Below are 144179 nucleotides of genomic sequence, written 5' to 3'. Positions count from 1 at the left end.
TCTGTTTCCATTCCGGAACAGATGACCTTCCATATAACCCCTCAGTTCCTTCACAAAATCCCCATCTGCCTCAGTTCCAAGGGTAAGGAACAGGAAACTCCGGATGATGCAACTGGGTTAATGAGTTGCTTCCTGCTCAAACATATGATAAAATTTTATAATCATCTTCATTGGACTTTGGATGAAAACTGATAAATGTAAGTCTTATGAAGACTTGAGTGATACGTGGTTGCGCAACAAAGAAGATGGACTCTATGGCCGTGCCTTGGAGGAGTTGAAGGAACAGTTGGCTCAACCATGGGGTGGTGATGAAGAAAATTGAGGATGTGGTTGAAGAAGAAGTTGTAGAGGAACACCATTCCCCTTCCCTTTCTTAGTTTTTTTTTGTTGTTTTGTTTTCCTGTTTCTTTTCAAGGAACACAACTTTTGTTTATCCTTTTTCTTTTCTTTCTTTGTTTTGTTATGGAACAAGTGCTATATAATCAATGACTTTTGCTATTATGTCTATGTTTCTTGCATAATTTCTTCCTTGGAATGACTAGTATTATGTGATTGATGTTTGAGCAAGTTTACTCTTTGATTTTCTAACTTAACCACAATGGTGCTTGTATATTGGTCTTAAGGTGTTACATCAATTCATCAATACAGACAGAGTCTATTCTTTTTGAGGATGACAAAGGGGGAAAAAGATTTAAGGAACAAACTGTACATAAAAACATAAAACTTAGAAAAATTCAAAAATTAAAAAATACTCACATAATTGTATTTCATTTTTCATTTTCTTCTTTATGTTTTTGTCATTATCATTCACTTATATTATTTGTTATTTTCCTTAGTTTGTACCTTTGTTGTCATCATCAAAAAGGGGGAAATTGTTGAACCCTAGTTTTGATGATGACAAAGAAACAAAGATGCAAACTAAGTAGTGAACTAATGAGTTTTTAAGTGTATGATGTTTAAGGTATCAATGAAAGGAACTGGGAGAATACGAAGTCAAGAAGAAGTCAAGAGAGGATTTCAAAGGCTAAGTAAAGAAGTTTCTATAAGTTGATACTGGAGCAAGCATTGGATCAAGAAGAAATAGAAGCTAGGCGTTTTATTTTCTAGTTCCAATGTAAAGGAACAAAGTAAGAATGGTAAGGAACAGTGGCAGCTTTATTTGAGAATGAGAGTTTGTTCCTTTGTAAGGAACAAACTAAGTGGCACTGCATGAATATGTTAAAGGAACTTAGTTAATAAAAGGAACTAGACTTAGGCGTGCAAAATCATAACGGTTAAAATGTGCAATTGAGTAAGTCATGCCTAAATTATAGGAAATTAGTTTTTTTCTATTTAAATGATAAAATCATTTTAAAAAGAAAATCTGTTTGAGAAAAGATTATTTTTTTCGGAAAATAAGAAAATAAATATCCGTTTTTAGAAAAATTTGTTTTAAAAGATATTATTTTCTTAAAGATTAAAATTCAGTTTTAAAGATAAAAACTGTTTTTATAAAACTGATTTTCGGATAAAGCTCAAGGAACTCCTATTACTTAGGAGTTGGCTTATATCCACGTTCATTTTAGATCATGGGATCATGGGACATGATGTGAAACATGTTCCTTAGGGGAAGGAACATCATTGGTTAATGGACTTAACATGTAATCAGTTTTAATCCCACGTTCTTCATGAGTATTACTATAAATATTGAAGTCTAGATTAGTTCCAAAGTGTGTCTGACTAAGTAATTAAGTGAGTTTAACTAATTAAGTGTCAGTGCCTTCATTCTCTCATAATAGCCATTTGTTCTTTGCTTTCTTACTCTAATTCCACTAAGCTTATTTCGATCAATTGTATTTTGGTTTTTAGGGTAAGGGAACTTTGAGTGAAGTTCTGTAAGAGAAAGGCTTTGAGTGAAGCTTGTATGAGTGAGAAAACTTTGAGTGAAGCTTGTATGAGTGAGAAAACTTTGAGTGAATCTCCTATGATATTATCTTTTTTTTATCTGAAGATTTCTTTTATTATCTTATTTTATTTTATTTTTCTTAAATAAGTCAAAATAAATTAAACATAATAGAAGCTTAATGCAACTCACGGTATCATAAGTAAGGATAAAGGATTGATACATTTATATCTGGCAGTTTCAGTTGAGTGGCTCTTTCTGGTCTCCCTAATAGGACATACATAACATGGACACGTAATCATGGATAATATGTTGACAATAAATGATTTGGTGGGTTTGGTTGGGAAAAACTTTGTCTATCCACTGGGTAATCTACCCACTAGAGATGGACATTAATAATTAATGTAGTATAACTCAGTAGAATTAATTATATTTTAATTCTCTATTTCTAATGAGTAGTCTACCCAGTGGATAGATGTAGCAATCTCCGATTTGGTTTTATCAATATCTGTTTGGTCTCATTAGTAACAAGATACTACTTTGATGCTTTCACAACAACAAGAAATTCAATGGTTGACCGTTGACGTGTATCAATCAACTGTAATTTTTTTTTTAATTCTTTAGGATAAGAAATCATCTACAATTTTGAGTAAAGAAGTACTACCTCTGTCTCAATTTAGTTGCTACATTTGCTTTATCACAATTTACGAGATGCAACTTCAAATACCAATATCTTGAGTTATATATATGAAAAAATTATAAAAATATATATTTGGAAAATACAAATTAGGACGAATCAAACAAGATCCAACATGACTATGTTTTTTCTTATATATAGAGAGTAAAAGATAATCAAAGTTATGACGTGAATAATGCATATGGTCTAAATGTAGCCACTAAATTAGGATAGAAGGAGCAATAATGAACTACCCCATTAAAGACCTCGAACGCCACCACTTCTCGCATTTAAGAAATGTACCAGTTCTACTCTTATTATTGTCGGCGCTATTTCCAATATAAATTTTCTCCTTCCCATATGCAAATGTAAAACTATTCTTTTCTCTAAAACTAAAATAAAATAACGAAGCTCTCCATAAACTCAGAAGTCAAAGATCACAAGTATTCCAAATCATGTCCATAACAGTTGGGAAGCCTATTCATTGTAAAGGTAAATCTCATAATTTTTTTTTTTAAGTTCATGATTTTGTTCTCTCCTTTGACGTTAAACCCACCATTTTAATAATTCTGATGGATGAAACGATGCAGCTGCTGTAGCGAGAGAAGCAGGGAAACCGTTGGTAATAGAAGAAGTGATAGTAGCTCCACCAAGTGTTCATGAAGTTCGCATAAAAATCCTCTGTACATCTCTTTGTCACAGCGATCTTACCTTATGGAACTTAAAAGTATTATAACTAGCATTTTTTTTAATTGATTCTTCTTTATTTATAATTTTTCATTGAACTATATAGTATGTATCAAACTCTAATCATATTATAATTTTTATTTTTGAAGGAACCTCCTGGGTATTTTCCAAGGATATTGGGCCATGAGGCTGTTGGGTAACGTTTTCCATCATGCTTGATTTTTTTTCTTCTTTTTTGTTTGTTTGTTTGTTTCATCTTAATGCGAATGTGTTCATTGTACCTTTTATCTTTTTTTTTTTTTTCCTTCTTGGGTGAACCGTGAACATGAGAAAGATGATAAGTTATGCATTTATGGAAGCTTTTATCTTATGACATATGATTCTTTTTTTTGCCAAATACAACTCTTTAATTTATTTTTCTTTTATGAAGAAATTAAGTCAGCCCAAGGGCTAACCCGTACCAGGGCTACTAGCCTTGTAGGAACTACCAGCACATTGGCTGTTAAAGCATGCAAAGCATGCTAAGGAAATACCCCAACATAATGCTGGAGGTAAGAATCGAACCCCTGACCTCAAGGATCAGAGGGGAGTGCTTTACCACATGAGCTAGCTCCTCATCCTTTAAATACAACTCTTTAATGTAGCCAAAGAGTTTATCAATTACATCGTCAAATAAACAAATTTTAAATTGTAGTCCAAAACTTTAGCCTGAAAATGACGTCAAATATTTGACTAAGTTAGAATTTACAGTCCAAATTAACATATTTGACTAAAACTATCCAAATATATTAAAAGTCGTGCGAAAACAAGAAAATCTGCCACGTGGTGCTCTCCCTAGAGAGTTTTAGTCCATGTAATCCATGTACAATAAAAAAATTAAGAAATTGCATAGTATAGGGTTTGATCCCGAGACCTCAAGTGCATATACTAAAATTTTAACCACTAGGCTAAGTTGTATTTAGTGTTATTATCATAAAGTATTATATTAATAAATGAAATTTTTTCTTACTCGGGGCATAGCCCGGGCCTAATAACTAGTTAACCATTTAAATTGCTGTTCAGTCATTTTCAGACAAAATTAGCATGAAAATCTCAAAGATATCCTTATTTATTTTCACATGGGACATCATTTATTCCAAATTGATTTGGCTTGAAAATGGCCTTAAATTGTAACTTATAATGGCTAATTAGTGAAATATGTTGATTGGACGTGAAAAATTCTAAGTTAGTTAAACATGTGATATCATTTTTAGGCTAATTTGGCTTAAAGATAGCTCTGGGCTTCAATTTAAAATTTTTATGTTTGATTAAGGCTACAATTAACAAAATTGAAATAAAAGAATTCTAATTAATAAAATGATCATTTTAAAAAGCTATATTTGGAAAAAAAAATCCTTCTGCCATATGATATATTATATAGTGGAATTTTTAAGGTTTCTTTATTGGTAGGGTGATTCTTGTGAAAGAATCTTGCTTACAATCAAGGGTTTTTATGTTTTATAATGTGTCATACTGGTACTAATGTACTCTATTTGATATTTAACCTAAAAAAAAGTTGTACTCCTTTGACCTATTCTATTTATGAAAAATCAAGCTTAGCTTGGCTCACTTGGTAGGAATTCCACCTCATGATTTTAAGCTCAGGGGTTCGAATCCCATCAAGTGAAGAGTACTTAGAGGAGAATTTTCCTTACGACTCCTTTTCCTTCCAAGTACATGGGCCTCTAGTTTGGGCTCTGTGCAAGTCCAGAGGTTTTATTCATTTTATCCAAAAAAAATCCATTTACGAAAAGATGTCATAGATGTTAAGAAATTTTGTAAGAAATAACCTTTTATAAGCACTTTTTTTTTATGAGAAACAACCTTTAAAACTTTTTTGGCATTTAACAACCTTAATGATTGATGCCTTATAAATTGAAATAGATGGATTAACTCATATTTCAAATTGTATGGCATTTTTCAAATTATAAGTAACTCATGTAAAATTGAAACAGATGGAATAACTCATTTTCATGATAAAATCTGTCATAGTAGTATCAATATATTAAGCAATTAAAACTTAAAAGTATTATATGCTAAAAATTTAGACAAAGTTCGATTTCAGATTATGAGTATCATCCAAAAATTTCACTTGCTTGGCAAAAATATACTTAGTATTCTTCTTTCTATCATCTGATCATTTTATATCTACCCCACCGCTAAATTAAAATGGACTACATGAGTTTTCCATGTTCAGATATCTTATACTCCCTCCGTTTCACATTATAATGTTTATTTTCTTTTAAACTAAACTAAAATGTAGTTCTTATTTTTTTTATTACACACCTTTTCATAATTTTACAAAAAAATTGTGTCACCATTATTTATTTGCTTATTGAAAATAATTTTTTGCTTTATTTTTTGAACCCCAAGGGTTGAATTAGTCATGTATTTAAAGCTATTTCACCACTTATTGTCACCCTCTCTATTAGAATTAACTTTTTCCGCATAAAATTTATTTCCAATACTTAAACACACTTCACCTTGCTCGTAGATTCTATCGTCCAAAAAAAGAATCTAACACTACTCCCTCCGTTTTAAAATATAAGGCATTCACGCTTTACGAAAATTTGCTTTGACTACAAATATCTCTCATAATATGATAAATAAAAATTATACCCTTGGATTCATCTTGAAAAATACTATAATAACATTATTTTTAAAACTTTTTATCAGCATAAATTGAGAGTAATTAACGGTCAAAGTTTAATCTCAAACATTGTGCACGTGTGTCTTATATTTTAAAGGAGAGGGAGTATAATATGAGACGGGGGGAATATATTTATTCAAGCTCTAGTATAATAATTGCTTATTGCTGCGGTGGTATTGCTGCGGTTTTACCCATACGTAGCAATATATCACGTTAAAAGAAAAGGTAAATATAAAATAAAGATATTGCTGCGGTTTCTACCAAAAAACCGCAGCAATATAGTATAATAGAAAAATTTTTGAAAAAATTTGACTTTTTGACCAAACATATTGGTGCTGTTTTTTCAAACACCACAGCAATATATTAAAATACTATTAAAAAATAATATTTTAATATATTGTTGCGGTTCTTAAACAAAACCACAACAATATCATAAAAAATATATAAAAAGCATGCTCAGTTAGGGTTTGTTTTATTTCCTCTCTCACAACTCACAGCCGTTCACTCCTCACTCCTCTCTCTTTCACCCTCACTCCTCTCTCCTCTCACCGACCCTCACTGCTCTCACTCCTCTCGCCGACCCTCACTCCTCTCTCCTCTCGCCGCCCCTCACTCTCACATCACCACTCCCCTTCACCCTCGTCCTCTCACCTATTGCTTTGAAACCGCAGCAATATGTTCAAATATTGCTACGGTTTAAAACCGCAGCAATATAATTAATACATATTGCTGCCCCCTTAACTGCTGCGCGCCCAAAATCGCAGCAATAGGCCACTTTTTGACCGCAGCAATAAGCATTTATTCTACTAGTGAAGCTTTGAACTTCATATCTCTTTTAAATTTCGATGGAGGCATTAAATTGAGAGATGATTTTGGAAAAATAATATGAATTCACCCGTTTCAATGGTAGTATAAACTACAATTGCAGCATTGCAAAAAAAAAAAACAAAATTGCGGGGTTGGTTTACGTGCCTAACCTTAGGTATAGAGTCATATGCATTAAATATGGTAGTTCAAAGAGATAAACGAAATACAATGGGATCAAATCAACCACGAACTTTCTGTAGCCCAAGATGGTATTGAAATTCGGGGAAATATTTCTCAGTGGGAAGAGAAAAAGAAAAACATTAGGGCCTCCACTGACCTTAAAGTGGACTATTGGAAACAAAGGGCAAGAACTAAGTGGGATGAGCTTGAGGACCAACCCTCAAGCTTCTTCTACAAATGCACTAAGGCCACACAGGGGGAAAACAAAATTCGAGCTATTAAAAATAAGGAGGGAGTTTGGATCGCGGACACACCGGCAATAAAAGAGGAATTTGTGAATTTCTATAAGGACCTTTTCTCAGGCAGTGCGAGCACGGGGGCTGTGTGGATGAGCTTGAGGAATGGTTAGGATCCATGAACCACCTAAATGAGCCACAAGTCAAATACTTGTTGGAACCCTTTACCTAGGAAGAAATAAAGGAAGCCATATTCAGCATGAAGCCCATCAAATCACCAGGCCCGAATTCATGCAGAAACAATGGCATGTGATAGGAGAGGAAATTGGTCAAGCTGCTAAGAATTTCTTGGATGGAGGGTACATGCTAAGAGAAATGAACCAAACTTTTATTGCTCTCATCCCAAAAGTAGATAGGCCGGAGCATGTAAACCAATTTAGACCTATTAGTTTGTGCAACACATCTTATAAGCTCATCTCTAAATGCTTGGTAAGAAGGTTACAACCCTTGATGAATTCCTTAACAGGAGAAAATTAAAATGCCTTTGTTCGAGGGCGTTCTATAAATGATAATTGCATAATTGCGCACGAAATGCTTAACTTTGTCAAGAAAAGCAAAAAGGGTGCTAAATACTCCATGATACTAAACCTAGATCTCAATAAGGCGTATGATAGGATTAGTTGGAGTTTCGTGACGGAAGTTCTTATAGCTATTGGGTTGCCAAATATTTGGATTCACCTAATCATGGAATGCATCTCTTCGGTTACTTACTCGGTGATTGTCAATGGGGAAGCAGTTGGCCAAATAAAACCAAAAGTGGGTTTGAGGCAAGGGGACCCCCTTTCTCCTTACCTCTTTATACTCTGTATGGAAGTGCTTTCGAGAAGATTAACCCAACAACAAGGGCAGGGACTCATTAAAGGACTGAAATTAAACCGAAGAGCCCCTGAAATTTCGCATCTTTTCTTCGCAGATGATGCCGTCTTCTTCATAAAGGGCACCTTGGAAAATGTACGAAACGTAAGGCGCTCTCTAAATAAATTCTGTGAATTGTCGGGTGAAATGATTAATGCTCAAAAATACTATACGGTTTTCAGTCGGAACACACCTGAGAAGTTCGTCAGACTCTTGAATAATGGTTTTAAAGTTACAAACAAGGAAAAGTTAGGTAAGTACGTAGGGTGCCCTATGGATGTAACAGACTACTCTTTAAGTGTGTTTCAAAACTTACCCGAGAAGATTGTGAAAACGATCTCTACCTGGCAATTCTGGGCTCTCAATCAGGCAGGTAAACTGATTCTTATTAACAGTATCCTTATAGCTTTTGCCTCAGACGTAATGGCTAGCTACTTATATGATCCCTAAAAGAATACTTGCCACCGCAACCTCGACTATCCTTAAATTTTGGTGGGAGGCAAAAATTAGGAAAGAGACCTTTTTATTAGAAGAAAAAGACTTTGCTAGAGGAACATAAACACAAAGGGGGGTTAGGTCCAAGGAACTTGAGCGCTATCAACTCAGATACACCTTTTAAACAAGCATGGAGAATTCAGAATAATCAAGGCCTCCTCGCCAGCAAAGTTTTCAGAGCTAAATACTTGGACCATTGGTTTGGGAACAACATGAGGGGAAAGATTCCGCAGAATAGTACTTGGGGGGGGGGGGGAAGTATTATCAAGAGTGTTGGCCATATGGCAAAGGGTATAGGAAAGAGAATAGAGAACGGAAAAACTACATAGATTTTAAACACAGTATGGGCAGACGGAAGAAGTGTTCAATTCAAATAGAATGTAATCAATCCAGACGAGCAAAAACCGATTTGGGTAAGTGACCTAATTCTGGAAAATCGCACTTGGAACTCAGCCCTCTTAAGGAAATGGTTTGAAGAGGAGGATGCAAAAACCATTAAAACAGTCCATATCTCCTCAATCGACAAGGAAGATGAATTTAGTTGGGAGAAAACAAATCATGGGAAATACTTAACCAAATCAGGGTACTGGCTAAGTGTTAGAGATTCATCCCCTTTACAAGATGACATTTCAAAATTCTGGAAACAAAAATTCTGGCCAAGATGGAAAATATTCTATTGGAAGCTAGTTAATGGTGCTTTGGCCACCGGAGTCCGGAGTAAACCTTATAAAGAGGAAAATTCTAAGCGAGACCCATGCCCGTTTTCTGGAAAGGGCGAGAAGTCGGATACTCACCTATCTAAAAACTGAAAAATATCTATGAGAATCTGAAAAAGCTCAACTCTAGGAATAAACTCGAGGACCCTAGATAACATCTCGGTTGCGATTTGGACAAGGAACTGGCTATGGTACCTGATACAGGAGACTTGGGGGAAAAAACTCTAGACTTGCTAGGGATGTTATGGAGTATTTGGTTGCTAAGAAACAAAATTGTTTTTAATAAATGCTACAGCTTTAACCCCCAAGATACCTACGAAATTTGTAGCCACTGGAAGAAAAGATGGTGGGATTGCGCTAGCGAAAGTAAAGATGCGAGGATGAGGAGAGCCAAAGGAGAAGACACGCAGGGTAAGGCAACTCGGGAGAAAAACAGGGATAACAACCAAAGCCAAAATACACTGGTTATCGCTGGAGCGTGGAAAGCGAACAAAAACAATACGAAAGATCCAGGGGTTGCTCCTTATGGGTGGGTGTTAATCGAAGGAAACATTGAAAAAGCAAAAGCAGGAAGGACGAGGGAGGCAAGTTCAGCGACACAAACGGAAGCTTATGCCCTTCTGTTTGGGCTTAAGGAATGTAGAAACCACAAGATTAAAAATGTGTAGATTTGGACTGATTCTAAGCAAGTGGTGGAAGGAATTCGAGACTATACTAAGGCGTTTTCTTCAATTAGAAATATATTGCTTGATATGTTGCTGATTTTAGAAGAGTTTGAGTCAATTTGTATAATCAAGGTAGAAAGAGCAAAAGTTCAAAAAGCCCATATCTTGGCTACGCAAGCCATGAAAAGGGGAACTAGTTAGTAACTGTACGTTGTTATATTTATGCTATTGTCCAAAAAAAAAGTGGTAGTCAAGTTACCGTATTTTAAATGTTATCATCAATCCCCGAACCAAATTTGCAAATTATTCAAGTGTGCACTATTTGTCGTTGCTTGTACGCTTTGCACGTGCACATAGTAGGTCCTAGTGGGCCTACCAATGGAAGAATAGCATTTTTAGGTGGCAAACCTTCACGAGTTTCAACTAATAAGATAATTATGGTGTCTTTAGTTCCTTACTTCCTTTCGGAATATTTTGATTATGGGTTATGTTATATGCAGTCCTTAGGGTTGCATATAAGACATAAATACACTACTTAAAATGGAAATAAGTTGTGAATTTATGGAAAAAATTTGCATCAACCGATGTAATAAATGATCAATTAATGCAACTTATTTTCATTTTTAGTTTCTAATATATAGCCCTTAAGGCTGCATATAGCTTTTCCCTTTGCTTATAGATTTGAAGATATTAGAGCATTGTCAATGGTGAACAAAAAGTTCACCAAATTTCCCTCCTTCCTCATGTTTTGTTCATTTCATAAATAAAAATATCACCTCCATTCCACTCATAAACAAATAAATTATCACTATACCTCATTTTATTTTTTAAAAAATATTTTGAAATATGTTAATATGGGTATCGTTTTATGGAGGGAAATAAATTATGAATTTTGGTATAATTTTTTTTTTTTGATAAAGGAATTTTCCGGGAAATTCCATAGAAATTTTCGCAAATTTTCTCAAAGTTATCCAGGACATGTGGCAACTTGTCATTAGCTTGTTTTGTGTAGTTTAGGATGAACAATTTGTTCACATGGTGAACAATAAACAATTTTTTCATGTCATGAACAAATTATTAACACCAATGGGAGAGGTGTTTTTTTTGTTCACTCAAAAAAATTGCAATTTTATGAACAATTGTGTCATCATTGGCATTGCTTTTATGATAGAAAAATTATTTTTAATAAGTCAATTTTTGGTTGATCTTCTCTTAATGTTTTGATTATCTTAGAATAAGTTAACTTTATATCTACTTCTATTGTAAACGAGTTGCGGACTTTGAAATTATAATACGTGTCCATTTTAATAGGATGACATTGTGATTTAACTCATTTATAGCAAAAATAGATACAAGTTTACTTATTCATAGCTAATTGAAAGATTGACTTATTTTAAGAAGAAATCGCCAAGGTTAACATATTAAAAATAACCATTATCAATTTACCATATGCGATAGTAGTATATTCCTTATAATACATAACTTGAGCACAAAGTCTTAAAAAAAACGATCTCACGTTAGTCTTAAAGTAAGGCCTGACCAGCATGTCAAGGACCAACTCAACCATCAGCTTAAGCTGATGGTTGAGGCCCCAGGATTATATCTATACTTTATCACGCCCCCTCACACAAGAGCCCTTTGAGCCTAAAGTGTGGATGCAGAACAAGCCTCCCTCATACCTGGCGCGAGATATTCCACTGAGAAAGGAGGGGTGGATGAGATTCGAACCCGTGACCTTTTTGTCACGCTGGCTCTGGTACCATGTCAAAGGACTAACTCAACCAAAAGCTTAAGCTGATGGTTGAAGTCCGAGGAATAGATCTATACTCTATCAATATATATTTTTAGAATACGGACCGCATTTTACAAATTCTCACGATAATATTTTGGCGAATTAGTTAATATTTTTGGCGAATTAGTTAAGAATTTTTGCACAATAGTTTATAGCTGGTAATCTTTATGCAAACTTCCATTGTTTTTTAGTTAAGATATTCAGTACATTAGTTAGTGTCGTTCTATAATTAGTTAAAATTAATTGAGCATTATTTTGGTTTCTAATATAAATGAAGAATCAAATTTTTTAGAAATCTAAAATGTCAAATACAAAAGACAACCTGAAAAAATACTTAAAACAACCTAGCATTTGGAGTAATTGTTGTACTAATTTCATTTTGGTTCTTGGAATTTATTTTTTTGATCTTCTCAAAATGACTTTTCTTTCTTGCACTTCTTCTCTTTGTTTTTGAAACATACGGGTATAAAATAACCAATGTAGTTGTACTTGATGAGCGTCGTTCTTCTACGATTAATTTTGTAGTTAAGACTTTATTTATGATTGCAAGAGTATTTTCGTAAACTTCTTGGAGTGCCTTTCTTGCATCTTCATTATCTTGACTTTTGAGAATGAGATTGTAAAACTAATTTTCTCGCGGTTTCATATCGCCATGTGATCACGTTGGTTTATCTATTCATTTCTCTTTTCCACACTTTCCTCTTTACATGATTCCCAACGCATAAAATACAACAATTCTAGCAGCATAACTATTACTTCATATTATTTAACTATTACGAATAAATTAATAACTAATAACATTTAGGTATTAGTTATGTTTTTCAAATAAAAAGTTAAACTTTCAAATGCAAAAGTTAAGTTTTCGGTACCAAAAGTGATATGATTTGTTTCTTAAAAGTTTTTGCAAGTGCAAGTTATCATCTAACTATGGGCAGTATATATTACCTTTTTGATGAATATGCATCAAACTCTTCTTTCACTCCAAATATGATAAACATCTTATCAGGTGAAAAAACAAAGTAAGTGTTTGTGGACATTGTCATTGCAAACTTGTGCTCAAATATTTTACTTACATCCAAATTAAACATCTAATGCATGTTGTATGCAGAGAATGGAGGAGGAAAATAATATAGGTTTTAGGGTGTCTTGATGGATTAGAGAAAAAGGAGAGAATGTTTATGTATATTGAGTTAGGGTCAATAAAATGCATTATAATATGGAATATATGATATAACTAATATACTCCAGTGCTTAACTAATATACTCCAACGCTTAACTAATATACTCCAGTGCTTAACTAATTCATCCAGAAACAATATAAGGCAATCATAACTAATAGGTGCAAGCGTTTAACTAATTCTACTGTTGGTTTGATGTACGTGCATGATGTCAGCATGACATTAGCGATCTCACATTAACACTAACGTGAGACCGTCTCTCCAAAAACGGACTCTAACTTGAGAATACGTTAATTCTTTAATGATATTGTTAAAAAAAAATGAAAGATATTGATCAAAGTTTGCATATATAAACAATAAAATAGTTGGAGTAGAATATTTTCAGCTATTAATTTTACATATTGGTGAACAAGTGGCTTATGATAGTAATGAATTTAAATGTAAGTATTTAAGAAGTCTTATGCCAATGCCATGATGATATAATGCTATCCTCAAACATGAATTTTTCTTCTAAACATTCATTGTCGCGTGATTACTTAGATATTTTATTGTAATAAAATGTGAAAGGAGGGTACATTGGCTGTTCGACTTGCATGGATTTGCATTTATGGCTTTGCTAGCTTAGTATGGCAACTGTATTATGTGTCTGAACAGTACTAACTTACAAACTTATTCTTGGTAATGGTACTATAGGATAGTGGAGAGCGTAGGCGAGGATGTGAAGGAATTTGCTGAAGGAGATTTTGTAATGCCAGTATTTTTGGCGAATTGTGGGGATTGTGGTGACTGTAAACATAGAAAAAGCAATCAATGTTCAACGCTTCCATTTAAGCTGTCAAATCTGATGCCAAGAGATGAGACTGGCAGATTTACAAATACTAAAGGAGAAACCTTGTACCATACTTTGCATGTCTCGAGTTTTACTCAGTATACAGTTGTGGATGTTGCTCACTTAACCAAGGTTGATCCACAAATACCACCTAATAGGGCTTGCCTTCTCAGTTGTGGTGTCTCCACAGGTAACTCCGTTCACTTTTCTAGCTTGTATAGCATCTTCATGTTATAGAGATGTTACAACTTACATGTACCCTGCTTCCCATATTAATCGATATAGTTTGACCGGCATAGAGTTTAGGAGCTTCTACTTTTTTTCTGAACTCCGCACAAACTGCGATACCTAATACGCAAATAGCTACATGCATGTGGTATACTTATGGCTGATCCTAAAAAAAACTTAGAGAATTGCATCCCGGCAGTAGTTTTTGTAGTACAACGAATTAGAAGGCAACATAGATCTTACTTCTATATTATTAGTGAAACACTTAAAGAAACATTTTTAGTAGTGACAAATAACAATCTACCGATGAGAATAATGGGTTCAGAATATAGAGATTCCTTCTAAAACATTTTTAAGCCATAATAAATATAAAGTACTACAGAAATGTCACTGAAACTGAAATAATTGACAAGATTATGTTTGCCTTGAAGTTCACCAATAATATGATGGAGCAAATATTTTAGGACGGATTAAAAACATAAAATATGAAGCAAAGATTTTGGGACGGTCAATAAGAAACATCGTGAAGATGCAGTAGCCTCTTTGTTCCTGATCTCTAAGTAACGCTCTTGTCAAAGGCTACATCACAAGCATATTTATAAATTTGGAAAAATTGATTCTAATAATCCAACCTTTAGGCTATTCGCTCAAATTAATCCTACCTTTTGATTATTTTTTAATAATCCAACCTTTTAACATGATCCGCTCATATTGAACCGTGACCTGTTGACACATGTTGGTGACCAGTCGAACGGGTTAATTGAACACGTGTCTTAATATAATTTGTTCTAATTTAATTAATCAATTCTTTTAATTAACCTAACTAAAACTAATCTAACCACTAACACAGCACAACCACCACCACCAATAACACCACCACAGCCAACAACACCACCACCACCCCTTTGTGACTCCACCACCAAGAAAACCACCTTCTCCAGCCTCACTTTCTCTCTCCTCCCCACCACGAACCAAAACTCGACCCCACCCTAGCTTCATTTTCACCAACCAAAATCTACCCTGCGAAGCCGAAAAATTGGTTTCAAGGATGAGGATCTTCCCAAAGGGTGGGGATTTAGGGTCACAATGGGTGAGGGGGCTGTCAGAAACTCGCCGGGGGAGAGGGGGTTGTCGCAACCTAGCAGGCAGTCCGGGTGGGGGTGCTCACAAGGGGTGCGGTGGAGAGCGGAGGGGTGCTCGCATGCGACGAGTTTGGGGATTGTTTGTAGAGGGTGGTAGGGGTGGTGGGGAGGGGAGGAGGAGAGAGAATGTTGTTGATGGGGAGTGATCGTGATGCGGAAAGGATGGGGTTTAAGGTAGTGGAGATTGAAGGAGAGAGGAGAACAGTGGTGGTAGTGGTAGGTGAAGGAGAGGAAGATGAAGTTGAAGGTGAAGAGGAGGTTACAGGTGAGGTGGTGATGGTGGATTGATTTTGGTGTGATTGCCTTTAATGAAGAGGAGGAGAGAGATTTAAAGAGGGAAATGAGAAAAAAAGAAAAGAAAAATATTTAATGTTACAACTTCAACAAGTTACCGGTTTTATGGTTCAATAAGAGCAGATCATAATAATAGGTTGGATTATTAAAAAATAATCAAAAGTTGGGATTAATTTGAGCGAACGGCCTAAAGGTTGGATTATTAGAATCAATTTTTCCTATAAATTTTAACCTTAATAGGTTTTTCAAGTTTTTTTTGTAGCATCTTTATTCCCTAGTAAGCAAAGCCCAAAGATCTATGAACAAGTGCATATGAAACAAGTCATCTCTATCTCACTGATAAAGGCTTCATTATGAAAAGGTGCAAGTGAAACAAGTGTTGACAGCAATATTACCTGCAGGGGTTGGTGCTGCTTGGAGAACGGCACAAGTAGAAGAAGGCTCAACAGTCGCTATATTTGGCCTAGGTGCAATTGGTTTAGCGGTATGCAACTCATTTCCCTCTATCTAAAACAAATCATGAATTGATTTGTTCTTGTTGCTTTCATAAAGGTTGCGGAGGGAGCAAGACTTTGTGGAGCTACTAGAATCATTGGTGTTGATGTTAATGCTTCTAAATTTGAAATAGGTAACTTCCGTCTTTGGCATTCCATGTCTGTTTTGCATCAAATATCCTACTAATCTTCTGTCTTCGAATTTTTTCTTCGGATATTATGTACTTGAGCTTCTAAGGTAGTTTCGCTTATCTCATGCTCTTTTTTGCAGGAAAAAAGTTTGGAGTTACAGACTTTGTCAATCCTATGGATAATGCAACTAAATCAGCTAGTGAGGTCTTAGCTTGATCCTCTTTCCCTACCTAGTTAATGCTTGCAGTTTCTCTAATTGTTCTTGCTTTGTTTAGATTCTTGATTCAGCTACCTAATTCTTATTGATCGTTCATAAAAAAATTTAAAGGCATTAGTGTTAAATATCACCAAAATATTGCTTGAAGATTGATCACTTAAGAAACTAATGTCTTCATGACATCAAACTCTTATGCTGAGCAGATTATTAATGAGATGACAGATGGGGGTGCAGACTACTGCTTCGAGTGCGTGGGCATGGCATCGTTGGTGGAAGAAGCTTTCGCCTGCTGCCGAAAGGTCTTTCTCTCTGTTTAACGGATTTATTTGCAAACTTATGATAGGCTTAAGCTCAACTAAGCAAACACAATCAAACTAAACAAAAGCCAATTTGACATTAGCCAAACCCCTAGTACCCACTACTAACCCATGTTACTCGAACTCTTCTTTTCATAGTTTCATCACAAATTCTTGTTTCGCATCCTTAAACATTTTAACCTGGCTTTCTCTAGGCAGCTGCTCTTCATTTCAGACCAAATTATGCAATTTTCCCATATAATAGCAAACTTTGACACTTCCACGCATAAACTTGTATAAAATGAGTACTCGAGTCTAAGTAATATAGCTTGTCACTAGAACCGTCTTCTAAGCATTTTTTGTGCTATTGATGAAGTCTGATGTTCTTGCCATGAGTGCCGCAGGGTTGGGGAAAGACAGTGGTCTTAGGAGTTGATAGGCCTATGTCCAAGTTGAGCCTTAGCTCCCATGATGTGCTACAAAATGGGAAGATCCTTACAGGTTCTCTGTTTGGAGGTCTCAAAGCCAAATCTGACATTTCCACTCTAGTTAAATGGTACTTAGATAAGGTAATGCAAACCAGTTCTTTCTCTCATCGTCTATTTTTTTTTATAGAACAGCTAGTTTATCTTGCAATTCAGATATTACCATATCCAAGTTTTTGTTTATGGATTTCGAATCTAACACTTGTAACTTGTACCAGAAACTGCAACTCGATGAGTTTGTAACGCACGAGATGAAGTTTGAGGACATCAACAAGGCCTTTGAGTTGCTCCTTGAAGGAAAGTCTCTTCGATGCGTGTTGTGGATGAATACATGATGGGGAATAATATGGAATTGTAAAACTTTTTTTAAAAAATAAACATTAATTCATTGATTAAAAGTCATACGACATCTACAATAAAAGTTAAAACTAAACAAATACATATCAAAATGGAATTGTAAACCTTTAATTTCTCAAGTGCTTGTTTTATTTGACTTCATTTTTTATAATATGGGAAAATCTATACAAATATATTAAAAGGCGTGCGAAAGAAAGCCTATGTGCCACGTGAAACTCTCCTCAAATTTCTAATGCAAATGTTTTGAAAAGAAATGTGTAAGTGCAAGATATCGAACACATGACCTTTGAAAAGAAAAGTTAGAGTTTAACCATCAATATACTATGACTTTATTGTTTAATGTTTTAAACAAAATATGATGAAGTCTTGTAGTAATTATGATTAACTAAAAAGACTTAAACAAGATATACATTTGTGACATTTTATTACGTAACTTACAAGAGAATATTGATGTCATATTCTCTTATCATAATTCCTTTTAAGGTATTGTTTTCAAAGTCAATCCTTTCAAATTTTTTATTACTTATCATGTATTGATGTGAATTTTTCAATTTATTAATGGACAAAAAATAGCAAAATAAATTATAAAATTTAAAAATAATAACATATATTTTTATTGTAACTGAGCTGAGGCATCGCCCGGGTAAAAAAAAACTAGTTCCCTATAAAAAGGAGATTGGATTTGTGCGACATGAAATCTTCTTTTTAGGTTTGCAGTATAGTTCATATCTTTCGATCTTGTAGCCCAATGTCACATATGATGGTCACTTAATACCAAAATGCAAATATTTTGTGACCCGCTTTTTGGCAGTTGGCAATTGACATTTTGTGGAACTACAGGTGACACTCAAGAAAGGGGGTTGAATTGAGTGACAAAATCTAATCGATTTTGCAAAAACACTTTTATGACACAGTGCCTTACACTATGTTATTTACCCGTAAACTTTCCGATTGATGTTTTTGCTTAAACTAAATTGTATCAAAACACGAAAACAATGAAATCAAATAATAAGACACATGAATTTAACGTGGTTTCAATCTCACCTCTCAGATCTACGTCCACATAATATTCCAAATTCTCTAATGCAAGGAGACTTTCCTCTACTGAAAAAGGACCATGAGACATCCGCAACCAATTTTGCCCACAAACTAGTGCTTCCACCATTCTAGGAGTCAAAGATGTGCTAAAAGAATCTAAAACACGACCTCCAGTACTAAATGCAGACTCGGAAGCGACGGTGGAAACAAGAATAGCTAGCATATCCCTTGCCATCTTACAAAGAACAGGGTACCTTCTTGGTTGATCATGCCACCATCCTTATATATGAAAAGTCTTAAAATACCAAACTCTTGATACAATCCGCACAACTAACTCTTGTAGTGCTCCCAAACACTTAGCTCTAAGTGTTGCTACTCTCTATAATGTGAGAATTACAGAAAGAATGATCGTTACATTCGTTGTTTAGAAAACTTAACTTACTAGAACTCTGTGTCATACACTGTGCTTTGGGAATCCGTTTTCAGCTCTCAAAATTTATCAAAAACCAAATCTGAAAACGTGAGTTGTTCTTCTCATTTCTATCCCTTATATAACCTATCAACTGAATACAAATTATTCTCCAAGGTATGGTTATCTTCTTGAATAATTTTTATTACTAAAATTAAGGGATAAAATCTTTTCCTTTCTAAAATCACATTTTATCTTTTATAAAAATTGATTTTTTTCTTTCCTTATAAGATAAGGATTCCTCCATATCTTATGCCAACTATTAATCAGATGTTAAATCAATGTTATCCAAAAATCTTTATCAAAATCTTTTTCTATAAAAATCAGTTTTTCTAAACCTCTTCTTTTTCTTTTTTCGATAATCTTTATTCAAAATCTTTTTTCTTAAAAATTAGATTTTTTAAAACTCTTTTTTTCCGAAAATGTTTTTAAAGAAACGTTTTTTTTAAAATCAATTTTTTTAAAAATTCTTTATCCTAAATTTTTTATAAAAATATTCTCCTTTCAAAACTAATTTTTGAAATCAGAAACTCCCTTTTTATATAGAAACATGAAATTAATATAATTACCTATTTTCTAAACTCAAAAAAATAGTTAATCAACGTAATTTCATATTTCTAGTCTAGCATAAAATTTTCATAAGTTAATTACATTGCATAAACATGACGAAGAATATAACTAGACTTAAGCTTTCATATCTTCAAGTTATTGAGCTTTCATGAACATCTAATCTTGATAGCTTTAGATCACTGTTACATACATACATGTTATATCACAAAGTGTTTATCATCATCGAAATAACATTAACTTAGAGTCACAACACCTTTGTTAAGCTTCAATCAAGTGATCTTGTGTTATTGTTTCCTTGTTAACATTAATCTGAAAAGGAATATATACAACATAAAGGATAGAGTCCTAATCTGAATCCAACAAGATAAATAGTATCCTAATATTATATCTAACAATAACAGCCATAGAGCGATACTCGACCTCTGCAAAGCAAGGAGAAACCGTAGGTTGCTTTTTAGTTTTCCAAGAAATTGGAGAATTGCCCAGGAGAACAAACCATCCACTCAGAGGATATCAAGTAATAGGACAACTAGCCCAATCAGAATCACACCACCACTCCAGGGGAAAATCATTATAAGAACGGAACAAAATACCTTGCACGGGATTTTTCTTCAAATAACAAATGAACTACACAAAGTGTAGCCTCCAAATGCAATACGCCACTTTTGATGCCTACATGAACTGTGACAAAATACGGACAACATATGCCAAATCTGAACGACTCACCGCCAAATATACCAATCGTCCCATGAGGCGACAATAGCGTTCAACATCATCAAACAAGGGGCCATCAGTAATGGCAAGCTGATGATTCTACTCCATAAGAAATCTGCAGGTTTAGCTCCTAATAATTCAGTCCGGAATTAATATCTAAGGCATATTTTCTCTTACTCATAAAAATTCCCTAGGGTACAAGCTACCTCCAAGCCCAGCTAGGTAATATTTCAGAATCTCCAAATCTTTCATTTTGAAATATTTGCCTAGGTAGTTATTGAAGTTCAATAAACCCTTCTGATTGTTCCCTATAATAATCATATCATCCACATATATAAAAACATTTAGCTTACCAAGGACCCTTGATCCAATGGTATATATCTCACACATTTGAGACTAGAGTTCGAATCTTGTGGAAGCAAATTTCAATATTGTTGGGGGGGGGCGTTTGAGACTTGTTGGGCCGTTGTGGTGTATGACCCTGTGCGAGGATAGCACAGAGGAATCTTGCCATAAGATTCCCGAAAGGGGGCCCAAAAAAATATCAAAAAAAAACATTTAGCTTAAAGTTCATTCTGCTAAATGCAAATGATGAATAATAAGAGTAGGACTGTTTAAACCCATAACTTTTAAGCGCAACTGCCAATTTTACAAACCAACATCGGGGTGCATAGTTTAAACCATACAATAAATTTTTCATTCTGCACACCAAATTTTTATTTTGTTCCTAAAACCTAGGAGGAATTTTCATATATACTTCTTCTTGCAAATCACCATGAAAGGAAGCATTGTGGAAATCCATCTGATAAACTCCGCCACTTTTTCACAACTGTAATAGCTAGGAAAGTACGAACAATAGTCATTTTGGAAACAGAGGCAATGTAACTCCCCGACTAATAAACATTATTAGGTTGATTAATGAGTTATTAGCAGCAAAATCTAGATAGTAGATTCGTCATTATTATACTTCCCGATTCGGAAAGCACAAGTCAAACATACATTTATAAACGCGTGAACATTTTATACCTAGAAAACATAATTATACATCCACTGTTAAAAACTTAAGTTAAAACTTTGTTACTATACATGGTCTCACATTAACTTAAATTATAACCATAAGTGTCTATAAAAGTTTAAGTATCAAACTAATCATCACTGCTACACCATCTCATGAGCACCATTAGTACCTAAAACATAATGTCATGATTCGAGACTCATTAACATACTACTCTAACATCGTAAAAATATTTCAAATCATTTTATTAGAAAAAAGGGAGGAAAAATATAGTAAAAGTTTTTCATAAACATAATAATTAATAATAATTACAACTATCCTGTTCATAAGCATATTTCTTTCATTTGGTAACTTGGCGAGTACAACGGAAGGCAAAGCCACCAAGGATATAAATCACCATCAAACGGCGATATATAATGCCATAAATCATAACAGAAGGCAAAGCCACCAAGGACATCGTTCCCCCATCGGAAGGTGGCATATAATGCCAATAGTAACAAAAGGCAGAGCCATCGAGTACATAGTCCTCCAACATAAGGTACTTGCACGACCCAAGATAACATAATACCTCCAAGAACCATTTTTCACTTAGAGTTACCATGTTTCATAACTTTTAAGTATATTCATAATCATCATGATATTAAATATCTTTTTTCATGACATAACATCCTCATACTTTCATAAGATCGTCATCATTGTATAACATTTATTTCATATCATAATATTCATCACAAAATATGTCATATCCCGCAATCCACATAACAAATAAAATATCGATGTAATTAAACATTATCATAAAATATATTTAGAAGGGGAATGTGGGTGTTAACAGTTGATGTTACCTCTAATTATGTGTTAGATTACTTGATAGTCGGGGGAGGCTTGTAATATTCCTTCCTTTAATCTAATCAGAAGATACTTAATGAAATTTATTACTACTTTGGACTTCTCTAATATATTTTTCACTAGTAGAATAATTGCTTATTGTTGCGGTCATTAAGTGGCCTATTGCGGTGGTTTTGGCCGCGCAACAATTAAGGGTGCAACAATAGGTAATTAATCTATTGCTGTGATTTTTGACCGCAGCAATAGGCCAAGCTATTACTGCGGTTCGTAGCGAAAACCGCAACAATCACTAGTAGAATAAATGCTTATTGCTGCGGTCGTTAAGTGGCCTATTGCGGAGGTTTTGACTACACAACAATTAAGGGACCGCAATAGGTAATTAAACTATTGTTGCTGTTTTAGACCGCAGCAATAGGCCAAGATATTGCTGCGGTTCCTAGCCAAAACCGCATAAATAGGTTTATTTTGTATAAAAAAAGTACAACGTATTGCTGCGGTTTTGGCTAGGAACCACAACAATATCTTGGTCTATTGTTGCGCTTGTTGCCCAAAATCGCAACAATAGGTCCAGGTATAGACAATTATTTTTTTTGGCATTTTGCAATTAAATTTGAAAGAATAAAACCAGACAATAACTCATCCACTATCCATAAAATTTACAAACAAGCTGAAAATGAAATAACATATGATGAATCTCATTAATGTATAAACATAAAAAAATGTAGTTATATAAATATTACAAAAGATCAAAAAGTAAAAGCAAAAAAAAAAAAAAAACAATAATTACAACTAAATGCTTAATTACAAAAAATATATTTAAAAAATAAGAAATTGAAAATGAAAAAAATCCTAAACAAACAGATCTAAGAAAAGCAAAAAAAGGAAAAAAAAGGAAAAGAAAAACAAAAAACGTAAAATACAGTTCGAAATGACCAATGGATGGTCACGGTCCATGGCTCCTCTAAAAGCTCTGATAATAACGTCCATAGGGGTCCCGTGCATCGAACCCGAAACGTTGCCAACAGCAAGACAAGTATTAAGTTTCTCGAACACGAATGGCCAAAAAATTCTTTTCATGAGCAGTTGAGTTTATGACGAACGGCGTTGAAGCGCCAGCTGCGAACGCTGAACGACGGCGAACAAAGTTTGTGGAGACGGCGAACCAGACGAACAAAGTTTGTGGAGAGGTGCGCCATGATGTCTGGGTGAGTACGAAAGAGAGAGAGAGAGGGGTCGACGGGTAAGAGAGAGAGAGAGAGAGGTGTTGGCATGTGAGACGAAAAAGGCGAGCAGATGAAAGGCGTGAGACAAAGAGAGACGAAAAGGCGAGGAGATGAATTGAGAGAGGAGAGAGAGGCGTGAGTTGAGAGAAGAGAGAGGAGAGAGGAGAGGCATGAGTTGAGAGAGGAGAGGCTAGTTTTTTGAGTTGTAAATCACGTTATTATTCTTAACACCTTTTAAACATAAAAGCTATATTAAGGTGGTAATAGAAATAGTTAAATCTTAACTCATAATTCATGTTTAATAACTTGTAAATATGATTTTCGTATTCTAATTATTTTGTTCTCCATATCTTAAACTTAAGCGTATTTTACAAAGTTATCATTTTTTTTAATAGGAAAGATAATTGTTCCGAAGACCAACCCCTGCTAGGCTACTAGCCTGCAGGGCACACCATCTCAGAGGCTGGGTCACTAGTGGAAAAATAAGGAAGGGCTGCGCTAAAAAAAGCCCTTAGGGCTGCGCTTTTTGACAGCAGCCATTTCGATAGCAGCCCTTCACTTTTTAAGTAGGGCTGCGCTTTTACCTAAAAAGCGCAACCCTTCCTACCAAAAAAAAAATTAAAAAATTTTTTTTGACATTTTTTTACTCATATATTAATCTCACATTTTCTGAATTTTAACATTTGCATTAAACTTTAAAGTAAACCATCCAAATCCAAAAGGGGAATAGGAAATATGGTCAGGAAATCAAAAAATGTTATCACATAGAGAATTCTACAATGCAACTAAACCCAAAACAAAAAAAAAAAGAGAGAACGAAACGAAAATGAAAAAAAAGGAACAACAACTAATATACAGAAGAGAAGAAATTATAGATCTGAAAATACAAGAACATTAATTAAAACAAAGATTAAGAAATTATAGATCTGAAAATACAAGAACATTAATCAAAAATGCCTCCAAAATTGACCTAATAATGTTTAAGTACGTAAAACAAAACCCTAATACATAATAAAGGAAATAATAAAATTCCGAAATACTTAAAATGCCTATTTCGAGCCTTAAACGAACTCGAATGGCTTAAAAAGCCTATACACCACGGATAGCGGTGTGTTTGACTCGTTGGCCCGTTCCGCTTCCGAAAAGGTATCACAATAGACAATCGGACTCCGTTGGCATGATTAGTGCAAATCATTTCAGGCTTTTTGTCGCGTTTCTGGGAGTTTTTGAGAGAGAACGAGGAAAGGGAGGAGGGACGTGAGAGAGGAGAGAGAAGGAGGAAAAGGGAGGAGGGACGTGAGAGAGGAGAGATAAGGAGGGATATATAATATTTGAAGCCCGCGAATTCATTATTTCAAATTTTTTGGAGAAGGGCTGCGCTTGTTTTAAAAACGCAGCCCTACATAACAGAAGGGCTCGCCTTTGAAGAAAAGCGCAGCCCTTCACTAGTAGGGCTGCGCTTGTTGAAAAAGCGCAGCCCTTCCTTTTTTTTTCCCTAGTGGGTACAAGGCTAAACAACCCATAATTAAATGCCCAACATATTGTTGGGATGAGGATTCGAACTCTGGGAAATGCCGTGGAATTCGGGGTGTTACTCCACTAAGCTACCACCTCTCCCTCCCAAGTTATTAACCTTTAAAAAACTCACAACATTGTTATTGCTTATGATTACTCGTCTTATAATATCATAAGTTTGTATACGTAATGATAAACTAAAGTCATCGTAATACTATATTACTTCATTACCATTAAAACTAATACTTAAGTAGTTGTCATGTAATATAGAATATGTTCTATTTAACTAATCCGATAATTAGTAATTTAACAGGAATATAAGCTAATAAATACTATAGAAATGTGGGTCTTCTAATATTATACCAAAAACTCAGATTATAAGAATTAAGGGTTGATTAGTCTAACATAATCAGTTTGGTCTTTATAAAATTAGCCCAACTAGTTAACTAAGTGAATCAGTTTTTAGGGCCAATAATTTTAGCTGATGCTCAATTGAAATTGGGCTTGAACTTCTATGGCTCATTAAATCAAGAAACAAGAAAAATGTGAGGTATATTTCATACCTCTGCTCAATTGAGTAGGGACGAACAGAAAAACGGGGGGCGGACTCTTGGGACAGCGGCAACGTGCACCGGCATATTAGGCGGCAGGGATAGTGGCGTGGTGGCTGAGGGGCGATGAAGGAATATGTCCTTAGACATCCCACCAATTATTAAAATATAAATAGAAATTATATTATGAATATAATAAAGTTAATTATTTTAGTAATCGTATTTTCTTGCTAGAGAATAAATATGATTAGTAGGACAATATTGATTGGGCCTACAACTAAAATATATTAATCCTATAAGGTTACACATTATAGCACAAGTTGGATAGAGCAATCCAAATCCATTTAGGATTAGGGTGGGGCCAGTCCTAAAGAAAATAGGAGGAGAATCAGTTCTCCGAGCCCGTTTTTGGAGAGACGGTCTCACGTTAGTGTTGACGTGAGACACTGATGTCATGCTGACATCACGCACGTGCATCAAACTAGCAGTAGAATTAGTTAAGCGTTTGCACCTATTAGTTATGCTAGCCTTAAATTGCTTCTAGATGAATTAGTTAAGCGTTGAAGTATATTAGTTAAGCGCTAGAGTATATTAGTTAAGCGCTGAAGTATGTTAGTTAAACGCTTAAGTATATTCGTTAAGCACTAAAGTATATTAGTTATATCATAAAGATCAGATTAAAATGCATTTTATTGGCCATAACTTCAATATCACGCATAAAAAATTATCTTTCTCAAAAAAACTAATGCCCTTAGTTATGCCGACCTCAAATAACCAATGCAAAAAAACAATGTATACTAATGCATACAATAAATAAACCTAATGACCTTATAATCATAACTATTGACCTCCCATACTATCAACCCTTAAAGTATAATTGTTAACCAAATATCAAAACTATAACCATAAACCATGCATCATTTATTGTTACTCATGAAATTAATAAATCATTATTCATAATCTTTGAATTATCTTCTAGATTAAAACTATAAGGTATAAAACCGAAACTAGAAAAAAGTCATAACTAATGTAAAAAACAATAGTAACTAATAACCAAATATCATAACTATTTATCAGAAAACAATAACTAATAGCCAGAATCACAACTATCAACCATAAAACCATAATTAAAGGTCGAGGTTGAAAATTTGAGGAAAAACAGACTCGTCTCACGTTAGTGTTAACGTGAGACGATCTTTTATAAGACTTTGTGTAGTTCTCCTAAGTAGCCTATCACTCTTCTATTATATAATATATCCCATTCACAATGCATGTCATTTCTCATTTGATTACTATTCATTCACCAACTTTAAAAATCGTTCTTTCAAAATTATGTAAGAAAAAACATAGTTAAGTGAGTTCTTATTAAATTTGTCGCAATGTAAGAATTTCAAATATCAACTTTTAAAAATGTTTACTTATACACAATGAAAGATATTATTGTCGAAAGAAGAGAATTGGAGTGCGTGAAAAAGCAAATGGTGCATGTATTGTAAAACGGAGGTAGTATAAGATATAATATTAGGATTTAGGTGATCAATTCATTTTATTCCGTTTCTTTCACAAGAAAGAGCAAGTGAATAGGAAATAAATTTATCTAGGATTAAGGTTATGTCGGTCCTAAGGGGAATAGGAAGAGAATTAATTTTCCTAACTAGCTTATGATTTCTTCTATTATACTCCCTCCGTTTCCTAAAGATCTTCCCTCTTTCCGTTTAAGTGCGTTTTCAAAAGATCTTCCCTCTTTTACTTTATTCCTTATTTGGAAAAAATAATTTCCCTTTTTACCCTCTCATATCTCTATCATTTGGTCCACCATTACATTATTAATTCAATTTTACTCTCTTTCTCTCTCCTACTTTAACCCCTTTTTGTTTGTTTATTTATCTTAACCCCTTTCTCTCTCGTACTTTACCCACCCCAGCCCCCATAGAAATGGATCCTCCTTGGTATCTGTAGGAACAGTAACAAGGAAGATTTTTAGGAAACGGAGGTAGTATATAGGATATAATATTAGGGTTTAGGTGAATAATTCATGTGTTTGATTATTTTTGCGATCCTATGATAGATGTTAGCAAATCGTTTCTTGAAATTCCGCTCTATGCGTCTATATGTTCCTATAGCGGTATCAGTTTTTCCTAATTCATAATTATCATATGATCCTGTTAATGTATGCAGAGTTATTATTTTTATTCAATTAAGGGAGGGTTTATTTATGGCTTAAATTTGCATAATTGATATTTGATATTAATTAATTGGAAATTGTAAATAATTGATTTATTTGTGATTTATACTTAAAGAATTGTATAAAGGTCCAAATTTTTTACATTATGGACGAAATAAATTGTTTAATGCATAGTAAAATTTTCGGATTTTTATTAATATATTTTTTAGATTTAAAAATTATTTAGTTTTTAATTTGATTAATCATTGAGATGATTGGTTAACAATTAAAGATTTGATTTTTAATTTGTTAAATAAATCTAATTTTCATCACCCATATAGATCTAGAATAATATGATGCCTGAAAATAATTTGACTATTTTCTGATAGGTTGTCGTGCTGTCAAAAATAATTTTCACATACCTTCAAATAATGTAATATGATAAGTAGGGTCGAATCCACAAAAAGATGGTTGTTTTGATCTAACTTTCTAATGTATGGAAAAACTAAACAAGCTAAAAATATTAGATTTAAAGTTCTAAACTAATCAAACTAGGAAAATCAAATTAAAAGGGATATAGGACAATGGTTCACCAGGTTTATAACTATAATTTATCAAATATCATTAATAGTTCAATTAATCAAATATCTAGAGCACAGTTTAATCCTACAATCGGGTCTTAATGCTCTCAAATTAACATATGCAGTACAGTCGCTAATATAATCAGATTTGCTAATTGTAGGCAAGCCTCTAAGAGTCGATCTTTGAATTCTAACTCTTATTAGCAAGATTATCAAACAATTGATCAGGTTACAAGATTAACTATAAAACACTAATCAATTAGAGATATCAATGACAAACCAAACCATCAATAAGATCAATCAAGATTCATGGTATACAAACATGAATTCTCAAACCCTAGAAATAAAAACTACTCCATCATGAAATACATAATAAAATCTAAATCTACAAATAAATACACTAGAGGAAAAAAGCACAAGGTATGCGGTTAAAAGGGGCCCAAAGGCTGCGTTTTTTTACCGTAGCCCTTGGACAAGCATCCCTTGGCATTTAGGAAGGTTTGTGGTTAAAAATTACATCCCTTGGTGGGTTAAGAGATGCGGTATAGGGCCAAACCGATGCGCTTGGTGAGTTAAGGGTTGCGATTTTGTCCTTTAACCGCAGCCTTAACCCACAAAGGGTTGCGATTTTTTGCCCGGACCGCAGCCCTTGTGACCCAAAAAAAAATTCTTTTGCATTTTTTAGTCCTAAATATTACTGAACAGTTATATATATATATATATATATATATATAATATATATATATATATATATATATGTCTCATTTTCATTACAAATTATGTTTTTTAAATATAGAAAAAATAACAACTGAATAGATAAAATGCCATTTCTTTTGTGGTAAATAAAATCCTTCATTCATTAAACATTAGAATTCAACATATTACTATCCGAGATTAGATGTTCATTACAATAACAAGGGGGTTGGGGAAAAATCCTAGTTATAACATAGTCACCATCTATGACCCTACATGCCTTGGCCATGCTATTCGTCGCTTGATTATGCTTCCTGCTACAGTACTTAATCATAATCTCCGACCGTCTCGTGAGCTACAACCTGCACGTAATTAACACATTTGCATATAAATCACAGTTACCTAACGTAAGTATGTCAATTGCATTTTGGCAGTCCGAATAAATAATAGCCTTGGGTAGATTATGAGTCTCCACAAAGTATAAGGCGTCGAGGATTGCAAGGAGTTCCGCTGCAAGGGAATTTTGTGCGTAAATTCTTCTATCAAACCCCACAACCCATTTGCCATTTTCGTGACAAACCACCCTACTAATCCCCGCTATTTCTAATAGACCGAAAAAGAAACGTCAACATGAATCACCAAGTAGTCAGGAGGATGGGTGAAATTCGTGAGGACAGTTTGTACTATGTTACTGTTCCTCTGCGTTGATAGATACTCCCGCGCATGACCCGTAGGCCGAAAGCACAACACCATTACAATCAAAGGCTCTCGGCCATGGAAGACATAATTATTCCTATCCTTCCAAATTTCATGACACATGTAAGGGAAGACACTCCTCCAGGGAATCTCTCTATAGGTTTTAACTGAAGACATATTCTCATAGATCCAGTCTTTGGAACTCGTCACTAAGAAATACAGTCATCCCAGGACAACTATAAATCTCTTTACTCTTTGCACACTCCCGAATGACATGAGCTCTATGCTCAGTATAGTCCTAACACCTAGCACAAGCAATTCCCCTAACATCAAGGAGGTGTCTATGAAGAATACGATCCTGCCATACTAGACACATGAAGAACTTGATATTTGGCTCTATATTCCCTCTCCAGATCCTAGACAGATCCGCCACATCCTTGTTTTGGGGGAGGAGTGAAGCATAGGCAGATTTTAGTACAAAACCTTGATGGTTGACAAACTTTGAGACGAGAAGATCCTCCGAAGAGTTTTGGGTAGGTGGGGGCATACTAAGGATACGACTGACAATATTACTTGGTAGGAGAATAGTTAAAGGAGATAGGTCCCCATTACCTAGATGTACTATACTAGGGACTTTCCTGACACTCTCCTTAGAGTCAAGGGGGCCCTAAATCCAGTTACGTAAAGGGCCAATTGATAACCAATCATCATACCAGAAGCCTATCGATATACCATTTCCTAAACTCCAAAGGCTATTCTGATTCAGGACATCCTATCCCAAGCCAACATTTCTCCAAATGACAGAACCATTTTTGAACTTCGTGACACGATTTCTATACAAATATTTGGACACGATACATTTTTGTGCCAGATTGGGTTGACCTTGAGCTAAATTCCATCATAACTTAGCCATGTATGCTTTGCTCATAAGGTTCTAGCTTCGAATCCCTAGCCCCCCCGGACAATTAGGAAGGAAAGTGGTTTGTTTACTGATTAAGTAGAGCTTCTTTTTACCCCCTCCTCTCCCCATAGGAAATTGTTACAAATGAGGTGTCCAAATCATTGAGGGTCATAGCCGGGAGGCAGGTCGCCTGCATGTAATATGCAAGAATAGTGGACAGAGTTGAGGACATTAGGCATAAACGCCCTGCTTTTGATAGAATATTTGATTTCCAATTGGCCAGTCGAGATCTGACCTTCTCGACAAAAAACTGGACCTGGCCTCTCGTAGGTCTCTTGTGTGAGATGGGAAGCCCAAGGTACATCCCAAATTACTGTTCTCGTCAATGTGTAGAGTCTCTTTAAACAGAGCCTTATGGTCCTCAGGGGTATTTGGAGAGAATATGAGCTTGCTTTTAGCCTCGCTAATTATCTCTCCTGACTCCCGACAAAAACTCTCTAACACTTCCCAAACCACAAATGTTGTTGACTCATCCACTCTTCCAAATAGTAGGAGGTCATCAACAAAAAGCAAATGGGAGACTGGGACTTTTCCCTAACAAACCCAGAACGGGGCCCAAAGCTTATTGTGGCAAGCCTCGTTAATCTTGCTTGTAGGGTTTCTAGGCATATATTAAACAAGTACGGGGACATAGGGTCCCCTTGCCTTAATTACCTGCCATTAATTAATATCGAAGATGAGGCTTTGGAGACATGGTCCATTATGAGGCTTACCGCCTGAGGGTGTAAATGGAGGTTCTGTAAACATTCTTTCACGAAGCCTTATTCAATGCGATCATATGCTTTTTCGAGATCAATTTTTAGGGTAAACCATCCGCATCTCACTTTCTTCTTTTGCATGGAATGTAACACCTATGAGGCTATAAATAGGTTAATGTCCTGGCTAGGGGTGTTCGCGGTTTGGGTTGGTGCGGTTTGGGATCTAACCCAACCCAAACCGCAAATATACGGTTTGGCATTTTCCCAACCCAAACCGCACCGCACTTTTACTCAAACCAACCCAAACCGAACCGCGTAAAACAGTTTGGTGCGGTTTGGTTTGCGGTTTAACCACTTTTTCCTTCGTGATATTAATTTTTTTAATCTAAGAGTAAAAAAAAATTGTTAATAAATATAAAGAGTCCAAATAAATAGGAAGTTGGCCTCATAATTAAACATAAATAATAATTTATCAAAAGTGTCCAAGTTATTTACCTCAAACTTCTTTTTTTGAGTTGTATGCCACCTTGTCAAGTATATTTTAAAAAAATCAAAATAGATATTTTTTTTAAAAAAAAGATCATATAAGATTGCGGTTTCGGTTTACAAAAATTAAAACCCAACCCAAACCGCAAACCACGGTTTGCTTGAAATCATAACCCAAACCGCAATTTTGAAACCGCAAACCAACCCAAACCGCGAAAGAACGGTTTGGGTTGCGGTTTGGTGCGGTCCAGACCGCACTCTGAACAACCCTAGTCCTGGCCCCTCCCGATAATGAAGCTAGTTTGGTTTTGCGAAATGCAGGACGAGATCAGAGGTTTAAGGCGAGTGGCAAGAATTTTCTTGACAAGTTTGTATAACGTGTTGCATAGGCTAATAGGTCTAAATTGCTTGATCGTCCCGGAGGATTTTTGTTTAGGAATGAGACAGATTAAAGCTTGACAAAGGTCCTCAGGGTCCATCCATGTCTGAACCATTTCCTCACCTTCCTACATACGTTATCTCCCATAATATCCTAGGATTTCTGGAAGAAGACGGGATGAAAACATCCGGCCCCGGGGATTTAAGAGGTTTCATTTGGAAAAGTGCGGCCTTAATTTCAACTGTAGAGGGCTCCATGCCGACATTCTCATCCACACTCGTAAATCTCTTAGGGGTTCTCACACACGAGAAGGTATATGTTGTATACAAACCCTTGTAAAAGGATAGAACTAAATTATGGATACCTTCTTGATCCCTGATGTCTTCTCCTACGTCATTCCTTAGGCTATTGATCCTAGAGGTATTTCTTTTAATGAAAACACTCCTATGGAAGTACCTAGTGTTTCGATCCCCTTCCCCAACACGGTTCAACCTACTATATGTTCTCCAAAGTACATCCTCTTGGTCTAAAGTTTCCATTAGTTCCTTCTAAAGATCCGTCTCCAAATTTGGGTGAAATTGGGATAAAGGATGAGCGTGGAGGTATGACTGTGTGCCTTTCAAGCAAGCAAGGAGGATGCATCGCATATGTAGATGTTACCAAATGAGCCTTAGTTCCACTCAATAAGAGATTCCCTGAATGAACTCAAACTATCCTGGATGGTGTTACAGGGTCTAGGCCAGTCTAGAGATGGCAATGGGTCCTGGACCCGACCCATACCCGCTAGGACCCGACCCATTTATAAGGGTATGGGTCCAAAAATTTTAGACCCAATGGATCGAGGTCGGGTCCGAGTCCCGAAGAGCATGGGTAAGGTCTGGGTCCACATATGCTAGACCCAGCGGATTTGGGTCTGGGTTTGAAAAATCTAGACCCAACGGATCTGGGGCGGGTCTGGGTCTACTTAACTACTCACTAATCATCATAGTCATCATAGTAATAATAATAATAGAAGAAAGAAAAAAATCAAACATGAACAACTAAAACAATCAAACAAGATTAGGTTAAGAAATTAAATCTAAACATGGATTAAACTAACTAAACAAAATTTAAATAAACAAAAAGATAAAAGTATAAAAAGTAGAGAGAAGAAGAGATATTACTTAAACCATGAAGAAGAAATGGAGATCTTGAATGAAAACCATAATTTTTGTCATAATCCAAGTTACAAAACCATGAAAATCTACTTTCACTTTCTAGAACTTCCCTTTCTCTCACTAGATTCATCTAAAAACTTTCTAAAAATGATTTACTTAATAAAAGTTAAATCATCATTAAGTGGAAAAATTATTTATATTATTACAAAAACAGGGCTAAAAACAACGTTTAAAGAAGAAAATGTCGAGAACTTAACAAGGAGCGCCCACTCCTTGTTAAATAGGAGCGCCCGCTCTTAACAAAGTTAGGTGATGGAGCGAGTGCTCATGGTAAAGATCCTGGGTCGCTCCATCCCTACTGCCAACGGGGTGGCTGCCCAGAGCCCGCTCCTTTGTATAACGGAGCGGTAGCGCTCTATCAAATGCGACCAAGGAGCGCTTGCTCAGTGGGGGCTCCTTGGTGGCTCCAACTTTCTTCATCCTTCAGCACGTAAAGAAGTGCCCGCCCCTTTTTCCATGAGAGCGCCCACTCCTATGTTCCCCATGCTAGGAGCTCTAGCTCCTCAGTAGCTCCCTCCTCGCTCCAAGTTTCTGCCTCATTCTGCCATGTAATAGAGCTTGGAGAAACACCTGCTCCTTCCCCGTTTGCTCTTTTCTCCTTAAAAATCCACACTAAACAATAGTGTTAGTGATCAAATGGGGCGGAAGGGGTTAAGAAACCATGAAATCTCATCTACCTAGCATGCATCGCTAGAGGATGAAAATAAGGAAATTAAAGGGAGAAAGCGCATTTCGATTCAAAATTGTCATGCAAAGCTTGCCAATATATGCACATGAGTGAGACTAAATTCTCACTCATCAACGCTACACACTGACCATGAACTTTGCTACTTTGTCAATCACATCTTTGTCTCTCTTAACCACTGCATGGTCGCATGTGGGCTTTTAGCGTGATCGTCTTTCTTTACATCTCCTGCATACGAATCTAAACATGGTAGAGTCTCTAATGGGTCCTTGGTCCGTATATCTGGGTTCTAGAATAGTTGCCTCCTCGAAAACATCTACCCTGCAACAAGTGTGCTCAAGCATAAGAGACTTAACTTAAAAGTAACAGTATCATTTCCAACACTCAAAGTCAAAGAGCTAGATTTAACATTAATAACAACACCTACATTACACAAGAAATGTCTACCCAAAATAATGAAAATTTGACTATCCTCCTCCATATCTAGTACAACAAAATCAACAGAAATGTAGAATTTCCCAACCCTGACAGGTACATCCTCCGAAATACCCAAAGGATATTTCACAGAACGATCGGCCATTCGCAAAGTAATTTGCGTGCATTTCAGAGGTGCCATATTCAATTTATTGCAAATAGAAAGAGCCATGACACACACACTAGCATCTAAATCACATAGAGCCCTATTAATGAACAATAGACCTACATGGCAAGATATGGAAAAACTATCGGGATCCTTGAGTTTTGGTGGTATTTTTATTTTTCAAAACAGCATTGCACTCTCCAGTTAGAGAGACTCTATCTATACCACCAAAATCCTTTTTCTTGGTGATCATATCTTTCAAGAATTTGGCATAAATAGATACTTGAGAAATTAAATCAGTAAAAGGATCTGTTACCTCAAGGTTCTTGGCCATGGTCATGAAATTACCAAATTTTGATCCACTTTAGGCTTTTGCATTCTGTGAGGAAAAGGCAACCGTGGTATAATTGGAGAGTCAGAAACCTTATCTTTTTCCTTCTCCTTCTTCTTCCGTGCTTCATCTCCTCTTTGTAGCTCTAGTTCAGCTTTTGAGATATCCTTAATAAGTGCTCATTTTACATACATTTTACCCTCTTTTACTACTTGTTTTGAGTCCACATTGCACGAGCTTTCATTGTTTATTAGGAAAAAGTATAATTTGCTAGTGAGTGGGTAGTTATTATAAAATTTGGGACATTGTATATTATTCCCTATTTTTATTTATCTAATGAAATTGTTAAAGCCTAATCACTTTTATTCTTGTTGCTTATATAGGTACAACTACAAAGTATCAAAGCTTAAGTAGTACAAAGTATACAAATAAGGAAAAGAAAAAGAAGAAGAAAAGAAACTCTTATCTAAGACTCATGTGAAGTCAAGTAAAATCAGAAAAAGAAAATGGGCCAAAACCCATCATCAAACATAGTGACGCAAAACAAACGAGAAGAAAAAAACCAAAAAAACCTAAGACTAAGGCAGGGGAGGCAGCATTTTGAGGGAGCAGGTATTATAAAAAAAGGAAAAAAAAGTGAAGACTAATAAAGGCAGGGGAGCACGCATGAGCAGTAGAGAGGAGGCAGAAGAAGGGTAGTGAAAGACAGAAGGAAACATGCAGCAAGGACGAAAAACAGAGGAGTCGAGAAACTCACAGCAGCATTGAACGAGAGTAGCACAACAGGCGACGAAGAACACGAACAACAGAGCCGCATGAGGAAGAAGACGAAGCGTCATCTCATCTGATTCTTCATACGAATCTTCTTAGTTTATGTTATTGAATTCTATTAATTATTATGTTTAATTTCAGAATAATACTCTCAATTAGTTGGGTTGATTTAGTTGTTATGTCTAGCTAAATTTCTATGTTCTAGGACCAGATGTAGTCTTTTATTTTCTGTCAATGATTTGAAGTAAGTTATTTGGATTGATTTATTTTTATTGCAATTTGATAATCTTGGTTTGTTTTCAGATAATTGATTTGGCCAGTTGATTATATGTTTAAGGTATTGGATTATTAGCGGAAGTGAAATTTCAATATTAGTTCGTGGGATTATTAAACGTCAACTAGTATAATTATAAGAATAGTTATACACTTGGGGTGGTATTTTACATGAATTTCTTGTTTGTAATGGGTTTATATTAAATGTTATGACCACGGAAGTAGGCATAAGATTAGTATAGATATATGTTTTCTATCTTGGAAGAGGAGATAATATATCATAGGAAGTTCGATCATTGCAATAAAATAGCTTTTAATCCGACAACTAGTTTAATTTCATTGTGGAAGGTAACTAGCGAAATCTAAGTCCTAGAACCATTTCTTATACTTGATTTATACCCATTGTCTGACGTCTTTAGAGTTAGAATTAGTATAGTTCTTATTTTATTAGTCTAGTTTATCACCACCAATTAGAATCAGTATAGTTCTTATTTTATTAGTAAGTCTAGTTTATCACCACCAATCACTATTTTAGGATCGTCTAGATAATATTAGTGTCTCTTAATTTGGTAGTTGATTATACCTCCTTGTGGGAAATGATATCTTCCTTACCCTATATTTATTTTATTTGACCCGTACACTTGCGGTATTTTAAGGTACCTTTAGGGCCGACCAATTTTTGGCGCCGTTGCCGGGGAGGCAATGGTTCAATATCATACTAAAAGGATTTTTAGTATTAGTTTAGACTTTATTTTCTTGTTAGCACTTGTTTTATTTTTCTTTATAATTTTGTTTTTTTAAATTTCGTTCCTCTCATAAACATTTTGTTAGAGCTATCTTTGTGTTCTTGAGTTATTAGTATTAATTTTTTTTAATAACTAGTTTCTTTGTCTAACCGCTAGTAGTTGTGTTTCTTAATTATTTAGCATAGAAGTTGTTGCACATTCAGTGATTTTTCTTTCTTTTTGCTTACAGAATTATTAAGTTAAGTTCAATCTTTCTGATATTTATTAGTGTATGCCACGTACTAATCGTGCTTTGGTTTCATCTGATCCAGAGATTGAAAGAACAACTTGTGGACTAAGGAAACTAGAAAAGGTTGGAGCAAATACAAAAGCTGCCAGATTTTTATTTGGATTACATCTTCTCTGAACCACCTAATACTAAACCATTAGAGATGGGGGATAACAACAACGAAAAGCCACTACGTGACTACGCAATGCTGATTGCTAGTGGAGCCTCGTCAAGTATTGTAAGACCAACTGTTACTGCAAATAATTTTGAAATTAGTCCTGCCTTAATTCGTATAATTCAACAAGAACAATTTAGTGGACTAGATAATGAAGATCCTAATGACCATATAGGTAATTTTCTAGAAAAATTTGATACTCTTAAGCTGAACGGAGTAACCAATGATGCCATTAGATTAGGAGTTTTCCCCTTCTCGCTAAGAGATAAAGCAAAAATATGGTTAAAATCTAATCCTGCTAATTCTTTTACTACTTGGGAAGATTTATCTGGAGCTTTTCTTAGAAAGTAATTTCCCCCTGGTAAGACTGCTAAACTAAGAAATGATATAACTAGTTTCATACAGAATGATGGGGAGTCTTTATATGAGGCTTGGGAAAGGTTTAAACATTTACAACGTCAATGTCCTCACCATGGTGTCCCAGATTGGTTGCTTGTGCAAACTTTTTATAATGGTCTGAATGAATCTGTTAGAATCACTATAGATGCTGCTGCAGGAGGTGCTATAATGGGTAAAACTACTAAGGTAGCCAATAAATTATTAGAAGAAATGGCTTCAAATAATAATTGTCACTGGTCTAATGATCGAAATAAACCAAGGAGAACTGGTGGTAAGTATGAAGAAGAAGGAATAAATATGTTAAATGCAAAAGTGGACAACTTAGTAAATTTGTTCACTAAAATGAATAATGTCATTCTGTGTCTTCTTCTAATGTGACATGTAATATTTGTGGTGCTGGCCATTTACCTACAGAATGTGCTAATATGGAACAAGCTCAATATGTTTCTAATTTTAATAGACCACCACAAAATGATCCTTACTCTAATACTTATAATCCAGGCTAGAGAAACCATCCTAATTTTTCTTGGAGAGACCAAGGACACCAAAATGCTAACTTTAGACCACCAAACCCACCTGGCTTTCGCCCAAAACAACCACAACAAGAAAGTAAATCATCATGGGAGTTGGCTATTGAAAAATTGGCTAATGCTACTTCTGAAATAATCGAAAAATTGGAAACTAAAGTTGATTGGATAGCTATTTCTAATAGAAATGTGGAAATGCATTGGACAATTAGCTAATGCAATTAACTCTAGAAACCAGGGAGCCCTACCTAGTAAAACAAAAGTCAATCCTAAGGAGCAAATCAAAGCCATAACTTTAAGGAGTGGTACAACGTTATCTGAAGCAAATGACAAGTCTAAGGATAATATAGAGTTAAAAGAAAATGAGCAAAACAATGAAGAATTAGTCGAAAAAGAACTAGAATCACCCTCTCTTTCTCCTGTTAAACCTTATGTACCACCTATTCCTTTTCCTCAAAGACCTAAAAAGAATAAGTTCGATAATCAATTTGAGAAATTTCTGAAAATGTTTAAAGAATTACAAATTAATATTCCTTTTGTTGATGCTTTAATGCAAATTCCTTCTTATTCTAAATTCCTTAAAGAAATCATGTCTAAGAAAAGAAAACTTGAAGATTACGAAACCATTGCTTTAAGTGAGGAATGTAGTGATGTTATTTAGAATAAGCTTCTGCCTAAATTAAAAGATCCGGGGAGTTTTTCTATCCCTTGTACTATTGGTGATATTAATTTTTCTAAGACTCTTTGTGATTTAGGTGCGAGTGTGTCACTTATGCCGTTGTCAATATGCAAGAATCTATGACTAACTGATTTAAAACGCACTATTGTCTCGGTACAACTTGCTGGCAGATCTATTAAATACCCCCTAGGAGTAGTCGAAAATGTATTAATGAAGGTGGATAAATTTATTATTCTTGTTGATTTCATTATTCTTGATATGGATGAGGATGTTGATGTACCTATAATTTTGGGTACACCGTTTTTAGCTACGGCTGGTGCTATAATTGATGTTAAAAACGGTAAGTTAACCTTTAAAATTGGTGAAGAAGAGGTGCAGTTCAATTTATTCCAATCTTCTAAATATCCCTCTTTTACTGATCATGTATTTCGAGTTGATATGCATGATGAATTAGATGCGGAAGAGTTTAACAAGGTTACTTTTAACGATCCTCTTGAGACATGTTTAGTAGGTGAACTTTACGGAAATGATGCAGAGGTAAGTGAGATGGCTCTTGCATTAGAGGCATGTCCTCAATGGAAGAAAAAAGGTAATTATTTCGAAGAACTCGGTAAAGGTAATCTTCTTTCCCCTCCTTCTTTCGTGCAACTCCTGTTCTTGAACTTAAGCATCTGACTACACATCTGAAATATGCATATTTAGGTGATAATAATACACTGACTGTTATTGTGAATGCTTCATTAACTGATGAACAATTGAATAAGCTACTGCGTGTTTTAAGAGAAAGAAAAAGAGCATTAGGTTGGAGTATTTCAGATTTAAAAGGAATTAGCCCTTCTGTTTGCATGCATAAAATATTAATGGAAGATGATTTTAAACCTTCTGTCCAAAATCAAAGACGCTTAAATCCCAATATGCAAGAAGTAGTTAAGAAAGAAATTCTGAAATGGTTAGATGTTGGAATTGTTTATCCTATATCTGATAGTTCGTGGATTAGTCATGTTCAAGTTGTACCTAAAAGGGGTGGAATCACAGTAGTGCCTAATGATAATAATGAACTAATTCCCACTAGGACAGTCACTGGTTGGAGAGTATGTATTGACTACAGAAAACTTAATAGTGCCACTCGTAAAGATCATTTTCCACTACCCTTCTTAGATAAAATCTAAGAAAGAGTAGCTGGATTTGAATATTATTGTTTCCATGATGGTTACTCTGGGTTTAACCAAATCCCGGTGGCTCCTGAAGATCAGGAGAAAACCACATTTATCTACCCTTATGGTACCTATGCGTTTCGTAAAATGCCTTTTGGATTATGTAATGCACCTGCTACCTTCCAACGTTGTATGATGTCTATATTTTCATATTATATTGAAAAAATGATGGAAGTTTTTATGGATGATTTCTCTATTTTCGGATATTCTTTTGATAATTGCCTAGCTAATCTATCTCTTGTCTTGGAACGTTGTGAAGAAACTAATTTGGTTTTAACTTGGGAAAAATGCCATTTTATGGTACAAGAAGGGATTGTACTTGGGCATAAAATATCTAAGAGTGGTATTGAGGTGGACCGTACAAAAATAAAAGTAATTAAAAAAATTCCTCCACCTCTTAATGTTAAGGGAATTCGAAGTTTTCTAGGACATGGTGGTTTCTATAGGCGTTTTATTAAAGATTTTTCTGAAACTTCTAAACCCTATGTGATTTATTGAACAAAGACACCCCTTTGATTTTAATGTTGATTGTTTGCATGCTTTTAACAAGTTAAAACAAAAGTTAATTTCAGCACCTATTGTAATAACCCCTGATTGGAATTTCCCTTTTGAATTGATGTGCGATACGAGCGATTATGCTCTTGGTGCTATGCTAGGACAAAGAAAAGATAAAAGTTGCATGTGATTTACTATGCTAGTAAAATGCTTAATGATGCTCAATTAAATTATGCAACTACTGAAAAAGAATTACTTGCTATTTTTTTTGCAATGTATAAGTTTAGATCATATCTTATAGGGTCTAAAGTAATTGTTTACACAGATCACTCTGCCTTAAAATACTTGTTAGATAAAAAGGATGCTAAACCAAGACTTATTCGTTGGATACTTCTGCTACAAGAATTTGATTTAGAAATCAAAGATAGAAAAGGTGTTGAGAATCCGGTAGCAGATCACTTATCTAGCCTGCAAATTCATGAAAAAGGTAATGCAATACCCATTAACGATAGCTTCCCTGATGAGCGTTTGCTGGTAGTTTCTAACCTCCCTTGGTACACTGATTTGGGGAACTATTTGGTGCGTGGTATTATTCCCCCCAATTTTAGCTATCAATAGAAGAAGAAATTTATGTGGGATGTTAAGCATTATTTTTGGGAAGAACCTTTGTTATACAAGTTTTGTGTTGATGGTATATTTAGACGTATTCCTGAAGAAGATATAGAAAGAATATTGCTTCATAGTCATTCTTTAGAGTGTGGTGGTCATTTTAGTACTAACAAGACAGTAGCTAAAATTTGACAATCTGGATTTCATTGGCCTACTATGTATAAAGATGCAAGAAATTTTGTTGCTAAATGTGATAGATGTCAAAGAGTTGGTAATATATCTAAAAGAAATGAAATGCCTATGAATATTATTCTTGAAGTTGAATTGTTTGATCTTTGGGGAATCGATTTTATGGGTCCTTTTCCTCCTTCTCTAAACAATAGATATATATTCGTGGCAGTTGACTATGTATCTAAATGGGTTGAAGCTATAGCAACTCAAACTGATGATGCAAAGGTTGTTATGAATTTTATCAAAAAGAACATACTTCTAGATTTGGTGTTCCTAGAGCAATATTAAGTGATGGAGGCTCTCGTTTCTGTAATAAGCCACTTGATAGTCTTTTACGAAAATATGAAGTAACTCATAAAGTAGCTTTAGCTTATCACCCTCAAACAAATGGTCAAGTAGAGCTTGCTAATAGGGAGTTAAAGCAAATCCTGAGAAAACTGTTAATAACTCTAGAAAAGATTGGTCTAGTAAGATACATGATTCTCTTTGGGCCTATAGGACAACCTTTAAAACACCTTTAGACATGTCTCCTTATAGGCTAGTGTATGGAAAAACCTGACATCTCCCTGTCGAAATAGAACATAAGGCTTATTGGGTTATTAGAGAGTTAAATATGGACCTTAAAGCTGTTGGAGCTAAGCGATAGTTACAACTAAGTGAATTAGAAGAATTCAAACTAGATGCCTATGAGAATGCTAAATTATATAAAGAAAAAATAAAACTTTGGCATGATAAACACATCAAACCTAAAGAATTTGAAGTAGGTCAACAAGTTTTACTTTTTAATTTGCGACTTAAACTATTCCCTGAAAAGTTACGATCTAGATGGTCCGGCCCATTTACTATTGTTAAAGTTTATCCTTATGGTTCGGTTGAATTACAAGATCAAAATGATATTTTTAAGGTAAATGGTCACCGTCTTAAATCATATATTGCAGGTGAATTATTACCTAAAGGAGTGACTTACTCCTTAGAAGATCCTATTGCAACGTGACTTTCAAGATAGTCAAGCTCGTGACTTTAAACACGCGCTACTTGGGAGGCAACCCAAGCTACTCTCAGTTTTTATTTTATTTCTTTTGTCAGCATTCTTATCTTCTTTCTATTTTGTTTTTTTTTCATTTACCTATGCAGGTACACAGCTAGTTACAAAGCCATAAGTCAGTTTCGCTGCTGCTGTTACCTGCTACTGTTATGTGTTGTTGTTACCTGATACTACTATGTGATGCTGCTGCGGGCTGCCGTGTGTGTCACCATTATCCCAAGTTTTTACATAGAGTAGCTAGCTGCCACTCTCTTACTGTGTTGCACGAGAGAAGTCGTCTTACACCTCCAGGTTGTTTCTCTCTAAGTCTTTTATATTCCCATGGTTATTGCTACAATTTGATCCCATTTCCCATATAGTTTGAGTATATTCAAACATTAAGGACAATGTTCAAACTAAGTGTGGGGGAGTGGCTATTATATGCCAATTTTTTTTGCTTGCTATGATTGGATACATGTTGGCAGAGGAAAGTAATTGCATTATTTGTGCTCAAATTAGTTGGATTAGTTGGGTATATGCTCGATGTGGTGACTGGAAAATATATACATGTGTTACACAGGTTGTTTAAAATTTTTGGATTAGTCCTATTGATGGGGAGGTGCTGCCCGAATGTTTCTAGAATTTTAAGATTTCGTTTTCCGATTTAGTAGGTAGGTTTATTTTTATGTTAGTTGAAGAGCAACAACTGGATGAGGCTCACACCTTGTCAGAGACAGCCCGACTATATGCTTAGGTGGCGGTGCATTCAATTCACGTACCTCCTACCGTCCCACTTGGAACTATTCCTTGCGAAGTTTACTTCTCTTGTTGATATTCAACTTGGTTTTTTAGTAGTTAGAGTTTGAATCTTAGAGTCAATGACATTTTGAATTCCCAATCCTAATTGTGAAACAAGTGATTATTTTTCGAACTAAATAAAAAATAGATTTCTGTTTTTGATGAGTTAATTTGAATTGGATGAGTAATTTGATATGGTGGCCTAAAATCCTTTTTATGGCACTTGGTTGTGGTAAGATGGTTTGGTTTTCCCTAAATGCGAGGAGACCTTTTGTGGTGATAATTTGAACCTAGTGAGAATTTTTGAGCCGTCTACCATTTATGACCAACATTCTTTTGGTCTATATTATCTTATTCATGTGTGTTTAATCTCCTTCTTGTTTACTTATATCTTAAGTTTGCATTGTTTCTTCCTGAAATTACAACTTATTTATGTTTAAAAAATGATTAAGGCATTCTTTTCATATTAGAACTTTCAGAGCTTATAGGTTGAATTGATACAAATAATCACTTTGTTTAGCCCACTTAAGCCTTAATGTCCATTATTCTTTGTTTAACCATACATTACAAGCTTGCGATCTCCAACAATAATATCCCTAGCTTAGCTAAATGGAGTCCTTGTACAAAACCTGAATGTATGTGTTTTGGTGAAGATAGTGGTTGGAAAGTGAAAAGGGGGATTATAGAAGAAAAAAGTGAAAACAAAATTAATTTGAAGAAGAAGAAGAAACTATGGAAGAGAAAAAAAAATATTCGACTAGTTACATTATGTATATGAAAAATGGTTGTAGTTGCAAAGTTTAAGATTGATAAGGTGATGGGTACAAATGGATAGAAAAAGTTATGGAGTATGGCGTTTCTTACCATATATGGAGACTTTTGAGACTTAATATTGGAAGGTCATGTGTTCTATTTCGTTCATATACCCCATTTAGTTTGGCTCTTTTTAACACCACATTCCCAAATTATTCCTACCTTTGACCCTAGCCCCATTACAATCAATATAGATTGGGATATCTTAATGTGGCTTTGTGGGTATGCCAACTGAAAACCCTCACGAGACCAAACTCGTCCACTAGGTATCCTAGGGGTTTAAAGGGCTTGTTGCACGTGCTAAGTGCAATTGTGATTCCTACGATAATGAGTATAGGTTTATTGTTTCTTAGTCAGTATTTTTTCTTCTAGTTTTAATTTATTTGCTCAAGGACTGGCAAATCTTAAGTGTGAGGGAGTTGATAAGTGCTCATTTTACATACATTTTACCCTCTTTTACTACTTGTTTTAAGTCCACATTGTATGAGTTTTCATTGTTTATTAGCAAAAAGTATAATTTGCTAGTGAGGGGGTATTTATTATAAAATTTGGGACATTGCATATTATTTCATATTTTTATTTATCTAATGAAATTGTTAAAGCCTAATCACTTTTATTCTTGTTGCTTATATAGGTACAACTACAAAGTATCAAAGCTTAAGTAGTACAAAGTATACAAAGAAGGAAAAGAAAAAGAAGAAGAAAAGAAACTCTTATCTAAAACTCATGTGAAGTCAAGCAAAATGAGAAAAAGAAAATAGGCCAAAACCCATAATCAAACATAGTGACGCAAAACAAACGAGAAAAAAAAAAACCTAAGACTAAGGCAGGGGAGGCGGCATTTTGAGGGAGCAGGTATTGAAAACAAAAGAAAAGAAAGTGAAGACTAATAAAGGAAGGGGAGCACGCATGAGCAGTAAAGAGGAGGCAGAAGAAGGGTAGCGAAAGACAGAAGGAAACAGGCAGCAAGGATGAAAAACAGACGAGTCGAGAGACTCATAACGGCATTGAACGAGAGTAGCACAACAGGCGACGAAGAACACGAACAACGAACAGAGCCGCATGAGGAAGAAGACGAAGCGTCGTCTCATCTTATTCTTCATACGAATATGAAGTTTATCTCTTTCTTCTCTTAGTTTATGTTATTGAATTCTATTAATTATTATGTTTAATTTTAGATTATTACTCTCAATTAGTTGGATTGATTTAGTTGTTATGTCTAGCTAAATTTCTATGTTCTAGGACTAGATGTAGTCTTTTATTTTCTGGCAATGATTTGAAGTAAGTTGTTTGGACTGATTTATTTTTATTGCAATTTGATAATCTTGGTTTGTTTCCATATAATTGATTTGGCCAGTTTATTATATGTTTAAGGTATTGGATTATTAGCGGAAGTGAAATTTCAATATTAGTTCGTGGGATTATTAAACGTCAACTAGTATAATTTTAGAAATAGTTATATACTTGGGGTGGTCTTTTACATGACTTTCTTGTTTGTAATGGGTTTGTATTAATTGTTATGACCACAGAAGTAGGCGTAAGATTTGTATAGATACACGTTTTCTACCTTGGAAGAGGAGATAATATATCATAGGAAGTTCGATCATTGCAATACAATAGCTTTTAATCCGACAACTAGTTTAATTTCATTGTAGAAGGTAACTGTCGAAATCTAAGTCCTAGAACCATTTCTTATACTTGATTTATACCCATTGTCTGACGTCTTTAGAGTTAGAATTAGTATAGTTCTTATTTGATTAGTCTAGTTTATCACCACCAATCACTATTTTCGGATCGTATAGATAATATTAGTGTCTCTTAATTTGGTAGTTGATTATACCTCCTTGTGGGCAACGATATCTTGCTTATTACCTTATATTTATTTTAATTGACCCATACACTTGCGATATTTTAAGCTACATTTAGGACCGACCAATCTTCACCCTCTTTATCATTTATAACACCTTCCTTCCGTCGAGGAGTCCATTCATTAGTGGGCATGAGAGGAGCATCTACTTTGTGCGGCTTCGAATAGTGATGACATTGACAGTCTCCTTGGGGATGGGTTGTCCAGGTAATTGACATGTCTGCATTTGAGCACTATTCGTAGCTACTTGAGCAAGTTGAGTCCCCAAGTGTTTCGTTTCCTTTTTCAACTCCTGAATGTTCTCATCAGTACTTTGTTTCATAGAAATTATCATCTTCATCACATCAGACAGGGTAGGCTCTTGAGAGCCGACATTTGGAGAAGGTTGATGCTAATAGCCTTAGTGTGTGAGGGTCTACTGAAGCAAGGAGGAGGATTATGAAGGTCCCCTTGGTGGTATTGTGGTCTAGTAGCATGTTGTGGTGGGTGTTGATGAAGTGGTTGGTAGGAGGCTTGTGGCATGGGTTGAGGGTTCTGAACATTGTTGCTATGGTATGAGAAGTTAGGATAATCCTTTCACCTTGGGTAGAATGTATTGGAGTATGGGTTGTGTGATGGTCTTTGCTGAAAGGCATTTGCGTGCTCTATCTGAATTAGTTGACTGTAGGAACGTGACCGAAGTGGCCTTGAACACCGCATACCTCACAGTAAGAAAAGGCAATAGGTGCCATAACAGACATCACATTAATACTCATAAGAGGAGTACTAGATTGCGAAGATTTCAGTGCATCCATCCTCATACTCAAATGTGCACCTGGGATAATAGAAGTGCATATAGAAGCATCAACATCCAACTTTTTCTTTGTAGCACTCCTGGAAAAACTATCATCATTAGCTACAAGGTTGGCCATAAAATCATACCCTTCATCTACCTCCTTATCTAGGAAAACACCCCCTGCAGATGAATCTATTGTACTCTTGATATGAGGTTGTAGACCATTATAAAATGCTTGGGTAATGAACCACTTATCAAGGTTGTGGTGTGGGAACTTTCTCTGTAGGTCTTTGAACCAATTCCATGCTTCCTTCAATGTCTTATCAGGCTCTTGTACAAAGGTAGCCAGTTTGTGCCTGATTTCTGCAGTTTTTAGTTAGAGGATAATACTCTCTCATGAATGCTTCAGATACAACACTCCACTCCATTTATGTAACATCGTTAAACCACTTTTGAGCTTTATCCTTCAAAGAAATTCAAAAACTACAACCTTCAACTGATCAGGAGTGACCCTTGGTGCTTAATGGTACAACAGAGTTGCTGAAATCGTTGTAAATGGTTAGCAGTGTCTTTAGTTGAATGCCCTCCAAATTGGTTCTGCTGAATCATGTTGATGAGGGCAGGCTTGATATCAAAGTTTGTCGCTTCTATGGTGGGCATAGTAGGGCTTATGGGAATGCCACCAGGGGAAGGTACCCTGTAAGACTTCAACGACTTAGGAGGTATGATAGGTTCTTCTGAACCACCTTCCGTGGATTTTTTTTTATTACCATACTGCTTTTTCTTCTTCTATTTCTTTTTCAGTTGCCTGTTGTTCTCTCAAGATCAGGATCAGTTGGAACAGGAGTACATGTTCCTTTGGACCTGGGCATAAAAGAAACCAAGAAAAATGTGTTGTGAGATTGCCTTAATTGGAACTTGAAGTATCAATGAAATAGTAGAAATAGTTCGAATAATTAAACAAAAAGCAATAGAAACTAGTCGACTCTCTGACAATGTCGCCAAAAACTTGATGGGCTTTAAAATAGTACCGTGAGTGCACGGTGTCTGTTGTTAGAAAATACTTAGCAAATACGGGTGGATCCATTAGGAGATAAGTTCTAAATATTGATGCTCAATTACTCAACTATTCAGAGAGAAAATTTGTTGAATGATTAATAACTAAGCTAAAATAAACTAGATTACAAGAGATGGAAATATATCAAATAATTAAAAATCTAGGGCATTATATTTGTCCACCATGCTTATACCAATCAAGAGGATTCAGATAGCTAATAATACTTAAAAATAGGGTCGAGCAATGAGAGCAGGAGTTAGTCCTACGGTTGAGTCTTAACACTCTTAAGGCAAGATATGCAGTATGGTCACATCACATAATCAGACTCAGTAGTGTATTGCAGGCCTCTAAAAGTAAGATCAATCTTGGTCAATACAAACAATTATTAGCCAGAAAGCAATTCATAAAATTGTACACTAACATAAATTGCAGATTAAATTGAATCACACAAGAATTGCTCTAACCACAACCTAAATCCTAAAAAAATCAAGAACAATATATCATGTCATAAGCATGGCTTCCATCACTAATCCCTAGATATGAATCTACTGACTCATGGCAAAGATAACAAAAATAATAACTATTAAAATATTCATACTTTGAAACAATTAAAAATAATAAGGCACAAATACTTGAAAGTAAATAAGAACAATGGAAGAGACAATTACCAATTAAAACGAAAAAAGGAAAAATTTGAATTAAACTTGAGCAATCTCCAACGTACAGTAATTAGGGCTAGAGAGAGAAAACTAGTGTTTGGGAATACTAATGAATGTAAATTAAAAATCAGAGTAAAAGGTCCTTGCAAAATAATCCACTAAGCTATTTATGCTAACTCCTAAAAACGAACTAATTAGGAAATCAAAGGTCTGGACTTAGGCTTTCGTGCCACTCGCCTGATCGGGTGTCGGGCGCCCAATCCCATCGGGTGGACCTTCAATTATACGAAATCCAAAAGCACAGCAAAACAAAGCGCCCGATCAGACCGGGTGGACAAGCCCGATCGAGGGCCATCAGCAATTCACGACCGGGCGAGCAGCGCCTGATAATGCTCGAGACATATATGGGGAATGAAGAAAACGATCGCCCGATCAAACGGATGTCGCCTGACCAGATCGGGCGGTCCTCAGAATGAGCCTATCTTGGCACTTGACGCCAAGTCTTCAAATCTCTTCATATCCGAAGGTTTCCTAACTCTCTCAAATCCATTGTGGCATCAAGAATAGCAGAAAATAGGAAAAAAATTCCTTAAAACCTGTTAATTATCATAAAATAGAAAACCACAACTAGATGGAAAATATTAGTATGAAACACCTCTTAAGAGCACCATTAGCAAGCATTTTAACTAAGAAGGGGGGGAGTAGATATAATATCATAACATCAGTATACAAGAAGTTAAGTGGGACTAGTATTGCTTTTCTGGTCTTGTATGTGGATGACATACTTCTCATAGGAAATGATAAAACGATGCTTGAGTTAGTCAAGAAATGGATTAAAAATTGTTTCTCTATGAAAAAACTAGGAGAGGCAGAGTGCATATTGAGAATGAAGATCTATAGAGATAGATCGAAAAGGCTAATTGGACTTAGTCAAGAGACTTATATTGATAAGGTTCTTGTAAAGGGCAATTGGGGAAACCATTAATGCTTTAACTGTCCAACCTGATTTATACTCGGAGATTCGGGAAAAGCAAAGTAAGGATGTATTTCTGCAGGGTATTAAAGAGAAGATAAGGAATGGTGAGACTCAAGAGTTTGCTCAGTATGAAGACGGAAGTATTAGACTCAGGGGACGATGGTGTGTACGGGACGGATTTTAATGGGACGGATTCTGTCCCTAAAACGTGATTTTAATCCAGAAATCCGTCCCTAAGTTAGGGACGGATTTTACAATCCGTCCCTAAACAATTAGCTCCTTAAGCCTTAGGGAAAACAATTGCCTTTAATGGGAAAAATTAGGGACGGAAATGAAAAACCGTAGCTAATTTAGCTACGGAAATGTAAATCCGTAGCTGATTTAGCTACGGAAATGAAAATCCGTAGCTAATTTAGCTACGGAAATGAAAATCCGTAGCTAAATTTAGCTACGGAAATGAAAATCCGTAGCTTAATTAGCTACGGATTTTGAATTCCGTAGCTAAATTAGCTACGGATTTTCATTTCCGTAGCTAAATTAGCTACGGTTTTTCATTTCTGTCGCTAACTTTAGCAATTTTAGGGACTTTCTACGAACTTTCACAAAACAATTTGATTTTGAAAAATTAGCGACGGATTTTAGAAACCGTCCCTAAATTTAGCGACGGATTTTGAAATCCGTCCCTGAATTAGCGACAGATTGTCAAATCCGTCCCTAATTTAGCTACAGATTTTAGAATTCGTCGCTAATTCTTCCAGTACATATAAACAGATTTTACCGATACATATTAACAAGTTCGTATGCAGAGTAATTGGTTGGACCTTTAGCTTATGACTTTGAGGTTACGAGTTCGATTCCAGGGAAGAGCGCATCCAGTTCGATTACGAGTAGGGACGGATAACAGTTAAATCTGTCGCTAGAAATTGGTGATTAAGAGTAAAATCACCACAACATTTTTTTTTAATTTCATTTTAGGGACGGATTTGTAATTTCTGTCCCTAAATTTAGGGACGGAAATGAAAATCCATAGCTAAATTTAGCTACGGATTTTCATTTTTGTAGCTAAATTTAGCTACGGATTTTCATTTCCGTAGCTAAATTAGCTACGGATTTCAAAATCCGTAGCTAAATTTAGCTACGGATTTTTATTTCCGTCCCTAAATTTAGCTACGGATTTTTATTTTCCGTCCCTAATTTAGGGACGGATTTAAATTCCGTCCCTAAATTTCCGTCCCTAATTTAGGGACGGAATACAAAGTTCCGTCCCTAATTTAGGGACGGAATACAAAGTTCCGTCGCTAAATCGATTTAGCGACAAAGGTTCTAGGGACGGACAGAATCCGTCCCTAAATCCGTCGCTAATTCAATTTAGCGACGGATTTTGCCTATTTAGCGACGGATTCTGTCCGTCGCTAAAACGAGTTTTTTTTGTAGTGCCCGAGGACCAGGATTTAAGGCAGAGAGTTTTGAAGGAAGCTCATAGTAGTCCGTACTCAGTGCATCCTGGTAGGGACAAAATGGTGCGAGATCTTAAGAAGTACTTCTGGTGGAGAGGTCTTAAGAGGGATGTAGCTAGATATGTGGCGAGATGTTTAACATGTCAAAAAGTGAAGTTTTAAACCAACCTGGGGTTGTTACAAGCTCTTCAAGCTAGAAAACTCCAAAAGAGGTTTCATTCCCATGCAATATGGCATAACACTTGGCAAGACTCGGTATCCTTCGAGTCCTTATGAGATCAAGTGTATGAGTATGTTCCCTATGATTCTATTGTAGGATCTGTTATGTATACCATGAGATTACACTCGACCGGATGTTGCATTTTCTTTGAGTATATGCAGTTGATACTAGTCAAATCCGGGAGATGTGCACTGGATGGCAGCGAAAAACATCCTTAAGTACTTGCGAAGGACTACGAATAATTTTTTGGTTTATGTGCACTGGATGGAGATGATGACTACGGATAAACTGATGCAATCTTCCAAAGTGACAAAGATGAAGTCTGATCCCAAGCTAGTTTCATATTTGTCTCAATAGATGAGCTGTGAGCTGGAAGAGCTCTAAACAGAATACCATCGCATATTTTACAACATAGGCTGAGTATATTGCAGTAGCAATTGAAGTTGTTTGGATCAAAGAGTTCATTGGCGAGGTTGTTGTAGTTCCTAGCATTGAGAATGACATTGAGTTGTATTCTGACAACAATGGTGAGGAACCTAGATCGTATCAAAGGTCCAAACATATGCTCAGGAAATTCCATATTGTTTGAGAAATTGTTGGAAGAGAGGATGTGAAAGTAAGCAAGGTTCATACTCAGGATAGTAATATAGCATATCCTCTGACTAAAACCGCTTGTTCAACCTAAGCATGAGTGTCAGACTAGGTCTATGGGGCTTAAGCATATATGAGAATGGATTTAGGTTATTTCCTTCATGTTTACAATTGTAAAGACATTTATTATGCTTTAAATGTTTATCAATAAAATTTCGTTTCTTATTTAATTGCTTGGTTTAGTATAGATAAAATGTCCAAATAATTTGTGTTTTCAAATAGGCTTATCGATAACGTTTTGATAATAGAACCCTATCAAGTGAACTGAAATCACAATCTATTTAAAGTTCCTAGTCTAAATCACTAGATTGGATACAAGTGATTTATGTAAAGACTAGTATATAATTAATTGATAGCGTAGTTCCATGGGCTATGGAGACATAGAGATGTCTAATTGATTATATGAATGTATATTTGATACATTGAGACTTGGCCTAATCAGATTCTAAAAGTAGAATCAAACTACTATATTTAGTGGATTCCTTGAACATGAGTATGTCTTGATAACCACAATATAATTAGTTTCACTATGACATTATTAAACGTCACGCCGTAAAAGGAGGTTCTAAAGGCAGTGATCAAGTGTGCTAAAATTTGAGTGGGAGTTATGGTCATACAAGAGTGGATAAGTCCTCCTATTAAATAGGAATGGTGTCTATTCCTCTTGATGAGCGAGAACTGTAAAATTACACGGCCATATGGAATAAGATTATAGAGTTAATCCTTATTTGAGTGGTTCGAGCTTAGCAATCAAGGAACATAAATTTGAGAATAACATGGTGTTATCAAAATTTGCATTAAGCAACTTAAGGAATTTAACATCGCACTCTTGTCTTCGGACAAGTAGGAGATTGAAGGAATATGTTCTTAGACATCCCGACAATTACTAAATATAAATAAGAATTATATTATGAAGATATTGAAGTTAACGGTTTTTTCACCAGGTACCCCTATGGTTTCTTAATATTAACCTAGTACCCTAGCATTTTCCAATATTCACCAGGTACCCATGAGGTTTGGAAAAATTCCTCAAATCCCCCTGCCGTTAAGTTTCCGTTAACTTCGTTAGGTTTCCATCCAAATCATTAATATTAACCCAAATTAATTCTAATTCACCATAATTAACCCTAATTAACTCTAATTAAACTTTAATTATTCTTAATTAACTTTAAACCTTCACCCACCATCACCCAGCCACTCTACTCTCCGAAACCCACCTCCCCAACCCCCAAAACCACCCACCATCACCCAACCACTCTACTCTCCGAAACCCACCTCCCCACCCCCCCAAAACCACCCACCCACACTCCCCAGCCCCCCCCCAAAAAAAAAACCACCCACCCCCTACGTAAAACTCCCTGCCAGCCTCCCCTACAAACGAGCCCCACCCCTCCACCACCCCCTATGCAAAACTCCCTGCCATCCCTCCCTCGTCGGGAGCCACTTGAATGAAAAATTCATAATCAAAGATCCATGCCGATTCGTGAGACTGTGGATGCCTCTGCAAGAATGAGGAATTGGGTTTCATTGTCGTTTCATCATTTAGATACTGATCTGCAAAGGTAGAACTTGAGGGAGGCCAAACAGGAACCACCCCACTACTTCGTTATTAATTTTATTCAAAATTTTGATAGTTTTCAGTTATGTGGATTCAAAAAAAAATCTCTGCAAAAATTTTGATACTGATCTGCAAAGGTAGAACTTGAGGGAGGCCAAACAGGAACCACCCCACATATATGGGGAATGAAGAAAACGATCGCCCGATCAAACGGATGTCGCCTGACCAGATCGGGCGGTCCTCAGAATGAGCCTATCTTGGCACTTGACGCCAAGTCTTCAAATCTCTTCATATCCGAAGGTTTCCTAACTCTCTCAAATCCATTGTGGCATCAAGAATAGCAGAAAATAGGAAAAAAATTCCTTAAAACCTGTTAATTATCATAAAATAGAAAACCACAACTAGATGGAAAATATTAGTATGAAACACCTCTTAAGAGCACCATTAGCAAGCATTTTAACTAAGAAGGGGGGGAGTAGATATAATATCATAACATCAGTATACAAGAAGTTAAGTGGGACTAGTATTGCTTTTCTGGTCTTGTATGTGGATGACATACTTCTCATAGGAAATGATAAAACGATGCTTGAGTTAGTCAAGAAATGGATTAAAAATTGTTTCTCTATGAAAAAACTAGGAGAGGCAGAGTGCATATTGAGAATAAAGATCTATAGAGATAGATCGAAAAGGCTAATTGGACTTAGTCAAGAGACTTATATTGATAAGGTTCTTGTAAGGGGCAATTGGGGAAACCATTAATGCTTTAACTGTCCAACCTGATTTATACTCGGAGATTCGGGAAAAGCAAAGTAAGGATGTATTTCTGCAGGGTATTAAAGAGAAGATAAGGAATGGTAGACTCAAGAGTTTGCTCAGTATGAAGACGGAAGTATTAGACTCAGGGGACGATGGTGTGTACGGGCGGATTTTAATGGGACGGATTTTGTCCCTAAAACGTGAATTTTAATCCAAAATCCGTCCCTAATTGGGACGGATTTTACAATCCGTCCCTAAACAATTAGCTCCTTAAGCCTTAGGGAAAACAATTGCCTTTAATGGGAAAAATTAGGGACGGAAATGAAAAACCGTAGCTAATTTAGCTACGAAAATGTAAATCCGTAGCTAATTTAGCTACGGAAATGAAAATCCGTAGCTAATTTAGCTACGGAAATGAAAATCCGTAGCTAAATTTAGCTACGGAAAGAAAATCCGTAGCTTAATTAGCTACGGATTTTGAATTCCGTAGCTAAATTAGCTACGGATTTTCATTTCCGTAGCTAAATTAGCTACGGTTTTTCATTTCTGTCGCTAACTTTAGCAATTTTAGGGACTTTCTACGAACTTTCACAAAACAATTTGATTTTGAAAAATTAGCGACGGATTTTAGAAACCGTCCCTAAATTTAGCAACGGATTTTGAAATCCGTCCCTGAATTAGCGACAGATTGTCAAATCCGTCCCTAATTTAGCTACGGATTTTAGAATTCGTCGCTAATTCTTCCAGTACATATAAACAGATTTACCGATACATATTAACAAGTTCGTATGCAGAAATTGGTTGGACCTTTAGCTTATGACTTTGAGGTTACGAGTTCGATTCCAGGGAAGAGCGCATCCAGTTCGATTACGATAGGGACGGATAACAGTTAAATCTGTCGCTAGAAATTGGTGATTAAGAGTAAAATCACCACAACATTTTTTTTAATTTCATTTTAGGGACGGATTTGTAATTTCTGTCCCTAAATTTAGGGACGGAAATGAAAATCCGTAGCTAAATTTAGCTACGGATTTCATTTTTGTAGCTAAATTTAGCTACGGATTTTCATTTCCGTAGCTAAATTAGCTACGGATTTCAAAATCCGTAGCTAAATTTAGCTACGGATTTTTATTTCCGTCCCTAAATTTAGCTACGGATTTTATTTTCCGTCCCTAATTTAGGACGGATTTAAATTCCGTCCCTAAATTTCCGTCCCTAATTTAGGACGGAATACAAAGTTCCGTCCCTAATTTAGGACGGAATACAAAGTTCCGTCGCTAAATCGATTTAGCGACAAAGGTTCTAGGGACGGACAGAATCCGTCCCTAAATCCGTCGCTAATTCAATTTAGCGACGGATTTTGCCTATTTAGCGACGGATTCTGTCCGTCGCTAAAACGAGTTTTTTTGTATGCCCGAGGACCAGGATTTAAGGCAGAGATTTTGAAGGAAGCTCATAGTAGTCCGTACTCAGTGCATCCTGGTAGGACAAAATGTGCGAGAATCTTAAAAGTACTTCTGTGAAGTCTTAAGAGGATGTAGCTAGATATTGGCGAATTTTACATGTCAAAAAGTGAAGTTTAAACCAACCTGGTTGTTAAAGCTCTTCAAGCTAGAAACTCCAAAAGAGGTTTCATTCCCATGCAATATGGCATAACACTTGGCAAGACTCGGTATCCTTCGAGTCCTTATGAGATCAAGTGTATGAGTATGTTCCCTATGATTCTATTGTAGGATCTGTTATGTATACCATGAGATACACTCGACCGGATGTTGCATTTTCTTTGAGTATATGCAGTTGATACTAGTCAAATCCGGGAGATGTGCACTGGATGGCAGCGAAAAACATCCTTAAGTACTTGCGAAGGACTACGAATAATTTTTTGGTTTATGTGCACTGGATGGAGATGATGACTACGGATAAACTGATGCAATCTTCCAAAGTGACAAAGATGAAGTCTGATCCAAGCTAGTTTCATATTTGTCTCAATAGATGAGCTGTGAGCTGGAAGAGCTCTAAACAGAATACCATCGCATATTTTACAACATAGGCTGAGTATATTGCAGTAGCAATTGAAGTTGTTTGGATCAAAGAGTTCATTGGCGAGGTTGTTGTAGTTCCTAGCATTGAGAATGACATTGAGTTTATTCTGACAACAATGGTGAGGAACCTAGATCGTATCAAAGGTCCAAACATATGCTCAGGAAATTCCATATTATTTGAGAAATTGTTGGAAGAGAGGATGTGAAAGTAAGCAAGGTTCATACTCAGGATAGTAATATAGCATATCCTCTGACTAAAACCGCTTGTTCAACCTAAGCATGAGTGTCAGACTAGGTCTATGGGGCTTAAGCATATATGAGAATGGATTTAGGTTATTTCCTTCATGTTTACAATTGTAAAGACATTTATTATGCTTTAAATGTTTATCAATAAAATTTGTTTCTTATTTAATTGCTTGGTTTAGTATAGATAAAATGTCCAAATAATTTGTGTTTTCAAATAGGCTTATCGATAACGTTTTGATAATAGAACCCTATCAAGTGAACTGAAATCACAATCTATTTAAAGTTCCTAGTCTAAATCACTAGATTGGATACAAGTGATTTATGTAAAGACTAGTATATAATTAATTGATAGCGTAGTTCCATGGGCTATGGAGACATAGAGATGTCTAATTGATTATATGAATGTATATTTGATACATTGAGACTTGGCCTAATCAGATTCTAAAAGTAGAATCAAACTACTATATTTAGTGGATTCCTTGAACATGAGTATGTCTTGATAACCACAATATAATTAGTTTCACTATGACACTATTAAACGTCACGCCGTAAAAGGAGGTTCTAAAGGCAGTGATCAAGTGTGCTAAAATTTGAGTGGGAGTTATGGTCATACAAGAGTGGATAAGTCCTCCTATTAAATAGGAATGGTGTCTATTCCTCTTGATGAGCGAGAACTGTAAAATTACACGGCCATATGGAATAAGATTATAGAGTTAATCCTTATTTGAGTGGTTCGAGCTTAGCAATCAAGGAACATAAATTTGAGAATAACATGGTGTTATCAAAATTTGCATTAAGCAACTTAAGGAATTTAACATCGCACTCTTGTCTTCGGACAAGTAGGAGATTGAAGGAATATGTTCTTAGACATCCCGACAATTACTAAATATAAATAAGAATTATATTATGAAGATATTGAAGTTAACGGTTTTTTCACCAGGTACCCTATGGTTTCTTAATATTAACCTAGTACCCTAGCATTTTCCAATATTCACCAGGTACCCATGAGGTTTGGAAAAATTCCTCAAATCCCCTGCCGTTAAGTTTCCGTTAACTTCGTTAGGTTTCCATCCAAATCATTAATATTAACCCAAATTAATTCTAATTCACCATAATTAACCCTAATTAACTCTAATTAAACTTTAATTATTCTTAATTAACTTTAAACCTCCACCCACCATCACCCAGCCACTCTACTCTCCGAAACCCACCTCCCCAACCCCCAACCACCACCATCACCCAACCACTCTACTCTCCGAAACCCACCTCCCCACCCCCCAAAACCACCCACCCACACTCCCAGCCCCCCCCCCAAAAAAACCACCCACCCCCTGCGTAAAACTCCCTGCCAGCCTCCCCTACAAACGAGCCCCACCCCTCCACCACCCCCTATGCAAAACTCCCTGCCATCCCTCCCTCGTCGGGAGCCACTTGAATGAAAAATTCATAATCAAAGATCCATGCCGATTCGTGAGACTGTGGATGCCTCTGCAAGAATGAGGAATTGGGTTTCATTGTCGTTTCATCATTTAGATACTGATCTGCAAAGGTAGAACTTGAGGGAGGCCAAACAGGAACCACCCCACTACTTCGTTATTAATTTTATTCAAAATTTTGATAGTTTTCAGTTATGTGGATTCAAAAAAAAATCTCTGATTTCCCTCCTTATCATCAAGCACCAATTATTCAAAAAAATCCGGGTTTGGGGGTGTGGTTACTCGCGGGTGGTGGGGGAGGGTGATGTGAGGCTGGTGGTTTCCGCAAAGAGTGGGGAAGGGTATCCAGTGGGGTGGGTGGGGGGGGGATGAGGAGGTGTTGTTTCTAGATGGGTGGGTGGGGGTGGGTGGGGGTGGGGAGAGGAGAAAGTGTTTGGAATTTATTGAACCTAAGGGGTATTTATTAAACTAAGAATGTGACGAAAACTTAACAGCTGAGGGATTTCAGGAAATTTTCCAAACCTCAGGGGTACCTCGTGAATATTGGAAAATGCGAGGGTACCATGTGAATATTAAGAAATCTCAAGGTTACCTGGTGAAAAAACCGTAAAGTTATGCTATGTTTGGGAATGAGCATTTCATTTCTAAATGTGAAATTGGGCCAAAAGACATGTTTGGGAAATCCAAGAATTTGGAATTGGAATTGGCCCAATTCCAACCAAATTCCAACCTTTATAAATAATAGCCCAATTTTAAGAATTCTGAAATTCCATGTGCAAGGGTGTCATTCGCAAATTCTAAACCTTAACTATTTTCTACTGTCCTCTTCAAGTATTCAACAGATTCCTAACTTCCTCTCTCCTAAATTATAAACCCTAACTTTCTCTCCTCCATTAACGAATCTCTTAGCTTTCTTTTCCTCCATTAACGAATAGCTAGCTTCTAAGTATTCGATCTCCTCTCTGCAAATCATTGAGTCACTTGTTTCGAAGTGTGGGAATGATGAACAAAATGAGCACACTTAAAGAACGATCTATCGTGCTTAGAGCGAAACCCTAGATCGCCATTGTTGTTGACATATGAGCGTGCTTGAAGAGTGATCAATCTTGGTTAGAACTCTAGATCGCCATTGTCGATGGCGAAAGAGGAGAGAGAAAGTGCGTGAAGAAATTTAAGTGAAGGAGGAGAGAGAAAGAGTAGGGAAGGGGAAGAGAGTGTGAAGAAGTGTGAAGAAATTTGGATTTGTAAATTCTATGGTAAGCCAAACAATGGAGATGGATTTGAAATCCTAAATTTGAAATTCTTAAGTTTATCAAACAATGAATTTGATTTTAGATTCCATGATTTGAGAATACAAATTTCAAATGAATCATTTCAAATGAAATGCTCATTCCCAAACACTACCTTAATTATTTTTGTAATCTTATTTTCTTGCTAGAGAATAGATATGATTAATAGGACAATATTGATTGGGCCTATAACTAAAATATATTAATCCTATGAGGTCACACATTGTAGCACAAGTTGGACAAAGCAATCCAAATTCATTTAGGATTAGGGTTGGGCCGGTCTTAGTTCTCCTAACTAGCCTATGACTCTTTTATTATATATAAGACATAATATTAGAATTTAGGTGATCAATTAAGGTGATCAATTCAGTTTAATCAGTTTCTTTTCACAAGAGAGAGCAAGGAAAACACTAAACTATTTCCTCTAACCGGCGCATATACCACCTAAAAGCAAGAGATTTTTTTTTTCCGTTATAGCAAACGTTGGTGTTCAATTGGTGCCCCTGGACTGATTAAAGGAGCAGCACTAGGGCTCTCAGATCTTCAAAGCTTGCATACAATACGAAAATCGCACTACAAAGGTTTGATATTTAATCCCTATTGAATGATTCATCTGTTTGATTATGTTTGTGATCCTATGAAAGATGTTAGGATATTGTTTCTTAAAATTCCGCTATATACATCTACATGTTCCTATAGGCGAAGTCTGGCGGAGGTGGTGCAGAAACACCGTGTGAGGGTGCGCAACGAGGAAAGCAAGGTGAAATGCGAGAGAGAAGAGGAGAGGAGACGATGGCGCGCAGGGTGCGTGTCAGTGGTTGGAAAAGGCCAACCGTTAGTGCAGGCAGTGGTTTTGGTGGTGGCAGGTGTGAGTGGTTGTACGAGCATGGTGGTGGCTACATAACAATGATCAACCTTAAACAGAGCAAAGAAAGACAGGTAGTGCAATGAAACCATATGTTCTTATAATATGTTGCATTTTTTTTTTACAACGGGATAACATGCATTAAATAAAAGCGGAAGTACAATATAACACTAATACATCCAAATCGAAAATAAACAAACCTAAATGAGCATTATGAGCTATTACATTCCAACTAAAATCAAAATAAGTAAAACAAATACAAAAGCACTTAGGAAGAAGGACGTCTCTGAGTAATGCGGGTAATGGTGGATTCGAGTATAGAGGTGAGAGGTGGAGGGGGATCGACAGCCACTGAGGCGGCTCTGACAGCTATCCCCCCCCCCCAAAAAAAAAGGTTTATGAGGCTTTCGGTGTTTCGCACTAAGGCCTTGTTTGGTTGACAAAACAAATCATGGGAAGTGCAAATTTCTAGGAAGTAGATATATATGAAGTTGTTTGGTTGGCAAAAACAATGGGAATTTGCACTTCCTAGGAAGTTCTACTTCCCACACAATGGGGGAAGTTGCTTACCTAGTTTCCCCTAGGTAAGTGTCATTTCCCATGGGAATTCCATCTTCCCATAGCCTACCAAACAATTTTTTTTTTTTGAGGGCAAAGAGTAGTGCATTAATCAAAGGGACAAGGTGTCCACAAGTACATAAGGTGTTACAGAACTAGGACAGTGATGCTCCCAGCATTGTTCAACACCAAAAGGCACAACTCTAGCAAGGTTATGGGTAACAGTATTCCCATCCCTTTTAACATGAGAAAAAGAAACAGAAGAAAATGCATTACACATAAAAAGAATGTCCCCAAGTATTGCATCCAAATCAGAGAGAAAAACTGCTGCTTTCGATAATCTCTTCGTTGCCACCAGAGAGTCGGATTCAAAAATCACATCCCTATACCCATGAGCTTTAGCCAAGCGGGTTGCCATATAAATGGCCTTGCATTCAGCTACCTCGGGAGGCCAGTAGGCACGCACACGTCTAGTTGCAGTAAAGCACACCTTACCTTCCGAGTCGCGGGCTATCACTCCAAGTCCCACCCATCCTTTCTCGGCCAAACTTGCATCTGAATTCAATTTAATAGCGCCAACTGGGGGGGCATACCATCGGCTAGAGCTCAGGGCCACGGGGGAACGCACACCTCCATAAATCCTCACAGCATAGTTATTAAAATCTTCAACTTGTCTCAGAATTCTCTGGCCCACAACGGTGGCAGGTTGACTAGTGTGCTCAAAAACTCTCCTGTTTCTTTCAACCCAAACGTTCCATAGGATATAACAACCCTTTTGAACAACCTTGGCATCCATCTGACTCCATCTAACAAGGGTGTCACATATGGCTTCATCTTCAACCCCTGGCAATAATATATAACTCCCCAGCTCTTCCCACAACTTGAGCGACATCGGGCATCGATAGAATAAATGTAATTGCGTCTCATCCTCTCTAGCACAACAGGGGCACCCTGCTTCATCGATGAGGTGACGTCTCTGAAGCACTTTCCTTACTGGGAGGGAACTTGTGCAAGCACGCCACAGGAAATGACGTACCTCTGGCGACACATTTAGGCTCCATAAAATATTCCACACTCTATGAAAATCATCCAGGTTCCCCCCTTTTCCCAACATATAAGCAGTTTTCACCGAATATGTGCCTTCCTTAGAGTATGCCGAAGTCAACTCATCTTGTAGACATCTAGTGCTTCAAGAAATGGCCTACCAAAAAATTTTGTTTACTTCCTAGGAAGTTAAATTTCATGGGAAGTGAAAAATCAAGGGAAGATTAACTTCCCAAGTGCAACCAAACGATACCTAAGTTTTTCTTTTGATGAGAGGGAAGGTATATGTTGCAATTCAGTTCTAGATAAACAGTATGAAGATTGAAGAGAGTTATTTGTATTGTTTTTATCATTTTAGCGTAACGTGAGTATCATTTATCTTCCTAACATTATTTAAGGAGAAAAAAGAAAAGAAATCAACCCCCCATGGGCCCATCCAGAAAAACAAAAAAAAACCAGCCTACCAAGCACGACCTCGATGCGATTGGCGCGTGTCAAAATTAATATTACGTGGCATAAAGACAATGGTCATTCAATTCAAAGCATGGGCGGTGGACCCTCTGTAAGATATTAATAGCTTTACCTCCTTTTTTTGCTGACTAGATGATAATCTCTATTATATAAGCCAAGGGAGGAGGTGTGGTGTCCTCTTTTGAAGTGACTAAAATACCCTTAATGATCTAATTAATGGAATGAAAAAAATTACAAAAGCAAATCATTTAAAAATTCTCATTCCAACTTGCCATTTAAAACAAATTTAAAATGGTATATGCATCAAATACTTCAATCAAAAATTAAATGGACAAAATATTTATACCTTATAAAAAAAGATGACATACATAACGTGCATATGAAAAGTCTGAACATTCACTACCTTTGATACTCTTTAATTCAGTCAAACCAACTCATTATTTTTGTTCTTTCTGTTCAATATTCATTCATAAAAAATTAATGTTAACAATCACTCACAGCCTTTTTTTATTTTTTTACATTAGCGAATTAATTTATCTAAATTCATCTAACTGTTGAATTTTTCATATTTAAGTTTAATCATAAATAAAGTACGAATGGAGTATCTACTAGAATAACAAATTTTGAAATTAACGCACGCATCGCGTGCATATGAAGGCTAGTACATACATACTACAGTACTACACGTCCTCTACAATTACCAAAATCTTCTCCTCCACACCTTCTTCCACACTACAATCACAATTTATTCACAATGGCATAAACGTCATTTCACTCCCTCTCCAAATTCCAAAACCAAAAAAAAAAAACTCTCATGATCCATCATTAATCCTTGAAAACAATTTCACTTTTATTTCCCCACACACACAGAGATACATATTTAACATTTTCTCTCTCCTCCATCATGGCCTCATCGGCTCTCCGCCTCCGCCGAATCGGCGCCATAGCCGCTGCCGCCGCCGCAGCAACAACCACATTTACAGTGACTATTTCCTCAAACGACAACAGGAGTGTGGACCCCTCAATCCAGACAAAGATCGCCACCTCAAATGGCGTGGTCCCCCCTAGGCGGGCCCACATCTCTTCTCTTGTGGGGTCCACCCCCGACAAACCCCTTGATATTCTCGTGGTCGGTGGTGGTGCCACTGGGTGTGGCGTCGCACTCGATGCCGTCACCAGAGGCCTCCGTGTTGGCCTTGTTGAAAGGGAGGATTTCGCCTCTGGAACTTCTTCCAGGTCTACTAAGTTAATTCATGGAGGTTTGTTCTTTTATTTTTTTCATAATTGTAGCGTTTTAGATAGCGGATAGAGGTTAGACAAAGTTAAAACTCTAGTTATATTTCCAAAATGGCGTATCTATGGGGTTGTCGTTTTTGTCACAGCGTGGACAATGGAGTTTATCATACACGTGGTAATTAGAGTGTTTAAGGTAGATTGATTTGAATGAATTTATTAATATACTTTTACGCCAAATTGATCACAATAGTTGTTCATCACTTGCCACGGGTAGGACACGTGATAACTTGGGCATCGTACGGGCTACTCACTAGTTTTTTCCTAAAAATGTAAAGAATTTTTATGATGGTTAAGTGTATTTCTATGCTCTTTATGTTACTGAATTTTGATAGGAGTGTCTTGGGAAGTTTAATCATAAACCATTATTGTTTGAGAATGCTGAGTTTTTCGGCTTGGGATTTGTTTTGTGTTTCTGCCTAGAAACTAGTCAAAAGAGTAATATGTTTAAGGTGAGAGTCAAATCCCGAGTTAGGTTAGAATCCCGAGTCTCGTAGTTTCCAATCCTGCAAAACAAGGAAAAACTGGCCCGGGGTGTTCCCGGGAAAGCCCCTCCGACGCTCAAGTCAGTTGAGATTCAGGTAGAGAGAGAAAGTAATCCGAGTCTAGAGAGAGATGCTCTGGTTTTGTTAGGTGAGAATTGAATACCTGTTCATTGATGAGACTGTTGGCTTTTATAGTGTTGGGGATTTCTCAGACAAGAAACCCTTTAGGGGAGCATCACAAGTCCTAGAGAAGCCTCCACCTTTTTAAGGTAATCAGCTTTTGTCCCCCAAAAAGCTGGTGAATCTTCCTTGGTATGTGAAATTAGGCCTTTAGAGAGGCCCCTTTTTTTATATTTTATTGGGCCAGATCCGGGGCCCAAACAATTAGCCCCGCGCCAAATAATTGAGGACGGATTCGCGATCCCGGATGCGGTTGGTTGGCGAAATTGTCGGGATTTCATCTCGTCCCAGGAGCCCGACCCGAGTCGGTCAATCTTAGGAGGATTTTCATGGACTCCTCTTAGATCCCGAGGGAGGCCGCTGCTGTTGCGCTGGGCGATAAGCGTCGACACCGACCCGAGAGTGTCGAGATGCCTTAGAACGTACATAGGCGGTGTGCTGGAATCCCGAGTGGGGAGGTTCAGCCCCTTGCGCGCCATAGATGGACCCGACCCGAGAGTGTCGAGATGCCTTAGACCGTACATAGGTGGTGTGCTGGAATCCCGAATGGGGATGTTCAGCCCCTTGCGCGCCATAGAGGGACCCGACCCGAGAGTGTCGAGATGCCTTAGACCGTACGTAGGTGGTGTGCTGGAATCCCGAATGGGGATGTTCAGCCCCTTGCGCGCCATAGATGGACCCCGGGCTTGGCTATCCCGACTCGGGAATACCACGGTCCCTCGGGGGAAAACTTCAAGCGCCAGGTGGGGGCCCCGACTGGAGGCGCTAGTATGCACTATCCCGACCCCGATGCTAGAATGACGTGGGTGGTCTTGCCTCTTGGGTTGACCAATGGTATCCGACTCGGGGGCTAATGAGCCTTCATGTATGATCCCGAGTTTGTGATAATTTAACTTAGCTCATTATTTGACTAAGTATTGAGAGCCTCTTGGATTGACCAAGTAGGGGTACCCAACTCGGGGGCCAATAGGCTTTCCCATGTAATCCCGAGTTGGTTATGATAGTACTTAGCTCATTATTTGGCTGTGTGGAGAGCCCCTTGGATTGACCAAGTAGGGGTACCCAACTCGGGGGCCAATAGACCTTCTCATGTAATCCCGAGTTGGTTATGATAGTACTTAGCTCATTATTTGGCTAAGTGTGGAGAGCCCTTGGATTGACCAAGTAGGGGTACCCAACTGGGGGCCAATAGGCCTTCCCATGTAATCCCGAGTTTGTTATGATGGTACTTAGCTCATTATTTGGCTAAGTGTTGAGAGACCCTTGGATTGACCAAGTAGGGGTTCCCAACTCGGGGGCCAATAGACCTTCTCATGTAATCCCGAGTTGGTTATGATAGTACTTAGCTCATTATTTGGCTAAGTGTGGAGAGCCCCTTGGATTGACCAAGTAGGGGTACCCAACTCGGGGGCCAATAGACCTTCTCATGTAATCCCGAGTTGGTTATGATAGTACTTAGCTCATTATTTGGCTAAGTGTGGAGAGCCCCTTGGATTGACCAAGTAGGGGTACCCAACTCGGGGGCCAATAGCCTTCCCATGTAATCCCGAGTTTGTTATGATGGTACTTAGCTCATTATTTGGCTAAGTGTTGAGAGACCCTTGGATTGACCAAGTAGGGGTTCCCAACTCGGGGCCAATAGACCTTCTCATGTAATCCCAAGTTGGTTATGATAGTACTTAGCTCATTATTTGGCTAAGTGTGGAGAGCCCCTTGGATTGACCAAGTAGGGGTACCCAACTCGGGGGCCAATAGGCCTTCCCATGTAATCCCGAGTTTGTTATGATGGTATTTAGCTCATTATTTGGCTAAGTGTTGAGAGCCCCTTGGATTGACCAAGCAGGGGTTCCCAACTCGGGGGCCAATAGACCTTCTCATGTAATCCCGAGTTGGTTATGATAGTACTTAGCTCATTATTTGGCTAAGTGTGGAGAGCCCCTTGGATTGACCAAGTAGGGCTACCCAACTCGGGGGCCAATAGACCTTCTCATGTAATCCCGAGTTGGTTATGATAGTACTTAGCTCATTATTTGGCTAAGTGTTGAGAGCCCCTTGGATTGACCAAGCAGGGGTTCCCAACTCGGGGGCCAATAGACCTTCTCATGTAATCCCGAGTTGGTTATGATAGTACTTAGCTCATTATTTGGCTAAGTGTTGAGAGCCCCTTGGATTGACCAAGTAGGGGTACCCAACTCGGGGGCCAATAGGCCTTCCCATGTAATCCCGAGTTTGTTATGATGGTACTTAGCTCATTATTTGGCTAAGTGTTGAGAGCCCCTTGGATTGACCAAGTAGGGGTTCCCAACTCGGGGGCCAATAGACCTTCTCATGCAATCCCGAGTTGCGTACTCCATCTTGTCCCCGACAGAGGGAAGGATGACCAGTCCAGCCCCGCTTCCCGACTTGGTTGCGGAACCGTCTACTTGTAATTCCCACGACTCCCTTACTTCGATATCCTCCGGTCGGGAGCAACATTCACTGATGAAGTCCGCCAAGGCCTGTGCCTTAATCGCCCGACGAGGTTCATATTCCAACCCGTAATCGGCTAGCTGGTCGGCCCACTCAGTCATTCTGGTTGAATGATTCCTGTTTTCAATTAACTTCCTGATAGGTTGTCCGGTTAGGACGATGATCTGATGCGCTTGGAAATATGTCTTCAACTTCCGGCTTGCCATTACCAAGGCGAACACCATTTTCTCAGCCTCACTGTACCTCGACTCTGCCTCTCGGTAAGCATGGCTAATGAAATAGACGGGGTGTTGAAATGTTTCCCTTTCTGCCACCAACACCGCACTGAGTGCATGCTCTGATACCGAGAGGTATATGTAGAGAGTCTCTCCCGGCAAGGGAGATATGAGTTTAGGCAGCGTTGCCAGGTGTTGTTTCAATTGCTGGAATGCCTCTTCAGCCTCTTCGTCCCAGTCGAACTCTTTTCTTTTCAAGGCCCTGAAAAACAACAGGCTTTTATCAGCTGATCTGGACAGGAAGCACCCCAAAGCAGCGAGGCACCCCGTCAGCCTTTGCACTTCCCGAACGTTTCTTGGGGAAGACATGTTCAGTACTGCATTGATCTTGTCGGGGTTTGCTTCTATCCCCTCTCGTCTACCAGAAACCCCAGACACTTGCCGCCAGTTACCCCGAACACACACTTCTTGGGGTTTAACTTCATACCATGGCGCCTAAGTGTTGCTAAGGTCTCCCTCAGATCTCCTACATGGTCTTTCTTCTTTTTGCTCTTCACAATCATGTCATCCACATAAACTTCTATGTTCCTCCCAGTTGCTCTGCAAAGACCTTGTTTATGGTTCTTTGATATGTGGCCCCTGCGTTCTTTAGCCCAAAGGGCATCATCTTGTAGCAGTACACGCCTTGGGCCGTGACAAAGGCAGTATGGACTCGGTCTTTTTCAGCCATGGGGATCTGATGGTATCCCGCATTGGCGTCCATGAAGCTGAGCAACTCGTGACCCGCTGTGGAGTCAACCTAACTGTCAATTTTCGGGAGGGGATGGTTGTCTTTGGGCATGCTTTGTTAAGGTCGGAAGTCGACGCACATACGCCAAGCTCCGCTGGCCTTCTTCACCAAGACCACATTAGCCAACCACTCGTGTATTGGCATTCTTCGATGATTCCGCCTCTAGTAGCTTCTTACTTCTTCGCAGCTGCGGCATTCCTCTCGGGACCCTGATGCCTGAGCTTTTGTTGATAGGGCGGAACCCTTCCTTGATGTTTAGCTCATGGGAAGCAAAGTCGGGGTTAGCCCTTGCATGTCGCAGCTGAATAAGCGAATACATCCTTGAATTCTTTCAAGGTATGAACCAACTGACCCTGATCTCGGGATTGAGGTTTGAGCCAATCCTCAATGTATGCCCGACTTCTGGATCTATCACGACCTCTTCACCTCCTCCACAGGTCGGGGGCGTTCATAGTCTTGGGGTTCTCGATATATAAACCCCGAGTCCCGCGGGGTTTCTGTTGGTCCTCTCTCTTTCTCTTCTTTTCCTTCTTCTCCTCGGGTGCCTTAGCTCGAAAGCTGTTGACTAACATTCCCGGGCTGTTTGCTGGTCACCATAAATCTTCCCGACTTGCCCATCAGGTTTCATATGGAGCAGCAACTGATATACCGAGATGGCGGCTTTTATTTTGTTCATGGTGGGCCTACCCATAATGACGTTGTAAGGACGGGGTGTCAACACTAGGAAGTCTACTGGTAGACTCCTCCCTTTCCCCCTCTCCCCGAGCCTTACAGCCAGTTTAACATGGCCAAGAGGATAGACCGACCCGCCTCCGAAACCGATTAACGGTGGTTGGTAGGGATCACATCCTTCTCGGTATACTTAGTTTGAGTAGGCAATCAAGGTGATGATGTCGGCTGAGGATCCACTGTCAACGAGGATCCTCTTCACCCGGAGTTTGCTATTTTCATTTCAATGACCAGTGGGTCATCGTGGGGGTGTGTAAGTGCCGGTCAGGCTCCCCGAATGTCATTACCGGGCACCTCGCCTTTATGGGCTCTACTTCCAACACCCGATGTGTCATTGCTTGGAGATGGGCTTTGCGAGCGCGGCCAGATGATCCTCCCGAGGCATGACCCCCTGCTATGACACCAACATACCCATCGGTGTTGTCGCTATCGTTTCTTGCTTCTTTCTCCTTCCCCTTTCTTCTCGGGGATGCTTGATGTATCTATTCAACTTTCCTTGATCAGCCAAGTGATCCAAGGCCTTCTTTAACTCCCGACAGTCTTTCGTAGTGTGACCACACTCCCGATGGTATTCACACCATAATCTCTGATCCCGCCTATCTTTGGAAGTTCTGATAGGTGGGGGAATGGGCAATACCGACTTGTGCTTAAGATCCAAATAGATTTCCCGCCTATTTCTGTTGAAACGTGGATCATTCCCGTTATCTACTGCTCTCGGGAGCAACTGTTGGTGATTCCTCATGCTTTTGTTTGGTTCCCGGTAAGGGAGTTCTTCCTTCTTCTTCTTAGCCTTTTCCCCGACAGGCTTACAGATATCCGAGGCTTGGATGAATTTCTGAGCCCGACTCATGGCCTCGGTGAAAGTGGTGACTCGTTCTCAGCGAGGGACCATCTGAATTTCCCGGCCAAGTCCGGACATTAGGGCGGTGAAGCAACCCCGTCCTGAAGATCTGAAATCTTCAGCGACTCCTCATTGAATCGCTTGATATAATCGCAAGGCTCTCGTGCTCTTGTGCTTGATGGACATTAAGTGGATGCTGGTTTTCTTGTGCCTACGTCCAGCAATGAAGTGTTGGTGAAACAATGCCTCTAGAACCGAAAAGTTGGTTAATGATCCAGGTGAAAGCCCGAGAAACCAACTGAGCGCCAACCCTTTGAGGGTCGTCGGGAAAGTAGCGGCACCAAGTGGCCTCACATCCCGTCTGCACACTCATCTGAGCCTTGTAGCGCCATATGATCCTCGGGATCCTACTGCCCGAGTATTGCTCATGGTGGGGACCTTAACCTTTCCCGGGTTGGGTACCTCCATGATCTCCCGACTGAAGGGGGTCATAAGTTGAGGACTCCCCTATTGATCAAGGTGTTGGTCTTGTTCCGAGGGGCCCTGGATCCGCTTGTCCTCCTGCTGCTGTCCTCTTGGACCCGACAGGAGACTTCTCCCCTCCCTCCGGGGTCTGAGAGTGAGCCTGCTCCTCACGGTGCGTCCTTTCCCTTTCTTCTCTCTTCTTGTTTAGGAGGAGCGAGCGTCCTGCTCCGCTCTGCGCCTCCGATTTTCTTCAATGATGCGCCTGGCATCCGAGTTCTGTGTCCTCTGAGAGTGAGCCTGTCGGGATCTCTCTCCTACCCTCGTTGCTCGCTCCGGTTAGGAACGTGAGTTTGAGGTTATCCCTGCCACGAGGCTCTGCCCGGGTCATCTCTCGGGGCTCCCCTTGATTGAGCTGGGGGATCCCGGCTATGAGCTCCCGCAAACTCCTCTGCATGTTTCGTTCAACTGTCGGGCAATCCGCTCAATGTCCGCCATCGATGTGACGGCATAGGGTCATCTCGGGGGAATGCTCATCGTTACGGGGGTCGACCCCTCGTCGTCTATGGCCAGGGATTCGACCAAGACATTGGGTTGGTGAGACTGGAGAGGTGTGGGTTGACGAGACAGTGAGCCTCGGGTGGTTTTCCTTCGGGGTGCCATGTTGCTCTCGGTACGTGACTTTGAGATGTAGTATCCCCACAGACGGCGCCAAACTGTTTCTGCCTAGAAACTAGTCAAAAGAGTAATATGTTTAAGGTGAGAGTCAAATCCCGAGTTAGGTTAGAATCCCGAGTCTCGTAGTCTCCAATCCTGCAAAACAAGGAAAAACTGGCCCGGGGGTGTTCCCGGGAAAGCCCCTCCGACGCTCAAGTCAGTTGAGATTGAGGTAGAGAGAGAAAGTAATCCAGTCTAGAGAGAGATGCTCTGGTTTTGTTAGGTGAGAATTGAATACCTGTTCATTGATGAGCTGTTGGTTTTATAGTGTTGGGGATTTCTCAGACAAGAAACCCTTTTAGGGGAGCATCCCAAGTCCTAGGGAACCTCCACCTTTTTAAGGTAATCAGCTTTTGTCCCCAAAAAGCTGGTGAATCTTCCTTGGTATGTGAAATTAGGCCTTTAGAGAGGCCCCTTTTTTTATATTTTATTGGGCCAGATCCGGGGCCCAAACATTTTGTTATCTCAGTATTTGATTGAAAATTTGTGGTATGAAACTGATAATTTTCAGACTAAATTAGACTAGAGAATTGCCTAGCTTTTTATGTGCAAGATGTGACAATGTCACAAATCGTCGGTTTGTTAATCAAATCTCTATAAGAAGTGGATATATTGAATTATGTTCAATTATATTCGATGCAAATATGCAGTGATTTAAGCTTTTTGATAACCTTTTCCCATGTAAAGTGGCAATGTATCTGTATGTATTTTCTTATTACAGAAGAGAAGGTTCTTGGTGATGTACATAAATGGTAGGCTATCATAATGTGACATAAACTGGCTTAAAGCCAACTGTTTTAAGTTCCTGAACTAACCGTCAACTGATAAGCTGCCTTGAACAAGGAAAACATTCCCTATGGCGCTCGTTTGAATTCGAGTAAGCTTGAAGGACTAATTGTTTTATAACTTTTGGCACTAAGCCATGTTTTGTCATGACTGCCACATATCTTACATTAATTTGGTCTAGTTAGACATTCCCTTTATCAATGATGAAGACTACGATAAAGTGGAAATTCGTCTTCTTATAGCATAAATTAAGGTGCTCTATTATGGTGTTTATGCAGTTCTGCAGACATTGTTACCAATGTCCGCAAGCAGCTCCATGGTGAACTTTGATTGTGCGAGATTAGAGTCATTATGCCCCTAGTGGTATCATAACCTCTTCGAGAATAAGGAAGTCATGCTGCTTACCTAAAAACATTTGTGCTTAAAATTTCATGCAAATGTTGCTTGAAAGCTGCATCTCCATAGGACAATGTCATTTGCATTTGAAATTGCCAAAGTGAGATATCTCCTGAATTTCGACTGTGCAAACTTCTCAAATTGGAAGGCCTCAATTGGCTGGCAAAGTTGCCTTCAGGCTTGTTATAATTTTCAAGCCATAAACAAACTTCGTGACCCTGCAGGTCTTATTTCCTTGGTTTGTCACAGCTGCTCTTGCGTTAGTATAAATTTTTTCTAACATCATCATGAACTAATGCGTATTTGAAATCTAGTAAAATCATGTGACGTTACCCAAGCAATGAGAGATCTGATAATGGTCATCTTTATGACTTGTGAAAAACTTTTCCCGGATTCTATATTGTGCTTTTAAGTAAAATCTTTTGCTACGAGTCTAGCCCCGTACCTTATTAGATCTGCTCTATGTTTAACTTTAAACGCACATTTCTGTCAACTTCTTCCCAAGTTTGATTTTCCCTTAGAGACGTTAACTCTTTCACCTCTGCGTGGACCCTATGTGGATCAGTCGATGACTCGATGCCTCTGTCTCTACATTCTAGGTTCAGAAAAGGATGCACCTGAGCTATGTAGTCTTTATGTCGGCTGGGAAAAGATGAAACTGAACAAGAGTGCATCAATGAGGAGCGTCTGTTTCTGAGTTCGTGCTTCATTGCCAACACATATTAATTTATGCTGGAGGTTATGTGTTATTGCCTCTGTTTTTATATTTTAGGTTCAGTAAAGGATGAATCTGAGCTATGAAGTCTTTATGTTGGCTGAGAAAAGATGAAACTGAACAAGACTGCATCGATATGGAGCGCCTGTTTCTGAGTTCTTGCTTCATTCCAACACATATTACAGTATGCAGGAGGTTATGCGCTACTGCAATGGAGCTCTCTGGAGCTCTAGTTCTGGAAGTAGAGGTGTGTGGAAAGGAATTCTCTGGAACGATGGAGGAAATAACAAGATGTATAGAGAACGTTGAGAAAGAAATTTCGAAAATAGTCGATGAAGCTTTCGCTCCAACCAAATTGGAATTCAAGGGACTTCAAGAGGCTTGATTCTCTCCCAAATGAACTCTTAAAAGCTCTCCAGAATTCTCATCAATATTCATGCCTCTGTCTTTCTAATAACCTCTATATATGCAGAGTGTCCCTAACAACTACCTAGCTTATTCCTAAGCTAACTAATAAGATAATGCCTAAAGTACCCTCCCTCTAGTATCAGTTCTTAGCAGTTTTACTACTTTTACATGACCTTCTTAGGTGCAGATCTTTTATTACTTTGAGAAGAAGAATTTGGTCAGAGATGCAGCTAGTTTAATGTTATCCCCATCTGGAGTTCTTGTCTCCCTTTTGCTGATATAAAGTCTATTGTGTAATTAGAAGTCAAAAGCTGGCAAGATACTGTGACAGTCATCATTATTAGAATTACTCTACATTTTCTTCTTTACATTCATTAAGGCTCCGTTTGGTTGGATGTAAAACATTTTCAATGTAAAATGATTTTTCATGTAAAATATTTTACAATGGAAAATTCAAATGCAAAGCTAATTTTCCTTTGTTTGGTTCAATGTAAAAAAAGTTATGGAAAAGAGAAAAATGGAAGGGGAAGGGAGAGGATGGATGAGAGGATAGTAAAAGGTTGCTAAAGAAGAGGGGGGAAAATGTGTTTTCCCTTCTTTTTGAAAGGAAAATGATTTTCACCTAAAGCTCCCTTGATGTAAATCTTGTTTTACACCCCGTATCAAACCAAACAACGGAAAATAAAAGAAAAAGAAAACTCATTTTCATGGAAAATATTTTACACCCTACCAAACTTAGCCTAAATTTGAAATCGGAAATGTAATTTTTCCGCTTGAGGCTGAACAACCACGTTAATGCTGAATCTGAAGTCTTTTGATCCGTCTGATGCGATGATGCTTCCTCTTTAATTTCTCCCCTGTTTTGGTGACTGGAAAAGGTGAAGGATGTTTTGGGGGTCTCGTGGTAGCTAATTGAGATTGGAGGACTAGAGCTCAAGTGTTCTTCATTGAACACCGGTTGTGAAGAATCTATGATATATCTATATCTCATTGACCCTGATTCTTTTAGTTTTTTAAATTGTGAGTGAACATAACGATGTTTATGTGATCATTTTAAGTAGTATTTTTAGTTCCATTTCTTTCTCAATTTTAGGAGGTCAATAATCTTTTTGTACACGAGTAGAGATGCATTTGTTATTCATTTTTGTGTGAAAAATTGAGTTCCTTTTAGATTAATATTTCCTTACAACAATTTTTGTATATGAGTAGGGTGCTTAAATTTGTTTTTTTTTTGAGGGGGGTGCTTAAATATGATTAGTACTCCTGTTTGAGGAGATACGGGCATACGTCTAAGGGGGAGTTATACCAAGTGAATTAAACAAGCATCAAAGTGGAAGTTGCTCTGAAGTTTCTCAATAGTGTTATAGCATGAGTTTTCAGTCCTATTTCTGAGGCTTGTTTGAAGGAAAGCTTTCATATCTTACTTTTTCTGATGAAGCAGGCAGGCAGTCCATGCATTTAGTAGATATTCAAATATACTTTAAACATATTTTGCCTTATGCAAGTTATTAAAATTTCTCTATCCATTTAGTAAATCTTGGTATTGAGAATCGAGATAGAGGCGTTTGGGCTGAGTACCTGATTTTGAGCTGATTTTTTTCGACAGGAAAGAAGACTTAAGTTAATTTTATAAAGGCTTCTTACATGTTCTATATATTTTTAAGATTAAGCTGCTTTTTTTCTTTTTTTGTGGCAGTGATTTTATACTTTCTGAATTTTGTGTCATCTTATTCTTAGGAGTACGCTACCTTGAGAAAGCTGTGTTCAATGTTGATTATGGGCAACTAAAGCTTGTTTTCCATGCACTCAAGGAACGTAAACAGGTGATTGATAATGCTCCACATCTGTGCCACTCTTTGCCTTGCATGACCCCGTGTTTTGGCTGGTTTGAAGTGGTGTACTACTGGGCAGGCTTGAAACTATATGATCTGGTAGCAGGGGCAAGGTTGCTACATATGTCGAGGTATTACTCAGCGCAAGAGTCTATTGAACTCTTCCCCACGCTTAAAAGAATGGGAGATGATAAAAGTTTAAAGGGAACTGTAGTTTATTATGATGGGCAAATGAATGACTCGAGACTGAATGTTGGCTTGGCGTGCACAGCGTCATTAGCTGGTGCCTCTGTTCTTAATTATGCTGAAGTTGTTTCCTTACTCAAGGATGACGTTGATGGGAGGATAATTGGTGCACGGATTCGTGACAATATCTCTGGTATGTATCAGTAACATCCTTCTAAGTTCTAACATATTTCAAGAGTAGCATAGGACTCTGCTTGGGTGTCAAAAATAATTAACTCTCTCTCTCTCTCTCTCTCTCTCTCTCTCTATCTCTCTCTATCTCAATGTCTATCTCTATGTCTATGACTATCTCTCTTTGTGATTTTAGAACATTTAACCATTAGTTGCATCTTGTCTGAGATTTTGATAACATTGACCTTGAACTTAATTTCCCTAATCCTGCAGCAACCCATGTTTTCTTTCTCAGAATGCATTTATATGATTGGCACTGATCTTATTTTTCTTTTGTTGGTGGTTCTGATGCAATTAAATTGCTTCTACTTGCTCAACTCCGAAATACTTGTTTTTTGAGGTTAATGCACACAAACTAAGTCTTCATTATTAGTTTTTGCTTTGATGTGTTACAGTGATATCTGATATAACTTGCATATTATATGGTGATGAATAATACGTGCATTGATATTGTAATATAACAAGTTTTATGGAACGAAAATAAGCTGATCAAATTGTCAAGTATGTAGGAATGGAAGCATTATTATTTAATGTATAATATTAGATAGGTGTGGTTGAAGTACCTTGAGAATCGTTCTGCCATATTAAAGAGGTGTGGGCATGAATATTCTATAATATTGCTCATTCTATATAGAGCTTTTATGCTATAATATTGATACATGAAATTCCAGTGTTTCCAGTGACATCTCCAAAATTCCCATTCTCTCCATAAGGTCTAACAAAAGCCCCAATGGACAGTAATCCAAGTAGGATTTGATTGCAAGTCTTGGATACTACCCCCTGAAGACTTTAGTAACTAAGCGTAAGGACATCTGCATCAACTAGATTAGATTGAAGCTTCTTAACTCTTGAGAGGCTAAAACTTATCACAGGACTTCCCCTTTGTGTTAATGTATCTGTATAGAATTAAATATGCTGCGTATATGTTTTCGGTTTTTCTTTTAAAGTACTTACTTGCCAATCCAGGTGAAGAGTTTGATACATATGCTAAAGTTGTGATAAATGCTGCTGGACCTTTTTGTGATTTTATCCGAAAACTGGTTGATAAGGCTGCTCCTCCAATGATTTCTCCTAGCAGCGGTGTACATATTGTTCTCCCTGACTATTATTCTCCAGAAGGGATGGGGTTAATTGTTCCCAAAACTAAGGATGGCCGTGTTGTTTTTATGCTTCCATGGCTGGGAAGGACATTAGCAGGGACCACGGATTCTAATACCATCCTTACGATGTTGCCAGAACCACATGAGGATGAGATTCAATTTATCTTGGACGCTCTCTCTGATTACCTCTGTATCAAGGTTAGCATTCTTGTATCTGTACCCATCTTTTCGAACTGGGCTAACGTGCTTAGGCTGGTGATTTACGGAATTTTTATTGTCCTTGGGCCCAGTTTGGTTGGTCGGAAAGCATTTTTCAATACAGTTTGTTTATCAATTAAGAATATTTACCAAGGGAAAACTTATTGTCAATTAGTTTTCCTTCGTTTGGTTCCTTATAAGAAAAGTTAGAGAGAAATGGAAGCTAAATGAAAATGGAGGGAAGAGGATGGATGGGAGAAGAGGAAGATGAAACTAAGATATGTGGAGGAAAATATAGCATTCCTTCCATTAGAAAGGGAAATGATTTTCAGCCTTGAAATACTACTATTTAAAAAATAAATAATTTTCACAAGGAGCGGACAAATCCTGACCCATATTTGTCACTCCAGCTCCCAAGTCCCTGATTTATTCCGTTCATATTAAGAGTATTAAGCTGCTTATAGATTACTCCATCCGTTTGAGTTTCAACTGAGAAGCGGAAATTTGTTTTATGCAGTTTGTATGTTCTATATTTAGTTTATGCCAGCTGTCTATAACATTATTCAGAAGATATATTTTAGTTTCTTGGAACTGGTGACTGGCAAAGCGATAAGAGATGCATTTCTTTAGTCAACCTATTTCTTGGGGACAGGTACGTCGAACAGATGTTCTCTCTGCATGGAGTGGCATTCGCCCATTGGCAATGGATCCAAGAGCGAAAAACACAGAAAGCATATCTCGTGATCATGTTGTTTGTGAAGATTTCCCTGGCTTGGTAACTATTACTGGTGGAAAATGGACCACCTATAGAAGGTATTTTCTTGCCTTAATAATTGCTTTAGTCTTTACGTCTGGCTAGTCACCAGCCCATCAATAGTCAGCTTTTGTCTTAATTTTTATCTTTTCTTTTGTGGGGTTTAAGCATATTCTTTGTGAGCTCTGGTTTCTTCTCTAGAAATTATTCCTGTTGGTCTTATAGAATTATCACTCTTTGAGACCTTTCTTCTTTGCATGATGGACTTAGAAAGATAAACATGAAAAAGACAACATTTGTACATCAAACTTATTATATTTGTCTTCTGATATAGTATTAGCACAACTTTTTACATCATGAAATCACCTTTTTATGGGGCCTCAAGTGAGTGGCTTAAGATTTTACTCTTTCAGGGCACTGCTCATGCTATCGTCATAATATAAAGTTGCAGGTTACCTTGCTAAAAATTTTGAAGCTTTTATTCCTTTTGGGGTAGTTTGATCGTAGACAGAGTTTTAACTTTCAAAGTGTTAATTGGAGTGGAAGCCTTGAATGGGACTATATTTTGTCTAGATTTAGCTTTAATGATATGCCTGGGGTGAGGCTTGGCAATCTCTTTTCGCATATGTGGACTATGTTGTATTATTTGGATTATGGATACAAAACTTCAATATTTCTATGCGGTTCGGTCATGGTAGCAGAAACGGTTCCGATGCTTTGGGAACTGAACTGATGCGTTCAACAGTGACCACATGATGGTTTATCATACTGTTATTTGCGCTGTATACTATAGAATTAACTTATATAGCATAGATCTCACTATTGTTGTTTGCTTGCCTCTTCGTCTCTCAATCGATATATGTAGATTTATGTCATTATAGGGAGCAGTGGGAAGCTCTGGATTTTTCTTTTTGAAAAGTAGCCTCTTGATACGGAAATGCAGGCAAAATTGCCTTGTCACGGTCGGTTCTGCTGAAATTTCAGCTATTTAAATTCTCTGGTCTGAAACGGTCAAATTCGGTTTGCTAAGATTGAAAAACATTCCAACATGAGCAAGCCTAATTGATTTATTTTCGAACCATGCACCTTGTTGTCAAATCCCATCATTTAATAAAAGTTCTAATCGTTTTTGGCGAAGGATGATTGTGTTAAAGATTGATTGTGATGTGATTTTTGTTGGCGGTTTCGAACTCTTTTGTGTTTTATGCTATTATGAACGAAGAACAATGAAAATAAAAGGATAGTGCTCTTAAATCTCGGTTTAAGAGGTTCTCTTGTGAGTCTCGACTCCAAGATAACACAAAGTCTCGGTTTGTGTAGTTGAATACTCAATTCAACGCAAGCACAACGCTTAACACTTTAATCCATAAACTCAAAACTGATTTTATTAAGTAACATGCAAGCATTATATAGGCATGTGAAAATCAAACAAGCAAACCCTAGTCCTACTAAGGCTAGGAAACTAAGAACAAGATAAGAAAGAAATAAACACACTCCTAAGAACAAGCTCAACTTGGAGACTACTAACTAGACTCTTAATACTATTATAACTCTACTCCAATTATAAACCTAATCCATCTAGGATTCGGACTTCTAACTCAACTAGAATTACAACTCAACTAAAACATTTAAACTCCTAACATAACTAGGATTAGGATTTTAAGAGTCCTATTCCTACTAGAACTAGGGAAACACACCAATCTTAACAGAACTAGGATTTGTAGAAAATCTCTCACATGGATCATCCCCTCCCTCTTGAAAACATCCCTTGTCCTCAAGGGTCTTCCAAGCACTACAAGATATCATCCAAATCAAGCGCACAACAACATAAACAATCTGAATCTTGTCCCGATCAGTACCATGCTTGGCGTTACAAAGTTTTAATCTTCCAAAACTCCAACATGATAGTAGACTCACTTTGTTTTTTCGCCTAATAACAACATGAAGGACCTTTGAATAGTGAAGATTAGAAGTGATCAAATGGGTCAAAGCACAAGGAACTTCCACTAAAGGTATAGATTCTGTTGCATCAACACGAGGGGTCAAATCTTCCTCATGAGAACCTTCAAAGATTAAATCTTTAGCATAGAAAGTACAAAAGTTTCAATCTTTACGTCCTCTTCAACAACAATCGAATATGAGATTTTTCCCACTATGTCGCAAGGAATATCTTCAAGATACTTATTAAGCTTTTCATCTGAAGTTTGAGTCGAATCATATATTAAATCCCACTTTGGTAGTAGTCGTAGTGATAACTCTTCAAATATTTCTCATTAGTAAGACCATCACAAGAACGAAAAGTTACAATTCATGTTTACATTGATATTGGTTAGAATCTGCTTACAATCTAAATCAAAAGTCCAGATGTCAAAACCCCGTCAAAACTACTTGAAATCTTGTGAATTGTTTACAGCATGTAGCCCTATGTGTCTGGAACACTCGACCAAAATTTCATCAACAAATAACGAAACAATTGATTGTAGTTTTTGTTTTACTAACAGTATGAAATCTGCCCGGAAAACAGAAATCTGCGTCCAATGTTGCATTCACTGTGACTTAGTTACTAATCCGATTGGGCTAAGTTTTTACAGAACGTAGCCCTGTATGTCATTTGGTCACTGTACGCGCCCACATGCGCCGTCGCAATGAACCCTGCTTTGATACCAAAATGATGTAATTTTTGCTGGCAGTTTGAAACTCTTATGTGTTTTGTGCTATTTTGAATGAAGAATAATGAAAATAAAAGGATAGTGCTCTTAAATATCAGTTTAAGAGGTTCTCTTGTGAGTCTCGACTCCAAGATAACAGTTTGTCTCGGTTTGTGTAGTTGAATACTCAATTCAATGCAAGCACAACGCTGAACACTTTAATTCATAAACTCAAAACTAATTTTATTAATTAACATGCAAGCCTTATTTAGGTGTGTAAAGCAAATCAAACAAGCAAACCCTAGTCCTACTAAGGCTAGGAAACTAAGAACAAGATAAGAAATAAATAAACACACTCCTAATCCAAGTAGAAAAAGCTCAACTTGGTGACTACTAACTAGACTCTTAATACTATTATAACTCTACTCCAATTAGAATCCTAATCCAACCAGGATTTGGACTTCTAACTCAACTAGAATTACAACTCAACTAAAACATTTAAACTCCTAACAGAACTAGGAGTTCTAATCCTACTAGGATTAGGATTTTAAGAGTCCTATTCCTACTAGAACTAAAACACATCAATCCTAACAGAACTAGGATTTGTAGGAAACTAGCCATCCCTTACATGGATCAGATTGTACTTTTTTTTTCTAATGTCAAGCTTAACTGCAACGTGCGTATACTAGGTGAAATGAAGAGTATCATAGGTTAGAAGTTTGCATAGCTACTCAACAAAAGTGGTGGAGTTGTGCGTGAATCCAATCTAGCATTCAGCTTCTTTATATATACACACAATCCTTATTGGCATAATATTTTTGGGGATACTACTGGGTACTGGTGTTACTGCTTCATGGATCTAAAATCCTGATATAGGAATGACTGAGAATAGTAATTGAAAAAAACTATCAGACTAGCTTTTTGTTCTCTTCATGACACATTAATGAGCTGTGAGCTATTCATGGCTTCTGTCTCCCCTGCTTCGAAGCATTAGTATTGCTGAACTCTTGCTATGAATTGGCGTAGCTTTAAGCATCATTATGTCAGGCAACAAGAAGATGATTTGATTAATAAAGTTGAAACTACAGCAAAATGTAAAGATATTCAAGCTTTCGAGAAGCTTGGTTCTCCCCTAATGAACTTAAAAGCTCAACAAAACACTAATCATTTTTCCATGCTTTCCACCTCTCTATGACTATGCACTGATTTTCATCTAGTAAACTCACTAGTTTATTTCCCAAGCTACCTATAACTAACTTATAAAGATAATATGTAAATCACCCTTCCCTTAATATCAGTTCACTACTCATTACAACTCTCTGGCTGTATCTAAATTGTTGCTATGGTTTTTTTAGCATGGCTGAGGATGCTGTTGATGCTGCAATTAAATCTGGAAAGCTTAGTCCAGCTAATGAATGCATAACACACAACTTGATACTTACGGGTGGCTCTGGTTGGGATCCCTCCAATTTTACTGTTATTGCTCAACAGTATGTTCGGATGAAGCAGACACGTGATGGAAGAGTCGTTCCTGGTGTCATGGACACTGCTGTAGCAAAGCATTTATCGCAAGCATATGGTACATTGGCTGAGCGGGTGGCTTCAATATCTCAGGTTAAAATTTTGTTTGCTTTATTATGGTTTCTTTAATACACTTTGTTGCAAATAAAACTGAGATTTTTTTTACACGATTTCGTTCTTTCCTGTATTTGCCTTGAGTCTATCTATGTAGATGGTGATGGGTTAATAATCCCCTCTGACCAAAAATATAAGTTCTTTCAAATGCCAATGCAATCAATAATATCAATATATAAATTTATAATATTATAGGCAAATTCAAGATATCAATACAACTTGTAAATTGTAATGCCAGTTTTACAATATCAATGCTAATTTTGCAATTTTATCAAGTTCTTAATTTGTGTGAAAAATTCCAAAATGACTTGTTTATGAATCAGAGGGAGTATAAGATGTCTTGGATGATTTTGAAGGGTTTAAGTAATACGAGTCTGAATTTTTAGATAGTAGCTAAACATATCTCATATGAAGTTTACAAGCAATCTGTTCTGTTTATCAACTTGTAAAGATACATTGGACCTGCATTAATGCTAAATAAGTATGTCAAAGGTAAAGATGTTCAATGGGAATTAGTTTATTAGGAGACCATCGAAACAAGTATATCATCTTTTCAGGGCTATGCTTGTTGTGTTTTAAAAAGGGGGGGGGGGGGGGGGGGTTGTGGGGTTGTTTTCGCCATTTGAAAACTCCCTCCGACCCTAAATAGACTTTCCATTTTTTATTTTGACACTATTCACAAGTAAGAGAAATCCTCCAAAAAGAAGTTCAATATATAAGAAAATTAATAGTCATTTGGGGTCTTGTTTAATTCAACTCATTATATAGATTGCGAAAATCAAATGTCTATACTTTCTACTATTATGTAATTAAAGATATTAACTATACAAAATGTGTATTGGCAAACGTGAAAAGGAGAAATGAGAAGTCTATTTAGTGACGGAGGGAGTAGTTACCTACCTATACTATCAACTCAGGATTTGTTCTTTAGATCTTTCATTCACTTATTTTAGGATAAACAAGTTCAAGGCCAGAAAGTTCATACAAGTTTATATTAGTGAAGTTTAGGGCTAAGAAGTTAAAGTAAATGAATATCAAGAGAATGCACCTTTATGCACAATGTATTTCTAGAAGAACATAATCTTCTGTTGTAAAATAAATGAAACACTTACCGTTTTAGGCCGTTTCAAAATAGATGAAACATTACTTTATTTGATATTCACTTCTCTCTATCTCTCTACTCATCACATGGGTCCATCTTTTTTTCTCTCTATCTCTCTAGTCTCTCCTCTCATAAATTCCCGTGCCAAATCCCTACGTTCCATTTAAAACATAATGGAGGAAGTATGTTAAATTGCAGCTGTATGGATTCATTCTTGCACATGGTGTAACAAGATCAATTACTGGCTTGTTTAGATGTGATTTACTTAATACTCTTCTTCCATCTTTAGAATGAAGGTTTGGGCAAGCGTCTCGCACATGGATACCCTTTCCTTGAAGCGGAAGTAGCATACTGTGCTCGATACGAGTATTGTGAGTCTGCAACTGATTTTATTGCACGTAGATGCCGGCTTGCTTTTCTAGATACTGATGCGGCTCATCAGGCTCTGCCTCGTGTCATTGAGATACTAACGGCGGAGCATAAATGGGATACATCTAGAAAGAATTACGAGTTTAAGAAGGCTAAGGAATTCCTGGAGACCTTCAAATCATCCAAGAATGCTCAGTTTCATGACGGTAAACACAAATAGTATATGTGTCTATTATATTCAATCTACTCCTGGGATTAAGGAGTGTTCAACAATTCTAACTACTGGCAAATTTCTTGGGGTTGCCCTGCATCTCTTCGTCGAAAAGGGTTGCTATTCAAGTCTTTTCCATTGGACCAGAAGTCGACCCATTTTTACAAATAAATGAGTCACCAGGTCACATACTATACTACATGGTACACAGGATCTCTCTAAACTACACATATAAAGTTTGTATATGCATTTTTCAATTGTCAGTCATATTTTACATGCATCTTCATGAGATTAGGTGACCTGATAGATTTTTTTGAATCATTTTTTTAATGTCCGAGAGCTCATATGTAGGCTGCTCTTCGAATCCATCTTTTTTCATGTAGCTTTGAATGTCATAAGATACTCCCACGTAGCTTGAGTGCTGGAGGAAATGTAGGCGGAAGATATCTATTGTAATCATTTATTTGTAAAGCCATGTTTACTCCTTAATTATGATTATTTTCCGCAAATATCCTGAATAATGATGTTGAGATCGCATAACATTTAATTTGGAATTTTTTTTGGGGGTTAAGAGGTTTGGGGAGCGCATTCATCATACATTCGGGTGTACCATATGCATAGTATACTCAAAGGCTATTTTTTGTTTATTTGCTCATTTGGAGCTTTACCTATTATGTGAGTAACTGAGTATCCTCATTTGGAGGTCTCAAATGAGCAATGACCAAAAAAAAAACCTTGGGTGTACCATGAGCACGGTACATCTGAGTGTATGAGAAAAATTTTTGGGTTTGAGGGGATATGGGGATACATAAATTTATTTTGCTTTCTTTTAAAGCTAATTATTTAACTACAATAAGGGTTTTTCTATCTCAAATTACCTTTAACTTTTTAGTTTTATGAGAAACTACCTTATAAAAAATTTGTTGTCTCGAACTACCTTTACGTTTCCCATTTTGTTGTTGACAGCTACCCTATGTCGGTTTCTGATGTTGATTATTAATTTTTTTTTTTTAGTTTTTTTACTGTCACGTAATATCATTTGGCCTATACAAATCATTTTTTTCATTTTCCCCACCCTATTTCCTCATTTCCCTGTGCGCTTTCTCAATCTGCCATTAAATTCATCTTCTACTTAAACTAAAATTGAAACAATTACTCTCTCGGTTTCCTTGAATCTCAAGCACTTTTGCAAAAGAATAACTTTCTTTGCTCTCACAATTTTGAACTGAAAAAAAGTCAACACCGAAAATCGACACAGATAGATGTCAACAATAGAATGGTAAAAGTGAGGTAACAAATTATTTATAAGGTATTTTATCGCAAAAACTTGAAAGTTGAAGGTAGTTTGGGACAACAAATTATTTATAAGGTAGTTTATCGCAAAAACTTGAAAGTTGAAGGTAGTTTGGGACAAAAAAATCCTTACAACAAATCTATCTTAGATATTGCAGCCAAAGTTCATTAAATTTATGCCTTTATATATTTGTATTTTTTTTTTCGTACAATTTTATTTACTGTACCTACTGCTGTGGCATTATAAACTGTATTATTACTCTTGCTTCCGTCAGGATAAATCTGACCCCTTCCTCTTTTACCCCCTATATAAATGGGATATTTTTAGAAGGGAACATCTTTTTTTTTAAAAAAAAAAAAGAATTAATCTTGTTGAGTAGGTCAGTTGAGATAATTTTAGGTAAGATAATTGCAAATAATTTTGAGTTCTATGCATGTTCACATCAAATTGAATTATTTTAGGCTAATTTATTAGATCAGGATATTTATGTTAGGTCTTTCCAAAATGATACTTGGCGAGGACTTATGCATGGTGCCAACGAGCTAAGTACATAAGTCATAAATCTGAGGTGTAAAGTGTTTTAAAGTCTAAAATAAAGAGTTGGTTAATAATGAAATGTTGAAAGCAATCAAGATCAGACATTATTCCACCAAAATGGTCTGGACAAAACAAGGTGAAACGTATGATGATTCATGCATGGTCACTATAGAATTCCTGTAGGGTCATATCATCATTTGAAAAGTGTGGCACATTTGTGGCCTTTGTTGCATAATAGAGTCAATCAGCTTCCATCTCCACCAGTTTGTTTATAAAATGAATGTTTACCTGCTCTAGTTTGGAGAAGAATATGTTTGATAAGGAAGAAAAAAAAAAAGTGGACCATAAGATTGCACTTAAATTAAGGCCTTATATAGTATGCATGACTATGTTCAAATTCACACCTAAAAACCAAAAAAAATGTTATGTTGTAATTTTATAAGGATTAAAAATAGATACGTTAAACAAAACCAATCGAATTGTTTAAGCTTGTAAGTAGTTGTTATTATGTTGTTTATATGGCTAAGAATGTCTCGATTCTAAGAGAAAATAAATATTTTGTTCTTTGTAACTTTAATGTTATGGACAGGGACGGATTCGGGATTTTCAATGATGGGTAGCGTAATTTTGCGATAGTGTCGAATTCAAACAAAAAATTACGCTTCCTAAATGTAAAACGTGAATAACATAATTTCAATTATAGTACTTCAATCAAAGAATTATTCATGGTGATTTTCAAATCCTGGCACCGATTTTGAAATGGGAAAATATTACTTGGTGGGAAAGAATTGATTGGCTTGGTTGAGTTGTAGCTAAGAATAATTCACTAAACTGATTTCGCAAATTCACAACATCATATTTATACTATATCGATAAAAAAATTCACTAACAAAGAAATAATTCATATAATTCAAATTAACTAACAATTTACACAAGATATAGCTCACTAACAGTTCACATAATTAACAATTCACATAATTAACAATTCACTAACAATTTTCACACACAATATAGCTCTCAAACACTTTACAATTCACCAACTCTAGATTTATAAATCTATAAATCTTACTCACCAATTTGAATTATCAAGTGAATAAAGTAATCCTATTTGTAATTTTAAGAAAAATAAATAAAAGCTGACCACAAGCACAACTCGCCAAGTCAGAACTTCGATTGTTTAGAAAGACTCGATCGGTGAAGGCAGCAAGCACCGTACGTAACATCACCGCAAATCTGCAGGCGACAGCTAACGACAAGACTAATGGTTTTAAAATAGCCACTGCCTGGAGGTCATTGTTCATTGCCTCACTGTTGAAGATCGAAGAGACGACGAGAGTATAGAGGCAGAGAACGAGAGAAAAGGCTAAGAGAGAGGAAAAAGGTTCGGTTAGGGTTTGATCAGACGCAACCTATACGTGGCACACTCCCCCTCTCTCTGATTTTAATATACAAAAACACTCAATATTTAAAAAAAAGTTAGGGGTAACATGTGCTACCCCTTGTTACATTGTTGCTCCGCCCCTTGTTACACTAGTTGATCTTCTATCATTCATATTTGATTGAGACTGTCTCAATCTAGAAGATAAGTATTGCTCTTCTTTTTTTTTTCTTTATAATGGGGTCAAATCTCATTAGAAACTCCATTTGGGGGTGAGAATTACCTTGTTCTTTTCCATTACTTTGGAAGGGTTTCACAGTCTCATGTACGAAGTTGGATCGGTTGAACTATTAAAGGTACCAATTCGATATGTTATTTTATTTCCCCCTTTTATGCATGTGGAGACAGTAACAAGTGAGAGGGCTCTACAACCTTAATAATGTTAAGTCACCCACGCATTTTCTCTCGACCAAAACCCTAGCCAGAAACACTCTCAACACCTCCAGCGTAAAGCGGGGGGGGGGGGGTCGCCGTCGCCGCAGCAGCCGCAACGCTTTGTAGGTGGCGTCAAGCTTCCCCTATCGTCCGGTCATTCCTTTTCCCCTCCCGTGTGCGTTCCCTCTCCCCTATGCATCGGAGTTCTCCCTCCCCTGTGCATTAGTGTTCCCCCCTCCCCTGTGTTTCGGTATCTCGCCATCCCCTCCCCTGTGCGTCGGTGTCTCCCCATCCCCTTCCACGTAGTCGCGTCGGTCCCCCTTCCCTGTAGGTGTGTCGATCCCCTCCCCCTCCCCTGTTTGTCAGGCTCCCCTTTGGTTTTCAAGGTTCCCCTTCCCCTTGTTTTTTTGGGCTTCCCCTTTCCCCTCCCTTCTAGTTGTTGGGCTCCCCTTCCTCCTCCTCCTTGTTTGTCATGGTTTTGTTCTTAGTTTGCGTGGTCAGTTGCCACATATTTGAAGTAAGTTGCTTCTTTTGAGTTGCTAATGATGTTGTTCGTGGTTGGTTATGGCAATTAAAAGGTGTGTGCTAATTCCATAAGGAATGGTGGTTTGTTCTTGTAGTAGTAGAATATGTAGTATTTTTGGAATCTTTGATGAAGGAAAAGTTGACTCAAGAAGACGACAAGTGTGAATGTGGTCGAGGCGATGAACAATTTTAATGGTTGGGACATGTGTTTTTCGGTTTCACAAACCAAAGGTGTGTTGAGAGCTCAAAATGTTTAGCTCCCTTTTTAGCTTGGCATTGATCTTAATGGTTCTTGTTTTGAAAAAAATGAAATCTGAAGGCGGCAACCCAGTTGCATCTGGTGGTTTTTAGCATGACCACTCAAATGCGTTTCTCCTACCTAAAGGAGAAACCTAAATACTCTCGAGCGAGAGTAATGAGTTACCCAGGAACGTTACTATTCAAAAGATTATGAGTCTGGAATCCCAAGCGGCATACTATCGTTGTTCGGATCGTGATTGACATTTGCTTCTTGTACCACTCAAATGCAAGTTTTCTCGTTGTAAAAAAAAAACAAGTGAGAGGGCTTTGACAAGAATACTCCTTTAAGAGTCTTCAATATCACTCGCAACTTTACCACTTAAGTTAGGATTCACATATTCTTTCTTACTAAAGTTGTGTAGATTAATTCATGGAAAATAATTTCAGTACCCGATAATTAGTTTATAAATTGGACATCATATAGAGCACACTTTAAGTAAGTAAGAAGTAATTAATTATACTGAGTTCAAAAGCACTAGGGGAAAAAAAAGGAAGGGCTGTGCTGGAAGGGCTGCGTTTTAGAGAAAACGTAGCCCTTCTTTTATGAAGGGCTGTGTTTTTAAAGAAAACCGTAGCCCTTTATGGGTTTTTTTCTTTTTAAATAACTTTAATTTTAAAAAGAATGGCTGGGCTTAGGGTTTCTCACCATTTAAACTCCCTCTTCTTTCCCACCCTCCCTCTTCCGCCTCTCACCCTCCCTCTTCTCTCTCTTCTGCTTCTTCCTAAATACTTCCAGCCATCAAAATCCTTCATCTTCCTCCCACGCAATGACTTCGACTTTTTGGTGTTGCACATCGCAAGATCTCCGTTGCAGTTTTTCGCACATCGCATCGTCGGAGCTCCGGCAATACTCCGGCAGAAGAAGTCGAGGTTTCGAAAGCGAAAAAAATATCTGATCTAGTCCTTCTCCGTTCGTTCGTTCTCCGTTCGTCGTTCGTCCTTCTCCGTTCGTCGTTCGACAACTACAGCAACAAGTGAAAGATTTTTTGTTTTTCAGATCTATAATTTTTTGATCTTTGTTTTGATGAAATCTCCCTGTATTGGTTATGTTCTTTATCTCTTGTTTAGCATACACTAATCGAGCTCCAAAGATTAAAAAGTAGAAGTTCATCTTTTGCTATAGGCGTTATGATTGTTCGTCCGTTCATGTAATTTCATATTTAATTTTTCACTTATGTATTTTCCTTCGTTTTTTTTTCATTTTTATTCATTTTTGTTCATTTTCGATCATTTTTTTTTCATTTTTGTTCATTTTCGTTCATTTTTTTTTCATTTTCGTTCCTTTTTTCTGATTTTTTTTACACTCTTCCTGGATTGCAAGATTTGAGATTGAGTTATAATGATTTTTTTGGTACAATTGATGTAGTTTTTGGTATGACTGCGTTGAGGGGATGAGAATACTAATAAAAAATATATGTATCCAAAGATGTATATGTTGTTTAGTAAAAAAATATCAAAAATATTTTTTTTTTATTTTTCAATAGGTCAAAAGGGCTGCGTTTTTGGGCCCAAAAACGCAGCCCTCCATTGTGAAGGGCTGCGTTTGAAAAGCGCAACCCTACTTAAAAAGTGAAGGGCTACTATGGAAAGGGCTGCTGTCAAAATACGCAGCCCTAAGGGCCTTTTTTAACGTATCCCTTCCTTATTTTTCCACTAGTGAAGATTCATCTATATTCTATATATACTAATAAAGTTGGATCATATTGTCCTATGTGTCGGCTTCATAGTTTCTTTCGTCATTTGACAATCATTTTACCCTTCCCAATAAATCGAATCTCATGTGTCAGTTTCGACATCTAAAACATTGTCCAACGTAACTAAGCAAATTCGCCATGTGTCATGCAATTCACAATTGATAATCTTAAATCATCTGAAAGTTGATCATCTAAATCCCAATCATTTCTAAATTGCAAAACTTGATTTTAGTGATTGATTCAATTAATCTTTATTGTGGAAAATCGTGATTTTATGAAAAAATATTATATTTTTTTTTTTCAAAACCCGAGTGAAAAATCGGGTTTAAGTTTTCACTATAAGTTTTTATCTAAAGTTTATGTCTTTAGGATTTGTTTTTAGTTTGATTACGTTTAAAAATTTTAGTTTGATGATCTTATTCTGAATCTAAGATTATATAATTTTTGTATTCAAGAAATCAAAATTCAGATTTACTAGTTATGTTTAGGAAAGATTTTAATGATAGGAAAGATTTTGTCTTTAGGTGGAGAATTCTCTTTAGGTTAATTTTAAGGTTGTTAAAGTAGCCTCGAATTTTGTCTATACAAGGTAAGTACATACCTATGTGATTATGTGCTTAGTATCATGATTCTAAAGATGAGAATCGTGTAGTATCATGTATAAGAACTATTTCGAGTTCATATATTATTTCTATTGTATTGAATTTGCATGTTTTGCGTCATTGTGTGAAACATGTTGATTATGAGATTATTTTAGTATTTCATTGATTTATAAGGTCTGAGGGCCTTATTTGGTAAGTTGATATTTTATACCTTTGAAAGGTAGTTTGCTTGTTGGCTAGGTTCAACAAATAAGAAAGATTGGATTAAAGATTGAATTAATCGTGGGTTGTTAAGTTGTTTGATCACTTATCTAATCCTAAGATAAAAATGAAAGTCGTGATTGTTTGATCATTGTATTATTTGTATTTCTTGTGAGTCATAATAAGTAATTAATAAATGGTAAATCATTTAAAGTAAAACGTGGATAACAATAGCTTTAGACTTGTGCATGTCCGAAGTGTTGGACTAGTAGAGTGTTGGAGTACATGGTGGTAGACCATGGCTTTCCTGGGATCGGATTGATCATCGTTCCCCATTTTATTTTAAAGGTTCCTCGATATCGTAGGTCATGGGAATACGTAGTCGCGCCCGTATTTCGTCTTCCAAAGCGAAGGCTGGATTTAGTCAGATAACTCGTTCCATTGACTATTCCATTTAAAGTAATTATATTATTGGTTGTGAAGTTTAGTTCAGTAAGAGTTATCTGTAAGTTTATTATATTATATATTATTTATTACTGTTCTTATGTAGTATTATCATGTTAGTATTATTTCTTTATTTATTATGCAGTATTCAGCTTTGCTTATTACATATGCTTTTGTTTGTGTATGTTGATCATGACAGTGTCTTATTGATCCTATGATGACCCATTTTGGTGAGCAGTCTCTAGGTATCAATAGTGCATTGTCCATCTACAGGTTTGAAGATTATGCATCATTAAGTTCGAGATTGGGGAGCTTGTGTAATCTAATTGTCATACTTTGTAATTTATGCATTTTATAGTTGGTTTATTTTGAGTTTGAGTTTGATTTTGTTGGTTGACTTTTGGAGTTGACTTTATAGTTGACTAAGTTTTATTTATAAAGGTATTTATTATGTGTTCCGTTGCAAACTTCTGAAAGCCAATACGTTATCACACGGGCGATAATGCTTTGATGATTCTCTAAGTTTTATATTAAAAAGTATTTTTGAAAAAGAGAGAATTATCGGGTTATTACAAATTTATAGTGCAAATCAATAATTAACGTGTTAGTCTATGATCAGCTTGCAGCTAATGATCCAAATGCACGATTCTTCACCCAACATTTTAAAAGGCAACTAAGGTTAACTTTTATGAACAAAACGTCAGACTTTCATACAAGGAGTTATAAAAAATTTCTTTAAGAAACTTTTCATATTATATTGTTCTAACGATCCGTGCACGTTGTACGTGAGATTTATATTATATCTATTTAAGAACTTATGATAATTTTCTTAAATCATAGTGTAAATATTCATAAATAATTAATGTCATATCAAAGACATGAAAGTAAGACACATGTTATAAGATACACCTTGGAGTATATAGAACTATGTACTGCAAACTCATTTAATTTAAGTGGCCCCACTCAGAAAAAATGAAAAATATATTGAGATTTTTTTTCTTGGGATTACATAGCTCTATGTACTCCTAACGTGTACTATATATGATATTCGTAAAGGTAATGACATATTAATTTAGCTTATACTACTAAATATAAGTAAAGTAAAGTATACATAAGATCAAATGAGATGAGATAAGATAAGTTTAAATAAGATATATATATATATATATATATATATATATATATATATATTATATATATAATATATATATATATATATATATATATATATATATATATATATATATATCACAAGTTCAGTAATAAGTTTTCAAAGTCTAAAAGTATTGACTATAGTCATTGTCATTGATGGTAATATGTAAAAAGTATTTATTTATTCTCTAGAATATCCATTCACTTTCATTTGAAGGTCCCAAGTTTGAAAATTTTAGTATAATTTCATCTTAATACTTCGTATGTATTAATAATATTGTATATGATATGCGTGAATCCATTTAGTTTGTTAGGTATATTACAAAAAATTGATGAACAAATGTATGTATTTAAGACTCTAAGCAAGCAAAGCAGGTGTATGGCTTTAATGATGTCATATTTATAGGTTAACAGGTAAAAAAATTTATGTATATATTTATTTTTTTATATTCTTAACTTTAATGATGTCATATTTATAGGTTAATAGGTAAAAAAATTTCACTCTTATTTTAGCGAAAATAACATATAATCTTAAATTTATAAAACAAAAAAAACCTTCTGTACAACTTACACAAGTCTAAAATTAAAATCATGCCTAAATGGGCAATGGCCAGTGGGTGATCATATATGGTGCATCAATGGTGCAAGAAGAGAAGAGAGAGGATGGACGGGAGAAGTGGGAGCATAAGCAGGTGTATGGCTGAATATTAGTGGTGGTGCCGATCATGATTTTATCTGAGACTCCAAGCGAAGCAGTAGACAGAGCAAAGACTATTTCAATCAACTCATTTTGAAAAAATGATGGGCTATGTGATCTGCCTTGACATTAATTCTATCAACCACTAAAAAACATACGGATTATAAGTTAGTTTGAAAATAATCTCAATACATGATTATAAAATTTTAAATCACAAGTTAATATTCTTCATCATGATTTTAGGAGAAATTTATTAAAATCTTCAATTTGTAAAACAAAAAACTCCTTGTGCAGTTCGCTGGTGATTTAAGACAGATATTGCATGTTTTTCCCAAAGAAACCAGATAAGATATTGTCTTCTCAGCAATCAACAGTTCTTACTTATGGGATTTTTTGTCCTATACTAAGATTAATGCAAAATATGTGTCTAAGAGGAGGTTTCCGTAACTCAAATGTTGATGAAATTAGGGAATTCTTAGAGTGGATTTTGAATATTGAAGACAGCAAAGTTGGTGAACTAAATTATGGTGAAGCCAATGTAGAAATTCCTCATGAGTTATTGATATGTGGAAGAGATGACCCTATTTATGCAATAATCTAGAGTACATATTCTGACCTAGAGGATCACATATGGGAAGAAAAATATTTCAAGAAAGACGTTATTCTTAATCCAACTAATGAAATTGCTGATATGGTTAATGAACACGTATTATCTCGCTTGCCATGTTGAGCCTATATGAGTTCAGATGCAATTTCAGTCGAGGAAAGAGAATTTTGGAGTTCATGTGATGTACTCTAATGAATTTCTAAATACGATCAAGTGCGGGGTATTGCCAAATCATAATACTTCCTCCGTTTTTTATTAGATGTTACACTTTTCAAATCACGGACTCCTAGGTAATTTTTGGAGAGGAGAGAGATAGAGAGAATGAAAAACAAAAGGGTCCCATGTGAACATGTGATAGGAGAGAGATAGAGAGAAGTTATTACCCAAAATAAAAGTGTAACATCTAATTTAAAAGTTCCTAAAATAGAAAGTGTAACATCTAAAAAAAAACGGAGGAAGTATAAGATTGAAGGTAGGGGAACCGGTGCTGCTCCTAAGAAATATCGACCAGATTTCTGGGCTATGTAATGGTACCAGGTTAGTCGTCAAACATTTTGTCAATCACATTATTGAGGCTATTATTGTATCCGACAGTAACATGGGGGACCAAGTTTTCATTCCCAGGATGACACTTACACCATAAGACGTAACAAAGTTTCGTATCAAAGTCTAGAGAAGACAGTTTCCATTGGTTGTATGTTTTGCAATGACGATAAATAAAAGCCAAGGACAATATCTAGCTCACGTAGGATTATATCTCCCTCGGCCAATATTCAGCCACAAACAATTCTATGTTCATGTATCAAGAGTTATAAGAAAAAGGGTTTTGAAGATTTTAATATGTGATAAAGAGCGTGGGAACTCAAATGTTACCACAAATGTAGTGTATAAGGAAGTATTTCAGAAAGTGTAATACGTATCATGAAAACTTTTAATTTATGTGCTTAATGTTTCTTTCAATGTGTTCATATAATCACTCGTAATTGTCTTATCATTTACTGTCTTGCATATTATACGATAACTGCATTTTTAATAATGATATATGACTTTGTTTGTTCTATTTATGTCACATTCATACTGTCAAATCTTTTTTTTTTAAAATGAACTCAAACAATTAGCATCCCGTTTATTTTTGCACGGGTTTCAAACTAGTTTTTGTAAAAAAAGGTGTATTAGTCGAGACAGCAAGTCAGAAATGGTATGTAGAAAATGACAATCACCCGAGGTTGGAGTAGCAATATATATCAGCAAATTAAAAAGAACCTCAATCTTCTCTTTATACATCTGTTAAGTCGTCAAATACTCCCTCTATATACAAAATGTTTTCATGTGCAGTCTCGATCTCATTTTTAAAATTCTTTCCAATATTTAAAAAAAAAAATTATTATATGTAGTGTTGTTTGATTGATTTGTTTCAATAAATACATTATGAAAATCAAATTCGTATAATTTTACTAGTATATAATGAAAGATATTTCTGATATAAAATATGCATTGACAAATGAAAATATCTTTTTCGGATGGAGGGAATATGTTGGAAAAGTAAGAAAAAATACTCTCTGTTTCAAAATACTTGACACACTTCTCCGACATGCTTGTCAATGCATATTTTTAACAATTAATAACTCTAATTCCATATAAGTAAAAATTATAAAAAAGTTAATATTGTAAAAGTATATGTCGAAATGAGTCTAACAAGATCCCCTGTTGACTATATTTTTCATTACACTAAATTCACAAAAAGCAGTTAAAGAGAATGTGTGAATAGTGGAAAAGTCAAACTATGTCAAGTATTTTGAAATGAAGGAAGCATCAATTAAACACACAAATTTTGAATTATGTGTATTATTAAAACTAAGTTGGCAAACATTGGACGCCGCCACGTGACGCTCCACCTCATTCGCTGATGTGACACCACTTCATCTCTGACATGACATTTCCTTCAAAAACTGATCAAAAAATTTGTATAAGAGGTCTCGAACCCATGACTTCTTACTTTGTAATGTCCTTAGCTTACCATCATAGTTTATGACCTTTTTTTGTAACAAAATGTCAACTCCAAATTATACATCTTTTTTATCCTGATAAATTATTTGTAATATCACTCGGGTCCAACATCTAATTTAATGTTATAATCTAATATGACTATTGCACATGTTTTTATAAGTTGAAGCGCACATTATATGTATTTAAATCTAATTTATCTTATAGCTATCTAACGAAATATATGAAAAGTCCTTTTACTCAATAAAAACTCAATTCTCTTAAATATTTTTACGAATTAAATTAGTTGACATACATTTTTCAACTAATGTTAGTAAAACTATTGCATATCTTTTAGTATCATTCATGATAAAGAACAATATGTATATCAAACTCATTTACAGCATAAACACCAATAACATTTTTATATATTCCATATACATACATAAGCACGTAACTGCACTCACATACATATTACATCACCAAAAACAAAACCCACAATACTAATTAATAACAAAGCATATTCAAAAGGGAAAAAGGAAAAGGGAAAAAAACAATTTTCCATCTTGTTCTTTGAAAAACTTTAAGTACCTAATTCTTATTATAGTAAAGCAAAATATTTAGATATTAATTAAGTACTTTAGTAACCCTCCTTTTTCTCCTCATGTTCCTTCTTCTCCTCATCAGTCTTAGAGTGGAAGCCAGGGATCTTGTCCTTGATCTTGTCCAAGAATCCCTTCTTCTCCTTCTCCTCCTCCACGCACGGTTCCGCCACCACTGGAGCCGCTACTTCGTGGTCTTCGGCCTTGTTCTTGTTTTGACCAGGCAACTTATCCTTAATCTTGTCTAGGAACCCACCCTTCTTCTCCTCCTCCCCTTGATGGTAATGATCAGGTGCTGCAGGTGCAGTGTAAGATGGCTCAGAGTATACAACCTCTTCTACGTGGACCTTTTCAATTGGTACATTAGTGTCACCATGATGATATTCATCATCTTTGTGATGACCTCCTCCTAATTTTTCCTGGATCTTCTCCTTTAATCCTGCTTTCTTCTCTTTCTTCTCCTTCCTTTTTCTTTTCTTCTCTTCATCATTTCCTTCCTCATCGGACTGCAGATTACATGTCAAATTAATTGTTACTTTTTACTGTTATAAATCTAAAATTAAATTTGAACTTTCTATCATTTCATCTTAAAAAATAAATCTTGTTAAATACACTTATTCAAAGCTTATTATACAAATTATTAGTACAACTTTTTAAAACAACAATAAATCTTGTGCAAGGCTGCCTTATCACGAAATTATTATAAGACCACCACACTTAACCATAAAAGGGTCACCATATATATATCTTAAAGGGTTACTTATTAAGAGGGTGTTTTGTATGGAAAATTATTTTGATGAAGGAAACAAATTCAAATAAGTGTTTCCATTTCTTATTGTTTGGTATAAGTACTAAGTAACAAATACCGTTTCCGGAGGGAAACATAATCCCCCCATTTGTTACCCCTATTAAACTAGTGGAAACAAATCACGTTTCATCCCTCAATTATAAACCTTTTAATTATTTCCATTCCACTAGGATACCAAACAACTATTAAAGGTAACAATTATTATTTCTATTTTCCCTCCTTATTCAAACCCTTTTCATTCCGTTTAGGTTGTTTATACCAAACGCCCTCTAAATTAAAAGAGATCACTTATAAAAAGAACAAGTCACCTTATATATCTCTAGGATCATTGGATCCCATAGGCCAGTTAGGTATCCCATCTTATCATAAATTATTGCAATGTGGTCTTATACGAGATTTTAAAGAAAATTGATAGTAAAATGGATCACAAACAATTAAAAGAAGTAACTCAAAAGAAGAAATAGGTGAGTTTGTAGTTTGATTTTGGTTATGTCTCAAACAGCAGCAAAACACACGGTAAACACCTAACAAAATAACACAAGAAAAAGGACCTTTTGCAGTTGTTTTTTGGTTATGTACCAAAACGCACCAAAACAAAACCATAACTTATGATAAAGCAAAAGGACTTACAGAGCTAGAGGAGCTATCAGATCGTTGGAGCTTCTCAAGGAGACTACCATGCTTAACCTCCTCTTCTTCCTTCCTACACTCTGGTTCAGAGACGTGCACCTTTTCGATACCGGAGGTGACCCCTTCGGACTCTGGTGCCTTGTGCACGTCGTCATCCTTCTTCTTCATGAAATCAAACAAACCACGATCAGTGGATTCAACTGTTGCGGGTGCCTCGTAGTTGTTCCTCTCATCAGCCATTTTTTAGTATTGGTTTTCAAGAAATAATTATAACAAGCAAGCTTAGCAAATCAACCAAATAAATATATATATTCACTGATCTTATAATAAAATTTTAATGTGTATGAAGTGAATGAAGAAGATTGGTAATTTATAAGAAAGTTTGTGTAGAACTCAAGTGATTCTTCTCGTGCCTTTTGCTTTGCTTAGTGTTGTCTTGAGTATTGCTTTTTGGTGTGATAGGTTGTAATTGTAACCGGTTTATATAACGTTCATAATTACGCGTTTTTGGCAAAAGGAAGTTAAATTCGTTTTGTCTTTTTTTGATTTAATTAATTCAAAATAGAGACTTCATCTGATATCGTCTAACCGACGTGTTCAGCTAATCCGGCCTTTAATGTATTTAATTGTTGTAATTGTATTACGTTATGTGACATTTCAGTGTCAAGAATTAGTTTGCTACTTAACTTTAAAGTTCTGGAGTTATCCAGAGTATTACATCATACATTATAATTTATCTTAATGCTACCAAAACAATAACGCCAAATGAATTTGACACCAAACAAAACAGAACAAGTCCGTGGAGTCCTATAATTCATACAAGTGAAGTTTTATAATAAGTATTTCACTCTTTGTTTGATATGACACTTCTTACCTATTCAAAGTTGTAACTAGTTTTTAGACTCAGCTGTGTAGACAATGTCTTGAGTTATTTTATTAATTATATTAGTAAGAAAGCAATATGTTATTAAGTAGTTGAAATTGAAATATTATTTTATATAAGAGATTTAGTTTAGTTGTAAGATCATAATATTTAAATTAGAGGTAAGGAATTTTGCACCTCTTAAGCAAATCGCTTGATCAATATTATAGGAAATATGATATCAACAAAAAGAATGAAAATAAGTCATTTTATTCATAATTTGTATTCAAATCATTAAAATTTAATACTTGGTTGCAATAAAAAAATCCATATTATTATCATTGAACTTGACATAAGAAACAATTCAATAAGAGGATTTCTTTATTCGATACTTGAGGTTGTGAGTTCAAAAGTTTATATTGAAAATGTTCCAAATAGATCATAGATGTTAAGTCTCAAATGACATACATGGTGCCATATCAATGTTTGAGGGGGATGTGTGGTCGCCTAAGCGCCTATATTTCATGCCCACGATTCAGATATTAATAGTAGATTGTATTGTTCACAAAATATTTATCTTGTAAATTTATTATTCAAAAATTCAATAAGGCATAAGTATTTAATAGTTCGAATTAGGTTGCATATAAGAAATGTAGTATGGTGGTAAGATCATGACATTATGAAGTAAGCGGTCAGGTTATTAAGACTTCTTCCACTAATATCTTGATAATTTTTAAGCGGGACTGCCATGTCAGGGTATCAGGTAGGATGACATGTGGCCTAAAATGCTTGCCCACACGTTTTAATAAGATATGTAGATTTAGATATAGATATAGATAATATAACAAGTAAGTATTTATAACAATTAGAGGTGGTAAAGCGGTCGTTTGGGTCGGGTTATGTTTGAGTGAATTTTATCTTTGAGTTGAATTCAGGATGGTTACGTTCAAGTCCATTCAGAGTACGTTTCAGGTCCATAATATTCCAGATCTGATCAGGTTTGAGTTGGATGACTCGGTGGGCTAAAGTCGAGTTAGGTCAAGTCCTATACACTAGTGGAAAAAAGGCTAACTGATTTGGTGGGATCCTCAATCAAATCAGTTAATTCAGTGTTTTTACGCGCCAAAAAGGATCAATTAACTGATCTGGTGGGGTGTCGAACCGGGCCAGTTGACAAAAACATATTCCATTTTTCGTCAATTGATCTGATTGAAGGCACCGGATCAGTTAACCACCTTAACTAATAAAAAAGGTAAGAAAAAATCTCTCTTTCTCTCCCCTTCGCATTTTTCCTCCAAAACCCTAGTTGATACCTTAACAAATGTTTCTTGCCCGTCATTTCTTTTGACCTCTCTCACTGTCATCTCTATTCTTACATATCCTCTCTCACTCACGAATTATTCTTCTAATGATCTCCAACAACAACCACCACAATTTCTCGTCTCCAACAACAACGTAACCACCACCATCGCAGAATTTCTTCGCACCCAACAAAACAACAGAAAACTTTTCTCCCTTGCTTCCACAACAACGACGTTTTATCAACTCCATATCGAACCTAAGGTACTTTGAATTTTTGGGTTTGATTCTTTTAATTTATTTGAATTTCTGGGTTTTCATTCTTCAATAACGTCCAACTCTTTCAATTTCTGGTTTCGATTCTTCAATTTTTCAATTTCGGAGAAAATTTGAATTGTATTGAAGTAGGGTTTTTTGATTGGAGAAAATTGGATTCATCCTCGCTCTCTCATTTAGTGCCTTGATTTTCCTTTTCTTTTATTTGTTTTACCTTATTTTTATTTAGGGTTCTTTCTATTTAGTGCCTTTTCTTTTTTTTCGTTTTAGGTTATTATCTTCGATAGTTTCTTAGTTTCGTTTTAGATTATTTTATTTTTATCGTTATTATATTTAGAATTGACTATATAATTTTCGCATGCATTTTTCTAATTTTGACTATATTTGCTGTATGATTTATGCAATTATTTTTTATCTTGTATAATTTATTTTATTTCTGATTTTACCTCGCAAATAAGATATTAATTATCTACTAGTTTTCAGGATTTTGTTTGTTTGTGTAGTGAAATTTTTTTAATTTAAATTTACACTTAACTAATGTGGTGGCTACTGACTGATTTTCAGCTTCAAACCGGATCAATAAATATTTATCTACTAATTTGCCCTTATCCGATTGGATGCATTTCCAGATAAGTTAAGTCCAATTTAACCAGATCAGTTAGGATATTTTGCTACTAGTGATAGGATTAATTCAAGTAGGTCATCACTATTAAAAATTTCCTTAAGTGCAACATTTTCCATATTAGCAAATACCATCATAAGTAATACTAAGATCATTTTGGAATGTTTTTTCCTTTTTATATACAAATATACCAATAATTAATTCCCCCAACAACCTAAATAATGACTTAATGACCTAGCATACATTAACATAGGTCTAATTAATCCAAACCCCCCCCCCTCCTCCACCCATCCACCCCAACAACCCCCTTCTCTTTCTCTCCCCTCAATCCTCATCCTCCTCGTAACAACACAATATCCTCAACCAACACCAAATACCACCATGACCACCATGGTCTGCAACGAACTAGGATCGGACCGCGACTGGTTAAATCGATGGATCAGAATTGGATCGTTTTGTCCTAGTCTGGTCTGATTTTGGACCGGTTGAACCGGAATTCGTATTTTTTTCAATATTTTGCTTAGATTTAAACATATTTATGAGTTATATATATTAAAATTTAATAATTATAAATACAATAATCCTAAAGGCAATAAATACGATACAATAAAAATCAGCTTTTGGTTTTCTTGGTTGGTTGTTGCTTGTTTGTATTAAACATTATTTTTTGGTTATCAATAATTATTTTGAATTACCAAAAAAACATTAGTCCCTTTATCCCAGAAAGATTGGAACATTTGTTGGGACACGTAATTTAACGTAATAAGTTGTAGTGTAGTTATCAAATGTTATGTTTTTTAAAAAAGTAGATGTGATAACAGATGATCGGGGTATCTTTTATTGAAGGAGAGAAAATTTTAGGTAACTTTTTATTGATAAAGGTAGAGTTTGGGCCAAAGGGGGGTAAAAAGAAATAATATATTAATAGTGGGACCATGCCAAAAATGGAAGTGTTCGAACTAATCAGGGACAAACATATAAGAAAAGTGTTCAAACTATTCTAAGACGGATGGAGTAGGTTTTTGGCTTTTTAACTTTCTAACTATTAAACTTTTTTTTAACTCTTAAACATTTTATTTACTAAAAAAAATAGAAATTCCAGTCCATCGATTGGAACCGAAAAATTCCAGATTTGGATCAGACCAGACTGGATCAGACATTCGGAATCACAAATTTTATGGCACGAGATCGGATCGGAACTTTCCTGTTCATTTTCGGTCCGATTTCCAATCTCAGTCCAAATCTGCAAAGACCTAACCACCACAGCTCCCCCTGCCTCAACCACCACATCTCGACGGTTTTAGTGCAATGACAGCTCATTCCCGAGTCAAGGGTGGCGCAACATAGACGAAGCCATATCAATACTGCCAACAACTTACATCTCCAAACCACGCCAATTACACCACGACGAGAGAGAAAAGCAGCAGCGTGATGGAGAGAGTGAGAATAGCTCGGTAGCGGCATGCTGGTCTACACCACGACCTAGCAGCAGCGCCAGTGCACGGTGGCACAAGCCGCACAACAACACCTACATAGGGCGTAAAGAGGAAAAATGGGACAACATGGTCAAGGTGCACAGAGAGACAATGCGAGGACATCTTAGATGGAGAGGAAGGGGAAGAGCAAGGGGGGAGAGGAAAGAGACAGAAATGTTGGGATTGGCAGCTTCTGGTGTAGAGGAAGGGAGAATGGAGGTTTACGGTGTTGGGTAGATGACAAGTGTTGGGTGAGTGGTTTTGGATAGCATGTAGAAGATAATTAGTTTAAGTGTTTGATTTAATTAAGTTGTCCATTTTCTTAAGTGTAGTCCCCAAATTTCTCTCTTTACAAACATTGGTTTGTGTGTTAGTTCTCTATGTTGCATTTATCTAGAAATGGAGGTTAGTACATTATCTTTTTTTTTTTTTACATCAAGAAAATTTTCATTAATTAAAATTTAGAGTACAGCCTAATGCTACTACAACCAAACAGAATTAAACTAACACTAAAAAGAGCTTTATTAACTCGTACATATTTTATAAAGGAAAAGCTAATTATTACGTGTCGATTCCAAAAGCAGTTTTTCTTGAGCAATGATGAGTGATATTGGGTTATATGTCTTAATGAAAAAGACCTGATATGAGAGGGAACCTATTGAGATACCAAACCTTGACGATCTTCAGAGAGAGATTGCCACATGACAGCTAGTAGACCCCAATGTCCACTAGACTGAAGAGATACCAAATCCCAGGGTCCTTGAAGAGAAACATCCTCCTGGAATTCTACTGATTCAACTAATAATGAAGTCACGTCCTTTGGTGACTTCTGACCTTGCTGCGAGAATATACTCGGAGTTTAGTCTCACTAGACTGAAACTCGAAAGACGTGGAGGTCGAAACGTTTCCCAAATCAAATCGAAGGGCCTCTCACAAGATGCATTTTTCAGGCGTGATGACACCTGAAGCCATCACGAGAACTTGGGGTGAGTTAGATTGATAAACTTCTCCCCACTTACGGATACGAAGATCTAACCGCACAATCCCAAACATAGAAGAACGACGCACAATAGATCTAAATTGATAACCTCCTCTCATCTTGTCCAACACTCGAAGTCCGAAAGTGCCATAAACCCCATGACCAACTCCAGGATCATGGCTCAATTAATTAACCAAGTTTCCTAGATCTTGCTTTGTCATAGGAAACGAAGATCCATATACTACCCACCGATCACCACTAACGAACACCCAAGCACAAACAAACACAAAAAGGCAAGGGTTATTGGATCTGGAAGAAACTGAACTTAAACTAAAACGTAAGACAAACATTAAACAAACTAAAACAATGAGTACTATTAGATTCATATGATTAGATGACACAAACAGGGATTGGGGAAGGGGAAACTCGACCTTAAACAGGCGAGGGGGAGGGGAAAACACTACCACACTGGGGAAGGGGAAAGGGAGACACGACACGAAATAAGGGAGGGGGGAGGGAAGACGCCTAACTAACCGGAGGGGAGGGGAAGCCTTGAACACTAAAAAATGGGGAGGGAAGACTCAACCACATAAGGAATACATAAGAACTGGGGATGGGCCAGGGGAAAGAGGAGGGGCGAAGACGCGCCGATCAGGGAAGGGGGAGAGGGAGACGCAAGACTAAGGATAGGCTGAGGAATAGGGAGGGGGGCGAACTGAGGACGGAAAACAGGGGAACATAGGAAGGGGAGAGGACGAGTTGACGATGGAAAACAAGGGGAAACCTAAGTTTCGACGCACAGTGAAGGGGGGGACAACTAACGCGGGACTAGGAAAGAGGGTTGGGGTGCGACGAATGAGGGTTGGGGTGCAACGAGAGAGGGGTGGGTTGGGTTGAGTACTTGAGTATGTTACTATGTCTTAGATATATTATTGATACCATATCTGTAAAGAAAGGTATATATGTTATACTTTTGAAAAATTTATGTTAAGATTAGTTATAAATGTACTAATACTTTTAAATTATATATTTTATTTAATAAAATTAATGCTCATTATTTGGAGAAATTATCTTTGTTCATTATAGCTTTCCGTTTTAAATTTCGCAAATCTTGGATAGAAGTTTCATACTTTTAATTAGGGGTGTAAGTGGACTGTGAAAAATCTAGAGTCCAATCCAAACTTATCGGATTGGAGTGGACTGAAAAAATATTTGGTCTGAACTCGAACTCAAATTTTCGAGTTCAAAATTTTCGGACTGGATTTGGACTCACCCGTTTGGAGTCCAGATAAGTCCAATCCAGTCCAATGTGTGTGTGTATATATATATATATATATATTTGTATCACTTTTTTCTTGAAATTTTAGACATTTTAAAATTTGAGCTCTAAATTTTTTACCTAGCGTCAGACTTTTCACTTACCCTCCTAAAGTCCAAAGTGAAAAGTGAAAAATGCAAAAATTACTTTAACCCTTTTGGTGCCTTTTGTATTTTGAATTTGCATTTTATTAGAATCTAAAGATGAACGTAACTTACTTTATAGAATGGATGTAATGAATCTAATTTTTCAAATTTCAATGATTCAATTATTAGAAAATATTATAAACGTAAATCAGAAAAAAAAAATTAAATATATTATATAATAATCAAATTGGAGTAGACTGGATTCAGACTCCTGAAAAAAAAAATTGGACTAGACTGAACTCAGAAAAAATTTGGATTAGATTTGGACTCAATTTATCGAGTCCAAAGAACTTTGAACTAGATTTGGATTTGACAAACTCCAATACAGTCAAATCCACTTACACTCCTACTTCTATTTACCTCCTTTTCATGTAATATTCAATCCAAGATAGTACTTCTTTCATCATTTCTAATTACTTCCAAGTTCCAACAATCTGATTTGTACTATTCATTTACTAATGTTGATGAAAATTGAACCAGACCTCAAACATATTTGTGGTCAAATTATACGTTGACAAACATAAAAAGTCTATTTACACCTATTAGGGAATAAAAAAGTACTCCCTCTATCCTAAAATATAGTTATCATTTTCATTTTGGATGTCCCAAAATATACTCCCTCCGTCCCATAATATAGTGCTCACTTCTCATTTTTTAGAAGAATTAAGGAAAATGGAAAGAATTTTAGGTTTTCACAAAAATTTATATTTAAGTAAATGTTTATTGGGTATTTTTGTCTTGGAACTAGTTTTTTTCTTCTTTTTCCTTTAAAATAAAATGAAAGAGCAATAAATATACCTTGGAATGGTGTAAAACAATAAATAGGGGCACATATTTTAAAAGAAAGTAGGGGTATTTTGGAACGTTTTTATGTAGAAATGAAGGATAATTTAGTCCAAACAAATTGATAAAAAGGAAATAGGCACAACATTTTGGGATACCTAAAGAGGAATGCAAGCACTATATTATGGGACGGAGGGAGTAGTTCCCATTTGCATATTTAGTTCCACATTTTCCCGTAATTTATCTAGAAAAATCGTGTCCCATCATTTATTTGCTTTTTGAATTTTGTTTTTTCATTTGTTTATTCAGCCAAAATGTTACAATTAATGCTCTTTCACGAATTATTTTCCATTTTCTCTCCGAAAATCATCTTTTCACATACAACATTTATTTAAATAAACAAAAAATCTTTACTATCCTTCTTAAATACTACTTGCATAAATTACCATGAAAAAAAGAAAAATGGAAACTATAATTTGAGACGGAGGGAGTTATATTTTCATATATATATATATATATATATATATATATATATATATATATATAACGCTTTCTAAGACTGATAAATCATAAACTTTCTAATATGAACGTTTTTGAAAATGAAATGAAAAAAATCAAAATCATAAACTTCCCTAGTAATTTGTAAATTGTAACACATCTCAAAAACAGAATCACGAAAGCCACACAATTAACACGGAGTACTAACACAGTAACACGGACACGGAGTATCCGAGTATACAACAACGCGCTACGAAAAAGGATGATAGAATTAAGAAACCAGAAAACCAAGTAAAAGAGAGAAGACACGCTGTCATGGGGTAGCCAATCAAGTGGATGCCACGTGGGAATCAATGTCTTGTAGTTTGTAATCGTGGGACCCAATTGATGTCGGTCTTGATATTTTAGTAATACGAAAGAACCGGAAACCAGAAAGGTCGGTGTGACGGGGGCCTGCACCCATCATTGTTCGCCACGTGGCAATAGGTCTCGCTAATAATGCATTAGATATTTCGAGATTCGAGAAACTAGTAGTCTTGGTACGGCTCTCTAATTCCTGCCCCCATTCGCCATTCATTTTGCCTTTCAATGTTTTATGGTACTCCATGATGCATTATTTCTTGCAATTAAATTTTTTTTAATTCTTTTTGATTTATAAGGTATACTTGAAGTCTTGAACCATTGAATTTTTTTTTAAACATTTTATGTCTATTACTTAAATCTATCTATCTACCTATTCATGTTAAGTGGCAATAATTGTTAATTTTTGGCGGATCGATTCATTTATAATCACGAATTTACAAATTCTCAAGAAAATTATACTACTTTCATTTCTTTTTTCTTTTTAATTGTTACACTTTGACATTTTACATTATTCGCAAATTACACTTTGATCCTAGTTTGTGATTTCTATGTGAACAAAAATATAGTCATGCGAGATCTTTTTAGATTTGTCTTACCATGTATTTTATTAGTATGTACTTTTTATAATTTTTCACAAATACAAAGCTTAATATATATATCCTCAAAGTTTTGCATTGCATGAAAAATGTAAGTTTAACAATTAAAAACAACCGAAAAGAGTATAATGTAAATATGAGAAGGACGAATCTAGTAATGTGCTTTTTTTTTTAAGTATGATAACTATTTCAATGACGAAGACTTTTTCCAGAATGCAGTAAGAGTAATTAAAAGATTACAGCTCAATAAAATTATCTCATAATAAATTAGGAGAAATAGAAAATATTAACGCAACCTTCGTTCCACTCCATTGTAGTAGCACTTGCTTACTAAGGTGGGATAAGTGAACAAAAACTCTATGGTTGCGGCAAGGAGCTATGATAAACATCTATCTGCTTAATTTTTATGCTAGATTTTTTTTTTTTTTGATAAGTTATTTACATTATATTAATGTAATGAAGGATATATTACAACCTATCGCACAACAGCCAACAAAATTGTGAAAACTACCATCAACCTGCTACTTTCATGGCCCATACTTAGCTTTGAATAACTACATCAAACTTCTACAACCAAGCTATAAAATCATTCTCCCTGCACAGACCCTGCTTTGCCAAGGAATCTGCCACTGCATTTGAGCTTCTACCTTTATGAATGTTTTGTGCGTTGAGCTGCAAATAGATAGCTACTCAAATGAATTTCAACATGAAATTCAGATTCCAAGGCCCTCTAACTATCTCATTGCACCATCTAACAACATTAGCTAAGTCTGACTCAAAGGTGATGGGGTAAGATGAAATTTTAGGAGATGTAGGAGAGATTTTCACACCTCTATAGATTGCATATACTTCAGTAGTGTTTATCTCCAAAGGTGGGATAGGGCATGAGAAGAGGCAAATAAAATTGCCTGCATTGTTGCGCAGGACCCCCCTCCCTCCAATTGCACTAAGGTGTCAGATCGGGTCAAAAGACGCATCAATATTCCACTTGAGGGAGAGAAGGGAAGGAGGACTCAATAACTTGTTGTTAGCAGTGAGTGAAGAAGATCATCACTTTTCGAAGGAGATTCCTTTAAGGCATGAGGGGTTTTGAAGAACCTCATTACACGTATAAGGGAAAGGATCCTTCCACCCTTTTATCCACCAAAAAAGGCGAAGTAGGATCAATTCATGAATTTGCCGAGCCGAGCAAGATTGATTACGGAAAATTCGAGCATTGTGCTCCTTCCACAAGGCCAAACAATGATATAGAAGGAAACTCTCCAAATTTTCTTGAACAAATAGCCAGGGTTAGCACAATACCATTGAATGAAGAGGTCCTTTAGAAATTTGGGAAGAACCCATCAGAAATCCCATAGTGAAAGCCACCCATTCCATACCTCTCTCGAGAATTCACATTAATTGGATGAATAAGTGATCTTCTACCTCTTCATGTGCTTGGCAGAAGATACATATTGCTTCCAAAGAGGGAATAATAGATTGCTTTGAGAGCTTCCCTCGAGTATTTAATTTACCAAGCAAAGCAAACCATACAAAAATCTCGATTTTGTGAGGGACTAAACCTTTCGAAAGACTTTTGTAATTTTCTGAGGGAAGCACAACCGAGAGATTATCAAGCATTCCAGTTTGAGATTTTAATGTGAACCGGCCATTTTTACCGGGGGCCCAAATGAATTTGTCGCTGCTCTGAGGGTCTGGAACAATCGAGTCCAAGAGAGAGAAAAGACGGCCTTGTTCCACTAAGTCATGGGGCCTAAGCTTACGTTTCCACTCCAGGCTCCAGAGCCATCTGGATCCATCCCAAAAGCCCAAAGAGGCAATTGAGGCCCGCTGGTTGCTGCATATACGAAAAGTCGATATTTTTCAATTTAAGTTGGACAGAAAAAGTTTGCTTCAATGGGGGCATCCTGGAAAACAAAAGGCGGCAATGAAGCAGTCAGATGCGTTAGCCTTCCTCTACCAGTCTATTAATGCGCAACTCTTGTCGCCTCAATGTTGGTTTAAACAATGTAGATCTTACAATCATTATACTCTTTATATTTCAAAAGATATAATTCAGAAATTAAAAATAAAAATACCTGAATTCATAATTTTGCGTTCTCTATGGATAGACACCCGTTTTGCAATAATTTATTAAAATTTTCATATTTATTTTCTTCCCCTATTGTTGTGTTGTTTCTTTTAATAATTTTTATTCTAATTGATTTTCTTCGATTCTTTTAAAAAAGATCATAATTATGTATCTTTATTATCCTACTTATGTACTTACACCTGATCCCACTACAACATGCATAACCAAAAAAAAAAAAAAAAAAAAACTGCAACAAAATAGATTAAATTAAAACTTCCCAATTGAATTACCCAAAAAATCCTATTATGCAAAAAAATCTCATATTATTCACATAATCCTTATAATTATCTAGAATCAATACAACTCTATTGAATTGATTAAAGAGATAAAAAAAGTAACGGGATAAGTAAAAAAGATAAAATAGAGTGATGAGCCTTTGTGTATTGATTCATAATTTAAAAGTAAAAATAAAAAATGGTTTGTGAAAATGAAACATAAGTAATATATACAGCAAAATAAAGACTAAATACAACAAAAAAGAGTAAAAGACTAACATATCCCTCATGGGGGGTAATAATCATACTAAACACTATAGGGGGTCATCCATAACAGATGATTGCCCTGCAGAGGGTCATCTATGAGAAATGACCCCTCATAGGGGGGTCATCTACGACAAATGACCCCCTACATCTATGATCAATGACCCCGTCATAGGAAAATCTTGTATGACAAATGACCTCCCAATCTGGAAAAGAGAAAAAGATGACCTCTTACTATACTTTGAATAGTCTGACAATAAATTTAAAAATTACACAATTGAGTAGTCACCGAACTTCTATTATTATATTTATTGTAATCCGTAAAAGAATAAAAAGATGACCGCCTAATATTGTAATACGCTATGATCTGTTGGTGAAGTTATAAAAGCATCTCATGTTTTTTTTACTATAAAAAAGGTAAAATTAAACATCGTTAAATTCTATAAAATATTAGATGTTGTATTTAGCCTTCTTTTATGTTGTATTTAGCACACCCCATATTAAATGGAGGAGAGAGAAGGATGAACCATTTATTTGGGTTTATGAGTAAGAATGCTCTAACAAAATAATGTTATTGTAGCCTGACATTGTGTTCCTCGAACATTGATATAGTGTTGACGAAATATAAATAGTGTTTATGCGACATAAATATGTTTAATGTGTGACTTTAGCACAAATGCGATATTAGCAAATAATGTTATTGTAGCAGATATTGTGTTCCGGAAATATTAAGATAGTGTTTATGGAACATTCACTATTGTTCATAAAACATAAACAGTGGTCTCTCAAGGTAAAAAGACCACTTATTATGGGTGGTTTGTTATATTGAAAGAAGAGACCACTTTTTTTAAATAAGTGATTTTTTTTATGTATTGTAGTAGAAAAAAATAAGAAGGATAAGGAACCACATCAAAAACAAATGTGGTCTCTTTCGTCGTACTAAAAACCAGTTATTATTTATAGGTGGTCTCTTTATCTTTCTCAAAAAAATCACTTAGATGGAAAGGTGGTCTCTTTCGTCTTCCTAAGTACTATATTTAATTTGATATAAGAGGCCATACATTAAAACAGATGGTGTCTTTGCCTCATTTTTTTAACAACAAAATTCTAGCTTGTGGCTTTATTTTTAATTTACCTATAATTTTTATTTGATATATATTTCCAGCAAAATTGCGTGCCACTTGCATTGACAAAATTCGAATTATTATATAACTTGACAAAAATTTCATTGATGCAATACCATAATTCATTACAAAATAATATCGATATATGAAGATTCAAAAAATCAACTTCTCAAAAGATACGTAAAGAAGCCAATATTTCTTTCAACTCAAATGCAGAGTAAATTAATCAACTCATTGTTCTAACTAATTACCTATCTAATCCCGCTTAATACCTAATTAAAATCGACACTTTCTTCAGATTCCTCTTCTTCCGCTGGTTTATATTCCTCCACGTATTTGATCCATAAGTCTGTCAACTCGTCAAACTTATTTTGAGGAAATTCAGTTGTAACTCCGCCAAAGTACTACAAAGCATTAATAAAATTATTTAAAAATAATTGGATATGAAATACGTTGTTAATCATGAAAGTAACTATTTTTGATAAGTATAAATCTTGGTTAACTTCAAGCACTAATAATTGATATGAGAAACAAGCAAGTGAATGGTGTTTTGAAAGGGATTGATACCTTATCAGGAATCACTTGTCGCCTTTTCTCTATAGTCTCGAGAATATATCGACATATATAATATCCAAAGTCCAGAGATTCTTGGGATTGACGAGGACACTTGTTCATAAAGGTAATTATACAATTAGTCATATTACATATTAATTTTAATAAGCATCAATATAAATGCATCAAAATAATAAAAAATTAGAATAACATACCTCAGGTTTTTTCCACTTAATTGTCGGATTCTTTGTCATTTTCTTAATATCATTTTGATATACGAGACTAAATTTTATGATTCTCCTAAAAAATTGTCACGTAAAAATTAGATGATTACTTCAATATTATGAGTTAAATATATAATGTACTTTGTATACATACTCATTTATTATGGTCCTTTGAGCAAATTCAGGAATATCATTTTCTGCTCCAGCTGGATCAAGCCAAAACACCACTCCATTCCACGGACTAATGACCGCTAGCATCCAATGTCAACTGCACATCTGCAAATGTTAGTGTGTGCATAGCCAATTAACATCTTCCCATCCTTTTAATAATTAATTTAATAATTCATACTTACTTCTCATGATAAGGTGCAAAGAATAGTCGATTAACATTATTCCCTTCATTTTGGCCAAAGATACGAGCTAGATAGTCTACTTACTCTTCTTTATTGGTTTGTGTCATAGGAGATAAATAATTTGAATCACAAAATCCATACATCCCACATACACCACCTTGTTGACACTTTTCGCTCAAGTATCTTGCACATTAATTTGGATATATATATATATATATAAAGTTCTAAGAACAACTAAAAACACAACTGAACTTAACTTACTTCATGAAAATGGACAAGTGAGTCACTCCGATCTCTCTTTGGAAGCACCAATCAAGCATCGCTTCATAATCAAGGGTAAGTGTCTCCTCATGACCATACACAGTTGCCGGTATTCTAATTGATCTGCATGCACCACTTGATTTCATTCTCATGGCTTGATTCTTGAAAGTTCGCAATGAAGTAGTTGTCAACTTGACAAGATCCTTATCAGTGATCACATATTTTCGATTGTTTGATGCTTGTGATGATGGTGTTTGTGGGGATGGAGCAGCAAATGATTTTGTTGCTTGTGCATCGACCTTTATAATGAGATGGCTCAGAATCAACATTCAAACAAAGAAAAAAAGTATCAAGATATTGATTCAGGCTCATAAGGGGTCGCAGTCACTATTGTCCTACCTTTATATTAAAAATAACATAAAAATTATTAAGTGGGGATTAAGAGTTCTCAACACACGGTTGTTTTGATTGAAGTAATAACATTATTAACATGACATACATGTTCATCTTTATTAAGAATCACAAGCATATATTTTTTATGTCAGATTATAAGTTTCAGAGTGATTAAAGTTTGATCGGTTCGTGGAATTTTGCGGATCTGGTTTCACAATGTACCCCATACAAAATTATCATCAATTCTTAAGTCCATAAAAGAATATACATGTTTTTAGTTAAGCTTCTAGATAGGCCAAATACGTTCATCAAAGAATACATTACCATCAATTCTTAAGTCCATAAAAGAATATACATATTTTTAGTTAAGCTTCTAGATAGGCCAAATACGTTCATCAAATAATACATTAGTGTAATTAACCCAAACCTTGGATTACCTAATTGAATTTTTTCTTTTGCTTAACATCTTAAATAGAAGGGGATGCTTTGAATCCCCTACTACCGCAGCAAGAAATGCATGTTCATTTCAATAACACAATGTATCTAGTTTAATTTTCTTCAAGAATTAAAGAATCCTAGAAATTGATAATGATGAAGCCAATCAAGGAATTCAATGCAGCTTTGCATTGGTTGAACTGACCCTACTGAGTCATCTTCTAAACCACAAAGCACACCTTCAAAATGACAGAAGTCCATAAATCTCACATTTGCATTTCTAAATTTACTACTAGAAACAAGTCCTAATAGGTTCTCCACAGACAGTCACTTGATTCACTGGTTTCTGGAATCAGGAAGAGGGTTTAAGATCCCTCATTCCCATAACTTTAGCTTGTTGAGATAAAGAGAAAGGGAGTGGAAGGTGAACCCATTTGTAGAAGTTCATGTAGTTGAATGATTAGAATAATGTTTTGGATTAGAAATAATTAGCATGATCTGAAAGTCTGCAATTCTTTCAGGTTGGCGTACCTCGTATGCATGTAGCTGAATGATTGGATGCTATTTGTGGCTCCTATAGTTTGAATAAAAGTAGCTGCTGTTTTCGTTCAATCTAATTCGATTGCTTGTTCTAGCAATCTCAATTTCAATATGATGGAAGAGCTTTATGGTTTTTGTTTTCTATAGCTCGGGCTTCTTGCACCTTACTATCTCCAAGGGCTTAATCTGAGATGGGTTAGTTTTGAGCATATTATCTACAGCTTCGTGCCCCTTTTGTAGACGCGGATGATTGCATCAAAGATGGATGTTCTGGATAGCAATTGTGAAATTGTGGAGGTCGAGGAAGAAAATATGAACGAGAAAGCGCGGAAGCATTACGTGTCTAGACAAGGACATGTTTATTCCATTGGAGATGACATCAATCAGCTATTTGACTTTGTAAGTATTAAGAATTCGAGAAAAGGGAAAGCTATTAAGAGGAATCCTATGAAGCAACCCATTAGGTACAAGTCTCCACAGACAGTGGGTATTAGAATATGCCTTATCAAACTACTATCAACTACTAATCCCATGGCTCCATCTGAAAAAGAACGTCAATCCTATTATGAATTTTCCAAGTGAAATATATCTACATGAACTATAAGCAATACTTGTGCTCCTACATCGTACCTCTATCCCTCCCTTACCAATCAATATAACCAAATTCTCAAATTCCCGTTCTTCTCAAGCAACCATCAAGGAATTTTTTTACAAGTTGCATTTGAAAATGCAATATAAACCAAGAGTCATTTCTAATTTTCTATACAATAGTACAATGATGGTTGCCATCAACAAACAATTATGTGCCTTCATCAACTTCTTAACTTTTTCACCCCCCAAATACTAGCAACGAGAAAAACAATCTAGTATGGTCCAATTAGCAAAGTTTAGAAAGTCCAAAAAAAGCGGACAATAATGAAACCTAGGGGCTCATCTGGGATGTCAGACATGGGACCAATGAACCGGCTGCACAAGACAGTAGTGGTCCAGGCGAAGGTAGCAACTTGTGAAGACAAGAGAAATCTGGTAGAGATCACTTTTCCTGGTGAACCCATTTGTAGAAGTGCAGAACCCATTATACCAAGGAACTGACTAGACTAACCAATTTAGAGAGAAAATAGAATAAACAGAAACAAATAGGACGAATTAGCGAATGGTACCACCACCAACCCTATGACCACAAAGCTTGCTCACCTCCTCAACTACCACCCTTCACACCCCACCTTTTTCCATACAGGTAGCCCTCATAAGTCCTAAATCACAAAACCTTCCCCAACTCTGCCTATGAGGCCATTACTTTACCCATTTATGTCTCCTTTAACTTGGTAGCATTATCTAGAGAACTAAAAGGGTAATTTGAAATCATGCTCAAGAAACAAACAACTACAAATGCAAGATGAATTGATCGACACTTACCGTGATAATTCGATCGTCGGCGATAACGTGGTGGTGGTAGACTGCAATGGAACAGAGTATACTGCGAAGTCGAGTGGACTGCGATAATTCGGTCGTTGGGAGAAAAGGTTGGCGAAGACGAGTAGACTGCGAGGAATATTGGCCGCCGGTGAATTCAGAGTACTGGCAACGATAGCCGGCGAAGGAATTTTGGGTGGTTTCGCGCGCAAAATCAGGCGGTTCTGTTGTGGCGGTATCGGTGATCTGGGAAGAAGAATGAGATCAATATAATTGTGATTAGTGAAGAAGGAATAAAGTATTTCTTTTAGTTAGGGCTTTAATTTTTAAAATTGGAATAAGGCTATTAGTTAGGCGCCTTTAATTTTTTTTTTTTTTTTTAAATTTACAATTCATCCCGCTAATAATATATAGATTCCATATATTCTCTAGAATGATACGAAATCAAAATAACCACTTAACGAAAATAAGTGGTTTCTTTAATATTGAAGATTTTGAGGATGTGCAAAAAGACCACATTTCTAAAATGGAGGTCTTTTTTTATTATAATATAAGAGACCTCTCGTCTAAAAAATTAGGTGTTTTTTGTTAAATAATCACTTATGTCATAAAAGTGGTCTTTTATGGGTGATCACTTTGCCCATATTTGTAGTAGTGTGTTGGAGTTAAGGCTTGAAAAACCTTAACTTCTTTTATTATATTGTCCCACATTGCTTGTGGGAGGGAATACTTCCTTGTTTTTATATTCCCTCCCTCCTTCCTATTATTGAGTTGGTACTTGAGATGCTTTTGTGGTAGGATGTCATGTTTGGTTTGAGGTTGCTATCACACACACGCGCGTGTGCCGCCCGCCCGGACCAGGTCAGGGCCTTTGGCTTTGGACTTTGGGGAATAAACTTAACTTAACTAACTTTTTGGACGTGTGTGACCGTTGGAGATTTGTAACGTTTTGACCGTTACAAGATTGATAGCAATCCCATGATATCCTCCCATTTATTGCCTTTCGTTTGGACTGATTTTCTCCTATAAAATCAGGGCTTCTGATCAATTTATAGACACACAAAACATTCTCTTCTCTTCCTTCTCTTTCCTGGGTTTCGTGCTATTCTCCAAGTCTATACTGCTAGTGGTGGCTGTTATAGGCTGCTGTGTGAACCTTGGAGAGCTTTCCGTCCAGATCGATTACCACCGTTGTTAATCCGTAATTGCTTTCAAGTCAGTGGTCATCTACCACGGCACAACCTTGAAATCATTGTCCTTCTGCCATTGCGTTTTGTCAGTTTCTAACAATTTGAAAGCAATTATCTTATTCGCAATGGCTGACAGTTCAACCAAATCCGTGGCTCATCTGTCCAAGCTTGAGTCTCTTGACGAAAATAATTATAAATGCTGGGATGAAAAATTGCTCCTGTTCTTTGAACCGTTGGACATCGATTATGTTCTATTTAAGGACTGTCCTGCTGTTATTACTGCTATAAGTGATTCATCTTCTTCTCCTTCTGCTACTGTTATCAAGTAGAATGAGGACCAAATTTTAAAATATGAAATAATAAAATTGTTCGTTTCCATCTCCTTAATCTGATGACAAATAATCTCTTTGATTTATTCATGGTGTATAAGTCATCTAAACTGATTTGGGAGGCCCTTGAGAAAAAAATATGGGGCTGATGATGCTGGTAAACAAAAATATGTTGTAGGAAAGTGGTTGGCTTTCCAGATGGTCGATGACAAACCTGAAACCTGTCATGGACCAAGTTCATGTCTACGAAAATCTGTGTGTTGATGTTTTAAATAAAGACATGAAAATTTGCGAAGTTTTTCAGGCTAATGTGTTGCTGGAAAAATTTCCTCCTTCATGGAGGGAGTTCCGTAACAATCTTAAGTATAGGAAAGAGTTCATGTCTCTACAGGAACTAATCAGTCATATGAGGATTGAAGAAGCAAATCGGATCAAGGATAATCAGGACTCAGTTCTTGTCAATGTTACCAACGCTAAGCTGGTGGAATTTGCTATTGCTTCTTCAGGTTTTGATAACTTTAAGGGTAAAGCTAAGAAGGTCATCAATAAAGGTAAGAAGCAAGGGAAATTCAACAAATCGAATGGTAAGATTCAGAAGAGGACTGTCCTTTGCTATGTATGTGGCAAGCCTGATCATAAGGCTTATCAATGTCCTCAACGCCAAGGGTCTATCCAAAAGGAAACACCTCAGGCTAACATTGTTGTATCTGATGATATTATTGCTGCTATGGTCGTTCAAGCAAATCTGATCAAGAAAAATTCTGATTGGATTTTGGACACCGGGGCTTCAAGACATTTTTGTTCAAACACGGAGCTTCTCCATGATTTCTAGGATGCAACAGAAGGTGAGTGCATCTACATGGCAATGCAACAACTGTTGGAGTGCTTGGACAAGGAAATATCACTCTAAAACTTACCTCTGGAAAAACCCTCTCCATTTCAAATATCTTATATGTTCCTACTATGCGTCGCAACCTAGTGTCTCGTGCCTTGTTGAACAAAGCTGGTTTGAAAATTATTTTTGAGACTGACAAGGTTGTAATGACTCGTGGTGGGAAGTTTGTGGGGGAGAGGGTATTTAAGTGGGGGTTTATTTATTTTGAATGTTGCTTCTTCTGTTGTTCCTGCTATTAATAAAACTGTTTGTGGTTCTGCTTATATTGCATAGTCTTTAAATTTATGGCATGGTAGATTAGGACATGTGAATGTTGCTTCTATTAAGAGACTAAGGACCTTAGCTTTAATTCCTAATCTGTCCTCAACAGAGTTTTCTAAGTGTCCAGTTTGTGTTGAAGCAAAATTTACTAAGAAACCTTGCAAAATCCTCACTCAAAGGACCACCCAACTTCTAGAATTGGTTCATACGGACTTAGCTGATTTTCAGAACACTAGAAGTAGAGGAGGAAAATTTTGGTACATTTCCTTTGTTGATGATTACTCGAGGTTCACTAAGTTATACCTTCTTAAGCCAAAAGTGAGGCAGGGGAAGCTTTTATAAAGTATAAGGCCGAGGTAGAAAACCAACTTGATAGGAAAATCAAGAGGGTTGAGTCTGATAGGGGTAGAGATATGAGAACTTCTCTTGAATGATCATTGTGAGAAATTGAGATATCATTCATGAACTTAGTGCTCCCTATGTACCTCAACAAAATGGTATAGCTGAACGGAAAAATAGGTCCTTGAAAAATATGATGAATGCTATGCTTGTTAGTTCTGGTTTACTTGATGAAATATGGGGGGGGGGAAGCAATTGTTTCAGCTTGTCATGTTCTTAGCCGAGTACCTCACAAAAAGTTAGATAAGACCCCTTATGACCTATCACTAGTAGAATAAATGCTTAACACTGCAGTCACTAAGTGGCCCATTGCGGCGGTTTTAACCGCGCAGAAATTAAGGGGGCAACAATATGTAATTAATATATTGCTGCGGTTTCTAGGAAAAACCGCAGCAATATAATTATTTTATGTCAGATTTATATTACACCTATTGCTGCGGTTCCTAGCCAAAACTGCAGCAATAATACATGTAATTTTTTTTTTTTTTTGCATTGTGCCATCAAATTTGAAAGACAAAAAAGCTAAAAGAAAAGAAAACATTACTGATTGAAATTAATGACAAAAAATTATTATACAAAATTCAAAAACATAAAAAAATACAAAAAGACAGATTGAAATATATTATTATAATAAATTTAAGGCAGATTATAAAAAAGTTAAAATTATAGTACCAAACATAACAAATCTAAAAAAAAATATAACAATTATCATAAAAAACACGCAACATAAGAATAGAAATGTAACTCAAAAAAAAAATTAAAATAAGGAAAAATATATACTACAACTATATTTAATATCACGAACACTAAATCTGAAAGTAATTTCGCACAAAATAATTACAAAAATATTATAATAACAACAATTACAAAAGTAAAAACATTTACAAAATAACATCTCTTAAAAAAAAAACAAAATAACAACTAATAGGAACGACGAGTAGAACGACGAAGGACTAGACTAGACGGCGCAAGAACAACGAACTTGTAGAATGGCGAGTAGAACGGCGAACTGGAACGGCGCACGAACGACGAAGGACTGACGAAGGACTGGAACGACGAATGAAATGGAACGACGACGGATTTGGTTTCGCCGGAATAGAACGACGACAGGAGGACTGACGAAGGACTAGATCTGATGTGGTTGGGTGGTTGGGACTGACGAAGGACGAAAGAGAGATGCGTGAGAGGAGAGGAGAAAGAGAGATGCGTGAGAGGAGAGGAGAGAGAGAGGTGTGAGAGGAGAGTGAGAGATGCGAGGGAGGCGGTTTTTTTAGGTTTTAACGAGAGAGGTAAGATCTTAAATACTATTATATAATATTGGGCCTTTATATTGTTGCGGTTTTTTATAGAAACCGCAGCAATACATTAAAATATTAATATTTTAACGTATTGCAGCGGTTTCTCTTAAAAACCGCAGCAATATAGTAGGTCAAACAGTCAAAAATTTTCCGCTAAAATCATATTGCTGCGGTTTTTGGCTAAAACCGCAGCAATATGGTTATTTTATAATTTTTCTTTTCTTTTTACGTGATATAATGCTGCGTATATGTAAAACCGCAGCAATATAGTCGCAGCAATAAGCAATTATTCTACTAGTGTATGGAAGGGATATCCTCCGAACTTGAGTTTCCTTAGAGTGTGGGGGTGTCTAGCTAAAGTTGGGCTGCCTGACTATAAGAAGTCAAACATTGGACCCAAGACTTTTGATGCTGTGTTTATTGGCTATGCTCATGCTGCTTATAGATTCATGTCTTTGAGTGATAGGTCTATTTGTGAATACAGAGATGCTGAGGTTTTTGAACATGTTTTTCCTTTGAAAAAGGGTGATATTGCATCTGTGCCTTCTTTTTCTTCTCCTGTTGTTGATTTATGTACTTGTTCTAGGTATGATGTTGTTCTACATACTAGTGATATTCCTGCTGATTTGACTTTGAGTAGTACTTCAGTTGGCATGCATGCTAGTAGTTCTTCTGTTGTAAATGAGGCTAGGAGGAGCAAAAGACCTAGAGTACCAAAAGACTTTGGTTCTGATTTTGTTACTGCTTTTCTGTCTGAAAGTTCTTGTGTTGACTTGTTGAGTGATGAACTAGTTTATGCTTTCATGATAGAAGAGGATCCAAAGACCTTTGAAGAGGCAATGAGATCTGTGGATGCTAGTTTTTGGAAAGAGGCCATTAAGAGCGAGTTAGATTCCATATTGTCTAACTCTAGTTGGGAGTTAACTGACTTACCTAAGGGATCAAAGACCATAGATAGTAAATGGATCTTTAAAAAGAAGTTGAGACCTGATGGGACTATTGAGAGGTTTAAAGCTAGGCTTGTCATTAGGGGTTTTACTTAGAGAAAAGGACTAGATTACTTTGACACTTTTTCTCCTGTGACTAAGATAACCACCATTAGGACACTGTGAGCTCTTGCTGCTATTCATGACTTGGTTATACATCAGATGGATGTTAAGACTGCTTTCCTGCATGGTGACTTAGAGGAGGAGATTTACATGTCTCAACCTGAGGGTTTCGTGGTGTAAGGACAAGAAGATAAAGTGTGTAAGTTGAGGAAGTCCTTATATGGTCTCAAACAAGCACCAAAACAATGGTATGAAGAATTTGATAATACTATTGTGTCAAATGGCTTCATTGTAAACAACTCTGATTCCCGTGTGTATTCAAAATTGATAGGATCAGATTGTGTTATTATATGTCTTTATGTCTTGGTGGTGGTGCTATATTGTGGAAGTCTTCGAAGCAGACTTGTATAACACGTTCCACCATGGAGTCTGAGTTCATTGCCCTCGAGTTGGCAGGGCAAGAAGCTGAATGGTTGAGAAATCTGTTGTCTGATGTACCCTTATGGGGAGGACAGGGTGCACCTGTCTCTCTTCATTGTGATTCTCAAGCAGCCATTAGTGTTGCTAAGAACAATGTCTACAATGGTAAGAAAAGACACATACGGATTTGACATGGAGTCATCAAACAACTCCTGAAAAATGTGGTAATTTCTTTGGACTATGTGAGGTCCGAAAGAAATCTCGCAGACCTGTTTGCTAAGGGGTTATCTAGGAGAGTTGTCCTAAAGTCGTCGTGGGGGATGGGGCTAAAGCCCATTAGTTGAGATTGTAAGGTGGATACCCGTTTGAGGTCAAACGAGGCCATAAAATCTTAACTTGCACTACATCTCTCATCCCTATGACGTATGGTAGTGCTTTTTTTATCCATAGCCTATTGGTGGTGCTACTAAGACGCACTTGATGGATATACATTGAGAGGTAAAGCTTTTGCTCTTAATAGTTCCATATCCCTTCGGGGTGCTGTTATTGAGAAACACTTGATGGACTACCTACGTAAGTGTAGAGGTTAAGCTGCCTTCTATGAAAGAATGGGCTGTCTTTCTAGAGCACTTATTAGACCCAAGGAATGCGCATGGCTATAAAGCGCTTGTGATGGATCGCGGAGAATGCACGATCTTAAGGTAGGTATGTGTTGTGGGGGTCTCAACCAAACTCTAGTGAGTTCAAGAGAAATTCACTCACTAGATAGTAAGTTGTTGCCTCATTTGACTATGCATCAATTCAAATCGAAAGATATTGATGTTTAAGTACTTTCCTTTCCTTAACCAGGAACTTTTTTTTGCTTTTCAGAGCCTTTGTGGGGGATTGTTGGAGTTAAGGCTTGAAAAGCCTTAGCTTCTTTTATTGTATTGCCCTACATTGCTTGTGGGAGGGAATACTTCCTTGTTTTTATATTCCCTCCCTCCTTCCTATTATTGAGTTGGTCTTTGAGATACTTTTGTGGTAGGATGTCATGTTTGGTTTGGGCCTGCTAGCACACACACGCGCGCGCGCCGCCTGCCCGGACCGGGCCAGCTTTGGGCTTTGGGGAACAAACTTAACTTTTTGGACGTGTGTGACCATTGGAGATTTGTAACGTTTTGACGTTACAATATTGATGGCGATCCCATGATATCCCCTCATTTACAGTCTTTCGTTTTGGCTTGATTTTCTCCTATAAAATCAGGGCTTCTGATCAGTTCATAGACACACAAAACATTCTCTTCTCTTCCTTCTGTTCTCTCTCTTTCCTGGGTTTCGTGCTATTCTCCAAGTCTATACTGCTAGTGGTGGCAATTATAGGCTGCTGTGTAAACCTTGGGGAGCTTTTCGACCAGATCGATTACAACCGTTGTCGGGCCGTAATTGCTTTCAAGTCAGTGGTCTCCTACCACGACACAACCTTGAAATCATTGTCCTTCTGCCATTTCGTTTTGTTAGTTTCTAACACATCCAACACAAGTACATTTAAGGTGTGACTCTAGAACAAAATAGTGTTATTGTGGCACGAAATTGTGTTCCAGGAACATTAAAATTGTAACAATATGTGTTTTTGCTCCTAATTTTTTGCAGTTAATTATTCTTAGTTAGTATTCTCTCGTTAAAAACTAAAGATTTTATTACTAAAGTATTATTTAGGCGTGTGAATGTGATTGGTATATATTTTTATGTTCACTAGTACAGAAAAGGCAATTTGCGTCGGATGTGAGGCGCCTATTTACGTCGGACTCCGGTACGACGCCAAAGAGCTCGACGCAAATGACCCAGAAATGATCTGCGTTGTATGCGGAAACGACACAGATGGTTGAGCTATTTGCGTCGCACATTTATATGGTGCGACGCAGATGGCTCTCCCCAGCCCACTTCAAAGGGTAAAAAGGGTAATGTGCGTCGCACATCGCCTAGGGTGCGACGCAGATGAGTGATTTGCGTCGCACCTTGGGCTACGTGCGACGCAAATTGCAAATTTTTTTTAATTTTTTTTTTATTAAAAAAACTAACGAATGCAGGAAAAGGAATGCAGGACATCCACTTAGAATGATAGTGGCGTGCAGTAATTGAAAAGGAAATGAATTTGGCAAATGGCAATCACAACCAGACCTATAACTAACTTCAAGAAGATAAAATATAATTTGGCAAATGGCAATCCCAAATGGAGAAGATAAAATTACAAACTAACATCAACAGCCTCTAGATCTATAATTTCAAGAAGAAAAAAATATTACCATTACAATTAACATCAGATCTATAACTAAAACATACAAAAAATAAGAAATTCTAACCCTAACCAGAAGATGAAGGGGAGATAAAATTACAAATAAAAATAAAAAAACGCAATCCAGATCTTCGAGAATTTCTTGTAATTTCATAGCAATCCATATCTTCACCTCAAACGCAACAACAAGATTTCGAGAAGAACCTGATTTGAAAACGAGAAAAGATTAAGAATCAAAATTCAACCTCGGTGCAAAGGAGAAAAGATTAAAAATCAAAATCAAAGTTCATCGAAAAATACCATCCTCTTATTGAAAATTTCAGATCTGAAAACGAGAAAAGATAAACAAAAATATCAGATATAAAGAAAAAGAAAGAATACCTTCGATTGCGTTTGAGTTTGAGGTGAAACGAAACCCCTTCACAACAACCGCCAGCCCAAAACTCAATTCGCAGCATCCCAGTTGCCGCCCCTGACTGCACCCGCGCCCAGCCACCACACAAATCACCACCTGACCTCCGACCTTGCCTAACCCACCCTCCCCGCCTGAGCTTTATCGACGCCGTGCCACAAAATCGCCAGCACCACAAACCCCCTCCTTCTCCCCTGCTTCGCCTCCTTTGTCACCCTCCCCTTATTTCAGATCTGTAAATGAATGAAACGAATGAAATGAAAAGAATTTTGGGAAAATTTTGGCGCGTGAAACGAGAGAAGAAAAACGAATGAAATGAAACGAAAAGAATTGAGAGAGGTTATAGAGAGTTAAATTTCAACGAACGAGGAAGAGAGAGAGGGAGAGGGGGAGACCGGGAGAGAGAGAGGGAGAGGGGGAGAGAGAGAGACGCGGCCAAGGGGTTTAGGTTGAGAGTATTTTTAGAGTTTGGGAAAATTAAAAGGAGAGGGAGAGGTTATAGAGAGTTATTTTGGGCTGATGTGCGTCGGATGGGCCAAGGGGTCCGACGCACATTACCCTTTTGCAACGCACATTTATACTGTGCGACGCACATTGGGAACCAATCTCTCCAACCGGTGCGTGGAATATGCGTCGCACCTTTGCAACAAACGACGCACATTGTTAATTTGCGTCGCATGTGAGGAGGGTGCGACGCATTTTTTTGTGATTTGCGTCGCACAGCTCCCCACATGCGACGCAAATCCTAACTGTGTGTCGTTTCCGTTTAAGTGCGACGCAATTGAGGGGACGCAAATCGTCCTTTTTCTACTAGTGGTTGTGCTATGTTTTTATATGTTTATTTAAAAGTGGTTAGTTATTATTTCAAAGGTTATATTATTTTTGTTATTTATTAAAGCGTTTAAGATGCGGTTTTATCGCGTAGTGTTTTTATAATATTTTTGGATCGACTTGAGTGATGAATTGAACATCACGTGTGGCATGTAGTGCTGGTCGAAAATCAGGCTTGTTGGAGAGGATGATGAATAGTTGTAATGATTATTGGTGTCTCTTTGAACTCCTTTTGTAAATTCCACTTAATCACGAAATTAATCCCTCCTTAAGCCTTTCATTTTTCTCTTGAATAATCTGATTTTATGTCAGAAAAATTCCAGCACATTTCTCTTCTTTTTTCACACCATTTTGGAACCAAGAGTGAGGAGAATTTCTCCTCTTTCATATCAGCTATAAACTTCTTATACATAATCTTTGTCAAATTTATCATCCTAAACCTTCTACTAATCGAAGTTTTGTTGCTTTAGAAGGCAATTTGGAGGACGCACACTCTACTCAAGTGGCGTACGCCTAGTGTCTTGCTGCTACATATTTTTCTGACGAATCCAGTAACTAGTAGTTATCTTAAAATGGTAGAAATCGCGATAGTTTTAGGAAAAATATTTAGGTGTTATGATTATGTTTAGGCTTGTTTGTTTTATATTTTTAATTTGGAAAATTGATGAATATATGATGTGAGTATGTGCCATGTACTTTTGGTGTCGTGTTGAATAGATTGTGTTGTTGTTACATGTTGTTTGTTAAGTAGAATTGCTAATCATGATGTTAGAATTGTTGTTAAGTTTCCTGTGATTAGTTTGTGTTAGGATGATGATTCTTGTAATTTTATATGATGTGCCTTATGATCGATTCTCATGTGGATTAAGTTTTATAACTTTGCTTATGTTTACTTGTTTGGTTGAAGTTATTGGGTATTGAAATTATGAATATGTTGTTGCCAAAGTTTAGTCGAATGATGATGAGTGCTCATTTTGTGAGGTATTCGAGTTTAGTGAACTTTCGGTTCAAATATGAGATTTTCCGTCCAGATGTGTTGAACGCACTATGATGCTTTAGAAGGGGAGCATGTGTGTTTGATGCACAAGAGCTTCGTCGAGCGCACACTCTTGCACAGAGCGCATGCTCCTGCTCTGAGCGCACGCATGGTCAAGGCAAACCTGCTGGTCTATTTGCTTGCTCCTAGATTCTCCGTGTAATTTCTGTTACGTTTTCGATTGTATTCATGTCATTTATTTTGGGAACATTATTGTTGAGCAACTTTGCTTGAAATTGTTAAGTTTGTGATGTTGTTTATTACTTGTTATAATTTGGAAAGATTAGAAGATTATTCTTTATGTTATGATTTGACAAAATCATTGTGAATTTGATGATCCATGATTTGGTATGTTTTGAGCAAAATTGTTGTTTTTGAAAACTGTTGAGCTTTGAATTTTATTTTGAGGAGAAGATGGAAATTAGATGATTTTTGAATTTGAATTACTTAGGGTGTAAGATCATTGGGCATCTATTGATGTTGATTTGATGATGGAAATATAAAAGATTTCAGATGAAATTTGTTGTGGTATCTTGTTTCACTTTTGAGGTATAAGAAATCTAATGGTATAGATGTAGTTCCCATTTATTAACATGCCAACCATCTAGGTTGCGATCTAGGGGTGATGGATTAATTGTTGTCGTCCGAGAAAACACAAAGTGCTATGTCTACTACCCTACATCAGGAGTTTGGTCATTCTTAGACACAGATAGTAGGGAACGTAAGCCCATAGGCTATCTGGAGGTTGTGATATAACAAACCTTATGAAGTGGGTTGCGATTTGACATCCACTGACAATCTGCTCTTTTACTCATAAACTGTTTCCTCATGTTTTACTTCATTATTTTTTTATGTTGCTTTATGATTTTGATGGTGTGATAATTGTAACGTGTTTTTATTTCTCCTACACGGGATGAGCGCGTATTAGATTTGACTACCCCACTATAAAGGTTTTTGTATTGAAATTGTTTTCAAGTCGCCAACAATTATTTTAAAGGAAGAATCATAAAGCTAATTGGATATTGGGGAATCGTATGGACAAATTAGGATTTATCCAATGTAGATTTCCCCGTTATGACTCTATAGACGGCCAAAATGAACCACAGATTGAGTTCGGGGGTAAGGGTACAACATAGTCGGGAATTATGTTACCTATTGCTTGCCTCTACTAAATATTGATTCATTACAGATTTTATGCCAAAGAATAATCATAAAATAATTTAAAAACCCTAAAAATATTTAGTCTAGATTGGTTCGGGAAACACATAAACAACTATTTTTTAGTGATATGTTATTATGCAATCAATTTACAGGAAACCTAACAAATTAATTTGATAATGTTAGAACAGTTCATTAGGTCTTGTTTAGGAATAATAACATGTGGGTGATAAAAGCAATAACGCAGGACAATCATATAATATGCATAGAATAATCAAGCAAGTATGACAATACAAAAAATAAATAAAACAAATAATTTTTTTAGAATATATAGTAGAACGATTCTATATTAAAGATCTACATTAGGAAATAAACAATTAGTAACTTCAATATAAAAATAGAGAATTTATTCAAGGATCCTCATGAATTTACCTATGCGGTTTAGATTGAAGAGTGCAATGATCTTTAGGCGGAGCAACCTTGGTACGAGGAAAGTATTTAAGTGTTTGAGTGTTTTGAGAGTCGAAGTATATTCGTAAAAATAATAGTGAAAACCCGTCCGTGATTCAGGAAATCAGGAGTATTTATAGGCAAAAGAGAGCGTGCGTCTCACGCACGCCCTGCGCCAGGCGCGGGCCTACGTGGCAAGCGCACTGCCACGCGTCAGGAACACATTGGTGTGCCTGACGTAGCTAGCCCAATCAGATTTAGGCACGTGTAAATGCGTCTTTGAAAGATAGAAAATAAAGTTGTGTCTCACACAGGACATGCGTCAGACGCAGGACTTTGTGTGAGTCACAAATCCACATATCAGACACTCATTGGCTCGCCTGACGCGTTCTGGCCAATGTGTTGGACGAACGTGGCGCGCTGAGTGCAGCTCCTACCTTTTTTTGCATATTCTCGAATATTCGTTTTTGATTCCATGCGTCTTTCGAAGATACCTTTATCCCTAAAATTCCGGAGATTGAACTTTAAAGATTAAAAATCTTATTTATTTATCAATGATCATATAAATATGGGATATTCCATTTGGTACCATTGAATTTTTGGCTTTTCCATTTGGTACCACTGTTATTTTAAAATTCCACATGATACCACTCTAATTTAATATTAATCTTTATCATACCATTTTTTAAGTAAAATGTTAGTTAATGGTTGAACAAGAATACGATTTTGTTTGGGTTTGCATGTTTCTATTTGCAGTTACAAAAATTTAATAAATTAAGATTTTAGGGTGCCGTTTTAACCCTCAAAACTCTATTTTTCAGTCAAAATTTTCATAAAAATGATCATTATATTCTGTCTTTTAATTGTCAAATATGACCTCAACTTTGACCTTAACGACTAAAACGATTACTAAAACCTTATCACAAATTAAAACATGTAAAGCGAAGTAAAACTCTAGCCTATTTTAACTTAAATTAGCACTTTACTTAGTTGAATGCTACAATAGAGAATAAAATCAAATTATAGTAGTACCATGTAGAATATCTGAAAAATAGTGGTACCAAATTGAAAAGCCAAAAGTACAATGGTACCAAATGGAATATCCCAATATATATGAAAAATATTTATTAAATATTTGATTGGGCTTTTGAATGGACTTAAAACATTTTGTGCGCTTAAAATACAATTAATTAAAAACACAATTTTGGAATGGTTCTTTAGATTGCTCTTCCGTTGGGTCGCACAACTATATATCGCGGTATGTTTCATCATTAGATCCTTAAATGAGGGAGACATGATTATGTGTCTACAGAAGCTCCCACTTTGACTGAGGTTCATCAGGAAACCGAAAGTCAAAGTATACGGTGTCGGGACGAAGAACGAATTTAAACAGTATGCAGTTTAGAACTGATCTATAACTGCCGGTCTCTACAAAAGAAAGTTAGTATGCAGGACAATAACTACAAGCAATCTGATTACCTGCAGGGAAAACTGTTAGTAGATAGGTGCAAACAACTCAGACAAGGCATATAATGACGCAATAACGCAAACTTAGACTCTATAAGGATGCAAGAGACGCAATGCAAGGATTAAGGTTATGCAAAGCTAAGGGATGACACGTAATGCAAGGTCAGGGTTATGCCTGATTAGAGTGCATGTAATGTAATGCAAGGTCAGGGTTTTGCAAGGCTGCAATGCAAGGTCAGGGTTTTGTATGATTAGAAGATGTGTATAATGATAGAATGATCAAGATTGAATATAATGATTTTCAAAAATCGTTTTAGTAAATAATTAAGGTCCATAAACGAGGTTCGCATATTACAACTTTTCGGGAGTTTAATTTGAAGGAACCACCACACATATGAAGCCCCCACTTTGGTTGAGCTTGTCCAGAATTTGGCATGTACTTGATCTGATATTGAAATGTACTTGATATGTCTTGAACATTGAAGGTTGTCGCTGGAGATTCTTCTTTGGGAAGTTGATATAGGCAAAGTCAAATATCGCAGAGACCATGGAATTATCGAAGAGTCCTTCAGGAAAAAGGACTCGAATTGAAAATGAAAGTTTAAATTCATGACTCAAATGAATACAGGTAGGTGTAGACATATAAGTGTGTAAGAAAGTGATTTAAGGATCCAATGATGAAACATACCGTGGTATTAGTTGGGGTGACCCAACGGAAGAGTAATCTAAAGAACCACTCCAAAATTGTGTTTCGAAATGATATTCTAAAGCCTAATTAATTAGTCATGATAATTAATTATTGGGATATTCCATTTGGTACCATTGTACTTTTGGCTTTTCCATTTGGTACCACTATTTTTCAGATATTCTACATGGTACTACTATAATTTGATTTTATTCTCTATTGTAGCATTCAACTAAGTAAAGTGCTAATTTAAGTTAAAATAGGCTAGAGTTTTACTTCGATTTACATGTTTTAATTTGTGTTAAGGTTTTAGTAATCGTTTTAGTCGTTAAGGTCAAAGTTGAGGTCATATCTGACAATTAAAAGACATAGAATATAATGATCATTTTTATGAAAATTTTGACTGAAAAATAGAGTTTTGAGGGTTAAAACGGCACCCTAAAATCTTAATTTATTTAATTTTTGTAACTGCAAATAGAAACTTGCAAACCCAAACAAAATTGTATTCTTGTTCAACCATTAACTAACATTTTACTTAAAAAATGGTATGATAAAGATTAATATTAAATTAGAGTGGTATCATGTGGAATTTTAAAATAACAGTGGTACCAAATGGAAAAGCCAAAAATTCAATGGTACCAAAAATCCTTAGGAATACTTACGAACAAAAATTCTTTCAAAATATTCAAATACTTTTAATAATTTCAATCAATTTTTAATCACACTGCGTTCTTGGTTTCACGAACCTAAAGGTCGTTGTACTCTTCAACTAAACCACATAGGATAATCTCGATGTTGTTTCACTATTTTGATAATGACAAATAATTAAATTTATTTAATTTTAGTTTTGTTATTATTCGCATGCTCCTAGTTTATTTTGTTAGACTTAATCATGTGTGTTTTAACTTAGTTTATAGTTTAAGATTTATTCTTTTAGTTTAAATTAATTTTAGATATCACAAATAATGTTGAATAACTTATGGAGAATTGATTATGAGATTAATCAAAAATTAAGTTGTTAAACGTTATATGTGACAATACCGTTTATATTATGGAGGTAAAAATTATGATATGTCTTGATTCTATAATATTCTGTTTAGTTAGTTTGTATGTAGCTTTTTTGTATATTCCATAAACAAGGAGCCGCCAAAATCTAACGTAAACAAGCGCCTAAAAAGGATGCGTTGTGGTAGTTCCTATATATTAGGAACCACAACAACCCACCTACTAACAAGGCGTGGGAAAGTGGGGATGTGCGTGTTAGTGGCTGAATGTGTGGACATTAACCAACTAACTCCCAACTGATATTTTCAACGAAAGATCATGGAAGAAGTGGCTGAATACAAGTTTCATGGGATCGTGGAGAAGATCGCGGAAAAGATTGGGCTCTACAAATAAGTTGTTTGTAACAATCTTTTTATGTATGGTTTTAGAATTTTAAGTGTAATATCTTAGTGAAAGTGTATTTGGTTTTTTTTCTTCTTTCATTATTACTTAGAGTTTTATAGATTGGGTTGAGTGAATCTCAGTCTGTAATCATTTCGAGTGAAAAGGAAAAAGAGAAAGAGAAGAGAGAAAGAGAAAAGACTTCGAGTGAAGTCAAGAGATAAAGTCAACTGTTCAGGGGGAACAAGTTGACTGGGAACCAGTTCCTAGAGGAACAGAGTAGGTCCGAGTTTAGGTTGTACAAAAGTGAGTTCTTCTGGCCTAAAGTTATTAAAGAGAATTGAGTCAAAATCCCTCGTGGTCAAGGTTTTTCTTCCTATTGGGCCTAGGAAGTTTTCCTTGCAAAAATTCCGTGTTCCTATTTCTTTCTTGTTCATGCAATTACTTCTTTCGTATTTAATCATTCTTTTATTTCCGCAAAAAGTTTGAAAATCTCCCCAACTACAATTCACCCCCCCTCTTGTAGTTTTTTAAGTGTTCGTACTCGACTAACAATTGGTATCAGGGCCCGGTTCCTCCAAAATCAGTTAACACCGAGGAGCTAGTTCCTGAAAATGATGAACATATCAGGATAAAGATTGGAAGAAGGTTACTCAACTCAGCGTCCACCCATGTTTAATGGTAAGTATTATCCATACTGGAAGAATCGTATGGAAATTTTCATTAAGGCTGAAAATTATCAAGTTTGGAGAGTGATAGAGGTTGGTGACTTCGAAGTCACTGAGAAAAATGAAAAAGGTGAAGACATCCCCAAATCTCTCTCCAAATATGACAAAGATGACTTCGACAAAATGGAGATGAACAACTTGGCCAAAAGATTCTCCACTGTGGCCTTGGTCCCCATGAACACAATCGATTCATGGGATGCAAATCAGCCAAGCAAATGTGGGAACTTCTTTAAGTTACTCACGAAGGAACAAACGAACTCAAGAGATCAAAAATAGACATGCTCATGCGCAAATACGAGCTATTCCCAATGAAGCCTAAGGAGTCTGTTCAAGAAAAGTTCTACGAAGTCTTCGTCAGGATGAAAAATGGATGGCAAAGGTCACTACTTTGCTTGAAACAAAAGATTTCACCACATTCAATATCGAGCAACTTTCCAGTTCCTTGTTGACTCATGAAATCCATCTAGGAACTCATGAGGTTGACTCTAGTAGGCCTAAAGCCTTGGCTCTCAAGTCCAATGATCTGGAGGATTCAGAAACTGATGATGAAGGAGCAACTTTGATCGTGAAAAGATTCAAGAAGTTCTTCAACAAGAACTACAAAGGAAAGAACTTGAAAAAGTCCGGGAAGCTAAGCTGTCACAAGTGTGGAAGTCCTGAACACTTCATAAAGGAATGTCCTCTCTAGGAAAATGAAAAGAGCAAAGGAAAATACGAGGAGAAGGAAAAGGAACAACAAAAAACTTTCTCAAAAGTTGATATGAGAAGGGCCATGGTTGCTGCCTGGGGAGAATCAGATTCAGACGAGGAGCAGGAACAACCAGAAGAGGAAACATCTCATTTGTGTCTCATGGCAAAGACAAACGAGGAAGAAGACTTTCCAAACAACAAGGTACACATTAATGTTATCGAAGAAGAGTTAAATGAACTTTCAAAGAATCAATCAATAAAACTTCTAACTTTGGATGACTACAAGGCAATTTACGTTAAAGAAGAAAATTCGGAAAAAGCCTTAGAAGTCTCCAAAGGTCATTCAAATTGGTTTAAAACTGTGAATGCAAATATTGAGGAAAGATTCTTTGATGTTTTTGATGAAAACTGACGTATTCGAGAAGCTTTTGAAAATGCTAAAAATGAAAATTATTTTTTGAATATGGAAATGGCTGAATTGAAACTATTTGTTCCTGAAGGAACTAGTTCCTCTATAAATACCAGATCCGAGTTCAAAAAGTTGAAATTCGAACATGAAAAGGTTTTAAGCAAGTATCTGGTACTTAAAGAGAAAATGGAATCTTCAAGAACAAAACTTCCTGATCCAGTAAGTTGGATACAAAAGTATAAAAATGAAGGAAGGAGTGGGCTAGGTTTCAATCACAAGAAGAAAAACAAAATGAAAAAATATGTTAATCTTCCAAGAAGCCAAATATGCTCCTACTGTGGGAACAGTGGACACCTAGTGTCTGACATTTCCTCCAGAGAAGAACATATTGAAATGAACACTTGCTTAATTAAGCAAGTGTGGAAAGTTAAGAGAAATACTAACAAAATAGAGGAACCCAAGTCAGACTGGGTTCCTACCACTGACTGATTGTTTTGATACAGGCTAAAGTGAGGGGAAACAACCTGCAGTACCTCGATAACGGTTGTTCTAAACACATGACAGGAGATAAAAAGAAATTTCTCTCGCTTTCAGCCTACGATGGAGGAACTGTGACCTTCGGAGACAATCTTACCGGTAATATTGTAGCAATAGGGAAGGTAGGAAAGTCTAAGTCACATTCCATAGACAATGTATTTTTGGTTGAGGGTTTGAAACACAATCTACTTAGTATTTCTCAATTTTGCGACAAAGGGAACAATGTGAATTTTACTGATGAATGTTGTGTAGTAAGTAATACAGGAATAGGTACCAAGATTCTGGAAGGAACTAGGAAAGTGAACACATACGTCGTTGATCTCAACCTTGTTCCTAGGAACGACCTAACTTGTTTAAGTGCTGTCGACAATGAACCACTTCTTTGGCATAAAAGGTGTGGTCACGCAAGTATGGCATTGCTCCAGAAGCTAAGTGGTAAGGACTTAGTTGTTGGATTACCAACAATCAAAGTCTCTAACCACGAAGTTTGTGGACCATGTGCTAAAGGTAAACAAGTTAGATCCTCGTTCAAACCGAAGAAAATGGTAAGCACACAAAGTCCACTTGAGTTGATTCATATGGACTTATGTGGCCCTATTCGAATCCAAAGCCGATCTGGTAAGAGATATGTACTTGTCATAGTTGATGATTTTTCAAGATACACTTGGGTTATTTTTCTTCATAGCAAAGATGAGATATTTGATGAATTTGTTAACTTTGCGAAAAGAACTCAAAGAATAAGTGGATTTAAAATTAAGCACTTGCATTCTGATCATGGTAAGGAGTTTGAAAACTCCAAATTTGATGAGTTTTTGCAGAAACGAAGGACTTGATCACAACTTCTCAGCTCCTAGGACTCCACAACAGAATGGCGTGGTGGAAAGGAAGAATCGCACCTTGGAGGACATGGCAAGAACAATGATCATAACCAGCAATCTTCCTAAGAATTTATGAGCTGAAGCAGTGAACACGACATGCTACACCATCAATAGGGTCATGCTAAGACCCATTGTCTTGAAGACCCCTTATGAGCTGCTCAAAGGAAGAAAACCAAATATCTCATACTTAAGAATCTTTGGTTGTAAATGCTTTGTACATAATAATAATGAAGACAATTTAGGCTTGTATGATGCTAGAAGTGATGAGGCAGTTTTTATAGGATATGGTTTAAACAGTAAAGCATATAGAGTTTACAACAAAAGAACAATGTGTGTTGAGGAAAGTGTCCATATTATTTTCGATGAAACTAACTCCCTGCAGGAACTAAGTCATGAAAATGACTTTGAAATAGGACTGACTCGTTCTGAAGAGTCAGTGAACATTGATGAGGAACTAACACCTGCAGGAACCGACAAAAATATTCCTGAAGAAGAGATAGTGTTCCTGATCCTGTATACAGGAGGAACAGCAGCAGAAATTCATCCAGAAAGAAACGAATGAAATCCTCAAGCTGGAGGAGCAGAGACAAGGAGATTTGAACCAAGACCATGGAACACCTGAAATCCCATCCATTGGATTTAATCGTAAGTGATATTGAAAAGGGAACTCAAACGAGATCCCAACTGAAAAATTTCTGTGCTTTCCAAGCCTTTTTGTCTATGACAGAACCACGAGATCACAATGATGCCCTTCTGGAGTCTGACTGGATAAATGCCATGCAAGAGGAACTAAATGAGTTCCAGAGGAACAAGGTCTGGCATCTTGAGACCAAGCCTAAAAACCAAAAGGTAATTGGGCTGAAATGGGTCTTCAGGAACAAGCTGGACGAACATGGAACAGTCATAAGGAACAAAGCCAGACTCGTAGCCAAAGGGTATAATCAACAAGAAGGTATTGACTTCGATGAAACCTTTGCTCCTGTAGCTAGAATAGAAGCAATAAGAATTTTATTGCCTTTGCGCATTCATGGGTTTTAGGTTGTACCAAATGGACGTCAAATGTGCCTTTTTAAATGGGTATTTAATTGAAGACGTCTATGTGGAACAACATCCTGGATTTGAAAACCTGGATCTTCCTAACCATGTCTATAAGCTAGATAAGGCTCTTTATGGGCTTAAGCAAGCTCCTAGATCATGGTATGAAAGACTTTCAAAATTCTTACTTTCTAATGATTTTATACGAGGAAAGGTTGATAGGACCCTGTTCTTTTGATCCAAAGGAACATACATCCTAGTGGTTCAGATTTATGTGATGATATAATTTTTGGTGCAACTAACGAATCTCTTTGTCAGGAATTTGCTGAGTTAATGCGTAGTGAATTTGAAATGAGCATGATGGGAGAATTAAACTTCTTTCTCGGCTTGCAAATCAAGCAAACTGAAAGAGGAACAATGATCCATCAACAAAAATATGTAAAGGAGTTATTGAAAAAATATGGACTGGATCAAGCAAAAACCAACCATACTCCAATAGGAACAGGAATAAGGTTAGATGAGGACCAAAGTGGTAAGTCCGTAGATCAGAAACTCTATAGAGGTATGATTGGTTCCTTACTTTATCTAACTGCTAGTAGGCCTGATATCTCCTTTAGTGTTGGTTTATGTGCTAGATTCCAATCAAATCCTAAGGAATCTCATTTGACAGCTGTCAAACGGATCCTTAGATATTTGAAAAAGTGATGATCTTTGTTTGTTCTATCCTCGAAGTGCATCTTTGATCTAGTAAGCTATTCTGATGCTGACTATGCTGGAGACTTGGTGAATCGAAAAAGCACCTCAGGTATTGTCCAGTTCCTAGGATCAAGCTTGGTTTCTTGGAGTTCAAAGAAACAGAACACTGTTGCTCTTTCCACAGCTGAAGCTGAATACGTGGCAGCTGCTGCTTGCTGCTCTCAGGTATTATGGATCAAGCAACAGGTACGTGACTTTGGCATAAAATTTAAGTGTGTTCCTATACTCTGTGATAATACTAGTGCCATTTGCATTTCCAAGGATCCAGTTCATCACTCTAGGGTCAAGCATATTCACATTCGACATCATTTCCTAAAAGACAATGTAGAAAAGGGATTAGTCAAAGTTGATTTTTGTCCAACTGAAAATCAAATAGCTGACATATTGACTAAACCTCTATCTAGGGACAGGTTTGAAAAAATACGCTTGGAACTAGGAATGATAAAAATTGTTTAAATGTACAAATGATGTTGATTCCCCTAAATTGTTTCTTACTAAGTATGTCCTGCAACTTTCATGAATTAAAATTCATACACCTAGGGTCAAGTATAAGGACTCACATATGTCTTTGAATATTACCCTTAGTTTTCACATATTTGGTACGTATGTAGTTTGTACATTATGGACACATTTTATCATATAAAAGAGTAATTTTAATTTTTCTATTTTTCTAATTTTCCCTCCAAATTTCCTTGCTTATTTTTCTTTTCACACCTTCCTCTCCATAAATTAATACATTAAATGAATTATAGCCACTTAACGTTCGATTAATCTAATTAAATGAAGAAACTTCATTAAATGCCTTCCAAAACCCATAAACCGTTTCATTAAACCTAACTCTCCACTTCTTTTCACACGGTATCTATTACTTTATAACCCAACCCTCACATCACTGACCCCTCATAATTTCCAACTCTCACATCAACTCATCTCTCTCTCTCATCGCTCATCTTCAACCTCCTCCAAAACACTTTCACCATGTCTTCCAAAACCAAAATACCGGTGATCACGAAAATTTCCCAGAGAGAAAACACCATCCCTTGATGAAATTAGTGCTCAAGAATCATCCAAGACTAAAGAAGATTCTATCGGGTCAAAATCGGAATCCTCTGCTCCTGTTTCTCTCTCTCTCTGAAAAAAGAAGATGGTGACAATGAGGCTGAAAGTGAACAAGAAAAGGAGATAACAGTTCCTACAAAGCGAGGTAAGAAAACAAAATCCTAACAATTTCTTGTGGTTTTGTATGATGTTGCATGGTGCAAAAAGTCCAAGTGGTAATATTGAACATCTTAAAGTTTCAAAAATGGTGGAAAATTGTCAGTTTGGATGAGGGTCTTTATGAAAAAGAAATGAAAGAGTTTTGTTCAGTTTCAATATAACTGAGGGTGTTGTGTGTCGTGTAATGGCTGTGTGGTTCATAACTGAAAAGAAACTGGGGGAACGGTTTGATGTCGCAATTGAGGGTTACAAAGAATATATTAAGGTAGGGCAAAGCTGGACATAAATGGAGTCTCAAATGCTAAAATTCTTGCTTTCTTTAACGGCAATTCTAATGCATTATCTTTAGATCAAAAAGAATTGTCCCCATTTCACAAATTTTATTCCAGTTTGTTTGGCGTTTCATTCTACCCCGTTCCTCAAAAAGAACCCAGCTAGTATAATGGATCTCTTCATTATGTACTGTCTTGCTAACAACATCAAAATCAACCTTCCGTCTCTGATTATCTCACATCTTTCCCACTGCATTTCCCACAACACTAATTGGGCTATGGAAATCTTCTCCCCTTGTTTCAAAACATGCAAAGTTAAATTGCCTGCCAGTCCCTCTTTTGCTTGAGCCAGAAAATTATCTTACAAGGACACTCTGACCAGGCTTAGTTTAGGTTGGTCTATGGGAAGCTAGATTTTGAGAAGGAAGAAACGCATGTCAAGGTTGAGGTTGGTCGTAAGAGGAAGACGGGTGAAGAGGGAGTCCCAAGTGGGTCTGTGAGGAAGAGTCAGAGCATTGCTGGGTCCAAGTCTCTGAAGGAGCAGGATCAAGGTGAAACAGTGTTTATTCACCTAGACTCGGATTCAGTTCCTTCACTGCTGTGGATTTTCCGTTGTTCTACTACTGGGCTCAAACAAGTTACTCGGGAAATTCAGGACTCCTTGACCCTTCTGCACACCAGGATCAATGCGATACAGACCACTGTATCTGCTCTGGATTCTCAGCAGCAACAACAAATGATAGCCATCAAGAATGCTGATACGGGGATCAGGAACAAGGTGGATGGTGTGCTCTCAAAATTGATTGTGGTCTCCTCTCTCTTCAAAGCTCCAAGCCCTAACTTTCTTTAACTTTGGAAAATTGAACAAGTTTTTTTGTGGCTGTAATTATTAAACAATTTCTTTTGGATTCTCTTCTTGTGTCCTCTGAGACACATGAAGCACTTTTAATTTCTTTTAATTTCTTCATTTTCTGCTTTGCTCTGCATATTGCTTAAAATCTGTTGTCCTATTGTTGCTTTCTGCATGCTTATTCTTTTTGTGTGTTTGGATGGCTAATATTATGAGATCTATGTTTGAGCAACTTGCTTGATGCCTAGACTGTTGACTCTCTAGTGCTGCAGGTACATTACTTGGTTTTGATAATGACAAAGGGGAAGAAATATTGTTGTATAATTTTTTTTTCTTAGTTCTTATGCAAGTTTTTCTCATCCCTGTTCCCAGTCAAGTCTGATCCTGTTCCCAGTCTTAGTCTTAGTTGAGTTTACTTAAGTCTAGTCTGTGTGCTATTTTTTTTTTATATAGTTTTTTTTTCTTAAAAAATAAAAACATAATTTTTTTTTCAATTATTTGTCATAATAAAAAAGGGGGAATATTGTTGTCTCACTATTTTGATAATGACAAATAATTAACTTTATTTAATTTTAGTTTTTTATTATTCGATGTCTAGTTTATTTTGTTAGATTAATCTGTGTGTTTTAACTTAGTTTATAGTTTAAGATTTATTCTTTTAGTTTAATTATTTATATATCACAAATAATAGTTAAATAACTTATGGAGAATTGATTAGGAGATATTAATCAAAAATTAAGTTGTTAAACTTATTTTGACAAAACCGTTTATATTGTGGAGTAAAAATTATGATATGTTTGTTCCATAATATTCTGTTTAGTTAGTTTGTGTGCGCTTTTTGTATATTCCATAAACAAGGAGCCGCCAAAATCTAACCTAAACAAGAGCCTCAAAAGGATGCGTTGTGGTAGTTCCTATATTTTAGGAACCACAACAACCCAGCTACTAACAAGGCGTGGAAAGTGGAGATGCGCGTGTTAGTGGTTGAATTTGTGGACATTAACCAACTATCTCCCAACTGATATTTGCAATGGAAGATCATGGAAGAAGTGCTGAATAAAGCTTCATGGGATCGTGGAGAAGATCTGTGGAAAAGATTGGCTCTTACAAATAAGTTTGTTTTAACAATCTTTTTATGTATGCTTTCAGAATTTTAAGTGTAATATCTTAGTGAAAGTGTATTCGGTTTTACTCTTCTTTCATTATTACTAGAGTTTATAGATTGGGTTGAGTGAATCTAAATTGTAATCATTTGAGGAAAAGAAAAGAGAAAGAGAAAGAGAAGAAAGAAAGAAAAGACTTCGAGTGAAGTCAAGAGAGAAAGTCAACTGTTAGGGGAACAAGTTGACTGGGAACCAGTTCCTAAGGAACAGAGTAGGTCCGAGTTTAGGTTGTACAAAAGTGAGTCTTTTGGCCTAAAGTTATTAAAGAGAATTGAGTCAAAATCCCTCGTGGTCAAGGTTTTTCTTCCTATTGGGCTAGAAAGTTTTCCTTGTGAAAATTCCGTGTTCCTATTTCTTTCTTGTTCATGCAATTACTTCTTTCGTATTCAATCATTCTTTTTATATCCGCAAAAAGTTTGAAAATCTCCCCAACTACAATTCACCCCCCCTCTTGTAGTTGTTTAAGTGTTCGTACTCGACTAACACTCGAGAATTCTTTAATAAATTCTTCATTTTTATATTGAAGTTACTAACTGTTTCTTTTCTGATGTAGATCTTTAATATACAATCCTCCTACTGTATATTCTAATCCATCTTTCTTTATTTTTTTATATATTATTATCATACTTGCCTGATTATTCTATTCATATTATATGATTGTTCCCGCATGACTTTTATCACCCACATGTTATTTTTGCTAATTAAAGACCAAAAGAATTATCCCCACAATAATCAGATTAATTTGGACAACCTACTAGGTTCCCTGTAAATTGATTGTATAGTTATTTGTCACTAAAATTAGTCTTTTTATGTATTTTCTAAACCAACTTAGACTAATTACTTTTAGAGTGTATTAAATAGTATATGATTATTCTTTGGCATAAAATCTGTAATGAATCAATATTTAGTAAAGGCCAACAATAGGCAATATGGTTCATGATTGTATTGTACCCTCACCCTCAAACTCAATCTTTGGTTCACTTTGACCATCTGACGGGGAAATCTACATTCGATACGTCCATAATTTGTCCCTACGGTTTTCCCATATCAAATTAGGTCTATAATTCTTCCTAAAAGGAATTGTTGACGTCTTATTTCAAAATAAATTTCAATAAAACCTTAACAACGGGGAAGTAAAATATAATACGCACTCACACCGTGTAGGCGAAATAAAAACACGCCTACAATTTGGCGTCTCAACTAGGGAGGATCTAAAACATATTAATTTTTTTGAATGAGCTGGTGAAACTTAAAAATTACAATTCATTCTTATTTTTATACTTTTGAAATATATACAGTTTTCATGTGCATGGCTTTTGAGTAGCTACCATAAGGACAATCTACCTTGCCTCATTATAAGGTCACCCCCGGGGGGTTTGCGCTTTGTCCTTTTAAAAAAGCGTCGTGAGCGATAGTGTTGGATCTTAGTTATAAGTAACCAACCCAACTATGGCATTGTTCTCTTTTTCCTGATTTGAGAACTGGAGTGTGTCTTACACGTGGCCACCTCTTTAAGTAGGGGTACGAAGTGTGGGATCGATCTCTCAGTCATGAACCCTTTTCAACCTAACCCTAAACCTGACCAATAGTTTCAAACATAGAACTTGACTTTAGGTTGGAGCTTTGCATCCATGTTATACGACATTTTCATGTGATTTTAATTTTAGCCTGTTATTATATTGTCAAATTGTCATTATTATAAGTCGTTACTAAAATCGCGTCTAACAAACATAAAAAATCGTCAATTGGCAAATACATTGCCTAAATCTCCGAAAAACATGTCGGGGAGTAGTGCGCCAACCGCATTAAGTTTTGTCTGGCGCACCACTCCTGCCCCAGACACGCGCAGCAATGCTGCGCAGCATGCTGTCTGTGCATCACAGGCTTTTCGTCTATTTAGTCATCGTAATGGACGATCCTACGATTATAGTCCTATGTTTGTATGTCTGCATTCGCGTAGTAAACGATCTAATCAAAGGTATCACCTATCTAAAAAAATCAATCTTTTCATGCAAGGTCGAGTCTCGCCTAAAAAGTGCATCTAAAGTGGTCATTGTAGAGTTAGAGTTGTCATGCATGTCTACCTCTTCTCACTTCATCCCTGCTGTTCAACTAACCTTTCCTATTAATCTTACCTTACCATATTCAATCAATTTCAAAAACTTACTTTTTCAAAAACTATCCTACATCCTTTTCTATTCTACTCTTTTTCAAAACAATTTCCTAAACATCATCATTCACGACATTTGAAAAAATATATATTTTCAAAATTAATCCATCGTCTTTTCCTAAACAAAAGATAAAAATAAGGGGTTCTTTTCAAAAACAAATTTCGAAAATTCTAAGTCCATTCTAAACACCTTCAATACAATTCAATCCAATCAACCCATTTCAATTCACTTGCATTCAGTTTAGGCCCATCTACATTAGAGTCCATCTTGCATTCATATTAGGTCCATCTAAATTTGAGTATATACGTTCATTTTAGGTCCGCTAGCATTAGAGTCTATCTTAGGCCCATATAAGTCTAGCCCATGTCAAAATCTAGGTCCATTTGCATCTCTAGGTGAACCCTAGTCTATATCAAACCAGTCTAATTCTAATCCAAGTCTAGTCCAATCCATTTCTAATGTCAAGCCCATGTGCATTTCAAGTCTAACTTCAAACCAATATAGGACTAAGCCCAAAATTAGGTCCATATAAGGCCCAACTCATTTCCTAAGTCTAATGAAGTCCAATTCCAAACCATATAGGACGAAGTCCAAACCATTAAGTCTAACTAAGCTAGTACTCTTTAAGTCCATAACGTCACCCTGTAAGTCCATAACGTCACCATTTAAGTCCATAACGGCACCTTGACCTAGCGAAGCTAATCATCCCTGTAAGTCCATAACGACACCATTTAAGTTCATAAAGGCACCTTGACCTAGCGAAGCTAGCCATCCCTGTAAGTCCGTAACGGCACCCTTTAGGTCCATAACGAGACCTTGACATAGCGAAGCTAGTCATCCATGTAAGTCCATAACAACACCCTTTAAGTCCATAAGGACACCTAGACTTAGCAAAGCTAGTCATAATAAAGACCATAACGACACCCTTTAAGTCCATAACGACACCCTATAAGACCATAACGACACCCTTTAAGTCCATAACGACACCTTGACTTAACGAAGCTAGTCATCCTTAAGACCACAACGACACCCTTTAAGTCCATAACGGCACCCTATAAGACCATAACGACATCCTTTACGTCCAAATTAACACCCTGTAAGTAACGGCACCCTTTGAGTCCATAACGACACCCTATATAACGGGACCTTGACCTATTGAAGCTAGTCATCCCAAAGACCATAAAGGCACCCTCCGAGTTTAGTGAAACTACTCCTATCTTACATCTATAGTAGTCCAAATCCTTGAGTATAGTGAAGCTAGTCTATCCTAAGTCCATAATGGCCCAAAATCATCAAGTCTGGCAAAGCCAATCACCCATAAGTCCATACGCAATCCGTTAAGTCTAGTGAAACTAGCATAAAAGCCCAGTCGTTCAATCCATTTTGCTTGCATAGTTTAGTCCAGTCCAGTTCACATCTGCATCTGCATATAGTTCGGCCCATGTTGCCATCATAACCATAATCATACCCATTTCTAATTGTTTCCCATTACCATATCCATTTGTATCCTAATTTCCCATGTCCCATTTTCATTTCTCATTTCTCATCTCCATTCCCATATCTCCATCCCTTATTTCCATGTCTCATTTCAAAAGCATTATTTCTTAGAATTTACGATGTCCATTCGAATTCTGTTTACGACAGATAGTAAGATTATAACTTGGGAATGCCCAACAGAGAGGATAATAGGTCAACCTACTCCTAGACTCGTATTCTCCCATTCTCAGACGAATACTCCGAGTGGTCTCAATTATCATCTGAAATGGGAGACACTAATGAACAAATCGGTGCCATTATGGCCCAACTTCAACTGATGAACTCTTATCTTGCAAAACAAGACAAAGAGATTAAAGCAATGAGAGAGAAACTGGTTGAGGAATAAGCACATGATGAAACTCCTCCGCCACCACCACCTCCAAATAAGATCGAGATAGCACTGAGGTTTGAGAAACTCGAGCAATTGATCCACTCAATACTTGCACTCGAGGGTCAGGCTCCTGACCATGACATGATTGATCCTGAACTGAGGGACAAGCTCCCTAAAAAGGTAACATTGGTTAACCTCCCAAAATTCAAGGGGGTCGAAGACCCGAATGATCATCAGAGAGCCTATTCCATCTCTATGGCTCTCTAGGCCATGAGCAAGGACCTGTTTGCTTATGTTTTTCCTTTAACCTTGGATGTACATCCATCCAAATCGTTTAGATCACTGAACAAAGCCAAGCTGAACGACTGGGACTACATCAGAAAAGCGTTCCACAAATAATATATATATATAATACTCAACTTCCTATTGACCTTTGTGAGTTGGAATTAACTAAAATAATTCCAACGAAGATTTCATCACCTTCTTAACAGATGGAGGGAAAAAGTTGCAGAAATTATTAATTGGCCATCCTAAAAGGATGAAGTCCGACTGGTGATTCGTAACATATGGCCTAAGTATGGGGATCATATCAAGTTCCAACCCATAGAGTCTTTCACAAAGCACTATAAGGTGGGTGTGCTGATTGAAGAGGAGGTACATGCCAACAAAAACAAGGGTTACAACAACAACAACTCTTTCAAGAAGAGTAACAATAACCCTTCTAGCTCTAACATCAACTCCCTGACTATTGAAAAGAGAGTTTATCAAGGACCTCAAAAGAAATTCACTCCATTGGGCATGACTCTAGAAGAAGGCTTCACTAGTTTTCATGCAAAAGGAGCGTTTCAGCCCATCGGGCCATACTCCGGACCCTACTTTTGAGAAAAGATCCAACAAATGGAATCCTAGTGCCTACTGTGAATATCATGAAGGGAATGGGTATACGACATCACAATGCTAGACTTTGAAGCATCATTTGCAGGATATGGTTGAAGACGGGTTGTCAGTTCCGCATGTAGTAAAAGTCAGCAATAGCGGCAACCCCTTGGGAAGTGCCTAAATAATGTCGGGGTATAGTCATTTAACACTAGTCATCTGGGTTGAGTTAGAGATTCTCTCCCCTAGCTCTTTCATTTCCTTTCTTGTCAAGTCTATGTCATTTAGGATTTTATTTTTAATAAGCCTTATTTCCTTTATTTCTAATTTATAAAATAATTGCATTTCAAGTTTCATTTTCATTATCATTGCCCTTTTTCCATCATTTTATTTATGCTTCTAATTCAATGATGAAACTTAAATCGCATAATGAACTTGGCTGCTAATATTCAAAATACAAAAATGATAAAAAAAAAGAGGGCATACTTTGGATCAGGAGTTATCCCCCCTCTCCTTTCCATTAACCTTCATAGGCTATCCTTATACAACGAAGGAAAAACAAAAATCCATTAAACCATCATCTCCATCATCCAAACAATCCCTTCAACATAAAAGCTTCACAAATATCCTGCAAGCATTCCAATACCCTTAACCAAGCTCATGTGCAAGCCTCACTACATTACAGAAAGTATATATCTCAGGCAAAAATAAAAAGAGTGAAAAATATCAAAGTGCGAAAAAAAGCAAAAGAAATGCACATGATAAAAAATAAAAAGAAAAAAGAACGCACAAAGCAAAAAAAATGACAAAAAGAAATAGCTAAAGGCAAAAATAAATCAACAGTCTAGTTAGGGGGTTTGCACACAAGTTCACCCCTCATTCAAATCCTTCAAATCCAAATCCATTATCCTCCCTTCGCCATGTCAATTAAACCTTCTTCTAAGCTTCAAGCCTTAAAACTTTCAATCTTTCATCAAGCATAACTCCTTCAAAAATATGTCCAAGCCGCTAGGTTTAAAACCCGAAACGGCGCCCTAGGTAAAAGTTAGGGCACAACAAAAAAAGATTAAGAACTACGAATAGTCTGATTCCGTAAGGATACGTAAGAAATCCTCATCTCGAGGTCCGTCCGGTTCAATAAAATAAAATTAATCGGGTTCTAATGATTTGATTTTGTAGAGTTTAGGAGCATAATCTCTTTCTAGATCCCGACATAGACTCGATTCTGAAGCTAGCCTCGCAAAAGCCTTTTCCCACCTACGTTTATTTAAGTCAAAAATTTAAACTTTTTTATATTTTTAATCCAAACTTTCCTTGTCCCGAAGGAGTCTCCGATAATTCGATGTTTTTTGTCAATATTTGACTTTGCCTATATGAACTTCTCAAAGAAGAATCCCCAGCAACAACTTTCAACGTTCAAGATAGATCAATTACATTTCAATATCAGATCAAATACATTTTAACTAAGGCTCAAGCCTAATTCAGGACAAGCTCACCTAAAGTGGGGACTTCCTATGTGTGGTGGGGCCTCCAATTCGAATCAAACTCTTGAAGAGATGTAATCCGTGAACCTCGTTTACGGACCCCAATTATTTACCAAAAATGGTTTTCTAAAATCATTCTATCTATTTTTGATCATTCTATCGTTCTACACATCTTCTAGCCTTATAAA

At 36.4% G+C, this 144179-nt stretch overlaps 5 protein-coding genes and 2 non-coding genes across 11 annotated transcripts; 4 read left to right on the top strand and 3 right to left on the bottom strand.

The window, feature by feature from the left end:
* Positions 1-2854: 2854 nt before the first annotated feature.
* On the top strand, positions 2855-17573 carry LOC104884255 (alcohol dehydrogenase-like 7). Its single transcript, XM_010668879.4, has 10 exons — positions 2855-3050; positions 3149-3285; positions 3395-3441; positions 13612-13937; positions 15813-15895; positions 15964-16039; positions 16177-16241; positions 16458-16553; positions 16955-17119; positions 17254-17573. Exons 1-10 carry the CDS (start codon positions 3014-3016, stop codon positions 17368-17370), a joined length of 1149 nt encoding a protein of 382 aa, XP_010667181.1. The 5' UTR covers positions 2855-3013; the 3' UTR covers positions 17371-17573.
* Positions 17574-37409: 19836 nt separating this feature from the next.
* Positions 37410-37516, bottom strand: LOC125494581 (small nucleolar RNA R71). Its single transcript, XR_007270820.1, has one exon. It is a non-coding gene; the product is annotated as a small nucleolar RNA R71 (small nucleolar RNA).
* Positions 37517-38150: 634 nt separating this feature from the next.
* LOC104884263 (uncharacterized) lies at positions 38151-38624 on the top strand. The gene has a single exon (XM_019247552.1). It carries the CDS (start codon positions 38151-38153, stop codon positions 38622-38624), a length of 474 nt encoding a protein of 157 aa, XP_019103097.1.
* Positions 38625-54192: 15568 nt separating this feature from the next.
* Positions 54193-54317, top strand: LOC130590306 (small nucleolar RNA SNORA69). The gene has a single exon (XR_008967865.1). It is a non-coding gene; the product is annotated as a small nucleolar RNA SNORA69 (small nucleolar RNA).
* An 8099-nt stretch (positions 54318-62416) lies between these two features.
* LOC104884254 (glycerol-3-phosphate dehydrogenase SDP6, mitochondrial) lies at positions 62417-83014 on the top strand. Its single transcript, XM_010668878.4, has 6 exons — positions 62417-63012; positions 73977-74450; positions 75455-75786; positions 76439-76599; positions 80544-80802; positions 82215-83014. Exons 1-6 carry the CDS (start codon positions 62658-62660, stop codon positions 82512-82514), a joined length of 1881 nt encoding a protein of 626 aa, XP_010667180.1. The 5' UTR covers positions 62417-62657; the 3' UTR covers positions 82515-83014.
* An 11737-nt stretch (positions 83015-94751) lies between these two features.
* LOC104884253 (phosphoprotein ECPP44) lies at positions 94752-96861 on the bottom strand. The gene is made up of 2 exons (XM_010668877.3): positions 96395-96861; positions 94752-95462 (listed from the first exon to the last, which is right to left on the bottom strand). The coding sequence occupies exons 1-2, from the start codon at positions 96632-96634 to the stop codon at positions 94995-94997; spliced, it is 708 nt and encodes a 235-aa protein (XP_010667179.1). The 5' UTR covers positions 96635-96861; the 3' UTR covers positions 94752-94994.
* A 12561-nt stretch (positions 96862-109422) lies between these two features.
* LOC104884252 (uncharacterized) lies at positions 109423-112538 on the bottom strand. 5 transcript variants are annotated; one of them, XM_057392440.1, is made up of 6 exons: positions 112095-112525; positions 110736-111050; positions 110276-110389; positions 110113-110197; positions 109913-110011; positions 109423-109749 (listed from the first exon to the last, which is right to left on the bottom strand). In XM_057392440.1, the coding sequence occupies exons 3-6, from the start codon at positions 110377-110379 to the stop codon at positions 109618-109620; spliced, it is 420 nt and encodes a 139-aa protein (XP_057248423.1). In that variant the 5' UTR covers positions 110380-110389; positions 110736-111050; positions 112095-112525; the 3' UTR covers positions 109423-109617. The 5 variants fall into 5 exon arrangements, with proteins under 5 accessions (XP_057248423.1, XP_010667176.1, XP_048502070.1 ...); XM_010668874.4 differs by having other exon boundaries at positions 110736-111034; XM_048646113.2 differs by having other exon boundaries at positions 110276-110397; positions 110736-112538.
* Between the last annotated feature and the right edge of the window lie 31641 nt (positions 112539-144179).

Source organism: Beta vulgaris, chromosome 1 (genome assembly GCF_026745355.1).
Source record: "Beta vulgaris subsp. vulgaris cultivar EL10 chromosome 1, EL10.2, whole genome shotgun sequence".
In the NCBI taxonomy this organism is placed as follows: Eukaryota; Viridiplantae; Streptophyta; class Magnoliopsida; order Caryophyllales; family Amaranthaceae; genus Beta; species Beta vulgaris.
The sequence above is the reverse complement of the archived record's forward strand: the minus strand, read 5'-3'. Positions and strand labels throughout refer to the sequence as shown.

Bases quoted from the DNA above. Each gene is read 5' to 3' on its own strand.
- LOC104884255 (XM_010668879.4), top strand. From the start codon at position 3,014: ATGTCCATAACAGTTGGGAAGCCTATTCATTGTAAAG. The intron at 16,040-16,176 runs GTAACTTCCGTC...TCTTTTTTGCAG, and splicing joins TGCTTCTAAATTTGAAATAG to GAAAAAAGTTTGGAGTTACA. The intron at 16,554-16,954 runs GTCTTTCTCTCT...TGAGTGCCGCAG, and splicing joins CTTTCGCCTGCTGCCGAAAG to GGTTGGGGAAAGACAGTGGT.
- LOC104884263 (XM_019247552.1), top strand. From the start codon at position 38,151: ATGTGGAAATGCATTGGACAATTAGCTAATGCAATTAACTCTAGAAAC.
- LOC104884254 (XM_010668878.4), top strand. From the start codon at position 62,658: ATGGCCTCATCGGCTCTCCGCCTCCGCCGAATCGGCGCCATAGCCGCT. The intron at 75,787-76,438 runs GTTAGCATTCTT...TCTTGGGGACAG, and splicing joins CTGATTACCTCTGTATCAAG to GTACGTCGAACAGATGTTCT. The intron at 80,803-82,214 runs GTTAAAATTTTG...TTCCATCTTTAG, and splicing joins GGGTGGCTTCAATATCTCAG to AATGAAGGTTTGGGCAAGCG.
- LOC104884253 (XM_010668877.3), bottom strand. From the start codon at position 96,634: ATGGCTGATGAGAGGAACAACTACGAGGCACCCGCAACAGTTGAATCC. The intron at 95,463-96,394 runs GTAAGTCCTTTT...TGTAATCTGCAG, and splicing joins CTGATAGCTCCTCTAGCTCT to TCCGATGAGGAAGGAAATGA.
- LOC104884252 (XM_048646113.2), bottom strand. From the start codon at position 110,379: ATGCTAGCGGTCATTAGTCCGTGGAATGGAGTGGTGTTTTGGCTTGAT. The intron at 110,012-110,112 runs GTATGTTATTCT...TTTATGAACAAG, and splicing joins TTAAGTGGAAAAAACCTGAG to TGTCCTCGTCAATCCCAAGA. The intron at 109,750-109,912 runs GTATCAATCCCT...AATGCTTTGTAG, and splicing joins GACAAGTGATTCCTGATAAG to TACTTTGGCGGAGTTACAAC.